Genomic DNA, 144179 nt, shown 5'->3' with positions numbered 1-144179 from the left:
GTTGTGACTTAGTCAATTATGTGTAGTTTAAGAAATATCTTTCTTTATCCACTAAAAAGGCTAGAGTTCCAGTTGCTATGATTTAAAGGCAATGGGAATATTTCCTAGAGTTTCATGAGATTATAAAAACCTTTTCTGACATTTGAAGTGATTATAGTTTATACCACATTGATTTACAATTGGGGTCATTCAAATGATGTTTAGAATTCAGTAACTTCTAGATCACAGAGAAGCACAGATGGGCACCATGTCATCTTTGTATCCGATAACTGGCGTGTGTATGTGTGTGTGCATGCACACACACACACACACGCTAATTATTTAGGTATACTCTCCGGGAAAAAGTGTAAATGCTAAAGGTCTTCATTTATTTTGGGCAAGTGTCAGTGCCTGGTGGAAGAAGCTTAGTATCTGAAATATGGAAACTGCAGAGATAAATGATTCATATATATGCTGCAAGCTGTATCTCCTTGCGTTGTTTTCCCCCAGTGTTTCCTGGCAACCTAACACAGTAGTTCTCACCTTTGACTGCCTATCATAATTTCCTGTGGCACTTTTTAGATCTAAGGCTCTCTGGGCAGCCATTCCAACTTTGTAGGTGAAGCCCAGATAGCTATTTCTTGTTGTGGTGGGTGTGGGTGCTCTTTCCAGCCTCTACCCATGATTTTATTTGACAAGTAGCGTTGAGAAGCATTAGTCTGTTAAAATATCTATAAGGAAGGTACAAAATCACCCCTGGTTGAAAAACCACTGCTCTGAGTAAGGCCTTCTTCCCTACATCCAAAGCAAGAATGCTGCCTTGTACAACTCCAGGGAATACCATTCATTTGTATTCCGTGCAGAATTCTTCCTTCGAGTTGTACAACAGCTGTACATCACTCAAAAGGAGAAGCTCTGGGTGAAATGACATGCTCTGGTGATATACATATATTTGGAGATTTAATAAAGGACCAGGATATAGAATACTTAATCAAAGTTCTACTATATTTTTAAACTGCATTCATGAATATGGCTTCTCTTTTGTAGTTTCTTCTCTCTGTCATGCATACACATACAGCGAGGCATGGAACTCTCTTACTTTGTTTAACATGTTTTTAGTTCTAAGCAGAAGCCCAAAGAAAGTGAAGAAGCAAAAGCACTACTGATGAATGCTGCTGTATATTTCTAATGAATTCACTGTCCTTTCGGAAATGAGACCATAGATCCCAGGAATTAAGGTGAGAGTGTGAGAGTAGACAAAGGAAGAAACGTCCTCAGTTCCCAGGCAGATTTGGAGGTTAGGGCAGGAACCTCATCTGTCTTTTAAGTGCTGTATTCCCAGTACCTAGAAGAACAGCTGGCCTATGGTGGTTGCCCAGTATATTTTTGGGATGATTGAATGAGTGAACGACTTGGACTGGACAACCTTAGATTGTCGGCCCTGGTATCTAGGCGAAAGGGACCTACGTTAGAAACAAGAACTGAGTCCTGCCTGTGTCTGTGTGTGTCCTTACATGGAAATTCCAGTTCAAGGGGGGACTGAATATGTAGGTGATTAAAGATCTCTCCATGGATTTTCCATGGTGTCTGGCATTCTCACCTTAAAGTTCTGTCCACCTGGGTAATTTTAGGGGTTAAGGCTTCATGTCTCCTCTAACATGGGGATATTAGCTTTCATTAGTTATGGGATGAGTACCACTGATGGAGTATAAAATAATCGTAGATAATCTAAGATTATAATTAAATAGCAGACATATAAGTCAAATATTTTTCCTTTTTCATTCTCTTTTGGTACTTTGGATTAAGTCAAAAACGAGTTTTGTGCATGCATGATTTTATACATTTTTAACACTTTCTACCATCTCTTTCTCATAAAAATAGACCAGACTTCAAAATCCAAGATTCAGCTGGTCACAATGTCTACTTAGAATTTATTTGTTTAGGTTTCAATGTATTTATTTTTATGGGATGTGGTGCTGATTTCCCATTCTGTAGTAGTGAGAGAACATATTATCTTAAGATATTTTAGTGAGGTGGATGCACCTAGAGTCGGTCATACAGAGTGAAGTAAGTCAGAAAGAGAAAAACAAATACTGTATTCTAACACATATATATGGAATCTAAAAAAAAAAGGTTCTGAAGAACCTAGGGGTAAGACGGGAATAAAGACACAGACCTACTAGAGCATGGACTTGAGGATATGGGGAGGGGGAAGGGTAAGCTGTGATAAAATGAGAGAATGGCATGGACATATATACTACCAAACGTAAAATAGATAGCTAGTGGGAAGCAGCCGCATAGCACAGGGAGATCAGCTCGGTGGTTTGTGACCACCTAGAGGGGTGGGATAGGAAGGGTGGGAGGGGGGGAGACGCAAGAGGGAAGAGATATGGGAACATATGAATATGTATAACTGATTCACTTTGTTATAAAGCAGAAACTCACATGGCATTGTAAAGCAATTATACTCCAACAAATATGTTAAAAAAAGAAAAAAGATATTTTAATCTAAATAGAAAAGTAAGTCAATTAAAAATAAATGCAAGTAATGCATGCATATGAAAAAAAATCATGAATGTATCACTTGAATGGCTTGAGAAACCTTGAATTTGTTTATTTTGTTAGTTTGATGTCTCCCCTTGAGGAAGATAGACTCTTGGGGAACCCCAGGCTGAGTGGTTCCGAAAGAGGCAGCATGTTCTGGGGATGTGTTTGTATGTCTTTGGGGCCACCTGGGAGACGATGATCGATGCTGGGAGAGGGCGGTCCCCAAAAGGGGGTGGACAAGCCCTGGAAGGACACGTAGGGCCCTTTGAAAGGCCAACAGCATCAACTTCAGATGTTCAGTTCTTCTAACATGGGTATCTGTCCAGGCAGCACCAACATGCCTTCTGGTTTGAGAGGCCTGTGAGAGTGAGGGGCTGTTGTTTCACTGGGCAGTCAGTCCTACTATTATGAGTCACGGAATTCTGAGTCATGCATCATAGGAGTCAGCAGGACCTCAGCTGTCCTTTAATTCAACCATTCTTTTGGGGTGTGAAGGCGTTTGCATTACCATTCCCATACATGTTCATCAACATCTACTTAACCTCCTCTGATAAGAGGGCTCCTTCTTGAGGCTTCCAAGTCCATGTTTGTGTAGCTCCAAGCCTCGAATCTCTCTCCCAGGAATTTTCATTTGTTTCTCCCAGTTCTGCCCATTGGGCCCCTAGAAAACAAAATCGAATTCCTTTTCTGTGACACTCAGATGTTTGAAGAGAGGTTTTATGTCTCACTTGAGTTATCTTTTTTCCCCGGAAAACATCCCCAGCTCCTTCAGCCTTCCTTTCCACGAGGTGGTGTCCATCCCACCTCCCACCTTGGGAGCTCACCTCTGAATAAGCTGTTTGTCTGAGTCAATTTTAAATTTAAACACCTAAGGCTGGATAAAAATGTCTAGGTGTTCCTTTAGGGGAAAAAAAATAAAGTGTGACAATCACATTCTTTATTCTAGATACCATATTTCTTTCACTATATCCTAGGTTTACCAACTTTCGGCAATTTTATCACATCATTCATTAACTGTCTTTTTAAAAAAATTCTACAATTGTGCCACACCTTCTTTGCTTTAAACTTATGCCAATGTCTTTCTAATAAAAATATGTGTGATTTGTGTTGTGTGTGTGTAGCAGGAAATAGGAATTGCAGGGAAATAAGAGTAAATCGTTAAGTACCAAGAGAAATTAGACATTTGAAGACGTATGAAATACCTGACACCATGTGTAAGCTGAAAAGCAAGACATCAGTTTTATTTTTCCTTAGCCTGTTCAAGGAAACCTGTTTCCTCCGGTTTTGGTCCTTGAGCCATTTATATGTGCAACATCTTATTATAGAGGTCTTGCCTGAATATCCCATCTTGCTCTCTCATCCATCTTTGCCTGCTATTGCTCTACCCCATTTGATTTCTATTCATAGCTCTTGTGGCTACCAAGCATTTTATATCTTTTTATTTATGTATTAAAACAATTTACGAAAGCAGGGGCTTTGTCTATCCGTACTACCAAGCACAGAGCATAATATTTGTCACAAGGTTTTGTTAAATGAATAATTGCATAAATGAGTAAAAGAATGACTTGGGATGTTAATTACATATGCAGATTCCTGGGCCCCACTCTGGCTGCGGGGCCCGGGATTCTAGGAATTCCTCTGTATTCTAAAATTTTAGCAGGGCTGTTTTTGCATACGTGCACACAATGTTTAATACACCAAAAACTGTAAATAAAATATAAAAAGTATATTTTTGAAATATCCAAAAATAGTTCTTCTCCTTTACATTCTTAAAAGAAGACATAAATCTGTATAACGCCATTAGAAATAACCACTTCCATCTTACATTTTAAATCATTTGCATATTACTGTCCAATTTGGGATCACTACCTCCCAAACCATAATGTTTGCTAAATCACATTCTCATGCCAATATGACAGCAGAGATCCATACATATATGGGTACTTGCAGACTACTGTAGCTTACCAAACAAACAAGACAGGGAGGTCATTTATAAAAGTTACCTCATCGACACTGGGGTGTAGTTTGTGACACTTGTTCAAAACGTTGATCTCAAAAACTCAATGCATTGAATGGTGGAAGGAAAAGATCTACATAAAAGCTTTCCATGGAAGGAGACACTCTTATTTTCCTGTAAACTGCATTACTAATAAAATAAGGGAGAAGAGCAATAAGAAACAAACAAGATTAGGAAAGCCAAAGTGGTTTTTAAATGAAATTATTTTTCCCAAACTTTTCCATGAGGTCTCAGCAGCTCTGCAACCACCAGCTTGTTGGAAATCTGGTTTGTGACAGTTTGAGAAACCATTCTGTCTGCCCCCTTTTTTACTTATTAAATTAATTGTACTGAATTTGTTTTCCAGAAATAAATGTGAATCATCTGAACGATGAGCTAAGCTGCTAAATCCCACAGTGGTTTGGTCACTTAGTTCTGCCTCTCAGCTAGCTGGTCTGGACACAACCCATGTTTTTACCTTTGATCATTGTACAAAAAGAAGGTCCAGTACTGCATAATACAAGCCTAATGAAACAAAATTGCATACAAATATCACCCAATACTGCTCTCCGCTAAAATGTTACCTGTTTCGCATGATGTTTAGTTTACTTGGAGGTAAGAATTAAATATTGGGTCTTTAAAAGGGGGAGAAAGGAGGAAGAAAGGGAGGGGAGAGAAGAAAGGGGGGGAAGGAAGAAGAAAAGATAGAAAAAAGGGAGGGAGATGGGGGAGAGAATGGGAGAAACTTCTTATGTTCAGAAAATGGTATTTTTTTCTCCCTCGTGAAGCATCATGGAATAGGTAAGGCCAGTTGCTACTAAAGTTGAGCATTTACTGAGGTTGGGCAATCATATTCCATGCTTGAATATCATATTCACTACCTGTGTGCCCTCAAAAGGTCACACATTTATTAAGATTTCTTACTTGTAAAATATATGCATTGGAGCTGAATGATACTGAAGCAACATTCCAGCCTTAAAAACTATATGTCTCTTTGATTTTTAATGTATCTGTCAAATTTGAAATACAAAGAATAGAATAATTATTTAAAAATATGAGACACAAAGAATCAGCTCTAAAAGACCTAAATCAAATTTAGAAGGAAAAGTGAATTTTGAATAAAATGATAACAATGGGAAGTACCGCTATTGCTGGAGTATAACTCAGTGTTTAATATTTTAATACAAAGAAATTGAACAATATATATTCTTCATAACTTCTTCAAGTCAATAATTTAGCTTGAGAATTTTAATAGCTTAAGTACATTCACAACCAAGATTTGCAGTAGTTACAGGCATGAATCACACATTTAAATGCTAAGGGGTGAGCATCAGGAGAGGTAGAAGACGGTAGGGAGGAGTGGGGACTGATGCCCTGGAGAACACAGGTTGTTCTAAACTGGAAACCTCTGCTCTACTTGTTACCGAACGAGGTTTGTTTGCCCGACGTGCAGCAAGCCAAACACTGAGTCGCCAAGGTTTGTCACAGACAGAGGGTTTATTCATGAGGCAGACAAGTGAGGAGAGGGGAGAACAAGGGTCCTCAAAGATGAAGGGCTTGGGATATTTATGGGATAAAGAAGCAGGGTGGTCTTAGGCATGGGGAGGGATGGTCAGAGGCAAGAAAATGGTGAAGTAATCAGTGTTCTGTGCAGGTGTATCTGATTTACACACATCTTCATGCATGTTCAGAAAGTGGTAGAGTTAATGTGAGCTGAGGGTGGGGTTCTGAGCTGTCTGTTGTCGAAAGACGGACAATTGGATACTCACACAGGTCGGTGGTCTCTACCGGTTTGAACTGGGCAAGACTGGCTCCAGTTTAAGCAGTTGTTACTATAGTAACCCACCAGTCAGAGGTGTTATCTATAGGGGCAGTTAAAGGAGTCCTGTGATGTTTTGTCTAAGTAAGCTGTGTGAAGTTTGGAGGGTATGCAATTTGCAAGAATAATTAAAAGGAGTTTAGTCAGTGCAGGCCGAATACAGGATAGTATTTATTAAGCAAGTTATAGTTTAAGGGATCTAACTGATGACTGCCCTTGATTTCATGCCCTGGAAGATCATTGCCAGATGCCAAAGCAGGACTAGTCTTGTCAGACTTTCTACATTTTCAGAGAAAGGAAAGAAATCTGAATTTTACTGTTAAAACGCTTAATGTTTAAGCAATGGAAGCTAATTCAGGCCTTCAAGAAAAGTCCGTGTGGAAGGTAAACCAAAGACACCTGTGAGCAGAGTTTGCCCCACCCCCACCCCGCTTTGATTCAAGGGTTTCTGAGTTGCCTTCTACACATTCAATTACCAGTAAACTGCTATCAGCTGTCAATCCTTAATGACAGCCTTTTTTATGATCTCGTTCAGATATTTAAAGAGTATCGTTCCCCGTAGAATTCAGAATGGCCCTGAAACACGAGGACCGTATAATATTCAGTCCAAAACATAGCGCAAAGTGAGGGAAATTCGGAGAGTAGATTCTTGTGTCGATTTCCCTGCTAAATGATTTGCACCCAAGTAGAATCCAGATGCCCAAGCAGCTAAGCTCCTCAGAAATGGGAATGAGCCGCCCTATCGACCAGCTTCTGTCCACTCTAGTGCCCTGAGACTTGTGGTGATTCATCAAATGAACTCCTCACCATTTGAAGGAGCTAATTCGGTCTCATCCCCAGGGTGGTATTGATGCATTAAGAGGTTATGGCTCTTGGAGTAGTTAATGAAAAAAGAATGCAAGGGATTTGTTGAACATTTAACTGAAAATTTGTCATTTTATACTGTGATGGTTCTGAATTTCGACATCTTCTTCATTGTTTTGTTGTGGCATGTTTGTTGTTTGTTATTTTGTTTTCTTTTAAGAAAGAGTAATGTTAGAGAAAGGAAATACTCATTTGTTACTGGAAACTTACAGTGATGGGATGTTCTAGACAAAACATAAGAAGTCCCTTGTTGCCACTTGCATTTGTCACTGCTCCAAATCTCTCCATCTAGCTAAGATTTATTCACATAATTGATTTATGGAGTCAGTTTCTCAATGACAAGAGTTATGCTATTTTTTATTTATGCATGTATTTGCTTTTGTATATCTTACTTTTAGATTTTTACAGACTCTAGAACTAGAGAACATTCACCATATCTGTGTTGGGTCAGTGGGTGTTTAAAGAGTGATTTTAAGGATGCCACAGTTTTTTTGCTTTGTTCTTAGCTGCAATACAGTTGTGTAAGCTATTTTGAATATATCCATGTGCGGGGCCACATGATAGTAGTGCAAATTGCCAATATTGATTTGAAAAGAATGACCTTTTCCTGTGTATTCCTGTCCAGTGTCAGCTTATCTAAGATGGATGGTGTTGATAGGCTGCACTATCACTGTCTTAGGATAGATTTGCAGAAATGCCTGCAGTTTTTTGTTTTAGTTTCTTTCTCCCTTGGGTGCTTTGCTCTGGCGCTGTCATTCAGACCTTACTATAAGGATAACCAATTAGTAGTTAAATGAGTTGAATGATTCTTTTTATGTACTCTGTTCAAATGGCACTAAACTCATTGCCACATGACTAGGACAGGTGAATTGTTTCTTTCTGCACTTTTTAAACAAGCCCACATAGTAAATAATACTGTTCATAACCCCTGCCTTTATTGCTGTCTTTCCTACACCTAGGGAATCATTTTGAAAATGAACGTGTAGAGGCCCTATTTGTATTCCAGTGGAAATAAGAACTCGGTAGTAATAAAACTGTGTAGGTTTTCAAATAAACAGGTAACTTAGAAAGGGAGAATTAGTTTTGAAAACAATACTACGAAAGATCAACGATGAGAATACTTGCTGGCAATTTGCATCTTTAATAACTCAGGACTGTCAGACTAGCACAGTGTCCCTGACCTGTATGCATGATATGGAAGTATATCGTGGACCTACTGTGTGCCATAATGAAGATTGCAGAGGCAGATTCACTTCCTGTCTTTGAGATACTCAGAATTGGGGTGGGGAGGGGTTTGAGACTTGTCATTATCTAACTCTGTGAATGAATGATCCTTGCTCTTTTAACAAAGGACATTCTGATTAATAAAATAGTCTTGGGGTTGTAGGGAAAATGTATCATTCTGGAATACAAAGACCTTCTGTCTTTTTTCATAATGGGCTATTTGCCTAAAAGACCAGAGCGCTAGGTGAATTAGACATCTACAACTCTGTGTAAACAGTACTCTCCAGTCTTTGCTTCCTGGTTAATAATCCCAAGCTTTTTTTTTTTTTTTTTTTTTGCGGTACACGGGCCTCTCCCTGTTGTGGCCTCTCGCGCCGCGGAGCACAGGCTCCGGACGCGCAGGCTCAGCAGCCGTGGCTCATGGGCCCAGCCGCTCCACGGCATGTGGGATCTTCCCAGACCGGGGCACGAACCCGTGTTCCCTGCATCAGCAGGCGGACTCTCAACCACTGCGCCACCAGGGAAGCCCCCGAGCATTTTTGAAAGCACTTTACTTTAGGTATTAAGAAAGAACTACAAGTGAGATACAGACTTCTGTATATTTTGTAAATGAGATATAGATACTTTGTAAATCTACTACCATGATACTTTGATATCACTTACTGATCTCTGTAACTCAAGGAATTGTGCTTTCTCAGTATCCTCATTTTATAGATAAGGAATTGAGGTTCACACTAACTTTTTTAGTCAAAAACTACTGAGTTTGGGCTTCCCTGGTGGTGCAGTGGTTGAGAGTCTGCCTGCCGATGTAGGGGACACGGGTTCATGCCCCGGTCCGGGAGAATCCCACGTGCCGCAGAGCAGCTGGGCCTGTGAGCCATGGCCGCTGAGCCTGCGCGTCCGGAGCCTGTGCTCCGCAACGGGAGAGGCCACAACAGTGAGAGGCCTGCGTACCGCAAAAAAAAACAAAAAACAAAAAAAACTACTGAGTTTCTCAGTTGAAATGCACACTCTGATTGATCTGATCCCCAAGCCCAGGAGAAGGATGATATATGGAGGGGAGGAAGAGGGTAGCCCCTACCCAGAATGTTTCTCAAATTCTATACAATAATATATTATCCCCACCTTCTTTCAAAACCTGTGTGAGAGAGAGGTGTGGGGAATACAATGAAAGAGGCTTTTAAGTATTCACAGTGAAGCAGAGGGTTTAATGAGGTGGAATGTTAAGGTTTTTAAACTTGATGGTTGCTCTAAGGTGGGGAGTGCAATGGAAAATGAGGTGGTAAATTTGGATAAACACCCCAGGAATCTTCTGGAATGGAAGAGATTACTCCTCAGTATTCGAAGTTCTTGAAATCTCTGGAGGCTTGGTCAAAATAACAAGCCTTGTAAGGAAAATAAACAAACAAACAAACCCCCTCCCCCAAACAATTCCATGCAGAGAAATAAATGGGACCAGTGGGTGTTTAAAGGGGGTGGCAGCTCAGGGTCTGCGTACCTCGTCTGCTAGGAGCAGATCATTTTCTCAAGGGCACTTGTGAAAAGCTCCACAAAGTGTGGTAAGTCTAGTAACCATGGCCAACTTTGTTGTGCAGCAGCCTCGGTTAAGAATAAATGCCTGGGGAAAGAGCCTTCTTTCTTGCACTTTGAAGAATTACGTGGCTTAGTCGGGACATGTTACCAGCAGCTGTGGCAACAACAGGAGCAGGTGGCTTAGCTCAAGCCTCTGTTCCTTTGGAGCTACAGGTGGCACCAATAGGCACCTACAATGGTGACACCAGCAGATGGCAAAAGAAGGCACGTCTTTACCCAGGGCCGCTCTAGAATTTCTATATGGAGGAGGTTCACTGAGAAGTGGGGTAGGGACTGACCCTGAAGCTGTATCTACATGACAGGCACGCTAGGTTTACTTAGATTGTAAAGTTTCTTTGGGATGTCTTGGAGTTGATGGAACTTACGGAAGAATTAGCCCCTTTCCTTGAGATGTAAGTTGGCACCACACCTGCTCTTTATTTGTAAAAATGTTAAGCTTTGGCTTTGGTGCCAGTAACATCAGGGTAGAGGCTTGCTTTGTGATGGGGTGGAAAACTTTTCCCTCCTTCCCTTCTATGTTCTTTGGCTGGCCTAATAATTAAATTGACATGAGATAGATTAACGGGAGAAAACAAGTTTGTACACAGGGAGCTCTATAAAAAAACACGAGACTCACGGACAGTCAGGCAGCTGAGGCTTATATACCATCCTGAGCTAAGGAGAAGGGGCTGGGGGACTGGGGCTTTGAAAGGGTGGGAGACAATTCACAGGAATGTGAGAAGAGCCCGTTTAGTAATCAGATGTTTGCCATGCCTTGCAGATAAATCTTTCTGATATAAAAAGTTATTTCTGACAATAGCTTTCTCTTCCTGGTACAGGCTCCGTATCTATTAATATATTGTTCTGGGCAGTTAAGGGAGAGGCAAAAAGCTTTTCCTGAGTCTGCTGGGTCTTAATTGGATTCACTTCAAAACAATCCACAAAATGGCACATTGGGGGTGGCATACATCACTCCCCCTCAGTGGCAACCTGTCTGAGAGAGATTATGTGGTTTTCCTGCATCAAGAAGTTAGGTTGATTTCTCTTAGAAGAAATAAGGTAAGAGCAAATTGGATAGTCCTGGAACACCTGTGAGCACAGCGTGCCCCCGCCCCCCCCCGAAGCTCTCACCTGGGGATGGAGATTCTCTAAATGAGCGAGGCAACGCTTGGAAGTAGCAGTTTAGGAAACTCTAAGACACAGTTATTTACACTTCATATTGTAACGACAGTAGTTATTAAAACAATAGTTATTAATCAAAGCTTTTCCCTGATTATCTTAGGGTTCAGTGCTATAGAATGAATATTTATGACCCCCTGAAAATGCCTAAGTTGAAGCTGAATCCCCAGTGTGATGGTGCTAGCAGGTGGGGCCTTTGGGAGGCAATTAGGTTCTGGGGGTGGAGCCTTCACAACTAGCATTAGTGCCGCTATAAAAGAGCCCCAGAGAGCTGTTTTTCCTTTTCCACCACCGTGTGAGAACACGGCAAGCAGACTGCCGCCTATGACTGGGAGGAGTGTTCTTACCAGACTCTGAATCTGCCAACGCCTTCGTCCTGGACTGCTGCCCAGCCTCCAGAACTGTGAGAAATAAATTTCTGTTGTTTATAAGTCACACAGTCCATGGTACAGTTATAGTAGACTGAACAGACTAAGACATCCAGGAAATCATCTCACTCTCCCCCTACTTCAAATGCTAGGGATTGAGTCTGCGGGAAGCTGGCTGATAACAAATCATGTGTCTGCACCTCCATAGCATTTAGCAGCATAATTGGTCCTCATTTTTCATATTGGTGAGTCTGGTTCCTTGCCTTTGCCTGCTCTTTCCAGTATGTTGTTCATATTTCACAGTGGTAAGGATCCTATGCTCCTGTTACTTTGTACCCTTTCACTGTATACACCAGGATTTAAATAAATGCCTATTGAACAATTGAAAAAATAAGTGCTACCATTTTTGTTAAGGCACATTTACTTGGCAGCAAGATCTCTTTCCAAAATTATGCTAAGAAGAAGCTTTGTGCTGTCATTTCCCTTGTGGCTCCAAATATGATGAGAATTTGTCTCCTTGCCCTGTAGCAGCTTCCTTAGCAGACGGTCCAAATTCACCACACTGAGGTGTTTTAGGCTTAGGGCAGGTTGGGATTATTCATTTTTCTCTATTTTATGTTCGTATTTTTGTTCTTATTTACTTCTCCTTAAAATTATATTCACTTTCTAAAAAATTTTAGTATTGACAAGTTTCTAGTGGCTGATATTACCTTAAAATTATGAGAACTGAAAATTTTTTTGTTTTTATTTTGCCAGAAGAAAATTAAAATTAAATGCATTCCATACATAAAATTTCCTGTCTTGAGAATCTAAAATCACTTTATACATTATATTTTATGATCTTCACTGATTTAACATTAACACCTAATTAAACCCTTCTGTGTATCTCAAAGGCAAGGCCAGATTCATGTTGATTTTCTCCATTAAGTTGTTGTATAAAACTCAAGAAAAGTACGTATAACTTTCTGGCAAACTCTGATTTAAGAGGTGTGTTGTTGAGAAAATAGATTTAACATGTGAACTAATTCCAAGAAACAATTAAATGCAAATTGAGGGCTTTTTCTTAAGGAGTTCTAATGATTATCCTAGAAATGCATCTGCGTCAGTAGTCTCATCTTTAGCCATGAGTTTAATCATCTGTGCCGGTGATGGTCAATTTTAAAATGGTGTGTTTCCTATGAAAAAAACTTGCTTTGGTTTTTTTTTTTAATCACTGCTGGTAGTTTATTCCATTCATATTTGTTGTCATTATCACGTTTTCTGTTTATTCTTGCTCTAAATGTGTTTTGCCCCAGCACATGTTCAGTAGGTTTAATTCTTTGCGTGCAGATTTTCAGTATATTTCCCAAGCTTCTATGTTACATTTTATTTCAAACAGTGACTAAAATACTAATTTGGAATAATAAAGTATAAGATTTTCTAGAAGTTACAGCAGTGACATGGAAAGTATATTTAATGATGACTAGATTGTGCTTTTATTGGATTCAATTTCATAATTAATGGAATTGTTGATACAAGTTCCTTTTCCTTTACTCAATATGATTATACATGCCATAAATATATGTTACAAAATTTAATAATTATGTATTCAGAGGCACCTGTAAATCTTAGTTTTATTTAGCATACAGAAAACAATTAACAATCTTAATGGCAGATTTGGATTTAGATCCTGTGTACATTATTAGGACTCAGTTTTAGGAAACAATTCGCTCTGCTTCTCTAGAACAGAGGGTATAAAGACAAAGAGCAATTCAGGTGGTGGCTAAAATATTAGCCTAATTTAGACTTCTCTGGTAATGAGTGTTGAAAGGATGTTGAGTGAGACTTTGTGTTTTTGTTGTTGTTGTTGCTGCTCCCAAGTTGGTAGTTAGAACCCATAGCGGAGAGCAGAGCGGAGCCTTGTGTTGCTGAAACTTGGCCTCTCTTCACCGCCGCCTGATAGAAACTTGGAGAAAGAGTGTTGAGTGGAGTAGAAAAGAATAGCTTTATTGCTTTGCCAGGGAAAGGGAGTCACAGTGGGTTAATGCCCTCAAAACTGTGTCTCCAGCCCTGGAGAGGGTAGTGAGGAGTCTTACATTGTTCACAGAGCTGGGGGTGGTCAGCTCCGTGGACATTCTTCTGATTGGCTGGTGGTGAGGTAATCGGGAGTCAGCATCTTCAACCTTCTGCTTCCAGCTGGTCTGGGGTCTACGTGCTTGTGGGCGGCAGACAGTTAACTTCTTCCACCTGGTGGGGGTTTCAGTATCTGCAAAACAGCTCAAAGGACACGGCTCAGAATATCATCCACAGTCCTTGAGGAGGAACTAAAGGTCCTTGACTTTGTTTAATGGCTAAAGTATTATTATTTTGTTTTTCCTGACTGCTTTCTTTCTGCATTTTCTCATTTCTCTGATTAAATTTATTCTTTGACTAATCGTTTTTTTTTTTAACAGACAAAAGGCAGGTGGAGGACATGAGTAGGGGTCTCCTGTGGGAAGGCTTCACAGAGTCCTGCTCTGTTACACTAGTGTACCGCGCAGGGGGTTCCCAAGAGTTGAAAGAAGAAGCCAGATTTCCCCAACCATTACCTCAGCTGCCCAGCTTGTACATAGCACGATTTAGGGCCAGGAGGGTGAGAGTGGCTCTCTGAAATGTTTTAGCCTTGCGCAATGTACACTGTCAGTGGTAAGAGGGGATTCTCTCTGTAGCGCTTTTCCCTTTGTAAAGCCAAGTGAAGGGGTCAATGAAACATTCACATAGATTGATATGCCTGAAAGATGGGAGACTGGCAGTTTGTTCCCTGTTAACCTGAATCAGTGATGACTTCCTGATCTACTACTGTGCTGATGTGAGCAGGGCAGGAGCAAACTGAGGGGAGAGGGTAGGGTGGACCCAGTAAAGCAGCCCAGACTTCCACCATTGGGCCTAGCAGGGTGCCTGAAATGTCCCATCTATCAAACAGACATTGTATTAAGTAGCTGGTACCTCACCCGGGGCGGGGGGTTGCTAGGAGTACAGTGACAACAGCAACAAGAGGGTCTGGGCTCTGTACTTAGGGGTGAAAACTGGGTAGAGGTAGGAGTGCCAGGGGCCTGTTCAGGAGCCAACACAACTGAAGATCCAGGCTAGAGGAATCAGTTCGAATTCCAGGATGCTAGAGAGAGAGGAGGAATAAAAGAAGCTATGACATTGCTCTCCTCATTCCAGCTCCTTCCAGCATAGTTCTGGCCAGAAGTGGGGAAGGAGGGAGCATTCTGAACCAGCCTGATATTTAGTGACAAAGAGTGACTTGAGGCTTATGGAATAAGATAGCATAGAGTGGTGGGAAGCAGAATTTGGCAAAGTAGTGTTGAAAACAATGTTTGAAGAAAAAAGTGAAATCATTTCATGCTAATGTTCCACCCTAGGTGAGAATCCTTGATAAATCAATCACAGCTGGATTAGAGAACTCTGTGAGGCCTCCTGTTCTCTTTTCTCTGCATGTAGACCCCTTGTGCCCACTGATTTTTTTCTAGCTAGTCATAGGCAGAGTGGTTGACAGGGACATTACAGAAGTCTGCTTGATATATTTACCAAGTAGAAATTCCCATGAGATGAAATACAGGGAATGTGTGAGGGTGAAGAAACTGTCACAATTTTTAACTTTGAATGGACGTTGGCATAAATAGAAATCCAGAGTGCAGAGCTGCTAAGGCTGATACTTTCATGCTAAGCTGTAGAAATCGGGAAATGTGTGATAACATTATCTGACAAAGAGATGAAGAGGAACAGTGGGACAGGAAAGGGAAATCAAAGTGAACATTGAATGTGGTGAGAGTATCGTGTGTTACGGATGCATCGTGGTTCCTCCTTTCGTACGCGTGCTGTGTTCGAAGCACTCTTATGGAAATTGTCTTTCTTTTTGCGACATTTCTATTTGGTAGTCATATCTCTAGCTATTAAAAATCACATTGTGATAAAACACTGTTTTGATATGTGCTAGCTGTGAAATCATACGGTAGACATTTTCTGCAAATGTAGCAGGATTTCAGCAGAATTGGGTAAATGCAATTTTATATTCATAAATAATATGCATATAAATAATTTTATCAGTTGCCTTAAATACACGGAATTCTTACACCTATTAATTACTTTTAAATTGCCATTTTTTTTAACTTTAACATAATATTTCTAGTGTTATTTAAAACATTTTATTTGTACAGGCACATGTAGCAATACCAAAAATATTGGGGAAATTTATTCTTTTCAAGGCCTCAGGATGTATCTATAGTTGTTGCTGTAGTTGTTTTATTTCTCTCATTACCTAGTTTTTTGTGAAATTTGCAGGTACTCTTGTACTCTTCCAAACCTGGGGGGTAGTGATATATGTATTTCCAATTCATAATTTTGTTTTTTATTCCTATCAATACAGTGTTCTTTGGCATTTCTTTTTTTTTTTTTTGCAGTACGCGGGCCTCTCACTGTTGTGGCCTCTCCCGTTGCGGAGCACAGGCTCCGGACGCGCAGGCTCAGCGGCCATGGCTCACAGGCCCAGCTGCTCCGCGGCATGTGGGATCTTCCCGGACCGGGGCACGAACCCGTGTCCCCTGCATCGGCAGGCGGACTCTCAACCACTGCGCCACCAAGGAAGCCCCTTCTTTGGCATTTCTGAATGGATTTTATGGTCTTCTTCCAAGTCTTAGGTTTAGTAATAGATACATTTCTCCTCTTTTTTTTTTGGGGGGGGGGGCTGTGTCAGGTCTTAGTTGCCGCACATAGGATCTCTGTTGAGGCATGTGGGATCTTCTCGTTATGGCATGCGGTCTGATTGGGCTTCTCTCTAGTTGTGGCGTGCGGGTTTTCCCTCTCTAGTGGTGGCGTGCGGGCTCCAGGGTGTGTAAGCTCAGTAGTTGTGGCATGTGGGTTTAGTTGCCCCATGGCACGTGGGATCCTAGTTCCCTGACCAGGGATCGAACCCAGGTACCCTGCATTGGAAGGCAGATTCTTTAGTAATAGTAATAGATATATTTCTAATTCATAAATTTCAAGCCTAGTAATAGATATATTTCTAATTCATAAATTTCAAGCCTTCTTTTATTTCCCCTTTGCAGTTTCCCTCTCAGAAACATTTCAAGAAGACAAATTCCTTTCATTACAAAATACTGTGTTTTGGTTCTGCGGACATAGGAAGATGAGGTAGACATAGATTCTTCCCTCAGGTAGCTTATGTAGGAAGTTAACGTGTTAGCCATGACACTCAACTGCAAGAAGCCAACAAAGGCAAGAGAGACTTTTCAGTTTCATAACTAGAAAGGCTAGGGAGTTGTTTGCATTGTGGAGAAGATGTTACAAGATCAGGCAAGAGTTTATGTTGAACTAGTTAAAGTAGCAATCAGCACATTTTGTGATAAACGTTCCAAAGATGACTGACCGCTGGATTTGTTCTCTCGACTCAACAAATCCTCTCATTCATTCAAGCATTCATTCACCCAGTACTTACTGCGCTTGTGTGATTGCCAGGCATTTGGTGCTGGGGATACAGAGATGAACAAGACAGATTTCTGCCTTTATGGGAGTTATAGTCTAACCTAGGGAGGTAACAAATAGCCAAACCAATGAAGAGGTAATAAAATGTCAGGTAGTGATATTTCCTATTAAGAAAAGTAAAAGCGGGGACATGGGCCACTGTTAAATATGATAGCCAAGGAAGGCCTCTCTGAAGGAGTAACATTGGATCAGAGTAGTAGCTGTGTGAGTATCTGGGAAGGAGCCATTCAAGTGAGGTGAACAGCAGTGGCAAAGATTTTAGTAAAGAAAGTTTGGCACATACTCTAGGAACAGTGAGGAGATCATAGTAAATCAAGCACTTCATGGAAGTTCTGTTCATTTTTCAGTCTTTTTGGTGTTGCTGAGTGTACAATAGCTAGAATTTGCTCAGTGGCTTTTTCACGAATAAAAAGAGTTTGCCCATCCTGTGACCACATTCAGAGTTCCTCATCCAAGAACCTGAATCAATATGTTTTAGTTTGGCTGCCTTTTCCCCACAAGTATTTAAGCTCTTTAATTTCTTTGAGATAATTATGACTCCCAAACTTCATCACTTTCTCCTTAGGCTCCCTCATCTCCTTTAATCTTATTCAGGAGCTGGGTCCTCTCTGCACCTTTATTGTTCTGCCATTAAGCCTCATCGATACTGGTGGGAGCTAAATTCAGCATATTCACATTATTCCCTGTCGCTTCCCTCTCCCGTTGTCTTCTGTGGATGGGTGAAATTGCGTATGTTAGGAAATGATCAGATCCATGAGTTTTTGTTTGTTTGTTTGTTTTTGTTTTTTAAATATTTATTTATCAAACAACCCATACATTGTTAGTATAGACATCGTGCAAAGTTAAAACATATTCAAACATCAAGATCCACATTCAGGGCTTCCCTGGTGGCACAGTGGTTGATAGTCTGTCTGCCGATGCAGGGGATGCGGGTTTGTCTCCCGGTCCGGGAAGATCCCACATGCCGCGGAGTGGCTAGGCCCGTGAGCCATGGCCGCTGGGCCCGCGTGTCTGGAGACTGCGCTCCGCAGCGGGAGAGGCCATGGCAGTGAGAGGCCCGCATAAGTTCTAGAGGCTGGAAGTCTGGGGTCAAGGTGCCAGCGTGGTTGGGCTCTGGTGAGAGCTCTCTTCTTAGCTTGCAGATGGTTGCTTTCTTGTTGTGTCCTCACATAGCAGAGGAAGAGGAGTGAGTGAGAGAGAGGGAGAGGGAGGGAGGGAGAGAGAGAGGGAGGGAGGGGGAGGGAGAGGGAGGGAGAGGGAGAGGGAGGGAGAGGGAGAGGGAGGGAGGGAGGGAGAGGGAGGGGGAGGGAGGGAGGGAGAGGGAGAGAGCGCAGATCCATGAGTTTGATGTTAGGTTTATGTTTTCTATTATAATAACATCTTTCAAAAATTTAGCTAAGTATGGATGCTTCTTGCTTTTAAATTATAGTCTGTCTATATTTAAACTCGAGGTGGCAGGTGGCAGGATGATAATATGCATGGAAGTGTCTCCTAACTGTTCTTATATATTCTTGCCCATATGATAGTTCCTCATACTCTACATAGAGCTTCTTTCTGAAATACAAATTTGATCATACCGTCGTTCTGCTTGACATTACTTGGCATGCCTTAAAATTAATTTCTATTATCTTGGGTAAAGACAAGCTCTTTACATGGTTTACAAAGCTTCAGTAATACAAACCTAAGTAACTTGCAGGCTCAACTGTGAACACATCCCCCCTCTCTTCACCAACTCCCAACCACTGACCTTTACCTTCCTCATTTTCTCCAGGACCGCCTGACCATAGAGCCTTTGCACATGCTCATGTATCTGTGCCCACTACACTCTCTTGCCTCTTTGCCCAACTAGCTCCTGGACATCGTACCTTAGCTCAAGTCAGTTGTCACTTCAGAGTCATCTTTGCTGGGTAGATGGATCTCCTCCCTCTAAAATAGCACCTCTTCCATCTCCTTCTTTGCACTTACCATATTTTCAGTTTTATCTTTATTTGTGTGATTATTTAATGTCTATTTACCCCATAGGAATGTAAGCTCCGTGGTAATTGGAACAATATATTTGCTTACCATTGTGTCTCATGGCTTAGCCCTTGGCTAGACACATGGTAGGTACTTAATATTTGTGGTGCAAAGAACCCAAAATGAGTAAGAATGAATGTATTAATGAAAATAAACGAATGTCCACACCAGATCTGCCCAATAGAACTTTCTTCAGTGATAGAAGTGTTCTGTATCTGCCTGGTCCAATATGGTAGCCTGAAGTCACATGTGGTTGTTGAGCACTTGAAGTGTGACTAGTGTGACTGAGAAATTAAATTGTTAATTCTGTTTCATTTTAATTAAAATTAAATTTAAAATTTAAATTAATTAATGTAAATGTAAACAGTATATGTGGCTAATGGCTACCATTTTGGAAAGAGCAAATCTGGACAAAGTACTGTCTCACATGGAATTTCTGATCCCTGTAAAGCATTGTGCACACATGCATACATTTTGGGTACTATTCATATACATCACTATTCCAATATAAATGAGTTTGCCTAGGTTAAACCATGCTCAAATTAACATTCAAAACTATTAAGCCAACTAAAGCTGTCTTTAGATAAGCAGAATAAATATACCCACTATTCAAATGAGTTAAATGAGGAAAGAACTGATTTTCAAGTTCACCAACCCACAAGCTTCTAAACCCAGATACTGGAATAGAACTTTCTGTTGAAATCATTGTTTGGTTTATTTATTTTTTTAATCTGAGCGTGAGGTAGGCTGACACACATGCTACCAATAGCTCCCTTTCACTGGAAACAGCACATTATTTGGTTTTAGATTCCCCTACTGTGGTTTTCAAATTTTAAATAGAATATTTTTGGTCATTTTCAGGAGCATCAAAGTCACCTGTAATTGAAAAAAAATTTTCCTCCAGTTGGGGAAGTACAGGTATATTTTGCTTCAGTCAATGCCCAATTTTTCTGTGTTTCTTTCATTTATATGAGGATTTACCCAATTGCTAATGTGCAAGAAATACTGATATTTAATTTCTTAAGTTTTCTGTATAAACCGCTGTGATCCTTGTAGCATCTTCATGTATCTTTCTAGTGGACCATATAACTTAGCCTCAACATTTTATGAGAAAGAAGTACCTCCCTTTTCTGACTAAGCAACTTAGATAGTATATCCTGTTAACACAGGCTCCAGGCTGGTTTTGCTCACCACTGTATCTTCAGTGCCTAACATGGCACTGTGCACACAGTAGGTGCTGGTTGGGATTATTCTACCCATTTGCTAATAATGAAACTACCCCTTAGATTGGGGGAGGGCAGGCAGGATCAGTGATGGCCCAAGTTTACTTAGCTGTTGGCTCGTAGGGCTGGGCCAGGCTCTCGCTCACTGCATGATTCATTATGTAATATCATACTAATATCCTAAGAATGTTTTTTGCTATCTTAAAATAATTTGGTTTTTTATTTATTTATTTATTTATTTATTTTTGGCTACGTTGGGTCTTGGTTGCTGTGTGCGGGCTTTTTCTAGTTGCAGCGAGTGGGGGCTATTCTTCGCTGCAGAGCATGGGCTTCTCATTGTGGTGGCTTCTCTTGTTGTGGAGCATGGGCTCTAGGCACATGGGCTTCCGTAGTTGTGGCACACGGGCTCAGTAGTTGTGGCCTACGGGCTCTAGAGCGCAGGCTCAGTAGTTGTGGCACACGGGCTTAGTTGCTCCACGGCATGTGGGATCTTCACGGACCAGGGCTTGAACCTGTGTACCCCGCATTGGCAGGCGGATTCTTAAACACTGCACCACCAGGGAAGCCCTAATTTGTTTTTTAAACTTACTATTCATTGGTCAGATTTCCATTGTGCGATTGAAAAAATAAATCTGTCATTGCAGAACAGAAGCAAATATGCTACTTGCTTTCCAGTTATTTGTGAGTGCTTTTAACTTCCACAATATTACATTGTTATTTCTGTTTATGTGTATTGATGCAAGAGTGGGTCCAGGTTTGCTTCATGTCTATGATAAAAAACATATGTTATGAATTGTTTTAGTTGCCATGTAGAATGACACAATTTTGTCAATTAGTGTAGTGAAATATTCAGTATTTTCCTGCAGAAAGAGCCAACAGATGGTTTGCATGGTGTCATGGACAGGGAACAGTGGACACCTAGAGACCAGGTGTGTTGCCTTTTTTCCAGTAGTCTAATTGTTTATGTATTCATAAGACTGTTGAATGGGGAATTAAATAAACTTACTGTTTTATCATGAGAAATCTTTATTTCCTGAAATTGAAAAAAGGCCATTACTACTATTCAAAAGGACAGTTCTTAGTCTGAAAAGAACACTTGGGTAAAGATAAACTTACATAAAAGGATGCATGTGTAAAATTTAAACATTATTAGCAATGATATAAAGATATTATTAATTGAATATATATATATGTGCCAAGCAATTTTCTAAGCATTTTATACTTAATCTCATTTCATCTTTAAAGCACTATTACTCCCTTTTTATAGTTGAAAAAACTGTGAATTTGAAAGGTTAAGAAAGTAATTCAAGTTCTAAAACCTAGTAATCAGAGGAGTTAAAGTTGATGACCTACTGGACTTCAAAGTTCAAATAAATCACCTATTTATACCATTCTTTTAAAAATAAATTTTATGTTATAAAAGTAATCATGACAATTAATATAAATTTTCCTCACTAAAATAAAATGTGAAGGTAAAGATCATGTCTGTTTAATTCACTACTCTATTTAATGCATATAATATATATATATAATGTATATACATTGTAGTTACTCAATAAAATATGTTGAATGAATCATCTTGTTCTGAAGGCTGGAGTCGTTAAAACATTAAGGGTGTTAGAGTCTTGCTTCGGAGACTTTATGGGGGCGATGGCAGGCTGGGGATGCAGAAGAATTTAACCTGCTTGGAAGAAGGTTGGTGTTTTATCACGCTGGTGGTGTAGTTACAACTAACGGAATTCAGTGGCTCCATTCTCTTAGTCCATGAAATTTAAATGGCAATAGCAAAAAGAACTTAAGTCCCAGGGAAAACCTCATGACTGGAAAGGTTGTTGAGCCCTGATCTGGAAAGGACTTTCATGGCATCATGACATGGAGGTTAAGAGCCTGGATTGTGGTTCAGTTGTAGAGTAGTCCACATATTAGCTGTAGATGATTTAAAATGGCTTATCTTTTCTGCTTCCATGTTATCTCATCTGAAAGTTAGAGATAATTATAGTACGTACCTCAGAGGCTTGTTTTATTACGATTCAGTGAATTACTTATAAAGTTCTTAGAATAGTGCCAGGCACATAGTATGTGTTATATAGTGTTGGTTACATATATAGTCATTCCAGGAAATCATTTATAATATGTGCTGAATGCTTACTGGTTTTAAAATGTATTAAACATCTGCTTGGAGATTGAAGGATATTATTTGATAATTAAGGTATTCCCAGTCCTAGAATTAAATGGTAATGTCCACATACTAGGATCATAAAGTAATTCTGAGGAAAGTTTGTATTTAAAAAAGTAAAATAAAGAACTAGGAATTAGTAACTAGTGCCCAGATTGTGAAACTAGAGTTTAATAGTCTCTCTTTGTATACACACATAACATTAATACACTTAATTTGCCTGTTGACAGAAGAACATAGCATTCAATCCCATGTAATTTCTCCCTCCCTACCACATTCATATTCCTATGTAACTTTTATGCTTTCAGGACCAAAAATTGCTTGCATTTCAAACTACAATCACTGTGCTTATGATTTGTTTCTCTTAAAATGTACTATGAAAATTGTGCAAAAGTGTTGTTTTTATACTAGGAATTCAAAGAAAATAAATACCTGGTTTAGGTGGCTGTATTTCTAGATGCTAAATTTGCTTATTCTTCCTACTCTGTATTTGCCCATTTCCACCTCTTACCTTTGACATGACATTTGGAAATGGTGTAGGAAAGGGAATTAACTCAGAAGTCAGTAAAGTAAGCCTGCGACACATGCATTTATTATACGATGCAAGTGTTTTGCTTTGCTCTTTTAACATCTTTTTTTTCTATAATGAGATTTTACTGCTACTGTTTAGAGATTTTACATTTGCGCATGTAACACAATTGTGAAAGTTCCAGTTTGGGAATTTGTGCTTTACTTCATGTGGCAGAGAGGTGTGTGTATGCGTGTGTGCGTGTGCGCGCATGCACACACATTCATGTGCACGCTTGTGTGTGTGTTGGGAGGAAGCGTGGTTGCTTCAGTACTTCCTCAACTCATGACTGAAACTCTTGTTCTAATTCAGGGAAGAAATAAAGAGCTCTTCAGAATCATCATACTGAATACTTTGTTCATCTTCTCTGTGGAAACTGGTCCAGGAAGCAAAGTAAAATTAGGAGACTGTCCAAAACAGAGTTACTTTGCTTAACTTAACGTATTGATATTTGCCCACTGCCTTCTATGATTTTAACCTTTCTAGACATCTCTCTGGGGATGTTTTTTTCTTAGGGCTCACCAGAGACTCCACTGAAATCGTTTACTAGATGCCAAAGTCCCCCCCCACCCCAACAATCCCCACTGTGCTTAACTGGCTACTGACCTGGGAGCTGTCATGTTTGGAAAATACCATGATGCCACGAGTTAATTTCATACCCGTCTCTTTGCATGAGATCCCAGGGGGCCTTTCTGTGTGTCACAGTACTGCAAGCCATTCTCTAGTTGCTTTCAAAGCGATGACCCACGGTCAAGAGATCTTGTCGCAACATATGGCAACACCTGTCACCAGGTTTCGTGATTGGCATAAAATTAACCTGTTTTCTTTCCCCTTTGATTTGCTGCTTTGTTTACAGTATCTAAAAAGGCAGGGTAGAAATTGTATTTGAAAGCAGTTTTCTGTCACTTCAAGAAGCATAATGGTAGATTTGGGATATTGAACCTAAGGAAGAGACCGTTTCCTTGCAGAGGTACACACAGAGTTACTCAGTAAAAGTGGTATTTTATGATGTTACGAATGGCAGTCTGCAAATCTCAGACAGGAAGTAATGTTTTAGTATCTGAACTCTATCAAGGATAGGAACAAAGCAAGAAATGGCATTATTTTGAGTCTTGTTGTGGAAGAAAAAAACAGGACGCTTGGATTTGGCTTTTAAATGGTTTCAATCAAGTTGGGTTTGCTCTTATTTCTCTGTATTTCTCATGCCCAGTTCTTAGTATTTTTATGGGGACATGAATAAAATGCACCTATAGAATAACAACATTCAGAATTATGACAGGTATCTGAGAAAAATAGATTAATGATGTTTAGCCTTTAGGTACTTGGGAATTTTTCAGTTACTTGTAAGGATAAGGACAGAGAAGAAAATAGCCAACCACTTACTTGGCTCTCCACTTCAGTGAAATAGTGAAAAAATTTTGGTCTAACAATTTCCTAGTGAAGGAGATACCTGGTTCCTTTTATCACTGTACTATTTTTTTAATCTTATACATCTTTTTACATACTTTTAGCTTCTTAAAAGGTTTACTGTAATTAAGGGGGAGCTATTTTCTATAGCTGGTCTCTTCTCAATTAAGTTAAACACTTCTTAGATTCTGTGAGTTTTAATATTCAAATACAATAAATAACAAAGATGAATTTGTCATCTTTTTCCTTTTTTTCTCTCTCCAGTCTGGACTGGTTGCTTTAAATTCTGGAGTGATCAATTTTTCCTGGCATTTCTTAAATGATCTTTATTATTCAGTGGATTCCCTTCTAAAGTATAAACGTTAGTCCTTGTATGGTTTTGGAAATTGATGGCTGCTGTTCTCAAAGGATGGTAGATGGGGTGATTGAAGAAGTAGAGCAAAGAGCTGAGTTAGAGCAATAGAGAAAGAGGAAGATAGCACTGGAGACAAAGGGAGAAGAGGGCAGCAGTTGTGAAACCGTCTGAAGTAGGGATTGGGGATTTAAAGGCTGCTTAGACTTGATTAATAGATCCTGTAAAAGTGAAATGCTGAGCCAAGGGAAAAAATTGCACTTGCGAAGTTCCTTGAAAATGTGTTAATGCCTTTACTTGGCAAGCAGGGTTTTTTTTTTTTCCTACTGAGTATAAAATCACTGCATAAAATATAGTCCTTTATTTCACATTGTCCAGTGTTTTTTCTAAACTGCTGACTATGCTTATGTTGGGATAAAATCACATTTCCACTAGACAAAAGAGAAATAAATGAAAAGAGGTCTCTACTGGTGCTATATGGGTCTATGGAATATCTTTGCTAAGTCAGAATTAAGATAAAAATTTAAAACAGATTTTAAAATGTTATTGATAGACTAAGATTTAATTTCAGCAACAGTGATGACAATTTGTACTTAAAAGAATGGGAGATTTTGCAGGGTTTTTTCAAGAGACTGTTGTGTTGACATGGATGGTATATAAACCTTTTTCTAAGAAAATTTGTCAAGAAAATTGGAACTCAGTCTTCTTAAAAAAAGAAAATAATTTTCTTCTTATAAGAAGAAAATAATTTTCTTCTTAAAAGAAGAAAATAATCTGTGGCAAATCATTTTATCATTAATGGCAAACTGAAGGACCTACAAAATAATTTAGATAAGAATTAATATGCTGAAATATTTTCATTACTGGTAAAGCTGGTTCAGAACTCCTTCCGGTATATTTACTACATGCGAGCAGGATCTGAGAAAGAGAACCTGAATCTGTCTAAAGGCAAGCATTCAAGAATGGCACAAGAGGCGAGAGTCTGGGGGTGATGAAAACGGTCACCTCGACTATAATCAACTAAATGACTTTTCCTTTGAGGGATCAGTGAAGGGTAAAGAGTTCAACTACAAGAACTTGGGTGTGTTGGTTAGATGGGTACTTTAATACATACTCTTCTCTCATGGGTTATAGATGGCAATCTTTTTCCTCCCTGGTTTTAGGAGTTAACTAATAGTAAGTGCCCGTCCTCCCTGTCACTCATACACACCCACATACAAACGTGTGCACACACATACGGACGTATATACACACATACACACACAATATATAAAACTCTTGGCTAGAGAATTTTCCAATTAAGAATATCACATTCTCTAACCTAGTGGTTCTCATCTGGAGTGATTTTGCCCCTCAGGGAGTATCTGACAATGTCTGGAGAGATTGTTGATTGTCACACCTTGGGAAAGGAAAGGGTGCTACTGGTCTCTCATGGGTAGAGGTCAGTGATTCTCCTACACATTCTACAATGCTCAGGATATCTCTCCAAAGCAAAGAATTATCTAGTCCAAAATTTCAGTAGTGTTTAGGTTGTAAAACCTTAACTGTTTTGAGTAACTTAGTCTCCTTAGCAATTGTTCAGTGTTTCAGAGTTATTCCTTTTTAGACTTCTACTCCCCAAGAAATTGCCAAAGAGCCTGGGAATTTACATGACTCCATGGGTGCATAGAAAGGGGCTCATAGCCAAGTGATCAGGCCCGTGCTATCTTCTGATTCCTTTCTTGCTCTCACCATCATGCCCTGCGGTTAGCATTTAATGTCTAAGTTACCCAGTCATGACCAGCACCCCAGGCTGTTGTAAATTATGAGGCTGGCCAAATTGTGATTCTGCTGGTTCTTTTGCACTACCAGGGCCCAGAAATCCTCTGGTTTTGATTATCCACCTCAAGTTTTGTTAAGTGGTGTGTTGGAGGACAGGGGGAACAAAAAGTGCCCACCAAACTGAGCATGCATCATGAGACTGAAAAGTGAGGCAGGGTAATTTACTCACAGGGTGGGATTGGGCAGATAAAGATCTGGAAGCATTTGCAGCTGCCTTCCACACTGCCGATGGGCCATTGGGTTAATTTTATAGTTAACCTAGGGTATAGGGATAAGTGCTTGGAAACAGGATATGAATTCGTAAGTCAAGATTTACGAATGGGTAACTATCAGTAGTTTTGTGGCTGGGTGGAATAGTCAGTGCAATTGTCATCATTGTTTGGGGACTAACGGGACTAACAGAGCATAGAGGCCATCTGGTCCTAATGATTATTAAATGATACCTATTAACTACGAAGCCCTTCATAACAGAAGTGATTTACTGCCCAGTACAGTCCTGGGTAGGGTCAGTGGAAGCACAGGAGAAAATGTAAGAGCCCGAGATGACATCAGTTGTGCTAACAGCCATACGTGGTGCTTGGCCCCTCTGAGTCTTAACCATATCATCTGTCCAACTCATCACTGGAGCCTGTAATGGTTAATTTTATGTGTCAAATTGGCTAAGCCACAGTGCCCAGATATTTGGTCACACATTATTCTAGGTGTTTCTGTGAAGGTATTTTTTTGGATGAGATAAACATTTAAATTGGTGAACATTAAGTAAAGCAGATTGACCTCTGTGATGTGGGTGGGCCTCATGCAATCAGTCGAAGGCTTTTATAGAACAGAGTCTGACCTTGCCTGATGGCAAGAAGGAAGTCTGCCAGCAGACGGCCTGTGGACTCAAACTGCAACTAATTCCTAAGTCTCCAGCCTCTTAGCTTACTCTGCACAAATGGGATTTAAGAAGCCCCACTATTGTGTGAGCCAGTTTCTCAAAATAAATCTCTGTATATCTGTATCTACATCTATATACATATATTCTATATACATATATACATATCCTGTTGGTTCTGTTTCTCTGGAGAACTCATACTAATACAGGTTTACTCCATCCTGGTATAGTGCCTCTGTGGTTTTCTATTCAGCTCTTCCTGTGTCCTTCCACAAAAGCCCATGGGAACTTCTGGATCTTCAATTTCCTTGTTGATCTTCTGCCTAGTTATTTTATCCATTATTGAAAGTGAAGTATTGAAATTTCCAACTATTATCATTGAATTGTCTGTTTCTCCTTTCATTTCTGTCCATTTTTAATCTTGTGTATTTGGACTCTGTTTTAAGGTACACTTAGTTTATAATTGTTATATCTTCTGATGAGTTGACTTACTAGCATTATAAACAATGTCCCTGTTTGTCTTTAGTAGCAATGTTTTTCTTAAAGTCTATTTTGTCTAGTGGTAGTATAGCCACCCAAGATCTGTTTCAGTTACTTTTTCTTCCTTTTGCTTTCAGCCTATAAACATTTTTGAATCAGAAGTTTTTCACTTCTGAACAGCATCTGGCTGGAAAATTTTCTTTAAGCTCTGCTTTCAAATTAGAGTGTTGAATCCATTTACATTTAATGTAATTATTGATACAGTAGAATTGACATCTAGCATTTTGCTATCTTTTCTGTCAATTTTTTTGTTTTTCTACTCCTCCCTTAATACCTTCTTTTGTGTTAAATAATTGCTAGTGTATCATTTTACTTCCCTTGTTGCTTCTTTTTCTGTATTTTAAATTTTATTTCCTTAATGGTTGCCCTGAGGATTACAATTAGTCTGACCTAAAACAACCTATCATATTAATACTAAATAATAGTATACAGAACCTTTGCCCCAGTATATTCCTGTTATCTCCTCTCTGCTTTGTGCTGTTATTGTCATACAAATCACATCTTTATACAATGTAAGCTCATCAATACAGCTTTATAATTATTGCTTCATGTCATTATCTTTTAATCAGGAGGGAAAAAAAGCTATAAAAAATACATATACAATGTCATATATTTTCCTTTACTGGTGCTTTTTATTCCCCTGTGTAAATTCAACTTAACATCTAGTGCCCTTTCATTTCAGCTTGAAGGAGTCACATTAATATTTCTTGTGGGACAGATATGGTAGCATCAAATTAAGTTTTTGTTGACCTGGGAATGTCTTAATTTCTCCTTAATTTTGAAGAATTGTCTTGAGGGACTTAGAATTTTTGGTTGATCATTAACACTTTGAATATGTCATCCCACTGATAAATGTGGAAGACCTTGTAAATTTACATGTCATCCTTAAAAAGGGCCCATGGTAATCTTCTCTGTATCATTTCAGTTTTAATATATGAACTTCCAAAGGATACACTATGGGTCCCTCCATACTACAGTGGAAATGAGGAAGGCTTGGAGGAAGCTACCTCTACTCCCTATCTTTTTATAAATCCTGCCTTTGCTACTCATAACCTAATTTATGGGCCATACTATGTAAAATGTAGGACCTTCAAGGAAATAAAATTTTTCTTTTCTATCCAGTGATCTAAGTATAATCCCCACTATTGGAGCATCTGTTTTTGAAAAGCCTCTGCTCAAAGTCTTTGCCTAGATTCCACTTTGCTACCGAATCATATGCAGAAGCATTCTATCTACATAGTTAATACATTTCTCACTTGTCACAGTGATGCTCATTTTTGGGAAAGAGACACATGCCTTTCATTTGAAGAAGACATTATATTTACTTCATGGGGCACCTAACTAAAAACTGCTGATCGGTTCTCACTTACAGCCAGTCTGTTCACAAATATCATTAGCAATAATGCCAAAATGACCATACAGTCTCTCCCCAAACTCATATGCAGCTTTTTATGCAGTCCAACATTTTATTGTTAAAAAGAACAAGTTCTGTGGAGACACAATAAGATGATAGCAAGACTATAAATGTCCTGCAATTAGCAATCACTAATATGGTTTATTTTAGTCCAACACGGAGTGTTGTGACTGCTGTAGTTTGGTTTATATATGCATATATCTATCTATGAAGTACCCATTCATCCAGCCATATATCCCTCTATCTTTCCATCTAGCAAGTCAACTATCTATTAGTCAATCTGTCTGTAATTCATCTACAACATGTCTTTTTTTCTTCACATAAATTCAATTTGATACTAGCTTATGATAGCTGTCTAATAAATATGTGTTAATTAAATTCTTATGAGGGATAGAGAATAGTATAAAGCATTAGTATTCTTAAAATTTGGGGCTGCGTACTTCTTTTTTGTAGGGTGCTATCTTACACAATGTTGGATGTTTAGCATCAGCATCCCTGGCCTCCCAGTAGATGCCAGTATTACCCTGCCAGTTGTGATAAGTAAAAACATCTTTAGATATTGTGAAATGTCCTTCCCCTCTGCACTCAGTTGAGAACCACTGGTATAAAAGACATTTTTTCTTCTTTCATCATAATATACAAGTTCTTAAAAATCAGTATTAAATGATGCCTAAAGATGGGGTATTTATTGGATGAATGAATGTATTTCCATACGTGTTTCTCAGGTTTCCATTCTCACACATTGATTCATCCACTCACATATCATTCAACAAGCATTTATTGTATACTTCTTATGTGCCAAGTACTTTGCTAGGTAGTGGGAATGATTCGTGAAATATAAGCCTCTGTTCTTATGCTGTTTACTGGCCTTGGTTAGATCCAGGGGGGAAAAAAAAGAACAAATGCCTAAACAAAAGTTATCGCTGGTAAGTGTTCTGTTAATAATAAAGCAGGAGGTTGTGAGGGGATGACCGGTACCATTAGATTAGTGAACTAAGAAGGACTATCTGAGGTGACATTTAATGTGAGACCTGAGTAGTACGAGGACAGCAAAGCAAGGATGTGAATGAATTATTCATTCATGTTGACTTATGTCTTATTCACACAAGGTTTATGTTAAGAGTGTAAAGAGATGATCGTTTGCTGGCATACTGACTTACCTGTACATGTGAACAACACTGGAATATTTGTATGGAAATTTTTAGAAACTGTTCCAAATGAATTGAAGTCTGGCTCATTTTTAAATGACGGTGTATAGTCCTCCCAATGTAAAGATATTCACTCTCATAACAATGCCGTGAATACTGGACCATTAAAAACACACGTGAGATATGCAAACTTTAAAACATCCTGTGACCAGAGCTGGAAATTATTCACAGAACATGACAAATATGATTTCTACCTTCCTGACATTGTATATCACTGGAGAGATGGGAGTGACCAGAGAAAATTGCTAAAAGAAAATCCTGGCATAGATTTAAAAGAAAGGGAAATGATGTTTATCTTGAGAATGACTTTTCTCTCTAACTTCGTTAGACCCCAAATCATTAATCAGACATTCCTAATTTTTCTTTAAATTCGAATTGGACCGAAACACCCATTTTAAGGTAGGCATAACCGAATAAGGTGGCTGTATTTTAGATAATTATATATAGTTGTGGTAATGGAAAACTATGAACTTATGAGTATGTGGGTTCATTTATAATTCCATTGGTGTAGATAATGAAATTAAGTATAAAATATCACAGAATCTATTATGTCATTCTTTGACCAATCACAATAAGATAGTCTGAGCACTGGTTGTATTTCCTATTTGAAGAGAAATCCTAGATAAATCTTTTGGGGTGTGCTTGCCTTTTACAAGCTGGTTTATCTATTGGAAGTAAAAGCCTGTTTGCAAGCATGATTGAAACATTAATTAGAATAATAACTTCACTATCACATCTTCATCTTTTATGCTAGACACTGGATCAAGTCAAAACTGGATCAAGCTGCCATTCAGGCATCTTGATGAAATGTGGAATTCTACAAAACAAAAATACAAACTACAAGATAAGATAGTTCTTATCTGAGGAAGGTATCGTTACAGCTGTTTGATTCGGGCATTTCAGTGAAATCTGAAGTCCCTCCCACTCTTTTCTCTACAAGTATCACTGGCATGTAAAAGTTGTGTCGCCAGAGAAGCCAAAGTCTATTTTTATACTGAAATTAAGTAATTGAGTACAAAATTCAGTACAGTCAGTGGGAACATGATTGGATGAATAAAGAAAGCCAGAGAAGATAATCATTTCAATTCTTAATTTTGCTTTCTAGCATAGTGGTTAAAAATCACAGTCTGACAGGTCCAACTGTGCTTCAGAGTACAAACCCGACTCCTCCACAGCTGTGTAATTGCAGACAAATTATTTAGACTCTATCTTAGTTTACTCAACTGCAAAACAGAGTTTATAACACTTGCCTTCTTGACTTGTGAGGATTAAATGAAGTACTATACATAGCATGCATATAACATAGCCAACGCTTGATAAATAATAGCTTTATTATGAGCAATTTATATCCTCTGGAAGTGACTTACCAACAGAAACTGGGATTTTTCTTGGTTTTGTGGTCTTTATTGATTATGAACCTATGTGACTCTGCATTGGTGCTTGAGGTAGGAAATAAAAATGGTTGCAGTGAGAGGGAGCAGTGTTTCCAGACTTGTGATGAAACTTTATATAGTTTTGCTCATTATGTTTCTCTCTGGCAGTTTTTTTTTCTCCTCCCCACTTTCATAATTGAATATAATTATAATAATGAGCAACATATGAACAAAATTCACAATGAACATAGTTCATAAATTTCATTACCCCCATTTTCACAATTCTGGTTCCAACATAAATATCCCAAGGGAGACCTCCTTTAAGCCCCCTAAGATGTCCTTGCCTACCCTATTCTCAGTTACGTCACCCAGTTTGTCTCTTGCATGGTGCTTACCATGAGCATTATATTCATTTGTATTTCTCTTTGCGATCATTAAAATATAAATTCTAATAAGTCAGTGATGAAGTCTGTCTTGTCTTTCACTGTGTCTCTGGATGCTAGCTCTGTGCCTGGCACTCATAGACACTCAATATGTATTAGATGCTGGAGATCTTTCCTTTTCCGTGCAAACCGTAATTGCCACTTGGTAGACTTATATCTTGGATTGTTTTCTCACCATCTCTTGTATAAACTTGAACTGAGACATTAAAGGCATGTGGCTTTGTAGTTATTTGTTGCTATAAAACTGTGCTTTGGGGAAGATGAGGGAGACATCTCTTTGTAATCTTAGAATCTATCCTAAAGTTTCTTCTGTAGAGGTTACAAATGCCACTCTCTGGTCTGATATAATTAATCCTTGAGGTTATATATTCAATACGTGGAACTAACTGGATTTCTAAGAAACAGTTTAATTTACTTACAGCATCCTTTTTATCGTGATGTGCCTACTAAAAGAATTATTTTTGTTCTTGAAGAACATACGTATTATTTTACTGGTAACCTTTAGCTAGCTAGCTTCATTTTACTTTGATTCTGATTGAATTATCTCCTCTTCAGAATACAGGACAGAACAAAGCTAAATTAATGTGCCTAAGTGAATATACTTGGTACAATTAGTATGTTTTCCACCAGAAAGTTCATCAGTACTTCAAGATTTAACCTTCATTTTCCATTAGAGGGTGTTGGTTAATCTAGTACCATCTCTCCCTAATATAATTATATTAAATTCTTGCAAATTTTAGGTGCCAAGCATACCCAATTTACATACACACATACACAATTTATATACAAACATACACAATTTACATACACACGTTATCAGTTTACAATATAGCCATAAGGTAATTAGCAGTTGGTTACTGTTTGCTGCTAATGAGGTCAGGGTTACATATCTACTGTTCCTCTGAGTCTATTTTTTGGTCCAGTTCCATTGCCACAGATTTTACCCTGACCCCTGGGCTGCTATTTCACAAATGCTGTTTGTCACCAGAGGGGGCCATGTAGGAGATGTGAGCAGTTCCCTGCCAACCCCCCACCTCTACTGGTCAAGGCTCTCAGCATTTTCCTGACAAATGACGTGTGTGTGTGTGTGTGCGCGTGTGTGTGTGGGGGTTCCATCTTTGCATTCTCTTTGTGTCAGGCTGTGTTCACAGGGGTGGAGCTTAAAGTTTTTAAAAAATCAACAGGACCATGAACACCATCTTTATATGGAGAAGACAGGTTATTGAAAAGAGCTGGGGATAAGCTTTACTGTGAAACTGAGAAGCATTTTAGAATACCTATCAGAATACCTATTCCATTCTTCTGAATACCTTTAATCAATATCTCTTCCATTGGAATACAGATCAAATGACACTGAAGTGCAATCTAGGGGAAATGTGTGAACTGAAAGCCTAGAATTCAAAAAAAAATATGTATATATATTTACATATGTGTTATACATATAAGCATCATTTATTTTGCTTTAATTTCATGATCTTAAAAAATATTTTTTCATTTAAAAGGGAGTTGTGGAACAAATGTTTATGTAATACTTTGGTGATTAAAAATTCACTGCTGCAAAGTTCATTTCTTTTTACCTTAAACACATGAAAACTTGATACAATTAATATTGTGAAGGAAATTATGGACAATAGGTTACTTAATCCTTGGATTTTTGGTTTAATTTTTTATTATGGATTAAGATTATTCTCAAACTAATTCAAAAATATGAGAGATGCTATAAAATATAACTAAAAACAATAACATTTACAGCTGATTCTTATTATTTAGGGTAGTTATATTCTATAAAGTTGCCACAAATACTGATGGAATACTGAACCATTGTTCCTAAGGGGAAACACAGGGTTAGGTTTCTTAGAGCTTTTGATCACATTTTCGATAACCGATCAATACATAACCTTGTTGTATATATGTTTTTGTTTTAAGACACTTCATTATATATATATTGTTTATTCATTAACATTGATCTCGGTTAATTTGCAAATATAGAATCTGCGAATAATGAGGGCCACCTGCATATGATTTTAGGTTAGGAAAAAGAAAACTAGCTCCCCTTAGTCACTTAATGAGCCCATGGAAGACTTTGGTTTAGCATTGCCTTCCATCTCTTGGTTCCTTATTTGCTTAATTGAGGGGCAGATTCTAATTAGCCATCCCTGACTAATACAATTTAGGAAGGAGCCATGTCTTCACCCCTTTCTCCTTCCCAGCCCCTGGCCTTATTCTTGGAGCATAGCAGGCATTGAATTAATGCTTAAAGGACTGCATGAACCCCTTCTCTCATTGTAAGAGGAACTTTGTGGAACTGATGTTAACAGCAAATGCCAATAAGATGAGTGTAGCTGTAACCACATGCAAAAATGTTAGTGACATAACAAAAATGTTATGGTGACAATTGTAACAATTTTTAATAACATGGTAATTAGCATCTTGATAAACTTATAAGTGATATACAGTTTAACACATTAATATAGGACATTTTTGCTATAAAATAGGGATTGCCTGTTTAATATGTATGTTTAAATATAATAATTAACTAGTGGCTCCCTTAATGCAAGGGCAGGAGGAACGATTGGTTAACAAAAGGTTAATTTTGCAGTTCATAAAGAGGAGGGACTTTCACATCTATTGTCCTCTGAAAACATAGATGTAAATTTATAATAGTATCATACATATCAGCCTAACTCTGCTTCACGATTTTTATAAATATATTCTACCTGCATCTTTTTATTATTGAGGTTCCTTGCAAAACAAGTTGAATAAATAAACTATATAATTTTCTTCATGTTGAATTTGGTTTTATTTTTTATTTTTCTTCCTCAGAGGGAATTAAATATTCCAGGAGTGGAAAGATGGCCTAATCACTCTGGCCATCCCCTTGGCTTTCTTATAACAGTGTTTAAGGCCACTGATAAAAAACTTACAAAATAAGTAATTGGTTTACTTAAACAGTCAAGTATGAAATTTTTTGGAATATTGATATTTTCAATTAACCATTATTCTTCAAATTAGACACTTTTAAAGGACACCTTTTGATTCTTTTTTGAAATGATGACTGGCTGCCTTAGAAGTGTTAGACCTATGCTTTTTCAAAATGATTGTCAGCAAACATGATGAGCCTTGGATCAGTCCAGTAGCTTAGGTAACATATGTTTGCGGAAGGATTCTTAGCATCCTGCTGACTGTGCTGGTCCTGTAGAGCCTCACAGCAGGGAAATTCTCTTGCAGTTCAGCTTATGAAACCTTTGCGTGTTTGGAAATACTCCTGAGGCAGGATTTATACTTACCTTTGAATCCACGTTCTTATTTTGATAGCAGTGTTAAACAGGAGAAAGAAAGGCTCACAATGATTCATCTTGCATTTTTCATAAATGTTAAAACTATCTATTATTTGTGTGTCACTCTTTATTGCATTTTCTGCTATGTACAAGCTCTGGAAGTGATCAAGGTGTTTCTTAGGAATTCACAATCCAGAACTGCTGACTCCATATGTTAAGTCCTATAAACTTATCTAAATGACAGACGCACCATTTTCATCAAAGATGCTTTAAGTCAGGACTGTAAAAGCTTGTGTTGTTACTGCAAACAGGGAAGATGTTGCTTGAATTAGTCCTAATCTTTTAGGCACTGACAGGCTATTTGTGATATGTGCACATATCTAATCACAAAGTTTTGCTTTTCTACCATATACTTATTTATTGCTATTTTACTTACGGAAATAAAGAGTCATCTTTTTAAGTCATTCATTCAGTAAAATAATTCTTTTCTAAGTATAAAATTTTTATATTAGAAATGTTGTCTACAGCACTAGAGTAGAAATTAATACAGCCAATATAATTAGTAAGTTTGATTCACCACACCCCAGGAGGTAAATCTTGTTGGGGGGAAAATTGATATTCTTGCATAAATAAAGTACCAATGCTTTTTAATGATCTTTATCAACCTGACTTATGGGTTTATGGTAAGACCGAATAAATGTTTATTGATTGTTTGGATGTAAGTATATAGATACAGCATAATGCTTTAGGTTAGTTATTAAGACATTATTTTTCCTTTAAATAATGAACTGTTGATGCATTATTAAAATTTAGAAATGCTGAGGTAGAAAATGTAAATGGAAACTTTTTAGCTGGAAAAGAAATAGATTGGATATCTAAACTAGCTGGATCTTTCCCCATTTTCCTGGAAAAAAAAATGTAAAATAAACAGAAGCCAATAATATAGAATATTTGTTGAGAAATCAAAGGTCAGGCAGGATATGTTCTAATGTTTGAGATACTGGCTATTCCTCTTCATCTTTCACCTCTGTGCTCCTGTTCCAAATGATGATTCTCAGCCCCTCTGACTTGAAGATACCATTGAATTCATGTTTGTGTGTTACATTGTGCTTTGTAACATGGATACGAGGAAAGGCTGTACAAGATTTTTTAACAATAAATGTTAGAATCAAGGAGGTTATTTTTGAGTCCACTGACTTAAGTAGAAAAAGAGGGAATTCCTTGGCGGTCCAGTGGACTCTGTGCTTCCAGTGCAGGGGGCACGGGTTTGATCCCTGGCCTGGGAACTAAAATCCTGCAAGCCATGTGGTGCGGCCAAAAAAATAAAATTAATAATAAAAAAGAAATTATCAGAACTCACATTACCCACGTAATATTATTTAGCTACATATGCTTAGAAAAGCAAAGTAGGATTATAGTTTGTGACTGATACTCTAGAAACAATGACCAAAACCAAATTATACCAATATTCTTCATGATATATTAGGCATCTAAGAGAAACCCTTCCATTTTCTTTCTTGTTTTTTTCATGTCACCATTGTTACTGTATTTTGAAAGGTAGCCATTCATTAAATCCTTAAAAATCATTCTTATTTAAAAAAATTTTCAATTTATTGAAACTTAAAAGAAAACCCAGTTTACCCATTTCTCTATATTCTCCATATCTATATATATGAGCTTGTTGTGTCTAAGATTCCACATATAAGAGAGATCATTCAGTATTTATCTTTCTGTCTGAATTATTTTATTTAGGATTATGCTGTTGAGGTCCATCTATGTCGTCACAGAAGGCAAGATTTCATTCTTTTTGTGGCTGAATAATACTCCATTGTGTGTATATACACACTTCTTTATCCATTCATCCATTGATAGACGTTTAGGTTGTTTCCATATCTTGGCTACTGTAAATAATGCTGCAATGAGCATGGGGAGGGTGCAGATTTTTTTTTCTGAATATGAAATTAATATATTAATAACAGTATACCAAGTAGGAACTAATAATTAAATCAACATAGTTAATAAGTTCAATTCACCACATCGCAGGACGGAACACATCTTGACCTTTAGAAGTGAAGTTGACCAGAATTCACCTTTCAAACTACTCACCGTGACAATGCATGACAATATATGTCTAAATGGTAGGGAGTCAATGTCATTGCTTTATTCTTTTTTATTTATTTAATAGACATTTATGGGATGCTTACTGTGTGCCAGACACTGTAATGCTGTTCTAAGATACTTTAGATTGCTTATTATAATCCTACTTACTAAAATGATAATTTATAGATAGATGAAATTTTTTTCCTTCCTTCCTTTTTAACTTCACAATTCAACTGAGTAAATTTTAAAGATCTAATTGGCTTTCATGAATCAGGCAGCATCCCATCTAGTGAGTAGAAAGGAGCTCCATGCTACAGAAAGGGAAAGGTTTTTAAAGGCAAGACAAGGAAGTCATAAACAAAAAAGATGATTTCAGGCTTAGGTAACCTACCTATAGGGGAAGCAGTCTGTGTGGCAGATTTTGTCACCTTCCTTTGGGGGTTGGAGATGGTCATATGACAGATTACCTCATTGATGCTAACCAGAAAGTTCTTGATTGACCAGTTAGGACTACATTTTTGGGGGAGGTCTGAGCTTCAGTTAGGTTAGGTATTAAGCTCTAGTTAGGTAGCATGGCCTAGCATAAGTGACTCCATGTTGGGCCTGTGTTTGTTTGTTTCACTTTCTTTTTTGGGTGTTATAGCTATAAATATGATTCCACCAAGTCATTTCTGTTTGTAAGCACAGTTTTCCTTCCAATCCACATCCCAACAGTTTGGAGATCCCAAGGGTTTAGAGAGAGAGCTGGATTTCACATTTCTTGAGAGGGCCCATAAGAGTGATAAGGAGCTAAAGGTCCGTACAGAATTACCGTCCTTCCATGAATGGTTACCATTTCAAAGAAGCTAGGGAAGAAGTCAAAGAGCACACAGTGTTTGATTGCAAGAGTTATTAGTGCCCCAGAGCCACAAAAGGAACAGCTGCTTAGACATTACTTGCCTTTTGACTAATGGGCAAAAGCACTGAATGGGACTTACATGTGTAAGTCTTAAAACAAAAATAATACCACCAACAACAAAAAGTATAATAAAAAGTAGCATTAAGTCATGAGAAGAAAGGGGTCATGGATGCAGAATTATCAAATGTTTTGTTCTTTGAAAGTGTGTGAGGGGGAAAGCGATTTTTCCCTCTAGTTTCTTGGCTGAGACCCCCCTGTAATAAAAAAAAAAAAAAAAAGAAAAATCAACATGTGGGAAAAGAAACAAAAGTTTAATAATGTGCATATCTCCTGTATATATGGAAGATATCCAGGAAAACTGACTAACTCTCCAAAATGGCTCAAGCGATAACCTTAAACCATCTTCAGCAAAGTTAAAAGGAAGATATTTAGAGGTAAGAGAGGAGGCCAGTTAAGTGAGTTTATGAGGAAAAAGCACAGTGAACAAGGGTAAGTTTATCTTGTCCATTTAAGTCATTGCTTTCTCCATGAATAGGAGTTTCTAGAGTTTTACAGTCATTCTTCTCTTCCTGGTACAGAGAGGGAGACATCCTTAGAAATGGTGAGATTACCCTCATAAATGGAAATAGTGTAACTACCTCTCACAGAAGAGTAACTTCTACTCAGTTTTTAGAACTTATGCTGTGTTTGCTATTTCTTAAAATAATCAGCCTAAAATGATCCATATGCCAAAGAGGCATATTTGGGCCTGGCAAATTCTGCTCCCCTTAAAAAGGAAGGCTTTTTTCTGTTCTGAATCATCCATCTCTACCAGAGTCCTTAAAAGCATAAAGGAAAATGTTAGCCCTATTCTAAGAGAATGAAAAAAATCAGTTCTCTACCTCTAGGTAATGTAGTTGAATTTGGAAGTATTATCAAGTCAAACGCAATTTGCTAAGCACATGAAAAGGGCCCATGAAGCAAAGCAATGACGGTGGCTTTTCTTTTGTACTTCCTTTACTATTTGCTCTTTACCGAATGGCAGACTGCTTGTCTAGTGAAGAGGTATGCTCTGTTCCATTGTTCCAGGCTTAGGTTTTAAGTGGTGACCATAAGTAGATTTGTACAATCATCTGCCAACTCTTAACTCTCCCTCATTTGGTTTGAGTTTAGAAGATGGAGCTATAACACGCCTCCTACCTGGGGGAGGATGGGAGTCGGAATCACTGCACAAGTCTCTCTAAAGAAATACTCCTCTAATTTTCATCCAACTCACCATCTTTTTATGTCTTTGATGTGGTGAGGAGGTTAGGACCCTTCTTAGTGAATTCTATGATTTATCCATCATATTCTTTTTTTTTTTTTTTTTTTTTTTTTTTTTTTTGTGGTACGCGGGCCTCTCACTGTTGTGGCCTCTCCCGTTGCGGAGCACAGGCTCCGGATGCGCAGGCTCAGCAGCCATGGCTCACGGGCCCAGCCGCTCCGCGGCATATGGGATCCTCCCAGACCGGGGCACGAACCCGTATCCCCTGCATCGGCAGGCGGACTCTCAACCACTGCGCCACCAGGGAGGCCCCATCATATTCTTTGGAATGTATTTCTTGAGTCTCTTGGTGTCTCAGCTGAAATTTCTATTGTAGCAACCCATTATACACTGAATTCCTTACTTGATAAATATTTTGGTTTTTCTCCAAACTGAAAACTACACCTGCCTATCATCGAGTTCAGATCTGTACTCCAATATATAGATTTTTATATTTTTACAGATAAATTGCAAGTGATGAAAACTGAGCTCACATTAGTTAATGTCAAATATGGAATTTATTATTTCATATAAGAGAACTGTGTGAAAATATGGATGGATATGGCCTTACAGATACTGATACGAGGACTCAAATGCTTTCACCTCTCATATCTGTCTCTCCTTCTATTTGTGTGTATGTTTCACTTTTTCTTTAAATTGACTTACCCATGAATTTAGAACCATGGTCACTGGCAGTTTTTGATCCATCCTTTCATAAATTCATGACCACAGGGGAAAAGAGGCTTTGGGAATTCTCAGGGTATCATTTTCATTACTCACACTTGGGCCACACATTCATATATCACAGTGACCTGGAGAAGTCAGCGGTTATGGATGCCCCACCTTAGACCATGAGGCCACACTTGGGACAAAATGCGTGGGAAGTTATTTAAAAAAAAAAAAAAGAGGTAGGATTATAGACACATAATAGCTGTTCATCATATCATGACAAAAGCACTGTAAGGGGGGAAATATAGACTTAAATCAGAGCAGAGTAGTTAAAGCAATGTACATATGATTTTTTTTTAGGTTTGTTGAAATATATACGCATATAATGACGCCACTTAAAGTGCATAGTGAAGTCAGGGGGACAGGGTGAATGATAGCAAGTGTGGAGGGGAGAATATGTGCATTGGGGAAGAACAGAAAGAGGTGCTGGGAATTCTGAAGTTAGTGAGGAGGGCATAGATGGGAGAGGTACCAAGCAAAAGGACTAGAACAGAGACATGGTTAGAGGATGGGGAGATAAAAATGAGGGCGAGAGCCAAAGATAATGAGAGAAAAGGACCAGAGGTTGACACAGGGGAAGACAAGAGATCAAAAAAGTGTCATTTGTTGTAAGAAATTTAAAGTGATATTATTATTATCTTCATCATCATCCTTGCATTTGCTCTTCTTTGGCAAGTAGAACATTTTGGCATCATTAGGAGGCATATTATACTTCGGAGATTGTGGGTAACATTGATTTCATATTTACAAAATGCCTTTCAATATGGTATGAACCAGTGTGATAATAACAATTCTTAAGTAGTGCTATTTTTAATCAATGGGAGATAGAACATCATATATTTTAAAATCCTACAATACTTCAGACACTGAAGAGAGAACAAAACTGTATCCAGTTGTGCATGAATACTGTGTATTATAGCAGTACTCCTTCTGATAGAACACTTGAAATATCATTCGGCTGTTACTTCTCCCTGGGTTTGCTTTGTATCCCGTGGAGATGATCTGACCTTAAGCTTTTGTTAGCTTCAAAGAGAGCTCCATTCTTGCCTCATCTCTGTGGGACTGAAGAAACAGACCCTTGGTTAACAACAGGAGACCAAACTGATTTTAATATTGTGATTTCTTTACCCTGATGCAGGAAATGTTGTCTCGGCCATCTCAGTGGGCTAGTGATTATAGAGCTGAATTAGACTTCAAAATACAAACTAACTCTGTAGGTCTGTTATAGCTTTAAGGTCCAGAGGTAGCGTGTATAATGTGGCCCACTTGATGATCATCTGTGATTATGTTAATGGGCTCCTAAGTGGACTTGTTACTTCCATCGGAGGGTATACAACTGAACTTTTTCACTGTTTTCAGTGGCTATGAGTCCCAGAAAGAAACAGTATATCAGCCTATGAATGTTGGTTGGATATATCCGATGAGATCTCCCTCAGAATTTCCGCCCGTTATGCTAAATAGGCATAAAAATGTGTTCTTTTAGGAAATATCTATTGGAGGTTGAGATAATATAGTGGGTTGAATTGTTAAAAACAGAATCCCGTGAATCACGGATCTGACCCAAATGTATCTTGACTAATAATTTTTTTTTAACATTTGTATATATTTATTACTTCTTGAAAGAAAAAACAGCTTTATTGAGATATAATTCACATACCATGCAATTTACTCTTTGAAGTGTACAATTACGTGGTTTTTAATATGTTTACAGAGTTGTGCAACTATCAACACTAATTGCAGAACATTTTCAGCTCCACAAAAAGAAACTTTGTACTCGTTAGCATCACTCCCTATCCCCCTCCCCATTCCCGGCCCCTGGCAACCATTAATCTACTTCCTGTCTCTGTGGATTTAAATATTCTGGACAGGGCTTCCCTGGTGGCGCAGTGGTTGAGAGTCCGCCTGCCGATGCAGGGGACACGGGTTCGTGCCCCGGTCCGGAAAGATCCCGCATGCCGCGGAGCGGCTGGGCCCGTGAGCCGTGGTCGCTGAGCCTGCGCGTCCGGAGCCTGTGCTCCACAACGGGAGAGGCCACAGCAGTGAGAGGCCTGCGTACCACAGAATAAAATAAAATAAATAAATAAATAAATATTCTGGACATATCATATAAGTGGAATTGTACAATAACCATACAATATATGGCCTTTTGTGTTCCACTGTTTTCAATTAGCATGACGATTTCAAGGTTTATCCACACTGTAGCATGTTTCAGGACTTCTTTCTTTTGACTAATAATTTTAAGGGTACATGTAAGGTGAAGCCCTGTGTAAAACTGGGCCCCTTGCATGCTCTCATGCAGCAAGAAAGAACGTGGGAACTTCACTGGGGGTTGAGGACTTCTTCCTGCTTCCTGTGCCTTGTGATTACCTGAGGGAGAAGTACTTGACTTCCGGTGAAGTTCCCACGTCCTTTCTTGCTGCCTCAGAGCATGCATGCTGCCCAGTTTCACACAGGAGGTCTCTAAGTGATGTGTGCCATTCTCATTACTTGTACAAAGGAGTATTTTGATCATAAAAATCTCCATTTTATGTTCAGATAATAACACCACTTTTTTCAATAGACAATGCCCCACTAACCTTAACATTCCGGGTTGTTTACCATAGGCAGTGTTAGACAGTCAACATTTCATAGATAAGGACTCTCTCACTAGTCAGTGCCATTAACTTACTTGCAAGGAAGTCTGTCATTATCTCCATTAGCTGGAGATTGGACTGGGTCACCTCATTTATTTCTGAGAGGTGTTCTCTTGGTAAAGGGAGATATTGAATGGCAGACCTGCTGTTTAACCATATTCTTCCTAAATTTCTTCCTCAATGATGTGGATACAGAGATGAATGAAACAGCCCCTGCTCTCAAATATTTTTACAATCTAATGAGGGGAACACAAAACTAACATCACAGATAAGGAATCTAAAACCCCAAACATGGTATGTGGCACAGAACAAGTCTTTCAACAGATAGCGATTTTTTTAAAGTAGTATGAACAGTGCAATGGTGAGGTGCTATAACCTGGTTAAATACTGTGAGAAGGGTAAGGTTCTTAGTGGATAATGCAATTGGTACATGTTTCAAGTTTACTCATTCTGCTGACATTTATTGAAGAATTTCCCATGTGCCAGACACTATAGGAGGATAGATGAGACAGAATTCCTGCTTCCCATGAGCTTTCAGTCTTGGAGGGAACATAGCCAGGTAAATAAATAACACATTGTGGCATTACACTAAGTGAAGTAAGTCAAAGACAAATACTGTTCTTACTTGATTGTGTATATTCTCACTTATCTTTGGAACCTAAAGAAGTTGAACTCACAGAAATGGAGAGTAGAAAGGGGGCTGAGGTGTGGGTGCTATGGGGAGATGCTGGTCAAAGGGTACAAACTTACAGTTAAAAGGTGAATAAGCTCTGGGGATCTAATGTAAAACATGGTGATTATAATTAGCAATACTGTATTATATACGTGCAAGTTAAGAGACTAGATCTTAAATGTTAACACCCCACAAAAAATGGGTAATTATGTGAGGTGATGGAAGTGTTTAAAAAAAAAAAACACATTATGATAAGGATGCTTTGAAAAATTTATTGGTTATCTTTCAGAAGAGCAGCACAGTTGATCTCCAGAAATGCAGAATCAACGTACAAGTTAAATCTTGAGGGATGAGTCAGCACTTGCTGGGGTAAAGCGGGAAAATAAAATGCTTTCAGGGGGTGGGGGGGAGGAAAAGGGGAGTGAGATGGGCAAAGTATAAGAGAACGCAGCGGGCCCAAGGAATTGTAAATATTTACCATTGGTTCCATTTTGGGTGATAAGGGGAGAAAATGGTGGGTAAGTAGATTAGGCCAGATGATAAATAATGTCGATAGGAATAAATAATAAAAATGTGCAATATTGATATGAATTTTTGAGAACTTGCTATGTTCCAGGTACAATATTAGGTAGAAATGTTGCAACACTGAATGCTCATAGCAGATTCGGAGTACATAGTATCTTGATTTTATAAATGACAATCTAGTCCAACAGCTAATTAGAACTGTGTTGCTGAAAACCCATTCTCCTTCAGTGAGTTTGCACATGGTGAGAGAATGGGTTTATATGTTACACTCCCATAGGCTTGGAGGTTGCACATGGTACTAACCTGACTGGGAAGCAGTGAAACTACATCAGCAATGCTGGGTGGCTTCAGGACGACAATTAGTCCCCATCTATAGTTTGCATCTGTGTGCCTCTGCAAATAGCCATGGTAACACAGAAACCTACAAATAGTGAGCTTGCTTGGACATACGATATTAAAAAAAAGTCCACTTCCCTTTGCCTTCCATCCGGGTCGCAGCACCTGGTCCCACTTTAACACAAAATGTTTAACCTCATCTACCTAGAAGATTTCAGTAGGGGAATGACAAGATCACTACTGGGTTTCAGAAAGACAAACTGGTCAAGAATTTGAAGGGGAAAAGTGGAAACTTAGAGAACATGGAGTTAGAGAAAATTGTTAGAAGCCTGCCATAATGGACAGCAATAAGGTAATAAGAGAGAATCTAGAGAGGCAACCATAGATCAACTGGCAGAAATGAAAACTAATACGATTTGTTTAGGACACTGAGGGGACTCAAGCTTTTAGCTCTGATCATGGCAGGCTTGGAGGGGGGTGACAGTGCTGAGATATAAACTGCCATGAGAGGAAAATAAATGCACGTCTGGATTTGCTGAGTTTGAGGAATCTAAAAGGTTGAGGTAAAGGTTGAGGTTTGGGTCTTTCAGGTGGAGATAGCTTATAGGCAGGCAGGAATTTGACCTGAAGCAGAGTCACTGGGGGAGAAGACGTGGATTTCAGTGACGTGGTTCAGTTGTCTTCGCGGGAGTGAAGGGGAAAGCACATTCAGCGAGAAGGACTGAATGGTTCTTGCTCTCATGAGTTTATAGTCTAGTGAGAGATAAATATCATCAGATATCATGCCAGTGAATGTGTATTTACAAATTTGTATACATGTTCTGATGGGAAAAGCCTTGCTTCTAGGGGGGAAAAAACGCCAGTGTAACTGAAGTCTGTGATAGCGAAAGGCTTTCTAAGTAAGTAAAGGCGGGTTGGGAAATGAAAGATAAGGAGTTGTCTCTGCAAAAAGGTGATGGAAGTGAAGAGTGCTCCAGACTGAGGCAGAGGCTTGTGGCAAGAGATAGTTGGGAGTGTTTGGGAAGTTAGGAGCAAAAGAGAGAGCAGTGAGAGATGTGTGCAGGATCTAGACCATTCTGAGCTTGTGGGACTGTTGCAGGAAGGGGACCCCTTCCAGGGCGCAAGAGTGGCCTCTTGTCTAACACTCAGAAATGAAGTGTCCAAAGAGACACACGTGCTGACAAAGCAAAAAACTTTATTGGGAAGGGGCTCCCGGGTGGAGAGCAGCAGGATAAGGGAAGCCAGGAGAACTGCTCTGTCATGTGGCTCGCGGTCTCAGGTTTTATGGTAATAGGATTAGTTTCCTGGTTGTCTCTCGCCAGTCATCTTGCTTGGCCCGTACTTGTTCTGTCTCAGCGTCCTTCTTGGTGGTGTGTGCATCTCTCAGCCAAGACGGATTCCAGCGAGAGGGTTTCTGGGAGGTGGCAGGGTGTATTGTCTCCTGTCTCCTCCTTTTGGCCCCTCCTGAACTCTCCTGGTTAGTTTTTGGTCGCAGCACCTTGTTTCTTATTGGGACCTCTTGTTGCAAGACAACTCATGCAATTTGTTACCGTTGTGCCCGGCCAAGGCGGGCGGTTTCCGTCAACAGTTTCCTAAGAGAACAAGGTAAGACTTTTGTATGTTTCCTAAGAGTGAGATACCATTTAAGGTTTTCCTATCTAAACAATTGTTAACCTTCATCTTCTTTACCTGGATAATACAGCCCAGGTAGGGAGTGCTGTGGAACCAGAGCAAAAATAGAACGACATCATCATCTCCCCAGAGGGTCTGCATTAGGAGACAGGGAGTCTCATAAAGCTTTCTCCACGGCTTTTTCTGCATGCGCGAATAGGCATGGCCGGCTTAGTCCACAGACCACGTTTTTGTGTCACCTAGTGCTTCAGATGGCAAATGACACATCTCTGGAGAAACTAGATTGTTCCAGCTATACATCGCCCCCCCCCCAAAAAAAAATAAGGAGAATGCAAAAGAACACTTTTTGCTGCTTCAGAGAATTGATTGCCAGCCTCTAGTGGCAACTCTAACCCAAGAAATAAGCAAAAGTGACTTGTCAGAGTCAGCAGTTATCTTCTGAGCACCATTATCCTCTGTTGAATGATTCAATACATAATGGAGGTGATTTCTGGTTGCTCAGAGAATGGATTCCTTTGCAATTACTGAGCTCTTTGCAGAGACTCAGCATTGTCTAGTTAAAAGTGTAAGGAGCAAAATGCAGAAATCATGCTGTGAAAATCACTTGTAAAAAGATACATCATTGCCATACAGTAGTTACCCTTGTTGTGTGATTACTATATGGAAATTGCCTCCTTGCCTGGGGATCTTCTTGCACAAAGAAGTCCCTCTTCGGGTGGTTGGATGGCAGCTTTATCAATTACTCTCTAATAAATTACATGGTAGTTATACCTGATCATGGATAAATGTTACTTCCTTTTTGACTCTTTTAGATCTGTTGAATTCAGGTTGTATGACAAACCACAACATTAATGAAAGAAGCATACTTCTAGCATATCATTTATTAAGGCTAATGGTATGTTAGTAGCAAAGGATGATAGTTTGAGATCTCTCATTCAAGGGAAGGATCTCTAACAAGGAAGATATTGTCATGGCTAAAAGTCACTTTTAGTTCACATGAAGTTTCATCAAAACATTTACGAGACACCTTCTTTGTCACTGTCATCTGAGAGTGACTCAGGATATTCCAATCGTTGACTGAGAAAAATGCACAATGTAAGAGTTGTGAGTTAAGTTTTATCTGGGGCAAAATGAGGACTATAGCCCAGGAGACAGCATTTCAGATACCTCTGAGAAACTGCTTCGAAGAGGAGGGGAGGTCAGTGCATACGTGATTTTGGTGAAGAGGGGATACATACAGCCAAGCACACATTTTTGCAGAAGGTTATTGCTAGTCACGAGGAGCAGATGTCGCCGTTTATGATTTTAGTACTTTTTTAGATAAGAGAGGATGAAGAATTAGGCTCATAAAATCATCTACCGAAAATATCTAACTATCCGAAGTCCTGTTCTGCCAGTTTTTCCCAGAGCACCGAGTGCCTCATTCCTGATCTCCACCCTGCAGTGGAGATCAGGGTGTGTTGAAGGTCAGCAGTTACAAGGAAGCTTGTGATTTAATCCTTGTAGAGGCAGATGGCAAGTGCCAATTTTTAGTTGGCACAATGCATATAGTATTGTCTTTGGAGTCACAAAATGTAATATTAAAGAAAATTTTCTATAGTAGAGAGAATGTTCTTTGTACTTAGAGAGAATGTTCTTTGTACTTAGAAATATCCAATGAATGAAATAATGTTGGGAATGTTGATGAACTTAAAAGCTTTCATAATACTGGCAGCAACCTATGTCCTAATTATAATTTATAGCCAGAGAAGTTTAAAATGTTTGCTTTTCCTTTAGTCGTTCTTTTTCTAAACTGAAATGAGAAGAAATGACTTTCCCAGGAAGAGCCCCATGGTCTGCAGTTGTTTAGTTCTATAAATATCACTCTATAATTTTGTTGACTTAAAGAAAGACACACAACATAAGAGTTGTGGATTTAAGTTTTATTCAGGGACCTTACTGGTGACTATAGCCTGGGAGGCAGCCACTCACTTAGCTGTGAGAAAGCTGCTCTGAAGCGGTAGAAGAGAAGCCTCTCTCTCTCTCCCTATATATATATATATATATATATATATATATATATATATATATATATATATATATATATATATATATATATATATATATATATATATATACACATACATACACACACACGTATGTATATATATATACGTGTGTATATATACACACACACATATGTATATGTATGTATGTATTTTTTTTTGGCTAGGAAATAAATGCAATCAAGAATACATCTTGGTAAATGATTACTGCTAATCACAAAGAACAGATATCTCAAGTTAATGATTTTAGTGCCTTTCTATTTATGGGGAGATGCAAGGATCTGGGGTCATTAAAATTCTTCCTGAGAGATGCATCTAACAATCTAAGGGCCCCATCCTGTTTTTCATCCTGAATTCCTTTCAGGTGACACAGTGGGTGGGCAAAGACAGTGGATTATGACTTAACCCTCGTGGAACTGAGTGGTAGACCAACATTCTTTTGTCCTTCTTTGTTCACAGCTTGCCTTTTTCACTTAACAGAATATCATAGATATATGATAGCATTTATGTAACAATAGATAAATTATATCCTTATAGTATATATGTCCTCATAGAAAAATGTCTGGAAGTGGTCATACCTTAATTGTTGCCTGGGTGGGGTGGAGGGAGAAGGGAGGTATGTAATCTTTTCATCTAATTATTATAATTAAATATTAATCTAATTGTAACTGTAATATTATATATTAATATATTATTTTCTGTTAGAATTTCACAGGGTTATGTTTTTGTTATAAAATAGGTAAACAACAAAAAATTTAAAATGGTATGTGATAATACCGAGTACAATTTTGAAAGTATTATTAGTGTTAGAATCAAAAGGTATAAGATTGTTTCATATTGTTAATATAATATTAAGAAAGCTGTATAACTCTACCACAGAAAGTTGTATCTAACTGGTTACTGTACAAATAAAACAAGGTAATCAGTTCAGAACAACATATAAGGTGATATTGCTTTCTTGTTCTTATTTCTTATTCATGGAAAGTGAGTACAAGATATAAAGGGTTTAGAGATCTAGGTCATGGGCCCAGGATTCTGCATTAATTCTTCTCATAAAAGTACAAAGAATGATGAATGAACTTTGTCAGCTCTAATGCCATCATTGCTTTGTGACCACCGAGAGGGGTGGGATAGGGAGGGTGGGAGGGAGATGCAAGAGGGAGGAGATATGGGGATATATGTGTATGTATAGCTGATTCACCTTGTTATAAAGCAGAAACTATCACACCATTGGAAAGCAATTATACTCCAATAAAGATGTTAAAAAAATTAAAAATAAAATAAAATAGCTAACTTTTGGGTGAAGGAAAAAAAAAGAGTAATAATGAGCCAAAGGAAATTATAACCTATTTATAAATTTCTCTTAAGTACCTAGAAATCATTCTTTGAATCTTACGACTTGAATAGGATTGCTTTTTAGGACTTGTTTGGTGACAAGCTTAAAATTTCTAGCATAACTAGGCATTCACACATCTATCAGACTATTTGCAAAAAAAATACACCTTTTTATAAATATAAATAAAGAAATCCCATTTTGACAACCTGTAGACTGTGATAATGCATAAATATTATTTCTTTAATATACCCCAGATCTCATTAATCATAGTTGATTTGCTTCATTATATTCCACCTAAAAGTTTTGAATTGACAAGAGGGATATTTTTATGAGCTACAAATTTAAAGAGAAAATAAGTCGAAAGTTTTAGTATTACTATATGGCCTTTAGCATTTTTAACCAATAAATTGCCTTGGATGCTTTTGCCTCAGAAAATGGGAAAAGAAATGGGACAAAACAGAAAAAATGAAAAAAATTAACAAGTGCTTGTGAAATAGTATAGACAGAAAATCAGAAGCAAGATACCCCAAATCATGGACCTGTTATCTTCATCATCCAGCCTTGTCCTCCCTGAAAGACCTAGTAGTGACCTGTTCCTGTGCTTAATAGTCACTAGAAGTTGATAACAATGATGACCCTCCCAGTCACTATAAGATTCTTAAGTGCCTTTCGAAGATTAGAGAAAAATAAGACCACACTCAAGTACCAATTGTTGGAATTTATTCCTTAACGTGTTTGAAATAGAATAAGGTTAAGGTTAATGGTATATAACTTCTTCAGATTTATAAGTATCTTTGTTGAAAGTGCCTCCATATAGAAAGTTTACAGCATATTAATAATTTCTTGATGTTAGCATCTTGACCTAATCCAATTCATTTTTTTCATCATTAGTTATTTTTCTAGATACTGGTAATTTCCAGGACTTAGAGGAAGAAGAGGGTTTTTGTCCTCTCTCGTAACCTGGCTATCAGGTGCTATGGGGCAAGGACTGTCTTAGGCTGAAGTTTCCCAGGACAATAAATACTGGGTTGGCCAAAAAAATTTGTTAAAGAAAAACCCAAATGAACTTTTTGGCCAACCCAATATTTATTAACCATCAAATAAATACATGTGCTCATACATATGTGTGCTCACACACATGCACACTACACTCACTTATACCCTCTACTCTCTCAGCTCAGTGCAGTCCTGGCCATTAAACCTTTGAGGCATTGTGATAGAACTCTGCAAGAAAGCTTCTGTAGAGGCAGCTGAGTTGCTGTTCTAACTGCTGGATTCAGCTACCCTTCAAGTTGGAGAGTGAGGAAAACACTCTCCATGCAGGAATGAGTAGGATCCTTAGCCTGGAGTGCAGTTAAATTGTCTGTAGGCTGTAGGGCTTGCTTGATTTTTATATCCCATTTATGCAACAGCACTTGTGTCGGGACAGGCATTTCTAGCGAGACCACCTGTATCTTGAACACCACTTGTTTTACTGTAGAACATTCTTCTAACATCTTTCCTGGTGATTAACAAGCCATCTGATATTTTAAAAAAATAAAGACAGCTGAAGTACTTGTAGTAGCCAATTCTGCTACAGTTGATTAGAAATTGAGAAGAGTTATGATTAAAACCTTTCAAATGTTATCTAAACTCACCATGGGATAGATTAAAATTACATCATATCTATGCAGCTCTAACATAGTTTATGTTGAAGTATTCTATAGTAAATTTTAGAAAGTAAAATATTTCACTTCTGTTGGCAATGGTCAGAACCACTAAAAGCTATGAATATAGTTGGCCTCAAGTTGACACTGATAAAATTGATATTCATTGGAAGTTCTATTTCTACTAGCTGTTATTATTGGAACAAGCCTAGCAATGTTTAGATCAATGTTTTACATACACAAATCCATATTTACTGTAATAAGTCATTCAGAAAATTTTATTTCTGAGTTGTCTTTGGGTGAACAAGAAAAAAGTGTATTTAGGGTTTTATCAACATTGTACATGTTTATGCAGAATATATTTTGTGAACATGTGTATGAAATTCATTCATTCATTTATTCAGAAAGGTTTATTGAGTGTCTCCTACATTTTATTTTTTGAAGTTATTTATTTATTTATATTTTATTTTTGGCTGCATTGGGTCTTCGTTGTTGCACGCGGGCTTTCTCTAGTTGCCACAATCGGGCTATTCTTCCTTGTGGTGCACGGGCTTCTCATTGCAGTGGCTTCTCTTGTTGCGGAGCACGGGCTCTAGGTGTGCAGCCTTCAGTAGTTGTGGCACGTGGGGTTAGTACTTGTGGCTCGCGGGCTCTAGAGCACAGGCTCAGTAGTCGTGGTGCATGGGCTTAGTTGCTCTGTGGCATGTGGGATCTTCCCGGACCAGGGCTCGAACCCGTGTCCCCTACATTGGCAGGCGGATTCTTAACCACTGCGCCATCTGGGGAGTCCCTCTCCTACATTTTAGACATGCAAAATAAGGGCAGATAGCATCTGGTGCCTGCCTTGAGGAATGTACAATCTCTTACAAATCCGTGCACGAGGCAGGTGCAAAAACAACCTGAGAACCGTTTTTTAGTTTTATAAGTAGACTGTGCACATGAAAAACATGTGACTAATACAGAAAAGTGAAAAACCATATTAAAACCATCCAAAACTTAAGGATATTTTTTAATCAGTTTTCTTTTTTAAAAAAATGTAATAATTAGTTGTAATCAAATATTATATGTATATAATTTATCCTTTTAAAAATTATAAAATTCTTGCTTATGGTTGGTTTTTAGCATTGATTTCCAGACTCAATGAAACCTATTTTCACATATGTTTGTGTCATTGGTCTTAAATGATAAGGAAAAGAGTTTTTAACTTACCTGGGGGTAGACCATTTCCTTTTTGAAAATGTCTTTATTGATACTGAGCAAAGTTGAAATATATAAGGAATAAATAAAGAGGGAATAAGTAGAGGGGATAGTAGTTAATGAAAGGAGAAAAGTAGGGGAGGATAAAAATTTTAAATTTGAGCTTTGATCTAATTGACAGCTGGATATCAATAGTTTATTTGTTAAAAGCTGTTAGCAATGTTCTGGAATTTTAGGTATTGTGAAGTGGGGCTAGAAGTGAGATAGAAAAAGGAAATGGAGTTGTAAGGATGCTTTCTTTAATTTATGAACTTATACCCTGAGTTGGTCTTTGATTATAGTTCAGAAATCTGTGTAATTTCTTTCTTTTATGTATTTCGATTCTCTTATTTTAGAAAAGTGATTTCTTTTTTTTTTTAGATGAGACTATAATCCACAAATGCTTTCACTCAAATTAGAAGTGATGGACTCTTCTTGGTTGAGATAATTTTAGAGTGATATAAAGTTCTAGATTGTCTAGTTGGAGATAATTTTTTCTCTGAAGGAAATGCTCTATTAGTGTATTTTAGCCAATTTTTCTAGGCGATATTATTCAAGACCTGATGGAATTATTCAGTAACAAACTTTCCATAGTAGCTTTCCAAATATTTCTTACTTAATTTGGTGTGTTTTCTTCTAGTTTTATTCTGATAGTCAGTAAATGTCTTGAAATCTTGAAGATTATTTCTAAATGGCTGTAGATGTAATAGTTAAGAATAATAGTTCTAGAAACATAATCCACTAGTTTTAACTTCAACTCAACATTTTAGTTGTAAGACTTTGGGCATTCTGTATTTCAGTTTCTTTATATATAAAATAAGATGTCATTGTCATTGTAATATCTACATCATGCGGATATGAGAATTAAACGTAAAAGGAATTATGACATAAAAACTGCTCAATAAAGTTTAAAGGCTGATAGCTATTATTGATCTCATCATTAACAGTTATTATTTCTGATGATGACTCATGAAGCAGTTTCTTCCATGTGTGGATTTTGATGAAAATTGCACAAACACACACACAAATACACAAACAGATTTTCATAGTCAAATAAGTTTGTGAAACCCTGAATTTAGCAAAATCAGGTTCTCAGCCTTTATATGCTAATATGCACTGAAAATTTTCACAGGTGCATATAATAGCACATATAGCATATCCCTAATTTACTGAGCACACAACCTTCTTTTCACCAAGCACAATAAACACGAGTATAGCTTGGGGTGGAGGGGGAGCTTTTCAGCTATGGCAGTTGTTCATTGGGCAGGACTTCATGGAACAATGCAGGTCATTTACGATCCATGGTTCCTGCACAGAGAATGCTAACAGCACTCCCCAGTCATTGTGACAACCAAAACTGCCCCCCTCCACGCACACACACATAATCCAGATGCCGCCCGCATTTGGATCCAGTAGGCTAGAGGAACACAAACTGGTTTTGCTTTCTTGTGAACTGGCCATCTGGAATCCTCTAGGAAGGAAGCTAATGTAATGCCTTGTGTCCCTAGAACTCCTTAAAAAGTTTGAGAAGTGGTTACATGAATTTATACATATGTAAAAATTCACTGAGCTGTACGCCTCAGTTCTGTGTATTTTAGTACATCTGTGTTATTCCTCAATTTTTAAAAAATTCACTAGGTGATCATCACTGATATATGAGTTTTGTGAGAAATGACTTACATGTGGAAGCGTAATTTCTCCATCCCTATAGTCAAGTGACCTTGAAATACGGTGGTATTGTTTTTCTCCATGTTGAAAGAATTTGAATTAGATATCATTTCAGAATACTGCCTGGTAAGAATTTTGGATCTGTAGGTAAATAAAGGGGAAAACAAACAAAAAAATATTAGAGTCAGTTATATTCCTGTCAGAGTTCAAGCACAGTATTTTGCTATTTAATTAAACAATTGGTATTATTAATGGTATTAGTTTATTCAACATAATTATTAGTGCTGACATTTTTCCAATAACATCAGTTTGCTTATAATAAAAATCTACATTTCTTTGATCTTCTGTAGGGAGGATGAATTACCACTCCAAGCAATTCTTTTGTCTTGTCACTTCAGTGACATGAAACAGATTTGAATGGATCTGGCCATAATGTACAATATTTCTTTTGTTTTCAGAGCAAAAAGCCATTAGCAGTTATTTCAGGATTAACATGTTTATGACACTTGTAAATTGATTTATGGTATTAGCCAAGCATGTCAGTGAAAAAAAGCCTTTTCATTTTCTTTGTGTTTATCCTTTCCCAGTTTCAAGGTGTTGAGTGATTCAGATCACACTTTAGTCTTACCAAAGTACGCTGGACTTCCTCCCCATAAGACCTAATTCTTGAATCAGGGGAATAGTTTGCCATAGCTTGACAAGCACGTAAAAAGGAGTTTCATAAAGGGACACTTGAGGTCACAAGGAAGTGAGGGTGACATCCACCCCATCATGAAAATGTCAGATAGCCTTATATAAGATGCTTGCTGTTGCAGCTCACTGATTCTTAAGCCCTTAGTGTGTGAAAAGAAAATAAAATTTAAACAATTCTATGTTATGGCACTGTTCCAGACTATTACACAAATCCAATGAGTTATTTTTAAAACCACAATTTGGACGCCAGTGTCATAATACATCCCTTCCTGCTGACTATAATAAAAGTTGCTGATCTGTTTCAAGCTTCCCAAGTAGAAAAATGTTTAATGATTTAGCGTGCCGAATTTAATTCTGATCTCTAGAAATCATGGTGGCTACAACAACTCAATGCTGTGTCTTAGTGAAGAGGAATGTCAGCACAGCACTTTTTGGGGCTGTTTACCTTCTATGCCTTCTTTAGAAATGGCAGGTGGACTGCCGCTGACACGGCTGCTTTGTGTAACTGCTGCAGTAGAAATGAGGCTTTTAGAAACAGTGATCATAAGAGGTTTTTTTTTTCCCTTTGGAATTGCTTTATAATATTCTCTCTTTAGAAATTTGACCTGAGCATGTTTGTGAATAATTATTGACAGAAAATGCCAAGAATGTGAAAAATACCACCAAGATAAATTTTACTATCCTGAACTAGCTGCCTTCCTAAGCTGCTTTTGATTCATTCACCTCACTGGTCAGATTGTACTCCTTTTAAAATGAAGTACAAATGTCTTTATTTTGAAATTCAAGTATATGAATTTGTGTTACATTATTTCCTTCAAGGAAAAAAAAGTGTTTATAATTCAACAGGACCTTGGAGAACAATAGTATCAAATGTTTTGAGTAAACATGACACCATTACTGTTAAGTGTAAAAACCAAGTGGTTATTAGGGAACGATTAATATTCAGAATATATTAACAATAGCCTGAGACCTTTCATTTTAACATACTTGTGTTTCTCCTTGATTTAGAAAGGTAGCATATAATAGTCCAATGTGACAATGTAATCTTCACTTCTTTTATTCCTTTTTGCCTTTCTTATACTTCATTAATGGAATTTAAAGCAGACTCCAACAGAAACAATGCAAAATCAGTGAGGTAAGACCGAAAGCATGAAAGAAATATCAAAAGACATCAAATATATACTAACAGCTACCCAGATTAAAATAATTACTATATATTGGGCTTATATTTTCTTTTGTTGGACTGTGACATTCCAAACCCATAAAACAATAAGGAACAGACATTGTGTTACATTATTTACTTGTTGTGCAAGATGTGTGGAACAGATACACTTATGTTAAAGGGACCCAAATTCTTCTGAATTTAGTTCAAACAAAAGAGGTCTGGTTAGCATGGTAGCCTTAAAGGAATCTTTCTGCTTATGATTTTGTTTTTGTCAAAGAAGTACGCCAGTGGAAGTTCTCATGACTTTGTTTTGCCTAAAGTAATCTCCTTATTGCTGTTGGAATATTTTAGGCTAATCTCTGATTTCCACAAACTGAATAAACATTAAAAATATCTCTATTATGGAAATATTAAAATATACCCCAAAATAGAATAGTGTAAGGAACTTCCATGTATATCTATTGCATAGCTTCAACAATTAGCAATATTGTGTCAATTTTTTTATTCTCTGTGCACTGTATCAGTTAGCTCTTTCTGCATTGCAAACCATGCTAAAACAGATTGATTTCATACAAGAAACGTTTATTATTGTTCCTAAGTCTGTCTGTTTGGGTGTGTGGAGGAGGAAATAATATATTTTTCCTTCTACTCTCTTGGCTGGGTCTCTGTAACAAAAGACAGATGAACGGAAAACATGCAACTTTATGTCCTGTAAGTTTTATGTGATATGGGAGCCCTCATAAGGAAGTGAAGGAAGACCTGAAAAGGTGGTTACACCTGAGTTTTTTTCATGCTGGGTTTGGGAAAGTATGGAAAGTCGTGGGGAAATACGGTAGAACAAAAAGGGTCTGAGCTAAGTATAGTAAACTGCAAGAAAGTTGGCAAGCTCTGTTTATTTAGATTCTTGACAGCAGCCCTCCGTCTTTGGAGATAAGGATGCTTCTTTTCCTCTCTGTATAGGGAGAGCAACTCTTACATGAGGGTTTTATGAATTTGCTTCAGGGGAGGGTCAAAGAGTCTTCCCATTCCTAAAATTCCTTCAGCTTAAAATATTCAGTATGCCAAAGTATCATGTTTTGGGGTAGTGTGTCCTGAAACCTGTCAAGCAGTTCTGCTGATCTTGGCCAGTCTGGACTGATAGTGATCAGCCTGGCTCTTGCATATGTGTCCAACTGATGTATCTGGGGCTGGTTCGTCTAGGATGGCTGTCCTTTTACATTGGTGGCTGGCTGGCTGTTGGCCAGGATTTCAGAGGGTGATGGGTGATGTCGTGCATCTTCCAGCCGGCTAGTGCAATCTACATTGAGCAGAGTTCCAAAAGAGAGAATAAAAACATGCAGTGCCCTAGCTCAGAGCTCACTCTATTGGTCAAAGGCTGGCCAGATTTAAGAAGTCAGGAAGTACCTGTAAAGTCATCTTGCAATGCATGTGGATGCAGGAGAATTGAAGACTTTTTGTTATCAATCTATCATAGTCAAAAAAAAAAAATCTATCACAGTCCCCCCACACTTTTAAAAAATCTTTTTTAGAGTGTTTAAAATCAATATCATTTCACCATTAAATACTTCAGTGAAAAGTGTTTTATTTTTTGGTCATTACAATTTTATTACTTAAATAGAAGCCATACAAGTTATCTATACTCTTTGAATCAGAATATTATTACTAGAGGCTATATCCCGATTACCACTAACAACAAAGTGACCATCGCTATCACTAGTAGTAAGTTTCATTTTTTCTCCTATCATGTATGCTAAACATTTATTGCCTCACTTAACACTCATAAGTATGCTTACAGGGCAGCAACTCATATTCATTTATAGAGGTGAATGAGAAAGGTTAAGTGAACTGCCCAAGGCCACATAATTAGTGAGCAATGGCTTTGAGGTCATGATAAACTGACTCCATTTTCCATGTTCTTATTTACTACATACCACGCTCTCCTGTGGCTGGTCAGCAGGCCACAGTCTCTTGACATTTACTTATGGAGGCCAGGTGGAATGAAAAGGCTAAGCCAACTCTCTTCCATTTCTTTTTTTTTTTTTTTTTTTGTGGTACGCGGGCCTCCCACTGTTGCGGCCTCTCCCGCTGCCGAGCACAGGCTCCAGACGCGCAGGCTCAGCGGCCATGGCTCACGAGCCCAGCCGCTCCGCGGCATGTGGGATCCCCCCAGACCGGGGCACGAACCCGTGTCCCCTGCATCGGCAGGCGGACTCCCAACCACTGCGCCACCAGGGAAGCCCTCTCTTCCATTTCTTAAAGCAGAAAATAAATTTAAGGGAGTAAGTTGTTTCTAGATTTACCACAGTGGAGCTATTTTAAGAACATGAGAAGGATCTATGAGGTCACTTTCTAATGTAGATGATGTGTGTATGTTAGAGGCTGTTGTTTTGGAGAAACGAAGAGCTTCATTTCCTTATTGTTGTATTGGAAGTGTCTCATGTGGTATGCATGCCTGTCCATGTTTCAGCTGCTGTCTCGAAACCAATGTGTTCTTAATCATTGTCACTCTAGTCACAAAGTTAATTCTTGTGAAGAGAAGCTGAAGCAGTCAGGAAGGGTCAGTTGTTAATGACAAGAAGACATCTATTTCCGTTTGAGTGAGATGTCAGGGATGATTTTCTTCTTCCTGAGGATGAGCTGGCATAGTAGGAAGATGTAACCCAATTGGTGCAGATTCATGAAAATGCATTGATTCTTTTTTGGATCTGAGTTAATGTCATTTGGACATCAGTTTTATGTGACTGTGCCTCAAAAATAGTTTAGTACATTTTTTTCTTGTCTAAGTGTCAGCTCCATCCTGAGTTCCAATAGTGGCTTTTATCTTGAGGTCTGGTGTGAGGCATTAAATTCATATTCTTGGAAGAAAGATAATTGAGAACATAATTTTATTGCTATCTTACTGTTGTAAAACAGTTACTAAATAGTATGTCATTTATGCATTCTTACAATGAGATTATGACTGACTTTTCCTTTTCAATAGGAAAGCTATTTTGGGCTGTCATCATCATCACATAATGGAGTCTTGCTTGTAGGGGGTCACATTTTAACTTCCAATGACTTTTCTATAACAGCCTCTTAACATATAAGTCTCAGGTAAATTGAAGCTACTCCCTGCAGGAGATAAAGTCAGATATCAAACTAACCATTATCCATATTCTGGAAACTGATGGTGTCCTCAGTGTTTGTTATGGCGCTTAATTTATAGGCTTATTTTTTTTTTTTTTTTTTTTTTTTTTTGCAGTATGTGGGCCTCTCATTGTTGTGGCCTCTCCCGTTGCGGAGCACAGGCTCAGGATACGCAGGCTCAGCGGCCATGGCTCACGGGCCCAGCCGCTCCACGGCATATGGGATCCTCCCGGACCGGGGCACGAACCCGTATCCCCTGCATCGGCAGGCGGACTCTCAACCACTGCGCCACCAGGGAGGCCCTATAGGCTTATTTTAAGCCAAGGCTTCAACATACTTTTATGGGAGAGAATTTCTTGCATCAAGACCATGTAGTTAAAATCGTTAAAATTACAAAAGTCATATCATCACTATTGAACAATTCATATCTATAAGCTATTTACTATGGCAATTAGGGACTGTTGAGCTCACTAGCCTAAATCAGTAGGTTAATTGAAATTAAGCCTGTTCTCACATATTTGACTGTCTGGTATTTTTATTCTCTATTTCTGGGTAGGATGATATGTTAATCTGGACATATGGTCTCCTAATAGCATTTGAAAGCCTTATTCCTTACAGATAGAGGACAGCTCATTAAACAAATACATGAAATGCCCTTAAATCAGCATTGAATATTAAGGGAACAGAGTATTAAATAATAGATAGCAGGTAAAGAGTGATATATAACTATAAACAATGAATTTAGATTACTATTACCAGAGTGTTTCAGAAGAGAGAAGGAAAAGGAAAATTCAAAGCCCACAGCATTAATATTTCCTTCTGACTTTTCATCTTAGAAATAGCTAAATGGTTTAGTATCCCCCAAGTTTATACAAATACTCAGAACTGAGTTTTTGTCCTTAGGCAATGTTCTGCTTTTTATAATGAAAGCAATTTTTTTTTCACATTTTGTTTTGTTGACTGGAATAATTCTTTCACCAGGAAAATGGGTGTCATTTAACATAATGACACATTTGAAAATATTTCTAATTACCAATGTAAGTTATTTGTTATTTTAGGAATTATTCTGAACCACACAAGCGTAGGTGTTTTTTTTTTTTTTGCGGTATGCGGGCCTCTCACTGGTGTGGTCTCTCCCATTGCGGAGCACAGGCTCCAGATGCGCAGGCTCAGCGGCCATGGCTCATGGGCCCAGCTGCTCCACGGCATGTGGGATCTTCCCGGACCGGGGCACGAACCCGTGTCCCCTGCATCGGCAGGCAGACTCTCAACCACTGTGCCACCAGGGAAGCCCAAGGGTAGGTTTTTTTTTTTTTCCAATTCCCATTTTAAAAATGGATCAATTGATGTCAAACAAAGTAGAGTAATGGCATTAGTCTAATTTAAGAACAAACATTCACAACGTTTTGTGGGGTGGATGACAGTATTTTCCTTAGTGCTCAATGTAACTTTTCTTAAATTAAAATATAAATGAGATTGTTGTCTCTTCAGACTCTCAAAATTTTAAAACAGCTAAACAGCAGCATTAGTTACTATTTTAAATTTTACCTACTTGCATAAGTATATGAAAAGTTCCAGTCCATAATATCTTTAGGTACAACTTGAGGTGAAATAAAAAACTCAAAATATTTGGAGTTAAATATAAATTTAATGTCTTATCTGACTGTATGGAATTAATTTTTCTACTAGTTATAAGTGAATAAGTAAATTATTTTTATAGAAAAATTTATGTACCTGAAAAAACTAATTATCACATTTTGAAGCAAATTCATTTTTATGAATACATTATATTATTTGCAGATTTCCTCTCCCATTTAGTACGTTGTCGTTTCATTTTGTCAGTGGTTTCCTTTGCTGTGCAAAAGCTTGCAAGTTTACTTAGGTCCCATTTGTTTAATTTTGCTTTTATCTCCTTTGCTAAAGGAGATAGGTGCAAAAGAATATTGCTACAATTTTTGTCAAAGATTGTTCTACCTATGTTTTCCTTTAGGAATTGTATAGTGTCTAGTCTTACATTTAAGTCTTTAATCCATTTTAAGGGTTTGTTTGTTTTTTGTATGGTGTTAGAGAATGTTCTAATTTCATTCTTTTACATGTAGCTGTCCAGTTTTCCCAGTACCACTTATTGAAGAGACTGTCTTTTCTCCATTGTATATTCTTGCCTCCTTTGTTGTAGATTACTTGACCATAAGGATGTGGGTTTATTTCTGGGCTTTCTATTCCTATTTCAATGATCTATGTATCTGTTTTTGTTCAAGTACCATACTGTTTTGATTACTGTGGCTTTGTAGTATACTCTGAAGTCAGGGAGCATGATTCCTCCAGCTCTGTTCTTCTTTCTCAAGATCATTTCAGCTATTTGAGGTGTTTTGTGTTTCCATACAAATTTTAAAATCATTTGTTCTAGTTCTGTGAAAAGTGCCCTTGGCATTTTGATAGGGATTGCACTGAATCTGTAGATTGCCTTGTGTACTATGGTCATTTTAACAATATTAATTCTCCCAACTCAAGAACACAGTATATCTTTCCATTTGCTTGTATCGTCTTCAATTTCTTTCATCAGTGTCTTAGGTTTCTGAGTAAGGTCTTTTACCTCCTCAGGTGGGTTTATTCCTAGGTATTTTATTCTTTTCGATGCTATGGTAAATGGGACTGTTTCCTTAATTTCTCATTTTGTTACTTCATTGTTAATGTATAGAAATGTGACAGATATCTTATATTAATTTTGTATCCTGCAACTCTACTGAATTCATTGCTGAGCTCTTCGTTTTTGGTGGTGTCTTTAGGATTTCCTATGTATATTATCATGTCATCTGCAAACAGTGACAGTTTTACCTCTTCGTTTCCAATTTGGATTTCTTTTATTTCTTTTTCTCTTATGGCTGTGGCTACAACTTCTAAAAATATGTTGAATAAAAGTGGTGAGAGTGGATATCCTTGTCTTGTACGTGATCTTAGAGGAAATGCTTTCAGCTTTTTACCACTCAGTATGAATTTAGCTGTGGGATGGTCATATATGACCTTTATTATGTTGAGGTATGTTCCCTCTATATCCACTTTCTGGAGAGCTTTATATCCAACACATATAAACAGCTCATACAACTCAACATTAAAAAAACCCAAACAACCCAATTAAAAAATGAGCAGAACAACTGAATAGATACTTTTCCAAAGAGGAACTGCAGATGTTCAGCAGGCACATGAAAAGATGCTCAACCTCGTTAATCATCAGGGAAATGCAAATCAAAACCACAATGAGATATCACCTCATAGCTTTCAGAACGGCTTTCACCAAAAAGAACACAAATAAGAGAGGATGTGGAGAAAAGGGAACCCTCATATACTGTTAGTGGGAATGTAAGTTGCTGCAGCCACTGTGGAAAACAGTATGAAGGTTTCTCAAAAAACTAAAAATAGAACTACTATAGAACCCAGCTTTCCACTCCTGGGTATACATCCAAAAAAAACCCCAAAAGACACAATGCACCCCGACTTTCATTGCAGCATCATTTACAATTGACAGGGTATGGAAGCAACCTAAGTATCCATCAACAGATGAATGGATAAAGAAGATGTGGTATTGTATATACAATGGAATATTTCTCAGCCATAAAAAAAATGACATTATGCCATTTGCAGTAGTGTGGATGGACTTGTATGGCATTATGCTAAGTGAGATAAGTCAGAATGATAAATACTGTATGATATCACTGATATGTGAAATCTAAAAAATACAACAAACTAGTGAATAAAGCAAAAAAGAAGCAAATGCACAGATATAGAGAACAAACTAATGGTTATCACTGGGGGAAGGGTAATCTAGGGATAGGGGAATAAAAGGGTTATTAAGGGATTACATGAAATCATGTGTGTGAAACTTTTTGTTTTTTTTTGCGGTACGCGGGCCTCTCATTGTTGTGGCCTCTCCCGTTGCGGAGCAAGGCTCCGGACGCGCAGGCTCAGCGGCCATGGCTCACGGGCCCAGCCTCTCCGCGGCATGTGGGATCTTCCCAGACCAGGGCACGAACCCGTGTCCCCTGCATCGGCAGGTGGACTCCCAACCACTGCGCCACCAGGGAAGCCCGTGTGAAACTTTTAAAAATTGTAAATTACTCTAGAGTTTAAAGAATCTTTCATTCAATTAAAAAACAATATATTATAAACAACGTTTGGATGTCTATTATCATAATGTTTCAGAAGAAAAGGAAAATCATAAGAGAAAGTAAGGGAAAATTGATATTTTAATCCTTACTCTATTTATGTCAACATTGGAGTGAATAAACATTCTGCCGAAGTGGAAAGTAAGTGATGCTCTTATCTTCTGCTTGAGTAAAGCCTAGATTTGTAAATTTTAGTTGACATGGCCGGTCCTTATCCATTTGTTTTTCCTTTATCCCTTCCCTATATATTGCTATTCACCGTCTATTAGTGTGATAATTTTGAATATGAAAAGGTATTTTGCCAGGAAAATTAAAAGTTAAATTTGTGATACTTAATGAATGACTTAGATGGGGTTGAATGCTTGATATAAAGAATTGATTGAAAGAGTCACCTTTTGAATGAAATGACCTAAATGAGGTTATTCTCATAGCCACTGACATTCATCAGAGTATATTAGAGTACCTTCCAAGTAAAAATTCCTCTGACCAAAAAAATATGATTCATTGGTTTACCATATAGCATTTATCAACTGTCTTTTATTTTAAATACAAAGAGGAACAACTAAGATTTGTATGGAATTATTTGAGAACAGTTTCATAAGGAGGAAATTATTACCAACAGAAAAATGTATTCAATTGCTGTTATGTTGACCTTTTACAGTACATGAACTTAGAATCCCTACAGTACATGAATTTGTTAGTCTTTTGTTTGTTTGTTTGTTTCCAGGTTAACCACGTTCTTATCAGCTTTCAACCAAAAGTAAGAAGAGACATTAGGGTTTTCATTCTTTCTGGGTTGCTTCCTTACTGAAGAACAATGGGGATGCTGTTAAGTGGAAGAGGATTAATCACATCTCTAATTTTCTTCTTGTTAAAATTCTCAACAGCTGTTGATATACCACTTTCAGGTAAAGTGACAACATTCAATACCTACTTATAAAAGTCCATATTTGCATTTTGATTTTTAAGTAGAATAATTATATGTTAAGGATGTGATTTTTCTACCATATTTATACAGATTTTACAGCAATCTATCATCAGAATTCATGTTCTCCTTTTAAATTTTTCAGTAGACTTATATTTGGCCGCTTGCTATAATTAATTATTTTGCAGCTTTTAGCCTCTTAGGCAAACTTGGCACATAACAAGAAATATAAACTACAGATCAGGTGCTATTTCACCATGTAAGATAATCTGCAATATTAGCAACAGCTATTACTTTTATGTATCAGATTAGTTTATTTTAGGGAGAAGTATGACTCCAGAAGTTACTGGCATTCAACCAATCAGGACAAAAAAGGAACTGATTAAACTTTGTATTGTTTTTCAGAATGATTATATATTTAAGAATGGTACACTATTGATACTATGTATAAAATAGATAACTAGTGAGAACCTACTGTACAGCACAGGGAACTCTACTCCATGCTCTGAGGTGACCTAAATGGGAAGGAAATCCAAAAAAGAGGGGATATTTGTATACATATAGCTGATTCACTTTGCTGTACAGTAGAAACTAACACAACATTGTAAAGCAACTATACTCCAATAAAAAAATTTTTAATTATATATTTAAGAATGAAAACAATCAGGACAATATTCAAAAGCCGTTTTCATATACACAGCTAAAAGTGTAAAATGATACCACCTGTGCAAATTTAGAGCATTCAATAGGGTGAATTCATATCAAAATGTTAGTCGTGATATATCTTAACATATATTGGTAAAATGGATATAACTCTTTATCATAAATCAGTTTCAACAAGTTATAGTAATTAGAAGTTCAAAAAACAGTACACGTGCAAACACAATTTATGTAATAGTGTATTAACTATTTAATGTACAGGTTTGGGGAATTTCTCTTATTTATAAGCACATAGGATTTAAGAAAAGACTGTTGAGAGATTACTTAGGTATTTTTATCCATACAGTTCAAGTGTTAATCCCTACTATTTCTTCCATACCTAATTAGAATTATAATGTAAGAGCTAAGAATGTTTATTAGAACCTTATCATTGGAAATGATCTGTGCAGATCATCTAAATTTCAAAGGACTAGTCTTGACCTCAGAAAGTTGAATAAATGTTAGAGAGGTGCTAACGCAACTGAAACTTTTCTTCAGAAGTACTTGGACAGTCTGAGTGTGACTAGAAAAATAAATAATTTTCTGAGTATATAATATGTTCTAAAACCATTTTCTAAGGGCTGCCTTAAATACTTGATGTAGCAGTTTCACATGACACACTTTGGGTGGCCCTGCATTTGTATTTCATCCCCAAGGTAAGAATCTTTTCTCTACTGTCCTCAAGTCTCTGTGTCAATATTCACCCTTTTAAGCAATTTCACTTACATGTTCTCAGATGTACAGATTTAAACTTCTGCTTTAGTCAAGGTGAAATCTATTAGCCTACACACCACATATATTGGCCTATTTGTACAAACACTGGTCAAGAGCCTGAAATAATTCATCTTAAGTACATTCTTTGGGTTTTGAGTATGCAGTGCCAAATTAAGAGCATAGTTCTTGGCAATCCTTGTGGAAAAGGGGGTTAATAATTTTACATTTTCTTCCCAGTAGCACCAAAGATGCACTGGGATTCCTGATTCAGATTCTTGACCATAGAATATACATACTGACCATAGCATGTACATTTTCCCTCCATCTTTTCTCATTTAGTTCACCAGTGGTGATTGGAAATTTTGTATTAGTACATAAGACACATTTTTATTCTGGTTGTCTCAGTTACTTATGCATTTTCACACTCTAATGTCGTTAGACAACAATTGTTATAAAATATTAATGACAGGTTTTCAGAACATCTGAATACTACCCATTTATTTCAGTACTCTAGAGCTCTCACTAGCAAATGCAAGTAAGGCAGGTATTCAATTTGAATGTCAATGAGTCTGGTGTCTCTGTAATTGGCCTAATTATGGAGGAAAGGATTTATAATGTAGAATACATATTCTTATAAACACCCAAAGGTTATTAGCTCCACTCCCTGAATAATTAGTTATGGCTGAGACTTTACAACCTTAGCAAATTTAAGAAAGAATAATGTTCTAATAAACAAGTTGTTCACAAGTTATTAGCTGATATCTTAGGGACTGTTGCTATTGTGCATCATCCCTCACCATTTATAACTGTAATGACATTTAAATAGTGTGAATTTGCAGTAAGTTCAAGATCTGCTCTACTGAGAAAGAGTGGTAATCAGAAACAAGGTAAATGTCAATGAAGATATGAATGTTTTTTGCATGTTATTAAAATGTTTCTGAATATGAAGCCTGCACTTGCATTGTCACTAAACTAGTAAAATGCAAGTATCAGATTCATTAGGCAAAAGTAAAGAAAAGTGAAGTTTAAAATGGGAAATGGCTGTTGAGTTATGATTCTAGGCTGGCCATCAGTACTCAAAATGTGACTCATGGACACCTCAGGGTCACAGAGATTTGTTCAGGCAGTCCATGCAATCAAATGTTTCATAATAATACTAAAGTGTCATTTTTCCTTTTCCATCATGTTGACATTTGCACTGATGTCACAAAAGCAGTGGTGCTAAAACTGCAGTTGCCCAGCACACATCAAGGCATTGACACCAAACTCATGGGTTTCCTCAGGACCGTATACTCACACTAAAACAACAAAACATCTAAAAAACATAAACCAAAGTTTTCCTTAAGATTGTCCTTGTTGAAACAGTTAAACATTATTGATTTTTTAAAATCTTCATCCTTGAGTACATTCGTCTTAATATTCTGTGGGATGAACTGGGAAATATACATAAAATAATTCTGCTGTGGAACAAAGTACTATGACAGTCTCTGTTCCTTGATTGTGTCATTATTTGAGTGCCAAGCCAAATACCATTTTTACTTAAAAGTACAACTGACAGACAAACTTTGATTACTTTGATGGATATTTTCCCCAAAACGAACCAAGTGAGCCTGTCACTTCAAGAGAAACAACTGATAATATGTGTTGTCAATGATAAAATTTGGGTGTTGAAGCAAAAATTAGAATTGTGGAAAACTTGTATCCTACACTGTGAGATTGACAGCTTCCCCACATTTAAGGCTTTTCTTAGATCAGTGATGATATTAACAGATGTGAATTTTTAACATTGTATAGTGATGTGTATCAGTATTTGGAAGATCTGCATAACTCAGTGAACCAATATTTTTTTCCAGATGAATATTGTATGATGTTACAAAATCATGCATGAATTAAAAAGCACCCATGGATAAAACACTTTAATGACAGAATATGAAAATGTATCCATATGGTTTCAGATTCCATATTGCAATAAACCTTTAAGAAACTGCCACTTGGTGAGTTTGGGTGTACTATCCAAAAACAATGCCCACAATAATCAGAAAGGACTATAAAATATGTCACCCTTTTTCAAGTACATATCTGTATAAGGTTGGATTTTCTTCATTTATTTCAACAAAACAACTTACAGCAACATGTGGAATACAGAAGTAGATATGAGAATCCAGCTGCCATCTACTAAAGTATTAAAGATTTGCAATAATGTAAAACAATGCCACTTTTCTCATTATATTTAGTATTTTTGATAAAATATTTATTTTAACAAATGATAGTATTAAATGAATTAATAAATATTTAGAAGATTTCTCAGTTTTAATTTCTAACATGGTAAATATTATTAAATATAACCTATGTTTACAAAAGTACTTTGGGATTTCCTATAATTTTTAAGAATGTAGAGGGATTCAGTGACCAAAAAATCTATTTACCTGGCTTGAATCTCTAATTTTACAAATGAGAAAACAGAGTGGTTCAGGGCCTGGCTCAGTGTCACAGGGTTTAGGGCCTATTTGTAACTCCACTGTGGAATATTACCCATGTGAATCACACTCAGGGCCTTTCTGCAAATTGCTTTTCTCTAAGTATGTTTGCCAGAATCAGGTTCCTGCTACTGAACCATTTATATTTCCTTGTGAATTCAATCCTGTCCCCTGACAGAGGTTGTTAGAACTGTACTAAAATTGTAATGTCTTAATTTGAAAACTATTGAGTGTTCCGTGACAGTAGATCTTAACATATATCATGATCTGTGTCCTATTTTAAAACTTAATCCAAGTTTGTATCTTCAGCGTTAGTACATTTATTTTATAATCATAATTCTTGGCAATGCCATCCAGCTGCTTGAATTGGTGAGAGACAAAGTCACCCCCTACTGTGTAAATTTGTCTGGAAGGCACTTAACTCGTCAAACACTAAAAATGTTTATCACAATGAGGGGATATTTGAATATGTGGAATCCTTTTAAAAGAAACCATCATTTATTAGCTATTATTTTTATCCTAATGATTATTAGTGTTAAATTCTATAAGGGGGGAAAGTACCCTCAAGCTTCCAAGTAGGAAAAAGATATCAAAAAATGTGTGTAAATGGGAAGTTACAAATAATAAACAAGCTCAGGGAAAAATATAACAAAAGCAATAAATGGAAATAAAAATAAAGAGAAGGGTTTTGGGGTTTTTTTGTTTTTTTTTTCACTAATAATTAATGAAGTCTCTTATTGTTTTAAAATGCTATTCTTGAGACTTCCCTGGTGGCACAGTGGTTAAGGATCCGCCTGCCTATGCAGGGGACACAGGTTTGAGCCCTGGTCTGGGGAGATCCTACATGCCGCAGAGCAACTAAGCCTGTGAGCCACAACTACTGAGCCTGCGCTCTAGAGCTCGCAAGCCACAAATGCTGAGCCCACATGCCACAACTACTGAAGCCTGCGCACCTAGAGCCTGTGCTCCGCAACAAGAGAAGCCACCACAATGAGAAGCCTGCGCACAACAACAAATAGCCCCCGCTCACCGCAACTAGAGAAAGCCCGCACGCAGCAGCGAAGACCCAACGCAGCCAAAAATAAATAAATAAGTAGATTTATAAAATGCTATATTGTTTGTTGGCAGCAAGAATGTGGGAAACCAATGTACTTGTGTTTGTGGTAATTAGCCCCTTGTGAAATATTAACATTTATCCATAGTCATTACCATTTGTGTCCATGCCAGGATATTTATCATGTCACTAATTCAATAAAGGAAAAATCCGTATGCTTGAGGCTGTCTATTGAATGAAAAAAATCTAATGTCCAAAAATAAAATTATTAAATAAATTATCAAATATCAATGGAAGAAATCATACAGAAGTAGTAAATTAAATATAATGTCTTACAAAACTATAAAGAAAAAACAGAATTGTCAATGACTGAACCAAGTAAAACTGTATAAACACATCAACATAGATGAAATGCCAATAATTTAAACATAGATGTTTTAAAGTTGTTACACTGTTATGTTATTCTGGCATTAAATAAATTATATGGCAACATGAATTGATGGCAGTGAAGTATATTCCCTACAGCTAAATACATTTTGCAAAGAGGAAGTGAGATTTGTTCTATACTTTTCATTCTTTTATAATCCTTGTACTTACCAATATAGAAAGCATGTTTATTTCAAAGTATTTCTGTTGTAGCTAAACTAACTTCACCCAATTTTGGAGAGCATGTTATTTAAATACATATTTTAATATTTAGTTCAACAGGTTCCAACAATCATAAAACAGTCAAAAGTACAAGTTGCCTTTCCTTTTGATGAGTATTTTCAAATTGAATGTGAAGCTAAGGGAAATCCAGAACCAACGTGAGTATTTCCTTCAAACTAAATAACTGTTTAAATGTATACGATCCTTTATATTAATTTTTACTCTAATCAGTATAAGCTTATTGGACTATAAATCTACATATGATTGAAAGTAAAGATTTCCAAATGAATGATAGCCATGTCTATAAAAATAAAGTTTGGATATTTTACATATGTTCTTTTGCCAGTTAAAATTACTTTTATCATAAAATGTCTTAACATTAAATACTTAGCATAGGCTTTGGCATTGTGGAAATATTAAACAATTCTTTACCTTATGAGTGAACAAGATAGCTAGAAAACAGAAGATACTTTATTCTGACGAGTGAAAGGTAGCATTTATTAAGCCAAAGTTAGTATATTTATAAATGATATTCTACACATATTTATTATTGCATGTCTTTTAATGTAATCATATTGTGTTCAGTGAATAGGTTGTTACCTGATATATTTTAAGTTGTCATAGAAATGTCGACTCATCCTAGATGGCAGAATACAAATGACATGGGATATTACTATCTAGTATTTTATTATTAGTGAAACAATTATTACTGTAGGTAATTGTAATCACTGATGAAGTTTTTTCTAAGTACCTCCCAGTTTGGAGAGAAAGAAATGTGTGTGTATTGAGATTGAGGAGGGAAAAGATGTGGGGAGAATTCAAGATTTTAAAGTTCTACAAACGTATGGATACCAAGGGGGCAAGGTGGGGGAGGTGGGATGAATTGGGAGATTGGGATTGACATATCTACACTATTGATACTATGTATAAAATAGAGAACTTATGAGAACCTACTGTGTAGCATAGGGAGCTCTACTCAATGCTCTATGGTGACCTAAATGAGAAGGAAATCCAAAAAAGGGGATATATGTATACGTATAGCTGATTCACTTAGCTGTACAGTAGAAACTAATACAACATTGTAAAGCAACTATACTCCAATAAAAGGTAAAAAAAAAAAAGATTTTAAAGTTCTAAATGATTCTGGGAAGCAAACCTACATACCTTTATTGATTTACCTGATCATGATTATTTAAAATTGTAATGTGAATAACATTTTTATTGCCTGATAATTGGATATTTTAAAAATTATTAGTGAATCATTAACATGTTAAATTGTCATTATTCACTGGCAAAAAACAAGATTTTACAAATACAAATTAAGCAGTTAATCATTATTCTTTTTCAAGGTGTAATTAAATGCCTATACAAAACAGAAAATATTAGAAAACAAGAAAGAAAGAAATATTCCCATCACAATAGTAAAAGGAGCAAATCCAGCAATTTCAATAGTTAGTAAGAGCAATATCAACAAAACTGATATCAAAAACTACGTAACATGAACTGTTTAGCATCTACATTGCAGAGTAGGATAAAAGAAAACTTGAATGAATGGGAAGATATAACATGTCACCAATTGGAAATGCTTAATTTTGAATATGTGGAGTTATCCTAGTCAATGTATTGGAATTTTAAAGAACAGATTCTATGTGTTCTTTTGTAAGTAAAAACAGTAAAATATAAAACATATAGAGAGAAAAGAAGTAAAAGTTGTTGTCAGGAGAGAGGCATGCTCCGAAGAAAAATATGTGTCTCATGAAATTTTGTTATTCTTTTTGAAAGAATATCAGATTATGTAAGACTGTGTTGTCCTGAAGCAAATCTAAATTTGCATGGGTAATTCATATATAAAATACTAAATAAAATCGAATTGGGAAGTCATTATATATCTGTTGGATTGATAAAGATTAAAAAAAAGGCTTTATACAGCATTGTCCATAGAACTGACTCTGTTACGTATGGGGGTAGGAATTTAATTGTGTATGTTTTTTCTGGAATACAATTCTGCAATGTTTACCAAAAGTGATAAAATATTTCTTATGTTATTGGTTTATCAGTTTCATTTTTAAGGAATTAACCTAATGAAATATTTGGATAAGTACCCCCAAAAATAAATATGTAGGTTTTTTGTAACAGTATTGTTCATAAAAGGGAAAAATGGAAATGGTTAAGTAAGTTAAATAGTAACTGTAAGAGAGAAGATAATGTAATAAAATCTGTCTTTAGTAGCATTGTAATAATTGGAAAAACTCACATGGAAAAATTATACATCCATTGTGGTCTCAAATATGTTACAGCTATGTCCAAAAATATTGATCATATATGACCAAATTTAATAGCACTTACTTGTGTGTTTTTGAATTTTGAGTGAGCTCTTCACACGTGTGTGCGCACACACACACACACGGAGACATATTGTATATTTGTATTTTTTAGTCTCCAAATATTGCAGCCTCTAAAATACTAGTAAAGATCCTGCATTATCTTTCTAATTGGAAAAGTTTTAAAATATAACTTTAAAAAGAACAGAACAAAACCTATTTTTACCTTTTTTTCCTGTCAATTATCACAGCTTTTTCATGGCTTGTTACTCAGTCAATTCTGGCTGCTGTAATAAAAATATCACAGATTGAGTGGCTTAAACTATAAACAAACATATTTCTCACAGGTCTGGAGGTGAGAATACCAAGATCAAGTCACTGGCAGATATAGTGTGTGGTGATGACCTGCTTCCTGGTCACAGACAGTGGTCTTCCCCCTGTAACCTCACATGATGGAAGGGAGCAAGAAAGCTCTCTGGGATCTCTTTTATAAGGACACCAGTCCCATTTGTGAGGAATCCACCCTCATGACCTAATCACCTCTCCAAGGCCCTGCCTTCAAATACTATTACAATGGGAATTAGGCTTCAACATACAAATTTTAGGGGGACATAAACATTCAGTCTATAGGAGTTTGTAAGATTTCTCAGATTCTTCAGAGACCCTTTTTTGTATTCTATTATATTCAGTTAAATATGTAAATATATGCTTTTTTTTTTTACTATAACATATCTCAGTTTCCTCATTTCTGTACATTTGTTTATGAGTACGAAATATGATTTTGCAGGATTACTAATTTTAGTTTTATCTTACAGATTTTCATGGAGTAAGGATGACAAGCCTTTTGATCTCTCTGACCCTCGGATAATTGTATCCAACAACTCGGGAACATTCAGGATCCCGAATGAGGGGCACATATCTCACTTTCAAGGGAAATACCGCTGCTTTGCTTCTAATAAACTGGGAATTGCTATGTCAGAAGAAATGGAATTTATAGTTCCAAGTAAGTATTACAGTGGAGATTTCATTGAATGTTTTAATGAATTTAGCACACGTTATACTGGGCTGCAGTGAAATAACAGATTATTCCTTTAATCAGCTTATATAGGCCCTATATTTTATTTATAAGGGGAATTGTCTTCCAGATCTTGATACTTAGAAGTGGATGACCTTGAGAGCAACATAATTTTGCTGTGTTTCAGTAATAATATATGTAACATGGGAAAAAATAGTATTTGTTTTGCCTCATAGGATAAAGTTAAATATATTAGTTAGATTTGGCTAAATTATACTGCAGTCACAAGTAATCCCCAAGCCCTCATGTTAACACAAGGTTATTCCTTGATGATGCAGTTTGCTGTGGGTCAGGCAGCTCTTCAGGGCAGCTGTTCTCCTTGCAGCCACTGGGCGATCCAAGCTAATGGAGATACCCATCATCCTGTGTCAGCACCATGTGAAACTTGTGCCATCTAGGTCAAAGAGTGGAGGACAGAGAACATTGCTTCCAACAAGGAGTTACACAGGCAGCTTCTACTCACAGTTTGTTAGGTGGGGGCAGAGCAAATGGCATGGGTCCACTTAAGTTCAATATTGTGGGTGCCCCCTAGGAGAGGAGAACCAGTGATCAGTGTATAGTAGTAATATTTTCCATAAATCATGATCATGGAAAACTGCAAGCTCCTTTACTCTTAAGAGTGTTATTTATCAATAACTATCCCAAAGAGTAAGCAACTTCTTCATTATCAGATCTGGCCTCTGCAGCATGGGATCTCTGATGACTGACTTCCAAGTTTGGTCATTTATTTTCCCAGATTTTAAGGTATCCAACACTACTTGATTCTAACCAAAGGGTTTACAGAAAAAAATCTTAGGTATAAAACTATCAAGAGTTGCTATTTGGAAATTTCTTCTTGCAGAGTTCTAGACACTGAAGAGACTCAAAGTCCTAGACCTTCCAGGATATGGACAGTTTATGCTGGGGGAGCAGAATGTACACAAACGTTGGAAAAACAAATAATGAAAAATGTGTGTGCATTATCCTCAAAGTTGGGACAGGGAACTGGGTTTAAATTTCTTTAAGTTTTTTATATTTTTCTAGAGGAGAGAATATAGCTCAAATTTAGACTCTGACAAGTAAAATATGCATCTTAAAATTTATAGAATAATTACATTAAATGTACAGAACAAATGTGAATGATTATCAAACTATGTGGTGTGAGGAAAAATAAGGCAAGAAAGGAGAGAAAAAGAAAGAAAAATACTATAGAAATAAATCTAAATATATCACTAATTAAAGGTGAAAGTAAATAGACTAAATGCTCCAAAATTTTTTAAAAGCTAAAAGCTATTTACCATATAACACATCTAAATCACAAGAAAATAGAATTGTTGAAACTAAAAGGATGGAAAAGATGTCCCATCTTTTGAAAACATAAATAGATATCTTGAATAAATATCTTGACTAGGTAAATGCTATTCAAAAGAAAAGTAGGTATGGCTATATTAATATCAGTCAAAATAGACTTTATTTTATAAAGGCTTCCTGGAGATTAATGTACTAGGCGTATATAATACGAAAATGTTTGAAGCAGGAAAAGGAACTACAAGGGGAAAGAGAAATATCTACCATAGTAATGAGAGATGCTAACATATCTGTTTCATTATTTGGTAGCTCAAGCAGAGGAAACATTAGAAAACCCATAGAAGATTTAAAGAACCCATTTACAAGCTCTAGCTAATGAACATGTATAGAACATTATACCTAAAACTGCAGAATGTTTTTCAATATTTGATGGTATATTAGCTCTGAAGTCAATATGACCAAAATACAATGGAGAAATCAGTATTAAAAAGAAAATTAGAAAAAGTCTTATATCTTTCAAAATTAAAACATGTCTAACTCAAAGGCCAAATAAGAAATGGCAAAGGAAAATAGAATGTATTTTGAAGTGATGATAGTAGAAATTATGCTTAACAAAACAGACTTGAGGCAGCTAAAGTATTACGAGGAGAGAGATTTTTTCATCTTCAAAATACTTTAGAAAAGAAGAAAGGATGGAAATTAATGATCTTAGCTCAGTCATTTTCATCTTAAAATTGTTACCTAATAAGTTATCTTTAGATAACAGGTTAAACTTCAAAAGAGGGCGAAGGGGAACAGTAGTATAGAAGCAGAAAATAAATCCAAGAAGGAGGTGTTAAAAGTACACATATTTATTGAAAAACATTTTTAAAAGATCTAGATGTGGGAAAAAAATACCATTTTCACTGATCTGAAGACTCAGTAAAGCTAAAAGTTTAATTCTTCATGACTTGATGTATAGAATAATCAAAGTCAAAACTCTCTAGTTTGGTTTTTGTTTGTCTGTTTGTGAAACGTGACCAGTTTGATTTCCAAATGTATTTGAGGAACACGGTGCAAGGTTTGGTAGAAACTTGGAGAATGTCAGGAGGAGTTGGTCTTATCAGACAACAAGACTCAATGTAAAGCTCCAGTAATGAAGCCTATGGTTTTGCACAGCGTTAGAAAAATGGGCCAGTGGAACAGCATGGAGGACCCATTAAACCAGCCCTCATATATGTGAAAGTAGTGTGAAAGAGCTGGCATGGGCTTTCTTTCTTCCTTTCTTTCCTCCCTTCCCTTCCCTCCTCTTCCCTTCCCTCCCCTTCCCTTTCTTTCTTTTCTTTTTCTTTTTCTTTTCTTTCCCTCCCTCCCTCCCTCCTTTCCTTCCTTCCTTCCTTCCTTCCTTCCTTCCTTCCTCCCCTCCCTCCCTCCCTCCCTCCCTCCCTCCCTCCCTCCCTCCCTCCACCTAAATGGTATGGAACAACTGATTATCCACATAGAGACACACTTATTTCAAGTCCTAGGTCACATCATATAAAAACTACATCCCGGGCTTCCCTGGTGGCGGAGTGGTTGAGAGTCCGCCTGCCGATGCAGGGGACACGGGTTCGTGCCCCGGTCCGGGAAGATCCCACATGCCGTGGAGCGGCTGGGCCCGTGAGCCATGGCCGCTGAGCCTGCACCTCCGGAGCCTGTGCTCCGCAACGGGAGAGGCCACAACAGTGAGAGGCCTGCGTACCGCAAAAAAAAAAAAAAAAAAAAAAAAAAGTAATAAAAAAAAACTACATCCCAAGTGGATTAAAGGCTTAACTTTGCAAGGAAAAAAATTTTTTTAACTTAGAAAGTGACTCGGACAATGTATTTATGACATCAGGGTAGAAAAAGATTTCTTAAACAAGACAAATTAAATCTCCATTAAGGATAATTTGACTACATTTGATTTTTAGATTCCCTTTTCATCAAAAGACCCTAGGAAGAAAGGGAAAAGGTAAGCCACAACCCAGAAAAAAAATCATGGCCAATGAATATAACTAAAGATAATACTAATGTATTTATAAATAATTTTACCATCCTCTAAGAAAAAAACAAAAAATGAAGTGGTAAAAGACATGAACTTGCACCTCAGACTGGTATGACCAATAAAAATATGAAAATGCTTTTAATATCATTAGTAATCAGAAATAGATCTACTGTAACTCAAATAATAAAAGCATTTGATCCCACAAAATTGGGAAATATAACAAAGTCTGAGAGTAACAATTTTAGGTGGGAATGTGCAGCTACCAAAACACGTATCCACCACTGATGAGAATAGTTTACTGCTTGGACTGTGGAGAATATTTGTCACTGCCTCCTTAATTAAAGATGTTCTCACCTATGACCCAGAAATTCCATTTCTTTGTTCACATGCACATGCCCCTTACCCACGTGCAGCAGCAATAGTTGCGGTAGCATTGTTTGTATTTTTAAAATATACTGGAAAAAACTTAAGTTCATTCGTGATAGAATGAAATAATTGTGGTATATTCATTCAAGAATTCTACTCAGCAGTGAAAATTGATGAATCTTAAGAATATGTTGAACAGTAAAAGTAAATCTTAGAAAAAAGGGTGATTTTATTTATTTAAGGTCAGTATATGTAAAAATTAATAGCATATTGTTTAGGAGTGTCATTTCATGTGGTAAAATTACAATGCAAAGCAAGAAAATGATGAAAACAAAATTTAGGATGGTAGGTACCTCTGATGGAATGGGGAAGGGGTAGGATCTGCACCAAACAGAAAGATGATGGTGATTTTATGTTTTCTTATGATGGGTGGTAGGTAGAGTGTTGTATTTCTTTTCTTTTCTTCTTTACATTTATTTTATAAATGGTCTTTTAATGTATATAAAATTAATAAGTATGTAGCATACTGATTTGTCTTAATTAGATATCCTGGGTTATTAAGTGTGATATTATAGAATAATAATGGACAGAGCAGTGGCATACAGGGTTGAAAATTGGCCTCTGGAGTTTGGGTTTGAAATGATAGTAGGAAATGTTCATGAATTCTGGGTCAGAAAACTGGTTGAGAATCATAAAATCATATAACTGTAACTATACAGCTATACTTACAGTCTATATTATATAACTATACTATAGTCTATAACATAGAACGGTAACTATACAATATATATCTAATTGACTGAAATAAGATGGGAAAGAGGGAGAGAAAAGGAGATGTTAAAAATCTGTTGTAGAAGACAAGGCATGAGGGTGATCCCTAACCTGAATTCTAGTGGTTGCTATGGAGACACAAAGGAAAAAGGCAGTTGCTAGACGTATTGCAGAGAAAGAAATGGCACACTTTAGTGTAAGATTCTACAATGAGGATTTTAAAAAATGTTTTCTCTCATTATCTAAGCAGACCAAGTGAAGACATGAACAATGTAAGGATAATTCTGGCCAGAATCTGCTAGTATTGTAGTTAAGAGATGAATCTGAGCTATGTAGTGGGTAATTGCTCCATCTTTTCTGCTATAGAAAAGAGCAAAATAAATTAGGTTTCTTATGCATCATTTCCAGCCCCTCCTGAAATTACTTCATCATCTAACAGCTTTCTGTAATCATTTACATGTTGAATAGGACTGCCACCCCAATTCTTAGGAGTTTATAAATCAGAGACGATTTAAAGCTTCCTACGACCTTTATCAATTGATTCTTCTCTTAAGCTGTAAAGAATTGATTCTTCTTTTATATTAAACTTTGTAATTTGAGTTTTAGAGTTTGTATCTCTCATTTCTTAAACTTTTCTTTAGACCAACCTTAAAGGCTTGATCCACCTAAGTTTGAACACAAGTACAGTAGCTAAAAATCTGGTTATTTCTCCCTACAAACAGACCTTTATACACCATGTTTACTTTTCTGCTTTTAACAAAATTGCAGTTGAGTTTGCTGGAAAAAGAAAGAGTAAAAGAAAAACCAACCAACCAAACACAACGTGCTATTTTCAAACATGGGGAAAATCATTTAACTAAATGGATTTTCCAAGATATGGCATGGAGAGTTAGTGAATTATTCAACAGATCTCTATTAAGCTCCCTTCATGTGGCAGACACTCTTCTAGTAATTTGAGATACAGCAGTGAACAAAACAAAGACTGTACCAAGAAACTTAAATCCTGTGGGTGTGGTGAGTGGGTCTGGGGAGAAGGTGAGCTGTTTTCTTGCCTTCATTATGACAGACGTCAGTGGAGTTAAAAGGATGGAATCATTATTGTTTTGGCTGTTCAGTACTATCCATCCTTCAGGGCACAGATCAGCCTTCTCCACTTAGCATTCTTAGTCCATCTTAGCCTATACTAATTTTCCTTACCTTGGATTCTTTAAATAATTTTTGAAGTATTATTTACACATCATAAATTTTATGTGTTTAGGTACACAATCAGTGATTTTTTTTCATAAAAATTTTTAGTATAACTATAATTAAAAGTCTGTATTAGAACATTTTCATCATCACCAAAATATTCCTTGTGCCCATTTGTAGGTGCTCTCTCTCCCCACCCCCAGCCCCAGGCAATCACCAGTCTGCCTCTTGCCTCTATAAATGTTTTTTTCTGAACATTTCATGTAAATGGAATCATACAATATATGATCTTTTGCATCTAGCTTCTTCCACTTAGTCTGTTCTTTGTGATTTGTTCATGTTGTAGGATAAATCAGTAGTGTGTTCGTTTTTATGGCTGAATAATATTCCATGATACAGATATACCACATTTTGTTTATCCATTCACCAGTTGATATCCATTTGGATTGTTTCTAACTTTTGACTATTACAAGAAGAAACGTTAGCAATAATTAGTAATGTTAGGAATATCCATGTGTAAATTCTATGGAATTTTAAAAGCATTATTTACTGTTTGGGAGAGTGTTTTGACTGTCATGTGATTAATCAGGATGCTTAAAAGTGAGAAAGATAGCATCCTGTCTTATTCTTCCTCCTCTACATTGTCTTGATGCTGCATGAATGCATATTATCGGTGATTGACTTATTAGCTCATAGACTAAAGAATAAAAGAATGAATAAAAGTAATAATGCAATATCTACACACTATTAAAGTAATGTAAGAAATGGCAGGCTTAGGGATGAAATCATCTGTATACTGTTTTAATGGAAACCAACTTGAATTTTTAATGTGCTGGGTTTCTACATTTGTACAGCTTCTTCAGATTCCTCAGGTCAATTTCCTTAAGACATATCTTGGCTATTTACTGCTCTGATTTGGGAGGGCTAGCAAAAGCAGGGGTCCAGTAGCATATGTTAACTTCTTCTACTAATATATGCAAACCAACCAAAGAAGATCAATTTGTTCAGTTGAGAGTGCAACTTAGAGTTATAAAGGTTTAATTAAGGCCCCGGATTTTGCTCTCATCCGTCAGAGTATGTGAATGACTAGAATGAAATGGGCTGAATTGGTTGTCCTTCCTTAGTGTGAGTTCATAGACTGAAAGGCAATGTTATTTCTCTGTACTTCTAAGTGGGTTGATGGGGTACACCACAGGAAATGGGAATCAATTAAATCTCTTTGCACACAGAAACTGGAGTTAAGGGTGATACAGCATGTGAGCTCAGTAGCATGCATTCACGATAATGGTACCAGACTGTAAGCAATTTGCCGAGAGCACATTCAAGGGAAATGAAAGGCACTCAAAAGCTCCCCAGGCCAGTCCTGTAAACAGTGAGAAGTCAAAATAGATAAAGTTCTTTGGCATAGGAAGGGCTCTACAGAATAATTCATTAAACAAATCATAGGTTCTCCACGAAATACATAGTGTTTCTTCCCTCTGGCCCCCTCCCTATTTTCTCTAATAAAGTTAATTCCAAATAGTTGCATAACATTGCGAAGTTGTTATGATATAAACTACACGAAAAATCAGAAACAGCAGCAAAGGAAAGCTCTTTGTCCCTTTGCCCATCTCATCTCTATACAATGTGGCTGGGTGTACCATGCAAAGTGAAAACATTTGAATAAGAGCCAACATATATTGAGTGATTTTTAAGTGCCCGGCACTATGTTAATTGATTTCTATGAAATTGTTTATTTAAACTTTGACACAAATCAATGTATTAGGTGTCATGACAGTTTCCATTTTATGAGTGAGGAAACTGAAGCACATTAAGTAACAGGTTCAGGTCACATAGTAAGTGATGAAGCCAGGATTCAGCCCTAGGCAGCTGGCTCCAGAGCACGTGTATAACGCGATGCTACACAGTGTTGCCTATGCTTTGATCATTCTGTTGACACATCTTCTAGATGAGTTAGAAAGCGTTAAACTTATTTGATGAACATACCTTGGCAGTAATTATCAGACTCACAGAGAGGTAGAGAATATAGGGAGATTTGATTTTATTCTTTGGGTGCCAGAGAAAGATAATCTGTAGTTTACATAACTTGATGGTGGTTAAGTCACCAGTATCTTTTCATTGAAGTGATTAGCTAGATTTGTATTTAATTAAATTACTCTGATGCCATTTCATTACAGTTCTTTACTGTTAAGTGTGTTGGAATGGTGGGACTCTACAGCTTGCTCTTAAGAAATTTCTAACCTAGTGAGACTTTTGAGGACCCCAAAGAGATGAGTTGAAAGGATTCTAGGATGCCAGAGAAAAGTAAAAGGGGGCACAGAAGGGTAAAGATATTAGTCTGAAGCTACATAGCCATTAGTTTTAGTGTCTGGGCTAGAGCCTAGTTTGTCCTGTAGGCTATCCTATAGATAAAAAAATACCTTTTTCAGAAGTCTTCTGTATTTCAAGTACAGAAATGTTATTTTTTTCAGTATATTAAGTTGAAAGAATTAAGATGATGAGTTTCAAAACCAATTGTCAGCACCTCAAGTTGTAGAGCCCCTAGAGATTTTGTATTTGCAGGTTTGCTGTGTGTTGATAGCTCCAATAAGAAGACTAGCATGCAGCTGCTTTGTCTCTAGGAAAGGTTTTTCATGCTAGATGGGTTTTCAGGAAATTGTACCCTTGGAGTTGTTACTAGAAATCTGTCTGCTACACTGAATAATAAATGTGGAAACTTACGGGAGAACAGTAAAGATGAGTGCTATGATTTCCTTGATTTTCTGATGCAGGTAGACTGATAGGGACAAAATGTTTTAGCTTCATGTAGACTTGATTATTATGGAATTTCCAAACATTTTTAAAGTCCTACTTAGGTAGGTGCTGATGTCGAAGTTGGTTCTGATCCCTTTACAAAGAGACCATTCCATGGTCAAGTCCAGTCTTACCGAAACACAATTAAATGATTTTGTTTTTGGTGATGATGGAGCACTCATTTGAAATGTTTTGGTAAGCTAAAGCAGGGTAGTTGGCTCACGCAAAAGAAAAACAATTGTTTACAATTCATTTTTTAAAGTATTGCATCTGTCCAGACTCAACAATGCTAATGTTTATACCAGAGAAACACAATTAGCAACAGTCATTGGTTGGAGTTATTTTTAAATAGACTCATTTCTTTATTTGAATTAAGGTCAACTTCATGCCTGCTGTTAAGTTGGAGTAATTAAATTTCACATTTATCTGTGGATGTTAACATGTTCACTTTTTAGCTTTGCATCAGACTCGCTAAATAGTTTCAGAGTCAAAGAGTAAGACTTAAGAAAACCTGACAAATTTATGTCCTTTACAGTGTTTATTCTTAGACCTTAAATTATTAAATATATAAATATTCTTCCCTGTTTCCAGGTATTAATTTCATCTTTGGTTAAAGCTATTCCAAAGATTTATGGTATGTGATAAAGGTTTTGTAGACTCCTAATTTTTATTTTATTTTATTTTTATTATTGATGCCTTGGAAGCCAGTTGAATAACATAGTTACATTTTTGTAATTAGAATTTTATAATGTAGATTTAATTAATGCAAGGATGATAATGCTTCACTGGCGATACTATCTGTTTGAATTATTAAATTTTTACTGAAGAGGAGGCTCTCCAATTAGGGCTTTGTGCAACTTCATTAGCTACTTTACAATAGATACCACCCAGAAAACTGTATATTCATATTTGGCACTGTAAAGTTTGCTGGTTATAGAACAGGATTACATGCTCCTTCCATTTCCTAATCTGTTTCCCTTCTTCTTTTGCTGCTTGTATCTGTATATAAACAGATTCAACTAACTTCAATACCAACAAACACCGGGCTTCAGTTATAGCAAGTTTCAGTAAAAGGTGATTTGAATTTGGAGCTTAGGGTACATACTTGTTTTGTAAGTTACTCTACTTTACTTGCATAGGGTATACTTTCTGCAAAATGACTTGCATAACATTTGTCAGTCAAAGCTAAATCTTTACCAAATAGGTGGTATTGATATTTTATCTACAAGGTAAAGGTAGGGAATGTACTCAGCATTCTTTCCCATTTTTTGATGGAAATTTCATGCTACCTAGAGCAAAAGGATGATTCCAATATAGTTACCATCTCAAATGTATTTCCAGACTCACCAGGAGAAATCTGTTACAATGAGTTGACCATGAGGGAATCCACTGAGGACTGTCACATGACTGATGCCTGCCTTTTGAACTGGCAAAGGCAGTGTAATAACCACACTGCCCCTGCAGTGTTAAGCCTTGAAAGGTCCTTGAATTTAGACAAAAAGCAATTCACTGTAACCAGCTAGTGCATCGATAAGAAATGTCAGCAAATTCCCTCAATCACTAAGGAGTTAGGTTAGGGGGTGGGGGGCAAGGGAACAAATATACAGGAACTGCACAAAGCTTCTCAAGAAGAAATTTTACAATAAATGAGTATATCTTTAGACGCCCAAGAATAATGATAATCTTTTGTGAACCATAATTTAAGAATGAAATACAGAGATGAAAAACCTGCTAGTAAATTCCATCAGGTCAGGAAGGTTATAAATACCTTCTTAAGGTCCTTCTCGTCCATCAGAGTCTGAGTAATTCTATAATGCAAATTCCCATAACAAAGTTGAAAGGTACAAATAATGTTGAGGCAGAATATATTTTGAATATTCCTAAAACTATTTTATAAATAACTTCATAAGAATATCAAACATTGGTGTCGGATTTCAACTTCTGCCCAGTTGTGACTTACAGTCCCAATGCATTGATTTTTAGGAAATTGATTCCAGCATGGGAAGGAAACAATATGCTGAAATACTACAAACTCTCCTTTCCTACATCAATTCCATTTCACTTAATATTTCTCTTACTGGGAGTGATTTCAATGTGATTGACTTTCTTTGCAACATATAGTGATCATGTTTGGCTGTTCATTGCATTCGTACAGTTTTCCCCACGTGGGCTTTGAATTGTTTATTTAGTTTGATTATGCTCTGAATGGAATATTTGCCAATCACATTCAAGGGCTTCACAATAAAGCAAAAGACAGAAAATAAGTATCTCCCTAAAAATAAGTCACAGTGTTTGGAGAAAAAAGATTCCTTATCTATCAAAACTTAAAACGAGCGACTCCTGTGACTCACAGCTTACATCTCTGCACAGAGAAATATGCACAAGCATACTGTTGCCTTATTGATGTCAGATCAAAAAATATTTGTTGTCTACAGTTACAGAACGCAGAAATATTTTTAAGGTTGTATAAGGATGCACCACATATTTTTAACAGTATTTTCCTCTGCAGGAGAGATATGAGAACCAAGATTTGGGGTGTTGAATTTATTAAAAATGCTCTAATTTTTAAAAAGAAGAATGCTTTAAGATATTACTTGTAACGTTAAAACATTACTTGTAACATAAATTTTAAACAATGTCTTTAAATGATTTTTTATACCAGATGTTCCAAAATTCCCAAAAGAAAAAATTGACCCTCTTGAAGTGGAGGAGGGCGATCCAATTGTCCTCCCGTGCAACCCTCCCAAAGGCCTCCCACCTTTACACATTTATTGGATGAATATTGGTAAGTAATGTTCTGTTGAATCCATAAGGGGACATTTTAATTTCATGCATCATGTAAAATAACATACTGGAATTAAAGATAAAAAATTAATATATGGTTGTCAATGTGAAATCAAGTAGATTTTAAAAACTATATCTGTTGTCTTCTCTAAGTTCTAAATATATGTGAAAGCACTAGAAAACCACTAAGTATGTTTCTTGATTTTTGTCATATCTGGAAAGAGTAGAGGATTTATTTTATTGATATGATAAAGTATGTCTATGAAGGAAATGCTTTTTGTATTCCAAACAACTTACTTACCTTTGGGATATTATCCATGTCAAAACTGAGGATGGCTTGTATCTGTGTTGCTAGCTTTAAATTTCTCTTTTAATAATGTTGTACCCACTTCATACAGTGACGCACATAGAAATTAGTATTAACTTTTGTGTTTAATTTGTCAAAAACTTTTACCAATTTTTGATTTGGAATTCCAGCTTCTTGTAAAGCCTACTTCTGGCATCTGCCTTAGCAGGGCTCTCTAAATGTTTTCCCATTGTGTCCCACAGAGAAAACTAATAATCATACAGCATTTGAAAGAAAGCAAAAGAAGCTACTCTTGGCTGCAGCCAAAGTTCCAGATTCCGTTCATCTTAGAACTTTCCAGGCTGTGTCCATGGAAGAGAGATTAATATCTCAGACACACTTTTGTGGAAATTTGTTTTGAAGAAATATGATCCTAATAAAATGAGAGTAATAATAAGGCCATTATCTGAATTGGACCAGTTTTCAGATAAGCCAGTGCAGACCCATAAAGCACAGGTAGAGTCATGTATTATCAGGAGAGGTAGAATGCCCAGACTGATAAGTGCACTCCCAAGGGTTTTGTTATTTTTTGTATTTTACTTCTTACTCACTAATTCCTTTTATAGTAAGACCAGACTTGCGAGGAATAGGAAGAGCCGACATGAAAAATAAAATAAAATTAATATAAAGGAAAGGATAATGAAAAAAGGAGATGAGACATGATAAAGGACAGTTGCCCCTTTTAATGACAAGATATTTCTTTTCCAGAATTAGAACACATCGAGCAAGATGAAAGAGTATACATGAGCCAAAAGGGAGATCTGTACTTCGCAAATGTGGAAGAAAAAGACAGTCGGAATGATTACTGTTGCTTTGCTGCATTCCCAAGATTAAGGACTATTGTGCAGAAAATGCCTATGAAACTAACAGTTAACAGTTGTAAGTCCAAATAATTATCGTGCCAGCATGAATGGGGGATACAAATGTGTCTATAATTTTATTCTGGTTGAAGCCAGTTAGAGCTGGGTTGATATTTTCCACCAGTGTTTAGTTCAACTCCAGACATGTCATCCCAATGAAAGAGACATCTGCAGCTGTACATCGACAGTAGCTCTGCCTCCTGCATCCAGAAAATCAAATCTCAATTCACAGTACAAATGTATTTCACTTGACGTCTGGAAGGTCTAGTCATTTCCCCTGGGCGAAATACACAAGGAAATTCCAGGGTTTTCTAAGCAAGTCTCAGGCTCTGGATCTCTGTGATTTTGGATAAACCGGCAGGCTGACAATGTGGGAGAAAAGAACAGAGTCAAAAATAAAAAGAAGCAGTATTACAATTTTTATCACATCAAGCTTTTTTGTCCTTCCCAAATTGGCAAACTTACTTGAATTGCTCCTCTTTCCTAGTTAATTCTGCAGATGCCAGTCTGGGTTCCTACATTTAAAAACAGTCCTTATTAGTGGGAGAAAGAACCATAGATTCAAAGGGCGGAGATAATCTCCAGCAGTTCACTGACTGAGTAATTGGCTCTGGTGGAGTCAAAAGTTGGCATGACCATTCCATTGTCTAATTTGGTTCATAATTTTTTCATCATTGTGTGTAGATTCACTATGCCAGGGCTTCACTATAGCATCCCTTTGGCAACCTCAGTTCTCTTTAATGGAGCTATAATTTGTATCTTTTCCACCTGGATTTCATCTGTAGTAGTTCAAGATTAAGCTCATTATAAATATTTTTCAACTATATCCCCAAAGGTGCTTTTCTAGTGAAGCATGGTTATATCTCATTTTGTAATTTTTCTAAGAGAAAACTATGGCTTTTCATTCTGTTTTGATATCTGCATCTACCATTATGTTTGTGAGTTTTTTTCTTCCATTTTTTTATTTCAGTAAAGCATGCTAATGACTCGAGTTCATCCACAGAAATTGGTTCCAAGGGTAAGTTGATGATGTGCAGAATGTTGACATTTATTTTCACCTACAGTAGCTCATTGTCATCTTAGAATTTGAATTTTTCCTTTAATACCGTTGTGAGTTTATTAAAATACTAATACTTTTAGTAAGGAAACTCCTTAGCGTAGAGGGTTCTATTTTCTCCCGTCCCCATTAAATATATGTAAAAAGGAGTGATATTTATAAATGCATAACTATATAAATACACCTATATACTTATAGATGATATAATTAACATACGTAAACACATATATAACACATTTTTAATGGAGTAATTAGTATAGGTCTCCCAAAATGTCTCTCATGGTTGATCAGCAGTTTGGTTCAGAGCTGTTACACGAAGAAAAGGAAAAAGGACTGGTTGAGTGTAACAGACATAGGGAAAGCGTTGGGTGTAAGAAAGTTAAATGGTTATTTTCCTTGCAAGACCTCTTGGAGTACTTAATACACAACTGTCCATTGTGACTCACTGAGAAAGAATATAGTTTGCAGCATTTTCCAAACTCATTTTTCTATGAAAAGGTTTTTATTTTTTTTCGTTTCCCATAGAACACTTACCACAGTAGTGTTCTATGGAAGATGCCTGAGTAAACCTGAATTATATAGTAGGCTGTTTTTCTGTAAAGAAAAGAATCATTTGTTTGAATGCGACAAATATTCCTTTTAAAATTGGCACCAGCATTGAACCCTCCATGCTAACTTAGATATCTAATACACTGGTAACATCGGCAGGGCTGGATGAGGGCTCCTCTTGGTACACCCTCAGTTTGAAAATGGACTGACTAGGTATATATGGCCAACATCATTTCCTTTGAGGTCAATAACACAAACATATATTGTCATATCTTTCCAGCACTAAATAAAAATCATTGCACATACTACATGTGCAAAATTATTTTTCAAGAAATAAACACTTGGAAGGAAGCTATAGCAAGGTACACACAGCTGCCAGTAACTTTCATTCTTCTACTCTGATAACAGCATGTCACCTGTTTACTCTTTGCATATCACGTCAAATTACATTGATATTGGATGTGAAACATAATTTGTGTGAACACTTGGAAATGAAATCAAAGTTTGCATTGAAAATGGAAGTTTCCTCATTTTCCATTGTATTTGAAAGTATTCTTAGGAAAATAAGAAATGGAACATTCCTTACCCAGTTACTGAGAATGCTTCTGAATCTTTCCTACAAAAGTGTTTGTCTTTGAGGGCCTGAGACTGCAAGTAGAGTCACCTAAAGAGCTTGATAAATTTATAGATGCCTGGTGTGCACCACAGGCTTCCTGAATCAGAATTTCTGGGTGCAGGGCCCAGGAAGCTTGTCAAATATTTAGGCACATTTAAATTCAAGAAAAATACACACGGCCATCAAACATGAATAGGTATGATTAAAATGTAGAATATAAAACCATTGACTGTCAATTAAGGGCTTTCATCAAGAAACTAATTATCTTGAACAGTGTTTGAACTTCTGAATTTGAAGATGTGGGTTAAATAATAACCTTCATAAAACTTGATGCAACACTTACTTAATGCATCTGAAGGGCAACCCATGCTTCGTGGTATGAGTGGAATCTATTTAAATGGGAATATATTAAAATGTGTGAAATACATGTGAAGTAAATGTGTAAAAATAAATTAAAATGTGTGTGTAAATATACATACACACACATAGGCCCATATGGTTAAATATTTTTTAACAAAGATTGAGTGCCAAAGGAGTTTACTTTTCTTAGTTTGAAAAAAAAAAATCAGCCTTTTCTGTTCTGCTTTGTAGCGAATTCAATCAAGCAAAGGAAACCCAGACTACTGTTGCCTTCTCCGGAGAGTGGCAGTGAGTCTTCGGTTACCATCCTCAAAGGGGACACCCTGCTGCTCGAGTGTTTTGCTGAAGGCCTGTGAGTAACTTGACCCCGTTCCTGATTTTTTCCATTCTGTTCTGTAAAGAATAACGTAGCAGTGAAGGGTGTGCCTGCATGCATCTTTAAAAATGATTTCTTTTAAAAAAAAATCCTGTTACTACATCCCTGGAGAAAGTAATCTGCACTTCACTCTACAGATTTCAGGCTGTGACTGAGATTGATTTATAATTAGATCTCTCTGTCAGTTGGTGAAAGTGTGAATGGAGGTGTCAGTGACAGCATTCTCCTTGGTTCAGTCAGCAGTGGGATGCCATCCTTAGAGCATGAGGTTGATAGGAGTCAGCCCATCACTATTAGTACAAGGTTTGTGTCTCTCTGCTGTATTATTTGTCCTGCCCCTGCTTGTTAATGTCTTTTCAGGTTCCACGGAGCCCTATTTATCTATTATTTCACCCACCTGTCCTTTGCACACAAGCAGGTCCAGATCATGCAATTTAAGAGAGTTTCACATCAGAACTAATGAACCAAACTTTTTTCACGACTGAAGAAGTACACTTTTCCAAATCCTCCAAGTAAAAGCTAATGAGTCTTCGCTTGGTCACCTCTTGAAATTGTGACTTTATTGAGTAACTACCGTAAGTCAATGTAAACAAGGGCCATCTTAGTTAATACTTGGTCATACAAGGTCACCCTATCATCATCCTTCTATGCTTACCACAACATACCTATCCCTGTGATTGGGAATACCATGAGAAAATACATTCCACCTTACTAGCACCCAAGTTTACATAATCAGTTTGTAAACTAAGGGCTTTGCACAGCTGGGCATCTGGTTCATGGACTAGAGTTTGAAATTCATTCTCATTCATAATCCAGTGTATATTCTGAATGGGTGGTTTTAAATTGGATTATGAAGAAAAGGAGCAGATTTTAATGGTTTTACAACCCCTAAGCTTTGTAAATTTCTCTTTCCATCCAGCAGAGATATTCAGGTTGCTTACCTGTCTTAAATTGCCAAAGTGTATGATCGTAAATTAATTAGACGTGCAGGGACATGGCCTCTGTTCGGGAATTTGGTCTCTGTATTATGTGAGGAGATGAAAGACTCAGGTTCAGTTTGAATCGTGTTGGTAACTGCCTACTCTTTTGTTCTTATTCATATGGGTTTATAGTGGTAGAAATTAAATTCTTTCAGGGTTCATCACTATTCTTGGTTGACTCTTCGGGCAGGGAGAATATGCCAGTAACCTTTTTTCCTATTTCTCACAAATGCTATAACTTACCTCTTGAGTGTGCCGGCAACTGCATGGATTGTCTTCAATATAATAGAAAAGCTCTCACGTGCTTTTTGGAAAATGCAATGTCATGAGGCAATATAGAAGAAGAAAGTGAACGTCAATATGTGTTGTCTTTTGGGACTTGAGGATGCCTGATGCCTTGTCAGAAGAGTTTCACCTCAAGTGGTTTCTTCTTACTCACTGTGGGTTTGGGGTGGGAATCCTGGCTGATCTGGTTGCCTTTCAGGTGAAGGTGATACATTGTAAAACTTGTAGAGTACCTGAAAAATTTTCTCCTTAGAAGTTTTAAACTGCCGTAACAAATATAATTATAATGAGGACATTGTCCTTTTTATTATGTGTCAGGCACTATGTTTTGCCCTTTACATACAGTAGCTCATTTTTTTTTTAACATCTTTATTGGAGTATATTTGCTTTACGTTGTTGTGTTAGTTTCTGCTGTATAACAAAGTGAATCAGCTATACGTATACTTACATCCCAATGTCCCCTCCCTCTTGCGTCTGCCTCCCACCCTCCCTATCCCACCCCTCTAGGCATTGACATATGTACATTAGCTCATTTTATCCTCACTGTTTCTCATGACAGTTATTCCCATTTGCAGGTTAGGCAAATGTAGGCCAGAGAGTTGAATTCACCTCTCTACACTTAGTATGAAGTGGAGGCTGGAATTCGATCCTATTTGTCTCCAGAACCCTAAACTCTCTCTAAATTTAACTTCTTTGGCATATTTCAACCAAATGAACTGTTTTGTTCAGTTAAAGGCAGGTGAACAAAGGATGGCATTACCCCTGAATCTAAAGAAGTGAGTTATAGTAGATGTTTCAGAAAATGGCTATTAATAATGAAAATATTGATACCATTAAGTAAAATGGGAAGGCTTTCACAGGGAAAGGTTGAAGGGTTCAGATTCTACAGATTCTGTAAGGTGGAAACTGAGAATAGTTAAAATGACATTGTGAATTTCATTCAGAAAAGAAAAGAAAGGTGTTCCCTCCCCAGAAGAAGTGCAGACAGTGAGTCCCTCAGTGGAAAGACCATATCCATGGGCCAGTGCACACTCAGTCACACCCTGTGAAAGCTTCAGTAGGATTAAAGGCAAATTCCCTCTGCTGACTGTTGGGCTCAAATTTTCTCTCTTTTCTCTCTGTTTTGTAAATTCACGAGTTTAAGCTAGGTACGATTCTTTTGCAAACGAAGTATAAGAATTAAAGTTGGCTGGGCAAAGACCTGAACAAAAGCTTGAGATGATGACATGGTGTATATTTATGTATAAAAATGGATTAAGCAATATATTTTCCTTCAAAAATTTATTGTTCTAGTGCTGTTAGTAAATGCTTATTAAATTAAAAAAAAGAAAGAAAAAAATTAGCAAGAATATCGCTGGACGTTCTTGCAATGGTATAGATGTGTCCTTAGATGAATTATGTCTCATAGTCATATGATACTTACAGATAATCATTTTATCCCGTTCTTTCAAAGAATAGGTATTAGAGGATCAGACTGGTTTCCAAGGCCTAACCAAAAAAAAAAACAAAGATTTTACAGCAAGTGAGATGCTTGTACTATTAAAGCATGGACTCACGAAAAACTCCTGATTTGGAGCAACTGAGGTCCAGAGCAGCCTGTAATTTGGCAAATTGCCATTTTGACAGATGGCGTGCAAAGCAAGCAGTTAGGAGGCGTGGGTTATGCATCCTGTTGGGTGGTGTGCTCAGGAAGCCAACAGCTAACATACTCTCACAACTGCCTGTCTGAGCATCATTACTGTTTCCTACGGAAGTGTGTCATGTACTGTAAGCCTGGTAAAATAAAAGGTAGTGTTCCAGATCTGTAACGCTGGTAAGTACTTGAGCCTCGAGGGAAGGGGAAGAGACTAGATGTGTGTAAAAGACCTTCATCTTTACCTCTAATATTTTTTGCATAATAACTGGATGAGTTTAACCACCGCCTAACAATACAATTTAAGATAATTGACACAAACAATATGAATTGTTCAATTATTAACTAGTAACTAAGTTGCCTACAAGCCTATATTCCAAGAATACACGGTTAGAAAGGAAAAAAATAAAAGAGTTGGAAAAGCACAAATAAAATAGAACACATTGATCAAAAGAACAAGTTTAGTCAGGCAAATTCAAGTTCTAATGTGTCATTTATTACCCCAGTGACTTGAAACAAATTAACTTCTTGAACTTTAGAATCCTCACTGGTAAAATGATGATAATAATGATCATATTTAGAACATACTCAGTAACTTTCAGGTATTAATGATAAAAAGAAATATAGTGGGAAGGAAAAAAAATCATCAATAAAAGCAACAGAAGTGTCTTCCACTCAGTCATATAGCCCGAGTGAAGAGGAGAAAAGAAAAAAAAAAAAAAAAAAAACTCCATCAGTTAAAATCAGGCATCAGTGTTTTCCACATCATTTTTAAATCCAAAAGTCTAGAGGGTCCCACTTCTCCCAATTGTCTGGTTTTCATGAGATGGAATTTTTCTGTTTTAAATGCAGCTGGCTTGATTTCTCCTTCTTGTTTTCTACCCAAATAAGGTGGAAAAATGTTACTGTGTTGGTGTGTGACAAGTTATCAGTTTGGTTTTTGTTTTGTTCTTTTATCACTTGTTTGTTTTGATTGGGTGATCTAATCTTTCTAAGCAAGGGAGATTTGGTTCATTCCTCTATTGGTGTATTCCCCCATCAGGGTGGAAAGCTACCTGGGTGGCCAGGTCTGTGTTGCAGAGCCCACCTTGCCCTATAATGAGCTATTCCTTGTTCCAGACAGCACGTTGGGCCCATACATCTGAGTCTTATTGTCCAATGTCAGCTTCATAAGGACTAAAGGGGGTACCACAGTTTCCCGCTACTCGCTGTTGGGCCTTACTTTATCATGTTTTTCAAACTCTTCTAGGGAAGAAGGCCGTTATTTCTGGCCCTTTCAAACCACCCACAGGGAGATAGCACACTTGAAAAATACCTTGTAATATTTCTACAGGTCCAGTAATCTGTCATTCATCTAACCATATCTATTCAGCACTTACATGGAGTTAGCCCTCTCCGTGGAGGAAATAGAGGATTTCTGAGGAAGCAACTTAGTGAAGGAGCTTGCAATGAAAGAGACTTGATCCAACCCTGATGTTCACCATGGATGGTGGTGGGCAGGTCTGTGCACTGGGAAGCCTGATGTTTTTCAGTGGAACTCTGAGTGCAGACCTAAAAGCACCACAGTGAGGGATGTGTCCTGTGGATTTCTTTACTTTTTATTTTTCACTTAAAATAAATGTTTATCATTTATGTATTGTTTCACAGACCAACTCCACAGATTGATTGGAACAAAATGGGAGGTGATTTACCAAAGGGAAGAGAAACAAAAGAAAATTATGGCAAAACTTTGAAGATAGAGAATGTCTCCTACCGGGACAAAGGAAACTATCGCTGCACAGCCAACAATTTCTTGGGATCAGCCATTCATGATTTTCATGTTATAGTAGAAGGTACGTTTCCCACATTGATTTATTTTTCTTCTATTAAAAAAAAAAAGGAATCCATATGTAGTCGACCTCTAATGCATATATGTTAAAACAGGTTAGCTGTTTCAACTTTTAATTCTAGAGAGAGCAATGGAATATATTACACTTCAATTAATCAGGTTTGTCATTTACCCCACAAAACCACATAGAAGGGACAAATAACAAGAAAAGATCTCTGGTTAGGGACTGAACACAGATGACTTCCATTATTTATTTGAATAGTCACTAAACCTAATCTCGTATATCATCATATTATGAGAAGAAAAATTTATTTTAATATACATGTGACACTGCATAATATGAAATCTTAAGTAAGCCTTACCATGGGAGAAAGTATGATGATGGGCCTTGGACTTTCCCAGTCCTGTCATTAATGTCCTGTGTCCTTGACCAATTTACTTCACCTTTCTGAACCTCCATTTCTTCACCAATGAATTGAGGGAGTCAGACAAATGATTGTCTTAGTTCTTTCTTATTTTGGGGTCCATATCTTGGGTTCAGATGATGTTTAATATGTTGCTAATGGGGAAAGAAACATAGACAGTATGGTGTGTTATTTCTCTGTCAAAAGGTCCAGAAAAACACGTTATATTCAAGTCATCTTTCTGTAAACAAGCCTTTTGAGCAATAGAAGTTGGGCTCTTGTTCGTTGTACTCATAGAAATAAGTAGGTGATGATGTCACCATTTAAAAAGAAGGTAAGCCACAATATGTAGATAGCAGGGTTCTGCCTGCTGGGCAGATATAAAGGTTACCTAGTCATCCTATGAATTTGATTGAAGCAGATTATTTTCTGTGGTTCTGATCACATTGAGGTTTCTGTGTATGGTGTGGTTGACTGTATTGATCAAATTAATGGGGTGATTACTGCATTTGTACTTATTTAGTGCTGTGTGGGCTTAACTATTGAAAGGAATGGTCTCCTTCAGGTTTCCATTTAGTGAACTGGTGCTCTAAGGCTTCCATTTTTATTCCAATAAAGTTCACCTCTTAAAGCTTCATTTTGCACAAGGAATGCCTAAGTAAAGGCCCACTGTTTTAATTAGTGGAAAAAAAAATACTCAGACACAAATTATATTCACAAGTAAATGTTAAGATAACTGTTGTAATCATGCTGCTGTTTGGAAGAGCAGCGTATTTCCAAGACCTCCCTCACAATGTGTGTGATTGGTTAAGTTAGAAGGAATGAAGAACCAAAGATGAGAAGATCGTTTCCCTTCAACACAAGCAAAACCTGTATAGGAGAAAGCCTAGTATTGTGGATAAATAGCAACATTTGCCAACAGTGACATATTTGTCTGACATTAAATTGTTCACTAAGAGATTCAGAGAGGAAGAGTTTGAGATTTATTTTTTTCTCTTAATTTTAGTCATCGTTTGATGCCTCTACATAATATGGCTATACCATGCAACAGGGGTGTGTTTCTGTAACCCCCTGACCAGCACCCCGCCTCCGCCAGCACATACCCAGGAACCAGACAGGTCTCATTGTTAGCTGCTCATACTCCGAATTGCTGACTATTACAAATCCTTCCAGATGGCTGGAACATTGCTGCGGTAGCTGAATATTTTAACAATCTGGCCATGGTTTTCTTGACTGTAAGACTGAAGCTTTCAAAAGAACTGCAAAGGTTGCAAAAGGAAAAAATAAATCAAGGATGTAAAATTAATTACACAATTTAAAATGTTGACTATAGGACTCCAAAGGAATATAGGTTTCCCGAACAAATTGTCCTCACTATTCATAAAACAGCTATTAGCACTATTGAGATGTGAATAATGTTTTTGTGAGAAACATTTAATCCTTTATCCTTAATGAGAGACTACGAAATGTGCCCTCAGTTGTATGTTTTAGGAGTTTTTCTTCACCCATGCGAGTGAAAAGCAAACTGAGCTCAAGAAGTCTTTTTTCTGTTAAGTGTGAAAGCAGTAAATATATCCTTCATTAATCATATGGACGGCTGAGTTCACTTTCATTCAATTTTCTTCTGCCTTCCTGCACCCTCTTCGTTCCCTTTCTTTGTCTCTTGCTTGGAAACTCAAATTAAATAACAAGGATTAGCCATATAGGAAAAGAGCAGTGTTACCGTGAACTTTGAAAATCTAGCCCATTCCGAAAACACTCATTGTGCTTAAGTAAAAGCATGTATTTTACTGTATTCTCTATATCTGTGATACTTTTTCTTTATTACTAAACACAATCAAACTCTGTAATTTAGGCTACAACATTCTAAATAGGAAAACAAACCGCACTTTCAAATCCTATGATATGTATAAGCAACAACAGCCGGGATGTCTTGATGAGGCACATCTGTCCTTTCTAGGAATCCATGGTCTAAATATAATGTTACACATTCAATGAAAAGAGATCTATTAAAATGGCATCTAAAACTTTCTAAATCCAGAAATCAAAGTATGACCACAGTCACATTTCCACTGATTATATAAAGTCACGGTACAAAAGTTTACAGCACAAACATTATTATCATGTAAGGCTTTTGAAACTTAGTAAGTATAATAGAAAAGTATTTATACATAATTATATACCCATAATTTTGCTGCATTTTAAAAAGATGTCATGAACTCAAATGCAATTCAGTCACTGATCTATTTAAGAATGGCTCATTTTCAAATTTATTTCCAAAATGTTGCAACGAAATTCAAGTTTGCTGAACCTAATAATTTTTGATTTGTTCGGATATAGATATTTTATAGAAATCTGTTATAAGAAAATAACCTGTGTTGTATGTTTCATAGGTACCAAATTTCCTGTTTTATTTTGCTTTCTGTCTAGTGAAAAACATCTCTAATTAGCTTGCTTATCACATTCTAAATGTTCAGACATTTGCATCTCAGTTTTGAGCAGTGTGAGAGAAATTTATCATCTTATTTTTAAATTTACAATTATGACTAAATGAGTTAAGTTTCAACATAAGTTGTTTTCATCAGTTACCATAGATTTTAGGATAATAGATAAAATACTGGGATTCAATGATGTTGTTTTCTCTCAGAGTTTTCCATTTTAATCATTCTTCTCTCTTGAGCCCTTTTTTCATCCTTTCGAATAGATCTTACCTGTCAGGAATAGAGTTGCATGTTCCAACCTCTGGAAAAATCTGTTCTCTGTCCCTGCATGCCCTTAGCCTCACTTCAGCCACCAGACATTTCCTGTCCTGTACCAGTGTCCTCAGGCTCACCATGCGTCCTATTGTCAACAGAGTAGCAACGAGGTAAATATGTTCAATCAAGGTATGAAATTATGAGATTGTGAATGACCAGCAGTCAGTGATTCCCTCCTGTCCAAGGCCCCTTCCTTTTTCTCTATGCCTTTTTCACTGGAGTCTTTGCGGATCAGTCATTTCAGTTCAACTGAAAACTACCCCACGTGCATCTGTTCTCATTGTGCCAGTGTCGGGGAGAAAGAAATTTTCCTCTTTCCTTCTATTTTGTTGTGGCTCATCTAAGAATTAAATTGACATGAGACAGATTAACAGGAGAAAATAAAACAAAAGTGTAATAATATGTATACATGGGAGAGAGCCAGAAAAACTGAGTAACTCACCCAAATGGCCAAAGCCTCATCTTCAATACCATCTTCAGCTAAAGACAAAAGAGGATGTTTGGGACTTCAGAGGGGGGACAGGACCGCATCTCCAAGCAAGACTGGAGATGGAAGAGCAAATGTTTGGTACGCAGATGTTTGCTGGGCCAGACAGAGACAGTGGGACACAGAGTGGACTCTAATCTCTAGGCCCTGCAGAGCTTCCCCTACCACAACTAGCCCATGTTCTTGGCAGATATTTCTGTAGTAGCTCTCTTCCAGAAACAAGTCTTCTATCTAAACTATTTTAGGCGGTTAGTGGGGAGGTCAGAGTTTCTTCCTGAGTCTTTTGGGCCTTGATTGTTTTCAGCTCAAAATAATCTGCATGCCAAAGAAATATTTTGGGGTGGCAGATTTTGTTCCCCTATACAAAGCAGAGGAGTCATCAGAAAGAGAACAATTCTGCCGTGGCTCTTCAGAGATCACTAATCTGGTGATCTAGTCTAGGTGCTCTCATTATGGATCCCAATTGTGAGATTCTCAGTCTGGGCTGGAATTGAGAGCAGTGTCATGACAGGCCCAAGAAGAAAATGCTCTGAACAAGACAGGCTTGAAGTCCCTTTCACATTGCATGGCCAATTCTACCTTTGCTCAGGAACAGCTTCATTCTTCAGGAGAAACAGGGATGAGAAGCATAAAAACAAATTTCCAAACATTTATAAACAAAGCTTATGAGAAGGGGTTCAGGTACAGTTTAACGATGATTTCTAGTGGATATGCAAAACCTCGAGTCAGTTGATAGCTGTTGTGGAAGCGTGGATTTCGAAGCACAGAGTGAAAGTTGGTAAAGCTATTTAGCCTTGGTTCCTATCTGTGATCCAAATTAGTGAAATAGTAATGAGTTAGAAATAACACCACGTTTATGTCGGCGTCTCGGTGCTGATCACCCAGTAGGTCTGCAGGTCCATGGAATGGCAAGAACAGAAAGCGGGGCTTCTTTTCCTGGTGACCCTGGGCAAGTTAGATGATTCTCCAAAGCTCAGTACTCCATGTGTAAGGTGAAATGGTTGGATAAGATGGTCATTTAAGGGTTTCCCTGGCGGCGCAGTGGTTGAGAGTCCGCCTGCTGATGCAGGGGACACGGGTTCGTGCCCCGGTCCAGGAGGATCCCACATGCCGCGGAGCGGCTGGGCCCGTGAGCCGTGGCCGCTGAGCCTGTGCGTCCAGAGCCTGTGCTCCGCAACGGGAGAGGCCACAACAGTGAGAGGCCCGTGTACCGCAAAAAAAAAAAAAAAAAAAAAAGATGGTCATTTAAGCACCCTTTACCTAAGATCTAACAGTAGTAGATCTAAATACAGATACCGAAGGATTAATGAAATTTGTAGGATGAGAATAGAAATGGAAATCTTGATTTTATTATTCATAAAGATTTAGGGAAAGGTCATAATTACATGGTATCCTTTATTATTTTTATTGAAATATAATTGACATATTACATCATTTGTTTCAGGTATACAACATAATGATTTGATATTTGTGTGTATTGCAAAATGATCAGCACAATAAGTGTCGTTTTCATCCATTACCACATAGTTTTAATTTTTTTCTTGTGATGAGAATTTTTAAGATCTAATCTCTTAGCAACTTTCAAATAAACAGTACAGTATTATTTATCCATTATAGTCACCATGCTATATATTATATCCCCATGATCTCCTGTATTTTTACATGTTCTGAAAGCAATAGTCTTAGTTTTCTACTGTGAATAAGAAAAATTTCATGTTTTTTCTCTAACTCAAATGTTTAATTTCACTGTGGTTGTATGAAAAGACCAAAAGAAAGTAACACACATAAAAAATGCAGACAAACACACAAAAGCTAAAGCCCTTCACCTCGGAGGGTCATGTGCAGTTTATAATTTGGACTACTGCATTTTAAACTAAATGACTAAATATTTACAAATTGTAGATTATGAAGACACATATATAACTTGGAATTTAACAAGTCCACACCCTGTTGAATAATTACAAAGCCATGTTTCTTGCTCGGACTTAAACTTGCCAGGGATATTTGTATATTTTTGTTTTCCCTGGTGAATTTATAGACTTTTTTTTCCCCACATAATCCCTCTTTTCCTTAAAAAATTGTTTAAATGACATTTTTCATTTTATACATATATGTATCTTAAAGACTTTCCTTTTTGACTAAAAATGGAAATCCAGAAATGTCTTGGGGAAAATAAGCAACACTTGATGGGAATTACTACCTACCGGTATTGTGCAGTTTTCTCTGAAATCAAATTATCCAAACCATCCACGCTCTAATATGAATCTTTTCTTCACTCCTGACATATTAATATACTTAAGGTGACAAAACATGACAGTAATGTTTGCACTAAAGAATGTCTCCTTCTATACTGAAACACACCACTTAGAATTATAAGATTGGAGCATTAGGGCATAGAAAGATGCAAGTATATGATTTAAATCTATCTTTTCCTCCATTGTTTTGAAGGCAAAAAGGTAAATATTGGTTTTAGGATTCCTTCTCCCACCCCCTTGCAAAAGAAAATTTCTAGGAAGTAATGTCTCCCAAATTCTTAAGATAGATAATTACATATGGACAGATAAATGCTATAGAGTCATTAATTAAGAAATACTTAAAATAACGGCTGAACATTTTAATTTCATTAAAAAATTTTCAAAATATATTTCTTGAATATCAGCCATTTTAGATGCCTTTCACTCAATAAACTTCACGTTTACCCCTCCATTTTCTGTAATGAGATAGATACTTGTGTAGCTAAATACAGTGACCGTAGGTAACTACTTTTAGTGTGTTGACTTTATTACACATGCTAAGATTCCAGATTGCAACACACACACACACACACACACACACATATAAAAGCACGTAACCACACACAAACCCTATTCCAGGCAAAAACAATGCCCGTCTTGCGTTAGAGAACATTTATGAAAAACAGCTACTGTGAAACACTTTGTTGTGTCTGCCATCTGCTGGTGCATACTAGAAATACAGCCCTTAACATTTTCGGACCTTCTGTGATCGAGAAAATGTTGATGAGCTCTTCAGTTTATTTCCAGAGCCCCCTCGCTGGACAAAGAAACCTCAGAGTGGCGTGTATAGCACTGGGAGCAGTGGTATCCTGTTGTGTGAGTCTGAAGGAGAACCTGAGCCCGCAATCAAGTGGAGAGTCAATGGTTTCCCAATTGAGAGTAAGTGAAAACCCCAACTGTGAGGCCATGCTGAAGGCAGTGGTTTGCTGGGCCACAGTGTTTAGACACCATCATTATGTCTAAAGTGGAGTTGGTAAGTGGCTGGACTGACAAGACAGATCTAACCAAGAAATCCAAAATTGCAACTTTGAAAGCAATTTGATTTATGCTTAGATTTATGGAAAAGCCATAAATAATATTTGTTGGGCTATTACGTTAATTATATAAAAATAAGGTTTAAAAAATAAGACAACTGAATGACATAAAGGATGTATCCAAGGAGGAAGGTTCCTCTGCCTGAGAAGAAACAGGTACAGGGACCTAGTGGTTGAGAGCACAGGCTGGAATTTAGGACTTCCCTTGGATCCAGGCAACAGGGACTTCTCACTGGGTTCTGCTCTTTATAAGGACCTGCTATGGCATGCCTATCTCCATGATTTGAGAAGTCCGCAGGGCCAAAGTGACATGCAAAGCCTGAACCTGGCTCACTGCAGGTTCTCGACCAAGCTTCAGTAACCCAAGACCAGAAAAATCCCCTGCGCAGTCAGCTCTGAGCCCTTCCCAGATGGGCTGGGCGTGGAAAAGAAGGGATGGACCAGGGCTGAATGCCTAATCTCCCCCCTCCACTGTGTTCCAGCATAGAGCTCCAAGAAGTCCCAAATCCTCAATTTGAACCTAGAGCCCTGGTCTCTTTTTTTTTTTTTTTAAGATTTTTTTTTGTTGTGGACCATTTTTAAAGTCTTTATTGAATTTGTTCCAGTATTGCTTTTGTTTTCTGTTTTGGTTTTTCGGCCGCGAGGCATATGGTATCTTAGCTTCCCGACCAGGGGTGTGCCTGCATCCCCTGAACTGGATGGCGAAGTCTTAACCACTTGACCACCAGGGAAGCCCCGTCCCTGGTCATTTTGAATGTCTTTGTTAAAGTAGGATAATAGAACAGATTTTATTGGTCAATTGATCAGCTTGATTTAGAGCATTTACAATATGGAGACATATGTGTGTGGATTCTATTAGTTCCTTTGCCCTAGACCCACTCGTATCAGGGTAGGCATCCTGGTGACATATAGACCTGGAGTCCCAACAAGGCTGTGCACCTAAGCTTGGGGAGATTCACTAAACAGCTCAAGATCATACAGCTGGGAATCTCCTGAAGCTTAAGTTTTCAACTGCAAAATGGAACTAATGGTAGTTGGTTGTAATTGAAAGAGACCAATGGAGTCTACCAAGTAGGATATTACTTGTCTGTAGAGCATTGTGAAAGTTTATAAACTCTGGATCCAGAGGGTCTTTGTTTGCATTCAGGCTCTACCATTTACTAGCTGTGTGATTTGGTGTATTACTGACCCCCTTAAAACCTGTTTTCTCATCAGTAAAATGGGGATGAAAATAGCACCGACCATTGGGGATTTTTATGTAGATTAAATGACACACATAGAGAATGTTTAGCGCAGTGACTGCCATGCAAACAACACTTCCAAAGTATTGTTTACTATTGTTTTCACATAGCAAATACTCAGGAAGCCTTAGTGCTCATTGTTATTTTTGAGAAACACATCTGTTTTATTTTTCTTCGTATGACAATAGGTACAGTGTCAATGACAAGCAGATACTAACTGAACATATTCAATGATGAGATTGAAAATTAAAATGATAGTTATTTTAAAATATCTATTACTCACACAAGCTTATGACTATTAATCTAGAAATTGTCAAATAACAGTATGACCATATCTACTTTCTCAGCAGATAACAACACAAAATCACTTTCAGTTCTGTCTCGTTATAGCTTTCAGAAGAAAGAATGTGCCTACTTATTTAAAATACAGATACTTTGGCAAAACAATGAACAGTTCTGAAAAAATTTTTTCTTTTCTTTTTTTGATCGATACATAACGAACATGCATTATATTAGATTCAGGTGTACAACATAATTGTTTGTCATTTGTGTATATTGCAAAATGATCACCTCGGTGAGTCTAGTTAACGTCTGTCACCTTACAGAGTTACTGAATTTTTTTGCTTGTGATGAGAACTTTTAAGATCTACTCTCTTAGCAACTTTCAAATATGCAATACAGCATTAATAACTATTACTGCCAGGCTGTACGTTATATCTCCATGACATTCGTTTTATAACTGGAAGTTTATACCTTTTTACCCGCTTCATCCATTTGGCCCATCCTCTGGCAACCACTAACTGTTCTCTGTATCTATGAGCTTGTTTTGTTTTGTTTTCTATGTTTCACATATAAGTGAGATCATACATTATTTGTCTTTTTCTGTCTGACTTATGTCACTTACAATAATGCCCTCAAGGTTGATCCAGGCTGTTCCAAATGACAGGATTTTCTCATTTTTATGGCTGAATAATACTCCATTGTGTGCATATGTGTGTGTATGATATATATATATGTATCTCACATTTTCTATTTTTTTTTGCTTTTGTGAATCTGTCTTGTTTTTATTTATTTTTTAACTTTTTATTGTATATTGGAGTATAACCGATTAACAATGTTGTGATAGTTTCAGGTGCACAGCAAAGTGACTCAGACATACATATACATGTATCCATTCTCCCCCAGACTCCCCTCCCATCCAGTCTGCCACATAACATTGAGCAGAGTTCCCTGTGCTATACAGTAGGTCCTTGTTGGTTATCCTAGATCCCATGCTCCACAACAAAGAGAAGCCACCACACTGAGAAGCCCTCACACCACAACAAATAAATAAATAAATAAATAAATTTATTTATTTTTAAATGCTGTGGGATGTGGTATTGACTGAAATACAGTCCCCCCGACCTGCTCACTGGCCATGTTGGTGCTGATCTTGCAGGTTCTGAGCAGAGTTAATGAGATAACACATGTGCTGTATCCAAGAGTTCACTGGCCCTTAATTAAAGCACCATAGGGACTTCCCTAGTGGTGCAGTGGTTAAGAATCCGCCTGCCAATGCAGGGGTCAGGGGTTCGAGCCCTTGTCCGGGAAGATCCCACATGCAACGGAGCAACTAAGTCTGTGCGCCACAACTACTGAGCCTGTGCTCTAGAGTCTGCGAACCACAACTACTGAGCCCTCGTGCTACAACTACTGAAGCCCCTGCGCCTAGAGCCTGTGCTCTGCAACAGGAGAAACCACCAAAATGAGAAGCCTGTGCAGCGCAACGAAGAGTAGCCCCCGCTCGCCACAAGTAGAGAAAGGCCGAGTGCAGCAACGACGACCCAACTCAGCCAAGATAAATCAATGAATAAATAAGTCTTAATATAAAGTACCATAAATATTAGACTTTCTCACTTCCAAAAGATATTTCCAGAATTATACATGGATAAGCAGTGGGGTAAGATTTATTGCCGAAAAGGTAGAAAACCTGGTCTGTGCTCTCAAGAAGAGTTTAGTCCTCCTGGGAAAATGAAATATATGAGCTATTTATCTGAAGTGGTTAAATAGCAAAGCAGGGCAATGGAAATGAATGGTGTAGATGGGAAAATTGCAGAAGGGCAGAGAAGTGAAACAGAGGAACAACATGTCAAGGGGGAAGATAGCAGTCAATATTGGTGGATTGGGGGGATCCAGCTGGGTTGATCATGTGGTTTATGCTGGGCAGTGTCAGGACTTCAATTACAAGAGTAAGTGAGATTCAGTTCATAGTGGGACTTGAGTGCTAAACAGAAAATGTGGAATCTTACTTGTGGGTGTGGGTATGGAGAGGCAGACAGCTAGAGATCAACACATATTTTGACAATAAATACTCATTTGAAGGACGATTGAAATTGCAGAAGGGTCTGGAAAGAAAAAATCATGGTTGATGTTAAGAAATTCTAAAGAATTGGCTTCAATGAACTCTTATTCACCCTAAACTGGTCTTAAAATATAAATACTGTGTGACACGTTTAATGAATAGTGTACAAATATTTTAGGTTCTATTTTTTATCACACTGACAGTCTTTAATGTCTTGTAGGAAATCCATTTTCTGGTGATGTCATCTCCCCCAGGGAAATCAGTTTTACCAATGTGCAACCGAATCACACCGCTGTGTACCAGTGTGAAGCCTCGAATGTCCATGGCACTATCCTTGCCAATGCCAACATCGATGTTGTAGGTAAGCATACCTGGGAGCAGGCTATTTGTCTGCTCTTTTCTACAGGAAAATGTTCACGGTCATACTCAAAAGTAGATTGAATTCTTGGCACATAAAACATGGGAAAAATCAAAGTACCTTTCACCTTACATTTGAGCATGAGGCCTCATACTAAAAGTTATACTTCCAAAAATGTATTGCATTGGGATACTTTCTAATTCAAGAATACAAACTGTGATAGTCAACTGTTTTCTATTATTAATATGGCTGGGATATAGAAAAAAATCAATTTGCTTGTATTATATGAACATTTAAAACTGCATTTATATTATTTTCCAATAGATGTCCGTCCATTGATACAAACTGCAGATGAAGAAAATTATGCCACGGTGGTTGGGTACAGTGCTTTCTTACATTGTGAGTTCTTTGCTTCACCCGAGGCAATTGTGTCCTGGTAAGCTGTTACATGGTTTTCTTAAGAGAATGTCAGTTGTAGGTTGTGCCTTGTTTCTTCATCCATCATTTGACAGGCTGCACTGTGTCAAGTTATTACACGTAGCGAGTGCCTCTGAGAAGCAAGGTAGCAAACTTACTTACCTACCTTTCCTGGCACTGTTGACTAGATTTGTAGTATTCTCTCACATGGGGAAATATGGAGAGCCATTTTTGCTCACAAAGGAAAGCAAAAAATTGAAGTGATTGCTAAGACAATTTTATAGGTCTCCATTACGGATATATCTAAGGTCATACATTACTGTTGTTGTTTTGGGTATTACCTAAATAATTGTTAAGTCTGCATTTCATTCCAAGTGCCTATGTTTAAAACTTTGTCAACATGTATTTTGAATTTAATTTCGATATATTGGTTGGTATAGTAACTCCACACATCATTGTATGAATCTACCATATTTGTTCCTTCACTAGAAAAACTTGGTTAAACTAGTCTTAAATAATTTTTCCCAGGGCTCTGCAGGGCTGAGATTAGAATGAGGAGAGCAAGGCAAGGTCATCCAAGTATAGGGTCAGATTCTGTCTTTATTTAAAATTTGGATATTTTGTTCATTGTGGATTCTTTTATATTATTTTCGATTTTTAGAAATACCTCATTAAAATATTTATCTTGATTATACTGAGATTTTTTTTTTGCCAACCCTTAAATTTTGTCTCTGAGGCAAGTGCCTCACTCGCCTTACCCTAGTGCCTGCCCTGTAAAATCTTGTGTGAACAGCAGCCAGAGTTTGTCCTTTGGATATTTTCTCTCCAGTAGCCTCTTACTGTGAAATGTATAGGGAGAATCAAGCTGTGGCAGCAAATGCTTGGAAAATGGATGAATGTAGGAGAAAATGACTCTGGGTGATGAGGGTCAATGTAATCCATGTCCACAGGACAGGAAGGACTTCCTGGCCTATAATATTTCTGAGTGACCAGTGTTCCTCTAGGACAGTAGGAGGTTCAGAATATTTATTATCTCTTTCAATTACTAGCTTTCCCATTTAGTACCCTGAAGCAATGACTAACTAAAGCGTTCACCATCAATAGGCAGAAACTATTTATTAAACTCTGAGGACAGACGCAAAGTGGTACTGAGCGCTATTATTAATACAGCAGAAACATAGAGCTCAGACACAGATTTCCTCCAGTCACAGTCTATTTGGGCAGGTAAGATGTATACCTATCGCCTATTTTGGAAAAATTGTGAACTCTAATGGAACATTTCATAAGGTCTGCTAAGCTCCTGAAGAAGGGATAACACTGAATGACATCAGCGGCCAGTTTGCAGGAGTATAGGATTCTATCAAACCCACATTGATTTATACTTTCTATAGGCAGAAGGTGGAAGAAGCAAAACCCCTTGAAGGCAGACGGTATTATTTCCATGAGAATGGCACATTACAGATCAACGAGACCACAGAAGAAGATGCTGGTTCCTACTCTTGTTGGGTAGAAAATGCTAAAGGAAAAACAGCAGTCACAGCCAACTTGGATATTAGAAGTAATTTTATTTTGTTTTTACTTTGCATGAATTGTCACATGGCTTCAGTTTTTCATTTTCCCAAGTGAAACAATATGATTTAAGTTCAGGCATCTGTTAAATTTCTTTAGACTGTTTCAAAACTCCTAGATTGGGTTTCATCTAAACGACCCTCACAAGAATTATCGGATATGTCGATGATGTGTCCATGGCTTTATACAATTGTAAGAGGGAACTAGGTGTTCTTGGTGATGGATGACCAACAGTACTTAAAAGTCCTCTCTTTTGGTGTATTCCTGTAACTCTATTTTATTTCAATAACCAACTCAGTGTAATGTCACCAGTATTCAACTCTTTGAACTAAAAATTTCACAAATAAACTCATAAAGGATCAGTTTCGTAAAGACTCCGGAATGAGAAAATGAGGAGGCTTTTGTCCTCTTTTTGAGTCATAAACAGCTCTGTATTTTTTCTCTTGTTCAAGCAGCCTGTTTCATTTGTAATTGCTCCCAGTAGTTAAGTATGTGCCAAGATATGTCAGTGTCCCAAAGAGGGGCATGTCAACACCTAGAGTCAGGCTGACTGGAACCCAGATCCACAGGCATCAGCAATATTTTGATTTTAAAATTGCTCAGAGAACCCTTTTCAGGGAAACACAAAGAATAGAAAGATTCTATAGTAAATGGAGGGAGGGTTTGTATTTCCTGTGACAGGTCACTCTCATGGCCTGCTTAGATAACAGGTACATATTTGTTTAATCATCTGTTTTCACTGCTACCTTAACATTTGTCTCTCTCTCTGCACACACACGCACACCCTTCTTTCCTTCTTTTATTCTTTCATCGTATTTTTTTCTATACCCTAAGTTATCCAACATGCCAGCCCAATGGACTATATTTTTAAGGCACATTAATATTCATTGATGTCTACTTATAGTGGATGTCTCTCTGCATTTTCAAGTGGTATGTGCAATTTTTAAAATGCTCTTATAACATCAATGAAGATGATTCTTTTTATACTTTATAAAACCAACCTAGATCAAAGATAAGCAACTCTGCCAGGTGAAAGATAATGAGAGTGAAGTCTGGAATCTAAATGAACCATCACATTCCTATTGCCCAACACAGTGCTTGGCCCAAAGTGGACCTCAGAACTGCTAGTGGCCAGAGAGAAGGCCACGTTCATAAACTTTTGGTCTGCTCTAATGTCCATTTTATATGTCAGGGTTATATAGGAATCGTATCCATGAGAATTAAGGGCATACTTTTTACATATGAAAAAGGAATGTCAAGAATGGAATTGAATAAGAGGCTATGCAGCATGAGCTTTGGTCTCTTTCAGTCTTGAGTTCAAATCACAGCTTAGTCCCTTACTAGTTAGAAAATATTAGTATCCTTACTTAATTTCATTTTAACCTTAAGTTATCTTCTTAGTAGGGTAGAGATATTAATATTCATAGAATTGTTGTAAAATGTCACAATGAATATAAACTTCTTCACAGAGTCTAGTTAAATGAAATAAGTGCTTATTAAATGGTATCAATTATTATTCAATGGATTCCTTTAAAGTTAGAATTAGGAGTAGGATGTTTAGAACTTCACTTGAAATTAAGTCAATTTGATAACCTCTTCAGATTTCATGCTTGGAATATCAAAAACTCAATTTTACTAACACTTCAATTTTTAATTAGTTTCTTGAGTAACATATAGATAGCAAATATTAGAACATGATTGTGGAGTTGGAGGTCAGCTCATGAGATTTGGCTTCTGAGAGGATTACCAAGTGCCACATTGGAGTAAAGTATATCTGCCTTTAATATGGTCCTTAAGAGTAAGGATTATATGTTTTGAAACAATTATAAAGAAACAGACATTTTCCAAGACAGCCACGGTACCAATGTTTGAGCTTTATATTGTTTTGTTTTGTTTTCTAACATCTTTATTGGAGGATAATTGCTTTACAATGTTGTGTTAGTTTCTGCTGTATAACAAAGTGAATCAGCTATATGTATACATATATCCCCATATCCCCTCCCTCTTGTGTCTCCCTCCCACCCCTCTAGGTGGTCACAAAGCACCGAGCTGATCTCCCTGTGCTTTGCACCTGCTTCCCACTAGCTATCTATTTTACATTTGGTACTGTATATATGTCAGTGCTACTCTCTCACTTTGTTCCAGATTACCCTTCCCCCTCCCCATGTCCTCAAGTCCATTCTCTACGTCTGCGTCTTTATTCCTGTCCTGCCCCTATGTTCATGAGATCCATTTTTTTCCTTTCAATTCCGTATATATGTGTTAGCATACAGTATTTGTCTTTCTCTTTCTGACTTACTTCACTCTGTATGACCGTCTCTAGGTCCATCCACCTCACTACAAATAACTCAATTTCATTTCTTTTTATGGCTGAGTAATATTCCATTGTATATATGTGCCACATCTTCTTTATCCATTCATCTGTAGATGGACACATAGGGTGCTTCCATGTCTTGGCTATTGAAAATAGAGCTGCAATGAACATTGTGGTACATGACTCTTTTTAAATTATGGTTTCCTCAGCGTATATGCCTAGTAGTGAGATTGCTGGGTTGTATGGTAGTTCTATTTTTAGCTTTTTGAGTAACCTCCATACTGTTCTCCATAGTGGCTGTATCAATTTAGATTCCCACCAACAGTGCAAGAGGGTTCCCTTTTCTCCACACCTTCTCCAGCATTTATTGTTTGTAGATATTTTGATGATGGCCATTCTGAGTGGTGTGCGGTGATAACTCATTGTAGTTTTGACTTGCATTTCCCTAATGATTAGTGATGTTGAGCATCCTTTCGTGTGTTTGTTGACAATCTGTATATCTTCTTTGGAGAATTGTCTATTTAGGTCTTCTGCCCATTTTTGGATTGGGTTGTTTGTGTTTTTGATATTGAGCTGCATGAGCTGCTTGTATATTTTGGAGATTAATCCTTTGTCAGTTGCTTCATTGGCAAATATTTTCTCCCATTCTGAGGGCTCTCTTTTCATCTTGTTTATGGTTTCCTTTGCTGTGCAAAAGCTTTTAAATTTCATTAGGTCCCATTTGTTTATTGTTGTTTTTATTTCCATTTCTCTCGGAGGTGGGTCATAATGGATTTTGCTGTGATTTATGTCATAGAGTGTTCTGCCTATGTTTTCCTCTAAGAGTTTCATAGTGTCTGGTCTTACATTTAGGTCTTTAATCCATTTTGAGTTTATTTTGTGTATGGTGTTAGGAAGTGTTCTAGTTTCATTCTTTTACATGTAGCTGTCCAGTTTTCCCAGCACCACTTATTGAAGAGGCTGTCTTTTCTCCATTGTATATTCTTGCCTCCTTTGTCAAAGATAAGGTGACCTTGTGTGCCTAGGTTTATCTCTGGGCTTTCTATCCTGTTCCATTGATCTATATTTCTGTTTTTGTGCCAGTACCATATTGTCTTGATTACTGTAGCTTTGTAGTATAGTTTGAAGTTGGAGAGCTTGATTCCTCCAGCTCCATTTTTCTTTCTCAAGATTGCTTTGGCTATTCGGGGTCTTTTGTGTTTCCATACAAATTGTAAAATGTTTTGTTCTAGTTCTGTGAAAAATGTCATTGGTAGTTTGATAGGGATTGCATTGAATCTGTAGATTGCTTTGGGTAGTATAGTCATTTTCACAATGTTGATTCTTCCAATCCAGGAACATGGTATATCTCTCCATCTGTTTGTATTGTCTTTAATTTCTTTCATCAGTGTCTTATAGTTTTCTGCATACAGGTCTTTTGTCTCCTTAGGTATGTTTATTCCTAGGTATTTTATTTTTATTCCTAGGTATTTTATTCATATTTTTGATATTACTAATTTACTTTCCAAATATGACTCACTGTAACTCATTCAACAAATACATATTGAGTACCTACTGTATGCAGGCTCCCTTCTGGGCTCTGGAGTTACTTGAATGAAACAAAACAAGCAAGGCCTCCACGTTCATGGTGCTTATGTTCGCATTCCACACCTTCATGTTGTTAGTTCATCTATGCATGGGCTTCACCATTTAATCTCAGATTTGAGTTAATAATAAACAAGTTAATAGAAAATTAATTGATTTCCTCTTTATGGTATTTTGATCACATGTCCAGAAGCACCAGAAGGACGATTTATATTATTTTCAATATCCAGAGGCATTTGCTTGCTTACACTCTTGGGAAATTGCTATTAATATAATACTTCTACCCAGGTGCCCTGGCTTGGAAGGAATGAAAATAGTAATGATATGTGATGTTAGGAAATAACAGTGTGACAAACATTGCATGAGGATTTGACTATCAGTGTTGACCATTTTTGTTGATTAAATTGCAGACACTTGATAGCAAAGTAAGCTGTGTTCTATAGCTCTAACTAATATCTTTATTTTGTAAAAACAGATGCTACAAAACTTAGAGTTTCTCCTAAGAATCCTCATGTCCCCAGATCACATACACTTGAATTACATTGTGAGAGCAAATGTGACTCACATTTGAAATACAGTTTAAAATTATCCTGGAGTAAAGATGGAGAAGCCTTTGAAATTAATGGCACAGAGGATGGCAGGTAGGTAAACTTTTTTTTTATCTTTATTGGAGTATAATTGCTTTACAATGTTGTGTTAGTTTCTGCTCTACAACAAAGTGAATCAGCTAAATGTATACATTTATCCCCAAATCCCCTCGCTCTTGAGCCTACCTCCCACCCCCCAATCCCACCCCTCTAGGTCATTACAAAACATTGAGTTGATCTCCCTGTGCTATGCAGCAGCTTCCCACTATATATCTGTTTTACATTTGGTACTATATATATGTCATTGCTACTCTCTCACTTCATCCCAGTTTCCCCTTCTCCCCCTGTGTCCTCAAGTCCGTTCTTTATGACTGTGTCTTTATTCCTGCCCTACCACTAAGTTCATCAGTACACCATTTTTTTAGACTGCATATATATGCCTTAGCATACGGTATTTGTTTTTCTCTTTCAGACTTACTTCACTCTGTATGACAGACTCTAGGTCCATCCACCTCACTTCAAATAACTCAATTTCGTTTCTTTTTATGGCTGAGTAATATTCCATTATATATATGTGCCACACCTTCTTTATCCATTCATCTGTTGATGGACACGTAGGTTGCTTCCATGTCCTGACTACTGTATATAGTGCTGCAGTGAACATTGTGGTACATGACTCTTTTTGAATTATGGTTTTCTCAGGGTATATGCCCAGTAGGGGGATTGCTGGGTCATATGGTAGTTCTATTTTTAGTTTTTTAAGGACTCTCCATACTGTTCTCCATAGTGGCTGTATCCATTTATATTCCCACCAACAGTGCAAGAGGGTTCCCTTTTCTTCACACCTTCTCCAGCATTTATTGTTTGTAGATTTTTTTTTTTTTTGCGGTATGAGGGCCTCTCACTGTTGTGGCCCCTCCCGTTGCGGAGCACAGGCTCCGGACGTGCAGGCTCAGCGGCCACGGCTCACGGGCCCAGCTGCTCCGCGGCATGTGGGATCCTCCCGGACCAGGGCACGAACCTGTGTCCCCTGCATCGGCAGGCAGACTCCCAACCACTGCGCCACCAGGGAAGTCCTGTTTGTAGATTTTTTGATGATGGCCATTCTGACGGATGTGAGGTGATTTTTGATTTGCATTTCTCTAATGATTAGTGATGTTGAGCATCCTTTCTTGTGTTTGTTGGCAATTGGTATGTCTTTAAAGAAAATTACAGGCCAATATCACTGATGAACATAGATGCAAAACTCCTCAACAAAATAGTAGCAAACAGAATCCAACAACACGTTAAAAGGATCATACACCATAATCAGGTGGGGTTTATCCCAGGAATGCAAGGATTCTTCAATATACACAAAGCAATCAATGTGATACACCATATTAACAAACTGAAGGATAAATACCATATGATAATCTCAATAGATGCAGAAAAAGAACTTAACAAAATACAACACCTATTTATGGTAAACTATTATAGTATCTCATAATATTTGCTTGGGATTAAACCTTGCATTTGAAAGAAAAATAGTTGTAAAAGTATACACACTGAATTAAAATATAAAAACTGCTTATTACATTTCAGTCTTTAAGGCAGTATTTAAAAGGTCAAACAGTGTACTTGTTTCACTTTACTTCCACACGTTTCTCTCCTCATTTTTGCTACCAATTTTTCACGTAACGTGTACCATCCTGTGAGTGCAGGCAACAGAAACAGCTCCTGTTATTTGAGGAATATTTATTGCATGGGCTTGGGTGCTCACAAAACCATTGGAAAGAGTGGAGGAGATAGGTCTATGGGTGCTGCTTACTGAGCTTTTGGGGTTTTGGTGATATGGCATTGCAGCTGCAATTCACATGTCTGGAAATTGCTGCTGTCTTCACTGCCCCCCTGACCCCACTGGTTCTCCTGGCGAGTCCAGCACTGCCAGCTCTTATATCTGCCAGAGTCGCTGTCTGCTCACAAGGCCCTAGAGGAGATGGTGCCCATTGCTCTTCTACCTCCCAATCTCATAGGAATTTATCTCATGGGTGGAAGCTAAATCATATCTCAGATCCTTCCTATTGGTAAGTATTGACAAGTATATTTTTGAGCCTTCCAGCTTCTTTGTAAAGAATATGTAAAAGTGTAGAAGAGAGAATGTAGAGTAAGTGTGACTAGATGATGACTCGTACTATATTTAAACACTGTTAAGTGTATCAAAGGAAGAGAAAACAGTCAATATTTAATGAATGTGTGTGCTGTCTTTTGGAAGGAGAGGACATTCCCCTTCCTTTTGCATTGTTGCTGAGTTAGGGGTTAAAACTTGACCATCCTTGTTCCAGATCTCACCCGCCATCTTGTTCCTCATCGTTCTGAAAAACTAAATCTGAAGATCTTTAGACAGGACTTGCATTCCTTAGGCGAGATGGTGTCAGTGTCATCATTAAGAGAATGGCCTCTGGAACCCAGGGGCTTGGGATTGAATCCCAGCTTTGTCACTTATTGGGTCTGTGACCTTAGACCAGCTGCCTAACTCTTCTGTGCCTTAGTTGTATATTCTATAACATAGTTTAGTTCAAAAAAATTGTTTAAGGTAACTTCATCATAGGGTTATTATGAGTTAACACCAAGCACTTAGAATATACTCAGTACTCAGTCCAATTTAGCTGTGATGACTCATTCTCCTCATTTCTCTGGTAGTCTTGTCTCATTTCTTTTACCTGCTTGGTCTTTTTTGGTATTTGTGGGTATGTGTGCCACTTCTATATAAAGGCATTGATTGGTCTCCGCCTGGGTACTTAATTTATTCTATCTCATCCCTCCTCTGTATTTTATGTTTGTGGAAAGGCAGCATATGTACTGCAACCAGTTGTCAGTGACACAAAAGGAGAATAACTGTTGATACCTAACAGGCTACATGTTGCAACAGAGATCTTCAGCCTTTGGTTAGGTGTGAGTTGATTTGTCAACTGCTCAGATCCCCCCCAAATTCTCCCTGTTTTGTCAACTGTGTAGTTATTTGGGGTCTTCCGTATAACCTCTGGGTTATAGCCAAGAAGGGAATCAGACTCATGCCTTGTTGGTAATGTGACCTGCATATTTAGGCCCTGAATCCAGACTCTCCAACCAGCCTCTTTGTGTGACTCAGTTTTATAGCTTCTGCAGGCTGCTGGGGCTGACACTCAATTGAGCCTCTGGCTCTCTGAGTCACCTAAGTAATGCAGACATTCTTCTAGTTTTCCTTAACACAGAAGTGATATTTGGGGTGGGATGGGGTGGGAATGACTGTTGCAGACTGGTCTTGACTGGAACCAGGAGCAGGCATGGAATTGTAGCAGGGAGTTGAGATCACAGGTATCAGCTAAATTTCTGTAGAACCATTAGTAAGCTCCCATTTCTCACCTTCTGCTGGGACACCTTCTCCTATCACTAGGCTGGGAACCAGAAGCTTTTACCTAGAAAGTGGTTAAATTTCTGATCCAAAGGCACATAGAGGAAAATGAGAAGTAAAACACCTTCTGCTCTCCCCTTTTGTCCCCTGTTATGTACAGGGGTATGGTAAGTGTTGGAAACTGCTACCCTGGACCATTATACCTGCTGGGTGCCTCATGCTATGTTAGTGCCTCCCATACATGCTTTCCCTCTTATTATCCTCACAGTAAACCTATTAGGAAGGCTGAAATGACCTCAAGGAATTTTCTGTGGATTTCTAACCTGCAGGTGGCTCTAGACAATACAATATCATTATGAAAAATGAAATAGAGTGTGGATATGCTATCAAAACACTTTTAAAATTTAGACTGTCCTTAACAAATGTAATGGGGACTGTTCATGACCATAGACAGAGTGAACGACCCAGTCCTGAAGGAGAGGAGGGATGGCAGAGGGATGTGGGATGTGTCCATGTGTCCGTGAATAGGAGGATGAGAGGGAAAAGGTGTCAAAAGCACAAGTGCGAGGGCTTTATCTCGGCATCAAGGAAGGGCTTCTTTTTCCCCTCAGAAATGGCAGCAGATGAATGCGGTAGAACTCAGGGGTGGGGGATAAGGATGCAGAGGTTATAAGGCATTAGATTAGGCAGAGATTATAAGGATAGAGAAGGGTCTCTTCCTAAGAAAAGAGGAACTAAGGTAATTTGTTCAAGCAGAAAGGCAGGAAGAATGGGAGTTGGGGCATTAAGAAATGTGATTAGTTACAAGCCAACAATGAATTAAATCAATTTGATTAATATTATTAGTAACACTCTTTGAGCACATAGTAAGCCAGGCTCTATACACAAATCACTTTATGTGTTTTCCCTCATTTACTTCTCCTGAAAAGAAATAAAATATTGTTATCCCCATTTCTTAAGTAAGGTGAATTAGGCTCCAAGTTTTGTGCAAGATTATACAAGTCATAGTTTGTGGAACCAAGCCTCAAACACAGGTCTCCAAAGAAAGCAACATTTTTAATATTGCCTGGAGCGAAATTTGTTACAAGACGGAATGGAGCAAGAAAACACTGGAGGTTAACATGGTTCGGGGACTAGTGATCTGGATATTTCAGATGAAGGAGGTGAGAGGTTGTAGAATGATAGCAAAGGGAGGTAGGTAGTTAAGCAGGTAAAAGCAGGGGAAAAGACTGAGAGGAACAGAGATGAAGATGAAGCCAGAGAACAGGTTTATGTAGAGTAGAAACCATTTTTAAAATGTATAATGTGCTTAACAAGGATTTCTTCAAGCAGAATACAGTTGACCTATGATGGAAAAATAGTGTAAGACAGAAATAAAGAGTTGTGGTCTTAGGCACTGAGAATTCGGAGCTGTTTGTTACTTCAGAACAAACAGAAAAGTTGCCCTTAAGTTGCTGTTTCTTTCTGGCGTGAAGCAGCCCCACACCAGGGTACAAATCTTGGCAAGAAGATTGTAGGCTAGATTTCAGCTCCACTGGGCCCTCGTGGATGTGCAGGGCACAAACAGCCCTCTTGAAGAGGTTATTAAATTGTATTTCTTCATCTAAGAAGGTAAACTTTGCAAAACTGTCAGTGTATGTAATATTCTGATATTTGTACCAAATGGACACATAACTAACATGAACTGAGAAACTATGTCAAAGCTTTATCATTACAATTATAGTGAGATTCTTGACTAGCAATACCAGGTAGTATTGATTAGCAAATCATTCAGTGATTGGTAGAGGGGTAAGGGGCCAACTTTGCCTGTAATCAAAGGGCAGAACCATGTTTGACTTTACTACAGTTTTAATTGGTTTTCTATAACTCGAACTTTTCAGCAGCCTATATGAGTTTTATATTAAGAAACTAAATTATTTAAGATTTTCTCTCCCTCCCCACAAGGAAGACATTGTTTATTTCAATTAAATAGCACAATGCTGTGAATATATCTCAGATTTAATGGAACTTTATTTTTTAAAAAAATACTTGAATAGTTATGCTAACAATACATAGGCATAGGGTAAAGGTATAATTCATATTTTAAAAATTCATATAGTAAACTCAATTACAAATTGGCAAAAAGAGAACAAATAATAAAAAGCCAGCACCAAATGATTTGCAAAAAGAAGTACTAGTCTGCCATCTACTGTTCAGATAAGTCACAGTTCACTTTTTTTTTTTTTTTTTTAAAGGAAAGCCAACGTTGGGGGAAGATGTGGAATCTTTTTTTTTTTAATTTATTTATTTTTATTTTTGGCTGTGTTGGGTCTTCGTTTCTGTGCGAGGGCTTTCTCTAGTTGCGGCAAGCTGGGTCCACTCTTCATCGCGATGCGCGGGCCTCTCACTATCGCGGCCTCTCACTGCGGAGCACGGTCTCCAGACGCGCAGGCTCAGTAGTTGTGGCTCACGGGCTTGGTTGCTCCGCGGCATGTGGGATCTTCCCAGACCAGGGCTCGAACCCGTGTCCCCTGCATTGGCAGGCAGATTCTCTACCACTGCGCCACCAGGGAAGCCCACAGTTCACTTTTTATCACATCTTAAAGTGCATTCTATGTGGGAGGTGGAAGGATGGAGAAAAGAGAAAGTTGTCAAAAATAGAGATTGCCAGACTTCATCTCACATATTCTGGTTCTGTAGAACTGGGGTGTGATTCAGGAATCTGTCTTTGTAAGAAGCACCCAAGTTGATCCTATGTAGGTGGTTCCCTAAACATACCTTAAGAATTATTCAAATTTATCTTAGTTATTGTGAGGTATGGTACACTCTTCAGACACACCAGGCAAGATGGCTCCATCACTGACCCATGAATCACAGATGGCTGGATTTGGTAATTTAAAAACCAACCAACCAACCAACCAACCTGATCCCTTTCATGGCTTGTAGACATTTGTGTGTGCTTGAATAATACTTTCCAGTTTTCAAGTATGGCATTCTCTAATAAAATTTGCATTATGGGACAAGTTTTTTTTTTAAATTCTTCCTTAAATTGCTTTCTATGGGGAATATTTAGTTTTGAAAGGATTACATTTCTATTGTTTCTGTTTGTTTCATCCTCATCATAGACTCACTTTTTTCCTGGTAGGATAATTATTGATGGAGCTAATTTGACTATATCTAATGTCACCGTAGAAGACCAAGGTGTATACTCGTGTTCAGCTCACACTGCTCTAGATAGCACTGCTGCTATGACTCAAGTTACTGTCCTTGGTAAGTGCACTAACGAATAAGGAAATCTTTGTTCATTTCTTTTCCATTACTGATTAAATTCCACTGTTCTTAGGCAATTAAACCAATGATTATTTAAGCCCATGCACATTTATTGTTAGTTTGAAATTTTCAATTAAAGAGTGACCCTACTTTTGAGTGCTTTTGCCTCTTCTGGTTCTAAAGAAGTTAATTGATGCTTAATTTCTTTTTTCTACTTGGGTAATGTTGCCAGAAGCAGTGGGAGGTAGGTGATGCTCTCAGCAGAAAGAAAACTGAAGCATGCTTGAGTTCCCAGGACCCTTGAGTTACACTTTCCTAGTGCACGGAGAAATGTGGCTAAGGAATGGAGATGGGCCAGCATGGAGGGGTCAGGGTAGGGGCCCAGTGGTGATTAAATAGTGGCCCTGCCCTAAACCAGTGGCCTAGACCGAGCTCAGCTCCCAGGGTCCCAGGAAGTGGGGGAGGGAGGGACTTCAAGGGTTCTTCTGCAAAGAAAGGCCTCTGATTTTTTAAAATAATAATGCTAATTAGAAAACAATGTGCACAACTCACTGGTGTAATCAATGCAATTACCCCTGCAGTTACCCATGTTGATAGCTCTTAGACCCTTAGACCCTCCGTTGGATAGCTCTCCTAGTTTCCCTTCCAGATTTCACCATCCACCAGCTCTCTGAATCTGGAAACCTGACCTGTGTGGACACCAACAAACCACTTACCCTCAAGCTTTCATTCGGTTCAGCCAACGGGGAGCCCTGGCAGCAGAGGCAGTGGGGGGAGAATGTGCTTTTTCTGGATAATTCCTCCCTGCAGGCTGGCTGTGTGTGTCCCTCTGCCAAAGTCACTGATTCTCTCAGAGGCTTTGTCCACACAGCTCTCTCTGATGGGATTCCAGTAACTGCCCTGCCCACCCCTCACCCCCCACCCTGGATATCCCGCTCACATCTTTTGAAAGAGTCTTGATTAGAATCTCTTTGAAGTACCCTAACTTGTGTGAACTGTTTACTCTCTGCTGTGCTGGGACCCTGACAAAGACATTTTTACAGTTTTCTCTCATAATTCTGTTTCAGTGGGTACCGTATGTCTAGATTAATCCTGATATTAACAGGTATTTGTATCTTTAGTGCTTTGGTTGCTGGGATTCACAGGTAGGTTGCCTACCATGGGTACAGACTGAGAGGAAAGAATCCAGTCTCTTTTGAGGTAGGCTGGTGAAAAATGAGTAAATAGGCAGGTTCTGTCCTAGTGAAGCAAATGGCCACTATATTTTAAGTGAGATAAATGACCACCATCTTTCAAGCGAAGTGAATGGCCACCATGTTGGGTTTTCCAAAAAAAAAAAAAAAAAAAAAAAATGTAGTTCCCAGGTGGTAGGTGGTATGGACTTGGTTCAAAAGAACGAAACCTTTAGGTGATATGTTTCAGCTATCTCAGGGGCAGAAAGGTTCAATCCTTAGTAATCATTCCAGTAGTAATTCTCCAGACCAAATAGTTGAGCCTAAGGTAAACTGGAGTTTATCCCAGGCACGACAATTTTAAGTGTACATGTCAGGATCCATGGCCTTTGCCCCCGAGTATTTTGAGCAATGGCAAGGAGACTGGGGTCCCTGCCACTTGGTACATGCCATCTAAATTTTCTTGTGAAATTTAATACATCTGTCTTGTAATGAGGCTGCCATCTTCCAGAACTGTTCAATTTTGATCATTTTAAATAAATAGTGGCCAGGATTACATGTACTATTTACTTATGAGGTAATTACCAAATGTTTTCAGAATGAAAAGAAAATAATAAAAAATAATCTATGAGATAGGCTGCATTTTCTTAACCACTTCTTGGCATTTACATTCTAATTTTCAGGCCAGCCTCTGATTTTAAGCATAGACCCATAACTGACAGTAACAAATGACAAGTCCATGTATAATTTCTAAAAGACTCTTTTTCGTGGAAAACAGTGTTTTAAAGTATATGCTTGACCCATTTTAAACAAGTTACTTTCAGAAGCCTTGCCAGAAACATCCTTTAAGAGCATCATTCGTTTAGGTCTGAATTGCAGCCCATCAATTGTAACTCCATGTGATTCTCGGAAAGAGCAGATTTTAATGTCAGACACAACAGGCTGCATCGGTTGATTCAGAAAATGTCAGAAATGAGTGGCCTTAGTAAGTGCTGAAGAGGAGCCTAAGTTCTCCGAGCTCAGAGATCCTCAAGCCTGTTGAGGAAATAAATTCTTATTTAAGGCTCTACAGTGTAGACGCAGCCACTGACCACATTTTTTAAAATAAACACATTCTCTTCTGAATTGAAAACCATTTTTTTGTCAGTATAAATTTCCAACAATTGTCAAATACTCAGCAGGAGCAATGGATGTTGCTTCCCACTTGGAGAAGAAAGAGCCCATAAGAAGGCCCCATTAGATATTACTTTCATTGTCTCCTCTGAGAAAAGATAAATGTCCTTGAATACATGGGAGAATTGAAACCAAAGTTTGGAAGTCAGGATCATTAGGGATCAGATTTTTTTTAACTGTTCCTTTTATTTTTAAAGTACCAGACATTTCCATGTACTTTAACACTTAAAATTTGTCATCGCCTACTTAATTTTCTAGTCTCTGTCACAACATTCAGTGCCATATCTTCCTCTTCCAGTATAAACACCCTTCCTATTCTTCTTTAGAACTCCAGGCCAACAGAATATAAAAGTTGCTATAACATACTGATAACTCACTGTTACAAATTAAAATAAAAATCCAAACCATGTAGAAAAGAAAGCCTGAGTTTATGTTCTCTTATTTTCCTGTAGTCATAGGGCCTAAATTTATTGCTCTAATATGATAATTAGATGCATGGTTGAAGTGATAATATATTTTTCACTTAATTAGTCACAAAACATTCATGTGCAAGGCACTGTGGGTGGTGCAAAAATTAATATGGTTCCTACTCTGGAAGATCCGTTTAGTCACATACAGGAGATGAACCAGGCATATAAATAAGCGTATGAGCTGGAAGATGCTGGTCTCCTTGATCAAGTTGATGTTTCTCAAAATTCATTGTTCATGATATCTACCAGGACATTTGTTTAGAAATGCAGACTCCTGGGCCCAGCTCTTTCAGTACGCCAGAGAAATAGGGCCCAGAAATCTTCATCGTTAATAACTACTCCTAAAAAATAATTCTGATGCCGATGGTCAAAGATGGCCCCTTGAGAACTGGGTATCACCAAAGAGTGAGGTAATACAGTAGGGAAGGAATGTACAGATGTGAAGGAAGCTGCATTTGTTTTTTGGGTTTTTTCTTTAACATCTTTATTGGAGTATAATTGCTTTACAAGGGTGTGTTGGTTTCTGCTTTATAACAAAGCGAATCAGCTATACATATACATATATCCCCATATCTCCTCCCTCTTGCATCTCCCTCCCACCCACCCTATCCATTTGAAATAGAACCAGAAGGATTGGTGAGATTTGGCAGTTCAGAGTGGAGACAGGGGCCCTGAGGGGAAGGGGGCTTGCAATGTGCCTGAGTGAGGAAGTGGGATCGACAAAGGCAATGATCTGCCTTCTCCTCACTGTCATTTTTCATTATTAATCAGATGTTCCAGATCCACCAGAAAACCTTCACTTGTCTGAAAGACAGAACAGAAGTGTTCGGCTGACATGGGAGGCTGGAGATGATCACAACAGCAATATTAGCGGTAGGGAAGACTTGGGGTAACTGTAGTTTCCAGAGTTAAAATTAGTATTAAAGCCATTAATACCACCAAGGGTGGATTATCCTTAGAACATCCTTTAAAATGTTTAATATTGTATATAAATCTTAGTATAACTTAAACATTCTCAATCCATTCTAATGTGTTTTTCTATGTTCCTACTGCCAGAGTACATTATAGAATTTGAAGGAAACAGAGAGGAACCTGGAAGGTGGGAAGAATTGACTAGAGTCCAAGGAGAGGAAACAACAGTCATGTTATCTTTGGCTCCGTATGTGAGATACCAGTTCAGGGTCATAGCCGTGAATGAAGTAGGGAGAAGCCAGCCTAGCCAGCCATCAGACCATCATGAAACACCCCCAGCAGGTATGTAAGTTCACACCTCAACTTCCTAAGAAGTTTTAGTCTGTTGCATCTTTGAACAAATAGAGGGAGGAAAAAAGGATTGATAACCTGGTGTAGGATTTTAGATTTCTCCCAGTAGAGAGCTTGAATAGTTCTGTAAACTTAACAGCATGCAAGCTATTTAAAGTACATCAGTCTCAAAAGTCGTATGTAAATGTTTGATAGATAGCAGGATATTACAAGGAGGTACATGAACAAGCATTACTCTGAGTAATTTCTGACAGCTAAGTATTGTGTTAAAATCAGGTACCATAAAGTAAGTTCTAAATTGAAGTTCCGTATATAGGGGGAGTCAACTTTCTCTCTTTATTTTCCTCCTCATTTCAACTTCCTGAAATAAAACATTTGACATGTTATAGGCAGCTTGTTAAATTTTCATTGCATCTAATGTCATTAATTTTATCCATTTAGTATATTTTTGTATCTCAATAGCTAAACGAATATCTAATACCTATCTAAATTCCCAAGATGCTTTTTAAAAAAATTATCAAAAATGAGCATGCTGTAGTAGTGTATACAGAATTCAAACTATAATATTGTAAGAATGAGACTTATATAATGTTATAAACCAAAAAAATAATGACAGCGCTGACATCTGTATTACTGAATTGGGATTGGTTATCAATGTGGTCATAGCCTGGTTTTTTTTCCTCTGGCTGAAATAAATATGCTAGGATAGAATTCCCTTTTAGGATTGAGAGAAAGCAAGGGGAGATAATAACTGAATTAGATACTTGTGTGATTTTAGTATAAATTCATCTTGGCACTAAACTCCATACTTAGCCCTTTTTTATAAAATGGATCCATCTGAATATATTTCGTGGGCACGTTAACTGCTGTTTCCTATTTGATGCCCCTAAAACTTGGCTGTTGATATTAATACATGATCTTTAATTTTGTTCGCTTAGAGGCAAATATTCAGAACAAAATTTCTAACAATAATTCTAATAGAAAAAGTAAAGCAGATTTAAAACTAAAAATGTATATTTAAATAGTGGGTTTAGATTTTTAAAAGCAGGTTTAAAATTTAAAGAGCAGGGTTAAAATGAAGACAGGTAAAGAAAACCTTCCATTCTCCATTGAATAATAGTTATATCACTCCATGAACAGATTTTACTCCCTGAAATAAAATATATATTTAAAAGCTGCCTTATGTGAGGTGACAGATGTGTTAACTAACATTATTGTGGTGATCATTTCACAATATACACATATAAATGTTATATATATGTGATATATATACATTCTAAAATCATCATGTTGTACACCTTAACATAGTGAACTTACACAATGTTATATGTCAATTATATCTCAGTACAGCTGGGGAAAAAAAAAAACTGCCATAAATCTTTTTTCAAACTGGGCCAGATAGAAATAAACAAATATAATCAAAGTTTTAAAAAATCTGTTTTTTGTGGGAGGAGGGATGATATGATGATTTATCTATGGACCATACAGTGGGAAAAAGTAATTTTAATACTTGTAATTTTTCAGCTCCAGACAAGAATCCACAAAACATAAGGGTTCAAGCTTCTCAACCCAAGGAAATGATTATCAAATGGGAGGTGAGGATTCTTTTTGTGTTATTTATTACCTTTGTGTGTTTTTCCTTTTTTTAGGTCCACATGCTAAGTATGATGATAGAATAATATATTTTAAGAACAAAGGGCTAAGATTTGTATATTTTATAAATATATTTTATTTGCATATTTTAAAGATCATCATGATTAGAATGTTGTGAAATAGAGTTTAACAGTGGTAGATAATTTAAGAAAGGTTACACAGGTTGATTTCATTATAATCCATCCCCCAAAGTTTACAATTCCTAATATTTTTATTACCAATATTCTAAATCCTCTCCCATTCAAAAAAATACTGAAAGTCTTTCAGTAAATTTTGGTACATGGGCTAATAAAGATTATTCATATCAAAAGGATGACTCGCAAGGTATAGTTACCACTTACTAAGCACTATTAGGCATTTTGCATGCTCATTTCAAATTCTGAGAACAGTGTTGTCAAGAGAGCATCATTAATACTGTGTTCTAGATACAGAAACTGAGGTCCAGGCTGATAGATAGACTGGCCCATCACCACACAACTAGAAATCAACAGAGCTAGGATTTCAACATGAATATCTTTGGATTTCAAACCCTACTCATTTTCTCTTTATATACATCTCTGTTAAAAGTTACTAAAATAGACTTTCCTCCTTGAATTTGGCATAAAATCTTATATCTGCTCAGATGACTTTAACTTTTTTGAATGTCATTTCTAAATTTCTTCTGTAACAGTGGAAAGCTGTTTTCCCCCTCTATTATTTTGACATTTGATGAACAAGTATTTTAACTTACTTGAAAGTAGATTGCCATCCAAAGATTCTGATTAATAATAGTTTTCCAACTTTGAATTCATTGAATTTTACAAACATTTTTGAATGTATGCTGGAATATATTAATTTATTTCCACACCTCATTTCAGATGTGATTTTTTGAAGAATTTTAGAATGTACAAAGTTTGATTTCCTTTTTTCTTCATCATATATTGGTCTTATACAACAACATTGCCCATACCTGCAAAATATGTAGTCAATAATTTTATGTCAAAACTAACCCTTTATTCCCATTTCAGTGAAATTAAGTTTTACAAATTTGGAAAAAAAAGGTAATATACAGAAACTAAATATATTCAAGAATATCATTATTTTCTTGAATATGTGGCCATAAATAGCTGCTACCACATTGTCCTGGTGATTATTTAATTTAGAATTTGAAATTATGTTAGTATCTTATTCTTTTAGAGTATCTCTTCTTCTTTTAAATTCCATGGAAATTTCTGTAAGAGAAATGATATAGCTGATCGATTAGATGACAGTAATAGTGTATAATTACCAGGTCAGATCCTCAAAGAAGTATACCATTTTCCACTAACATCAGCTCCTTAATCCTCACCACTCCTCTGGGAGGGCTACAGTAGCTCCATGGTATCAGCATTACATTCTGTCCAGAGAAGCTGGGACTATCAGTTTAGTGACCTTATCCAGATGCCATGCCCCGAGTCAGTAATGAAAAGAGGGCAGGAATCTGCAGTCCTTCTTACTGATCATCTTATTCATAAATCACTCTTCTCCCCCACAAAGATATATAAGACTGATTACTAATGCTCTCTTCTTGGAAGAATGGGATTATACCATGAAAGTGTTTACAATTTGTCTTTGAAGAGTAAATGACATGTAATTTAGTAATTAATTGACCAGAGGAAGAAAGTACTCAGATTTGGAACTATGTTGACAATTATATTCATAATATATTCCATTGTGTTTCATATCATTTTGAAATGTCAGAGATTTAACTATAAGCACAACCGGTGAAGTTTAAGTACATTTACTCATCAGTTACTGTTTTGCATCGATTATTGTGTAAAAAGGAGTTAAATGCCAGATAATTCCCCAAGTTGACAAGCGCACACTGTGAACATATTACCAGATCCCATCCAAAGACTGACTCACAGAATAATTCCTGTCTACAAGATAATGACCAGAGAGAAGCAATTTGTTTAAAAAAAAAAAAAAAACTTTCACAAAAGGGTTAAATAGGAACAGACTAGTTGCCCCTAATTTTTGTTTGTTTTATGTTTTCTTTTTAGCATTAAATATGAATAAAGGTAATGTATTTTGAGGTCCTTGGTTTATTTATGGCAATTAAAAAGTCTTTGTTCTCCTGGAATGTATAATCTAGTTGGAGAGACGGACAATAAGCAAATACATGAGAAATAAAACAATACCATTTTGAAAAATTCAGTGGAGGAAAATAATATACAGACTTTTGTATGTAGCTTGTTAATGAATATGCATTTACTCATTGAATGGGTGAAACTTACATTACAGTCAAAAATGAATTTCAGTTTATTTTATTTAGCTCATGTTCTATTATATATGAATTATCTTTATAAATGTGTCACATTAAATATTAAGGATACAAAATTTTTTTTAAAGTATTAAATTTGAACTTACGGATAGAACTAGTCTTTTTAGTTAGCATTATCTTCTAAGATTCACTTCTCTTGTATTAGGTAGGTCATGACTCACTCACATGTTTTAAGTGTTAAAAAATGATAATATCCTATCCCTCAAAACAGAGAAAAAGAGCCCACTGCACCCTGATTGGTTAAATAATTATATCCTGATGAGTTTTGCTTGACTTTTCCCTTTGTTCTTAGGTGTAAATGTATTTATGTTAAATTTGAACTTCTATGAAAGAGCAAATTTCTGATCTCAAAGACTCCAGAAAACAGAGGAACAAAAACAAAACAAACAAACAAAAACCCAATTCACTAATGTTTGGGAAGTAGGAACTGCTTCAGTTACCTGATTATATGATCACAGCCAAGTTGTTTCACTCCTAAAGGACCTAGGATTTATTATTTCTACTGCAAGTATAATAAGAAAATCCACCACCTTTAAAATGAATTTAGGCAGTACAGAAAATCTGTCCAGTTTCTAGATGAGTCATTATAACCTTGCTTTGTTCATAGATCTCTTTGAAAATACGATAGAAGTATAGTTTTGCTCTAGAAAGTTATACATAGAAAGTTTTCCTAACAGTTTCACAGCTTTTCAGATCCTTTGAAGGGCACTCATGGACCCCATCTAGAGATGCCTAGCCATCAAGTTAAGAACCTCTTTTATAGAGATTCCTTCCTTCCGAGCAGCTTCATGAGCAGAGGGGAGGCTGGTGGTCTTTCCCCACCACTCACATCCCTGGCTCCGTATTGCTCCTCTGGTCTGTTATCTTTAGTGGGGGCCTATTTGAGAGTTTGCTGAGGTTTTGTTGTCCACTGTCTGAAAGCCCAAATACAAAGTATTCCTGCAGTTTCTTTGGGAGCCTAGGCACCAAGGAGGCTGGCGATTTAGGTAAGATTTTTCTTAAAAGTGTTGCCTATGGTGGTGGCACAGTTAGTTTTAAATTTTTCCAGAGAGCTTTATCAAATGTAACTATTTTTCTTGAAGCAAAACGTGTAAATTGAATAATAGTATTTGTACACATTTATTGTCAGTTGGGACTGAAGGAAATTGTAATTGCAGATTGTAGTATGGAACTAAAAGCTTGTGGCCTGATTTATCCGGGCAATGCTAAAGCCTCCGGTGAATTTATATTTATATGAGAGTAGAAAATATCTTGGGAGAAAACTTGGAAAGCAAAACATAAACAATGACTATGAAAATCTCAGAAAGTGTTTGTTTTGATATTTTTTCCTACTAGCTAATTTAAGTATTCACCCTGGAATAAGCATAGACTTGAAATTATTTTGCTGATTTAGTGTATACTTTCAACTTAATTCTATCCAGTCCCTCTAACAAGTATTTTCGTAAAGTAGACTGAGTCCAGAAGCATTGTAAATTCTGTAAGAACACTATATATGATATTATTGAATCACTTGCATATACAGACAAAACTACTATTTATATAAGTGACCCTTATAAATCTGTGACTAAAATCACATTTTTAATGTATTCTATATAACTGATTCACTTAAATGCACATTCCCATTTTTATGATATTAAACAGATGGTTTAAATCACATTGATGTTTTTGGAATTAAAGTACTGTTCGATTAAAAACTGGAGTGGAAATAACCAATTTCCTATATGAGAAATTCCTCCACTATATATTTCTGTACAGCAAAATAAAGTGGAGGGTGGGAAGCGCTTTCTCGCAAAAGAAATAGAAAGAGAATGGGCCAGGAGCTGGGGAAATATTTTATTGTAGAGAAGAGTACATCTTCTGGGTACTAATGTATAAAAATGCTTATTATCCAAAAATATTTACTTGCTCTCTTCTCTTGGAAGGAAGATGGAGGAGGATGGATGGAGTCGGGTAGGAAGAGTTCTGACTGAAAAGCCATGGAAAAAATCCCATTTATATCCATGGAGTTCATGGCCATGTCTTTTTTATTTCTGCAACTTCTCTGAGAGTGAAAAAAAAAAAAAAAACAGAATACAGAACAAAGTGTAAACATAAAGCTAAAACCCTCTGTGGAATCTCTTAGTAAATTCTTTCATATGTGAACTGTTAGGCATGATCCAGGCATCTAAATTGTGAGAGTCTCTACTTGGGGAGGTAAGGGAGCAACTTTCAAGGTTAAATTTACAGAATGACAACATTTTTCACAAGTATTTCTAAACCAAAGAGGGGGATTGAAGATCTCCCAAGAAATGATACCTTTATTGCAGCGTTTCTTGGGCCACTTAGGGTGGCTTCTGTGTCTCTGACTCAGCATGTCTGTGATCACGCGGGATGAGTGTGGCCTTCTGTTTTAGCCTCTGAAACCCATGGAGCAGAATGGACCTGGACTGGAGTACAGAGTGACCTGGAAACCACAGGGAGCCCCAGTGGAGTGGGAGGAAGAAACAGTCGCAAACCACACCCTGCGGGTGATGACGTCTGCTGTCTATGCTCCATATGATGTCCAGGTCCAAGCCATCAATCACCTGGGCTCTGGTCCTGAGCCTCAGTCAGTGATTCTCTATTCTGGAGAAGACTGTAAGTGGCGCACCTGAAACCCCAAGTACTTCAAGAATAGTTTCTGTCAAGTATATTACACTCTGTTGATGAATATTTTTGAGTGACTACTGCATGCAAAGTGGATGTACTAGCTGTAGGAGATAAAAAGACATATAATACACGGTTTCTACTCCAGGGTTGACTGCAGGAGAGTTGATCATTATAGGGTGGTAAGGAAGAATGTTGAAAGGTTTAATTTTATTCAGTTTCCCAAAAAAGCTATTTCTGTAATGAAAATCAAAGACTTGGAATCAGCAGTGCCCACAGTTAAGCAGCATAACTGTCATAAGGTTTCCAATCACATCTGCCCTTACTTGTCAAGGACTTCCTAACAGCTGCCTGCTGTTGCACCCTTGCCTCAGAGCTGGAGCCTTCCTAACGAAGATGAGGTGCACACCCAGATTTGCATATGAAATCTCACATGCGCGTGCACACACACACACACACACATACACGGTTTTGAGGTACTGGTGATATGATCTTATTATTAAATATTTATACCATAATAACAGCTGCAAACAAATTATTGGAAAAAGGAAAGACTGCATTCCAAATCTGTACATGGTAGGAGTTATTCTCATTGTTCTTGCAGTATCCAAAGTAATATTTCGATCCAAGAATAGAAAAAGGTCTAGTTCACCCGCTACCTAAATTCTCACTACACAGGACTTCTCACTGTGAACTAATATATTAGTCTTGGCTGCAGTGGGTTTGGTTGATTCGTCTGTAGTTAGCTCCCCTGTAGAACGGGGATAATAATACCACTCACACACAGAATATGCTCAATTAATATCAGCTCTTCTTATGAATATTAGATTCATCGAACTCCCAAGTAATTTTAGTTATATTATTAGTCTAGCTCACATGTTTCCAGAGGCAGATGCCCACAGAAGATTTTACTGGCCACTGTTTCCAGTTACATTGCCCACACTATCCATCTGAAGGGGGGCTTTTCTCAGTGTGGTCCAGGCTCTCCTCTTCTCTAGAAACCTATTTGGACCCTGAAACTCTTCTGTAATGAGCAACTCTTGGTTCCATTTGCAACTGATTTGAGACGAGTGTTTTCCTCAGATTAAAAAACATGAAAGATCACCTTTTGGAAATGATGCTAATGATTGTGCTTGGAGATTACTGAAAGCTAATCCTTCTTATGTGCTTAACAGATCCTGATACAGCTCCAGTGATCCATGGGGTGGATGTGATAAACAGCACATTAGTTAAAGTTACCTGGTCAACAATTCCAAGGGAAAGAGTACATGGACATTTGAAAGGATATCAGGTTTTTATCATAGATTTTCTTCTTCTCACTGTGGAATTAATATATTTCCTGTAAATAAGAACTGATTCCAGAAGAAGCCAAAAGAGAATGTGCCACCACTGCTGATATGTTAAAGGGTTCCTATTTTCATTGCAGGTAAATTGGTGGAAAACAAAAAGTCTGTTGGATGGAAGAACATATCCCAAAGAAGTAAACATTCTGAGATTTTCAGGACAAAGAAACTATGGAATGGTTCCTTCTCTAGATGCCTTTAGTGAATTTCACTTAACAGTCTTAGCCTATAATTCCAAAGGAGCTGGTCCAGAGAGTGAGCCTTATATATTTCAAACACCAGAAGGAGGTGAGAGAATAACGATGTAGAATAACGATGTATTTAATAAAGTAAATATCCAATTTTTAAATAAATAACAATTTAAAATAAATAACAAAGTAAATATCCCAATGGCCAAGACATTTCCTCCCTTATTAGTTAATCTGTACTTACGTCATATGAGTTAGCTTCTCAATTTAATAAACTGTAATTTTTTAAAAGAAATTTACCAATTTATGAGTGTCTGTTGTTGACCTTGTGTTTTCCAGTACCTGAAAAGCCAACTTTTCTCAAGGTCATCAAAGTTGATAAAGACACTGCCACTTTATCCTGGGGACTACCTAAGAAATTAAATGGAAACTTAACTGGCTACCTATTACAGTACCAGATAAGTAAGTACATATTTGAACTGGATTTGCCTAGTAATGTTTCATTTTTTCTGGTTGCGTATTTGGTTTACCATGCTGGGAATCCAATTCATGGTTTGTAAGCTGGCATACTTCCCTTACAGCACAGGGGTTTGTAAACTGGCTGGCAGACCAAATCCAGCCTGCTGCCTGTTTGTATAAAGAACGTTTTATTGCAACACGGCCATGTCCACTCACTTAAATTTGTCTATAGCTGCTTTCTCACTAAAGTGGCAAAGCTGAGTAGTTGCCACAAAGATTGCATAGCCCACAAAGGCTAAAATATTTACAGTCTAGTCCTTTTTGGAAAGGTTTGCCAATTCCTGTTTTAGAAGAAAAGCAGTATGTTAATAGGTACCAGAAAACATGCATTTAATATGTGTATATATAAGAGGCCTTGAGCATTAGGAAATACGCAAAGAAGAACTAAATGATGTAGTGGAGATTCAAAGCACACTAACTTCCACACTACACTGCCTGTTCTGTCTCTGGTGCATGTTTCCAATCTCAACCCTGCATGTATTTGTATTTGAGAATCCTCTATTGGTAGCCCAGTGGTACAGTCATGTAATATTGAGAGAACCAAGGAGTTGTCTTTGGACCATTACCGTAGGCTCTCCCCCTATGCTGCTGTGCCGTTAGGTTAAAAAAAATCAAACAAACATGTTTAGAGGAAATCAGCTCATTTTTAATCATAATGCCTCCCATCTTCAATAGTTTTCAAATCTAGGCATCATCTCAAAATGGAAATTAGGGGACTGAGCTCATAGAAAAAATTTCAACTTTGAAGACATGAATTCCTAAACAACAAAAACACCACGGGGCTTCCCTGGTGGCGCAGTGGCTGAGAGTCCGCCTGCCGATGCAGGGGACACGGGTTCGTGCCCCAGTCCGGGAAGATCCCACATACAGCAGAGCGGCTGGGCCTGTGAGCCATGGCCGCTGAGCCTGCGCCTCTGGAGCCTGTGCTCCGCAACGGGAGAGGCCACAACAGTGAGAGGCCCGTGTACCGCCAAAAAAAACAAAACACCAGGACTATAGAAACCCAGTCTACACTGCTTGCAAAAGTCAACTTGATCATAGCCCTGAACTGCCATCAGTCAGTTCAAGGCTTGCAGCAATTCAGGTCAGGTACCAGCTTTAGCTTCTGATGGCCTATTCTGTTTTAGGTACCTATGATTAAATGGATACAGCCATAACCCTAATAGAGGCAGCATTTTAGCGTCTTTGAGTGTTTGGTATGTAGCAGGATCAGTAAGTACTAAGAATTCTCCCTGCATTTTAAAAAATTAAAACAGGAAATCTATGAGGTGTGTACCATCACTACTTTATGGATGAGAAGCATATAGAGCTCACTTACAGAGAGCTGTGCAGTAAAATAAGTGTCACACAAGGATTCAGACCCAGCTCAGTCATTCTAGATGCTGAACTGTAAAGCCTGCACTATTCCATGAACTGGATTTCAAACATGTAGAAAGCACTAAAGAAATATTTGAAGACTTTCCAAATGTCACTTTGCTTGATAAAGATATGCCTTATCTTTATCCTCATAATGAAGAAACTCAACATTAAATTCCAACCTTCATGTTCATCTGTATTTAATATATAAATTTATTTTTAAAACAAGTTCTTAGAATAGATAAAGGCTGAAATAGTAACAATTGCAGTGGTTACTGTACTACTTGATATGTGGATTTTTAAATAAATGATATAATTATATACTTATTCTGCTATTAAGTGATTGAAATATTTTTAGGTGGCTTATATATTTTTGTGGCTCTTATATGTTCTAAATAGTTGTCGAGTGTGTGTATATGAGAGCTCTCTCTGTACTTTCCTGAATTCTTACATTGATTGTGGTAGTTTTTCAATTGATTGGTGGTATTTTACAGGAATGCTCTCCAATAATCTACAAATGGTGATTATTTTACTTTCTTCTTTCCTGTGTTTGGATTATTAGTTTTTTTTTCATTTCCATTCATATCATTGCATTATATAGACCAATGGAGGCATTTTTATGTTAAAGAGTAAATGTATTTTTTTTATGGTCTCTTGGACTGAGAGTCAAGAGTGTTTATTCTAGCCATTTTCTTACCACTAATGGCTGCACAGTTTTGGAAATACCATTTCATCTCTTGGATTATTCTTATGGCAATCTTACAGTACTTTGTGCTCTTGCACAAATATCATGATCTTGCTCTGTGGCAGATTCTTTGAAAGGCACTATCTAAATCATCTTTTTCCATATATCACTTGACATAGTGCTTAGTATACAGTAGATATTTATAAATATGTAATTTATCAGTTTCTTGAGTCTACATATGTGAGTACTTATTTGGTGCCACATATTAAACCAGGAATATAGAAGACTCATGGAAATTATTGTCCAAATTATCACACCAGAAGGAGATTAAAAAATACTTAAGGATACAATGAAAATATAATAATGGGGGAAAGTTCATCATTTTAAATAGGTGTGGTAAAGCTGGAGTGATTTTCCAGTATGGCATAGTGATTAAGAACATGGGCTCTGGAGTTAAAAGGCTATAGTTTGGATTCAAATCCCAGTTTGCCAGTTAGTGGCTCTAGGTCTAGGCAAGGTGTTTATTGTTGCTAGACCTTAATTTTCCCATGTATAATACATCATAATAGTTACATGTACCTCAGAGAATTAAGTAAGTTGATAGCTCTGAATAATTAAGATAGTATCTTGCAGACTACAAGCATACATAGATGCAAAGATAAGAGACAACATAACTTGAATGGTTAAGGCTGTGAAATTTGAGCCGTTGATATGCCTGTTTATTTCTTTAGTAAATGACACCTATGAGATTGGAGAACTAAATGATATCAACATTACAACTCCATCAAAGCCCAGCTGGCGTCTCTCAAACCTCAATGCAACTACCAAGTACAAATTCTACTTGAGGGCTTGCACTTCAAAGGGCTGTGGAAAACCCATCACTGAGGAAAGCTCCACGTTAGGAGAAGGGAGTAAGTACAGGAGGTTTACGCATGCTATGTTTTAAACTGCTCTGAAAGGGCTGCATCACGCTCGTCACTGTAAATTAGAAATGATTGTGATCTCAATCTCTCTGACCTTCTGTTTTCCGCTGACGTAGAGAATTTATTTATCTTGTTTCTAAAGTTCACATTGACTCAATGTATGAACTTCTACACATCAGTAATCAAACTATACCCTTAGTGTATATAAGGTCAGGAACTATAATTTTGCTTAATTAAAATGGGATATAAGGTCAAAACGTTACTCGTAAGATTAGTAGAGGGATATTTTTCTTTTGGAAATGTTTCCACACGGGAAAATATTTGCCTCTTGCACTGGTAGACATTTTGCAACACTGATCTAATACATTTCACCTCCATGTCATGACTCATATATACATTGATTCATATATCAATTTTAGTTTACTCTCTACTGGTTTATGCCAAGTAACTAGCTTGAAAATGGCTCATAAATCTCTGGTTTCATTTGTACAATTCTCCTAATGCGACTGCACTTTTTTTCCAGCTCAGGCCATTTCCCTTCCCAAATTATTTCTCCAATTATGATTTTAGCGGTATTTTTACTAAGCTTTCTATGTTATCAACAGGGCATCAGGAGAGAAAATAAGAAGGTAGAACAAGAAAAGGAAATGGATTGGAGGAATGGATATACATACTAATAAGTTTAAAAAGAGGGCCTTGTGTAGAATTCAAGTCCATCAGATTTAGAGGGATATTTGAGGCAGGCAGAAGGAAATGGGAGATGGTAGGAAGGAAAATATAAGTCATTTATGTGTCATATACTACGTGTCCGCTGTTCTGGATGCTTTCCCAATGTTTAGACTATGGAAAAAGAGAAAATAATAATGAAGAAAATTGAATTGTCTATCATTTATAAAAGATACAGATGGAAATGTATTTACGTTTGTGAATCAGTATAAAATCAATGGGTTTGTGTGAATGGTTATGCTGTGACCTTTATTGTCAGTTTGTTTCTTCCTCTCATTTTGTTCCTACTGTAGCTAAATAATGAAGAGCTTCTGTTTTTCTCAGACTCCCTAAATACTCCAAACTCCCTTTTATGGGGAAAAAATATATATGTATATATTCAAAATGGTTTCTCCCCAAAAACCCACAAGTTATTCCCAAGGATGAATTAGACACCAAGTGAAATGAAGAACTCATTTACTTACTCCTAAGAGGTAGATTTAAAGATGGTGATTGAAAACTTTCTAGTAACTAAAAGGTTCTTATTTCTCAAGAGTTCAAACGGGTATCAAGTGTTCAACACAAAGAAAATAAGTCAGAATAGTGGCAATGTAAATATGCAACTTTTGTATTTTCTAAAACAGAATTTAGGGCATGGAGAGGGTTTTTTTGTTTTTTGTTTTTTAGGACCAAGCCCATAGTATGTGTCAGAAATGCTAATCCCATTCCTGACAATTTGAAGCATGTAAGAAAAATTCACAAAATTGCCTTACAATAGTTAGGCATTCTAGTATCTATGGAAATATTTGGAGAATTGGGGCTTGGTTGTGTTTATGTTTGACAAACTCTTTTCAGAGGGTAGAAAATGCTGTTTATGTGGCTTTATAAATGATGCTACATCTTTTCTGCAAATTAAAGATATAACTAATGTGCTTGAGTGTTTTACAGCATATTTCTTCACTCTCATGTGTTGTAATTTGAAAATGTTTCTTACTAGTATGTTTGTGCTCTTTTTCAGGATTCTGCATTTTCAGCTACTGTCCCCTTCCCTAATTGACACTGATTTTTCTTCTATAGGCCTATCTTGCCACATTTACAGGAAAGAAACTGTAATCTTCTGCCACTCAATTTCGGCATGATCTTTGAGAAAAAGAGAAAAAAAAAAAATATATATATACTTCTACTGAGGACATCCATTTTGCTATCACTAAATACTCTAAAAATGATAACTTCTGTGCAAATTGGAATGAATTTCTGTGTATCTTCCTTCTCTTTGCATAGATGGCACATTTTAAGGTCATCTGGCATTAAATCAGAGAATGGGATATGATACACAAGCATTTTTTTCCCCATCATTTTCTGGTTGTCACTCTGAGTTTCAGGTGGCTCACATTCCATAATCTAACTGGGGGAAAAAATGGAGTTAATCAGAAATATTCTTTTTTGTGTCATTACTGGTTTGAATAAAACACTTGCTCTGCTCTGTTTTTCAAAAGCTTGCACTACTTAATGTAACGCTAAATTTCTGTTTTTCAAAGGCAAAATTAATGGTGTTTTGTTTCAATGGTGCTCAATCTTGAAGGCTTTCTTCAGCTAATATAACTGGTCTTATTTTTCCCACGGTGCCATTTTTTAACGCTCCTTGTGTTATCAGTAACTATATAATCAGTTTTTAACTCTGTGGTGAAAAGTTGTAACTAAATTTTAACGTGTGACACATTCTCATTTAAAACAGTGTAATAACTCCTAATATTCTCAACATGGAAATATATTTCATTTTCAATATAACTTGTTAACATTTCTTGGTTTACATTTATTTTATTAATTCTTAGCAAAAGTATGGATCAAAAGGGAAAATATTTTAGGTATTTTGTTATAATATTAGACAGTAAATGTATATTTTAATGAAACTTGAGTCATATATTTATCTGCTACTGGTATACTATAATTAATATATTGACATATTCACGTTTCTTTTGAAAAGTATAAATTTCTCACTTTGAAAATCTCAATGCATTTCATTTAAATGTACCTGTAAACCTGCACTTTTATGTAGCTTAAGTTTCTACAATTTTCAAATATTTAATATATGAGCATACTGTGATGCTATTCCACCAATATTTATGAAGGCAACCAAGGCAAAAAGAAGTAATAATACAGAGTTAAGATTTTAATGCCATATGCTTTCACTTATAAGCCAAAATTGCCATATTCCGTCCCTGCTAGGTTTGTGAAAGTCCAAATTGCAACAGATGACATTGTATAGTTTTTTAAGTCTGTGTTTGGTTTTAAACCATTCATATGACCAGGCGGATTTACAGTATCGCTTCATTAATAAGTAAGTGCATCATCTTAAAAGGACATGAATTCAGTTCATTTCATTTACTCCATATCAGCATATTAAAAAAGAAAATCTTGAAACATTGCTTTTCTTGATCTTCTGATAATTCAGAAACTGAGGGGGGAAATGCTACAAAGGGCTCTCTTATTCATCTCAAATAACAATACTTTTTTACTTTTCATGTCCTACTTTTCAGTGATGACCATTCGTATGATTTAACTGTGTACGTTTCTTAGGTAAACGTGTCGAGAAGATATCAGAAGGAGTAAATCTTACTCAAAAGATTCACCCAGTAGAGGCATTTGAGCCGGGAGCTGAACATATAGTTCGCCTACTGACTAAGAATTGGGTTGATAACAATAGCATTTTTGAAGATGTAATTGAGACAAGAGGGAGAGGTGAGAAATGAGACTCTGTTTGGAGCCATCTTAGACAATACATCTGTGTTCTGTAGATTATTTAATTTTACATACTTCCTATATTAAAGATAAAAATATGAAGTATGTTAGCTATAAAAACAGTAGTTTCCATTTGTTTTGGCATAGCATTTTAAAATTGTCAAAATGAAAAATGTTTCACCAAGGTCCGAGTTATCCCTTATTGTTTTTACCAGAGTGGTTGCCTAAAAATGTCTGCTGCTAATTAACGTGTGTTAATAACAGAAACCAAAACGAAAACCACAACCAAAACCCCAGCGTCTCCATAGCAATCTGCATGTAACCGAGGCAGCTTGTGCTTTTGCTTGCTTGCTTGCTGTTGCTGCTGTATTTAACTGCATCTGTCTCTACTGTCTTTCTTTGGTTTTCATCCTCAGAATCAAACACAATTTGAGAGGGCCCTTTCTAAAAAATGATTTATCAGTATTCTCCCAATGAAATGTCCTTCAAATCACGTTCCCTCTAGGGTCACTCCAAGGAAAAAATAAAATTGATGATATTTTGTGCGTTTAAAAATGATGTTTAATTTTCCCCAGAAGGGCATAATTCCAAAGACCGTTTCTAGTGCTCAACGTGTGACTTCTCTTTGTACAACAGAATATGCTGGTTTATATGATGACATCTCCACGCAAGGCTGGTTTATTGGATTGATGTGTGCGATTGCTCTTCTCACGCTAATATTGTTGACTGTTTGCTTTGTGAAGAGGAACAAAGGTGGAAAGTACTCAGGTAAAGTTTCTTAATATGACTTTGAATTTTATTAAATTCTCTTTAATTTCTTGGAGGCCATCTTCAGAGACATTTTAATATTTTTTAATTACACACTTAAGTCAAATTGATATTAGCACATTAGGTATACAGTATACTGAGAGGGGGGAAAAATTCCTATATTAACTAACCAAAGGGAATGCGTGTGGTCTAGAATATTATCTCTAGTTGGTTGCTTGTTTTCTTGTTTCTAGTATATAAAATAGGCTCTAGGGAGCCATATAATACTTCCAAGCTTCTATTTTCTATCTGTAAAGTATCACAGATGTTGGTAAGACCTTTTACTAAGTCACACATATATTTTAATGTCTAAAGAAGGACCCATTTATAGTATGCCTCTCTACACATTCATGACCCAGAGATGTTTTGTATTAGTCCATTCTAATAGTACTGGCTCTGCTAGTCAACTGTGTTAAACTTAACTTAACCAGTGCTGGGAATGCATTTCTTATTACCATGACATATATCGGATACACTGCCTCTTGAATTAATTAATTGTTAATTAATATCTGGCTTTAATTTCATTCAATTTCCAAATTTCTTTTGTCTTTTTCAGATATACATGTTTTGTTGTTACTATTATTATTATTTTTGCTTAGCATTCATGATGCTTTTATTACATAGGGGGAAAGACTTAGATCCTAGTGCTATTCGTTTGTTGATGTTCAGATCAGTGTGAAATTCTTTACTGGCTTATGATTCATCCAGCAAATATTTTGGGGAGCCCATTATGTATATTGCACAGTCAAACAAGAGAATAATTTCTAAATTAGATTGTAAAGTTACACAGAATTTATACCATTGTACATGTTTTTTTCTTGCTTAGACTGAATTTGTTAGGAATTAGACTTTTAATGACTAATGAATGCTCTAGGTAATTAACTGGAAACTTTAAAGACAGAGAGCATTTCCTTTTGAGTGTCCCAACGAAATGTCATTTGTGAAATGTTGCACTATCCAAATTCTGAAGAAGCTTCTTCAAATCGTGCCCAGAAAAGAAAAACAAGTCAGCATTTCATTTTTAGGACAACTAAGAGAAACTCTCAGGTCTTCGCAAGTAGTAGTAAAAGGTGCTATGAAGAAGGATTTTAGTTTGAGTTTTCCTGGTAAAGTGAAGCAACAGCCTCCTTGGCCTGTAGCACAGTAGGCAGAATAAATCTAATTTATTCTATGTCATTATAGACTTGAATATTCTGATTATTGAGGCAGTTTGGAGTAAGAGAGAGAACCACCAGATGATTGACTTTTTCTTAATTCCCCTTAGTTTATAATGACATAGATCTATCAGCCAATGACATCTTCAAAAAGTTTAGGATAGTAAAACGTATATACAGTAATTTGGTCTTCATTAAGAGACCATAACCAAGTTATGGACTCTTCCAGTACGACGTGTTGCCCACATAACACTACATTACTTGTGTGCATATCTACAGCAGCCTGTAACTCTGATGACAAATAGACAAGCCAGAGAATCCTTTTTCTTTTTTTATTTGAACGCAGAGATAACTCTGATGGGTGATTGATAGGTACAACCAACCTGACTTTCACTGTCAACAGTGCTGTTAAATATGTCTTCAAAAAATTACTTGTATTACTCCCCTCCCCCTTTTTTTCAGTAAAAGAGAAGGAAGATCTGCATCCAGACCCAGAAGTTCAGTCAGTGAAAGATGAAACCTTTGGTGAATACAGGTAAACATTACGTTCCATTGAAAAATGTACCAGAGCACATATTCATCAGGTTATAAGCTTAAAAATATAAAAAATGTTTCTTCTTAATGATGACAGGAGTATATTTTAATACTCCTATAAAGAATAGTTTGTTTAAAAAGAAAAACAGAGGGCCTTAAGTGGCCCAATCAAATTTCTCTGTGCTGAGGTGGGGATGTAACTGCTATCTAGGTAGCGTGTGTGCTAGGACACTTTTCTTGAAAGGTGTTATGCAGAGGACACTATTGTTATTTAGACTGAACATCCATAGCTGGAGTAGCTAGAACAGCTTGTAGTCTCTCCTTACCATGGCTATTGTGAACCCAGGTTGTATGCAGTTTACACCCATAAACATGTATCCTGTGCACCTACGGTGTGTACCTAAAAGGTGACTGAGTCACAGAGCATGTCTTCAAGATGAACCTAGCCTTCAGAGGGAAAAAAGTATCAATGCAAATAACTGTAATTAATCAAAGGGAATAAGAGAGCAGAAAAGGGAGCAACCATTTCTGTCTAAGAGGAGTTGTGGGAAGGGTCCTTCCAAAGGAGGAAAGGATGAAAAAGACGGCGTTACTCTTAACTACCAGACCAAACTTACGAAGGTATAAAAGTGTGTCACACGTAGGAGAAATTGCAAGAAATCTGGTATGAGGTAGGTAGGTACCTCTTCTTTTCTTACCTGTTCTTTTCTAGGATGCCATTGTTTTCAGTCAGGTCCTCTGTATACTGCAGCCAAAGGAGCTATTACAGTTTCCAGGCATATATGGCCGTTGGCACACAAGACCTGCATCCATATCAAATAATGGACTTGATGGGCTCTGATTGGCCTCACCCTGGATCATTACTATAATCAGGGATGTGGAGTATTCTGATTAGCCATCCTGCATTAACTGATGTACATCTGAGCCTCATTCTAGGCTCTACTTTGTGCTATACTTATTTTTCTTTCTTCCATCTGGGGTAGTTTCCATGGAGAAGGAGCATTAAAGGCTGAGGGGAGAAAGAGAGAAAAAGAAAACTTGGAATTATACAAATTTAGGAAATTGTGACTCAAATCCCACAAGGCAGGGGTCACTGAGAGCCTATGGCAACTGTTGAAAATACTTTTGAAAGACAGATATTACTAGTTCGATTTTATGAGGAAAAAGCTAAGCCATGCCTTATTTAAAACCCATTCCCTCATATTTTGCTGCTGCTGTAAAAAGACAGGTACAATCATCCCCTGCAGGCTTTCACCTGGCATCTTGTTAGTTAATACAGTTTCCATCATCTTTCCCCAAAACTACATGTTTACCTGGAAAATTATTCAAGGAGACAGTTACATAACATGAATTCTCATCTTTCCAGCTTCTGGTAAGAGTTGCTTCGCTATTTGTGGCCTGGTCCTTAAGGTAGTGCCACATTTTGTCTTTTTGTTTTCTTCGTCTTTGCTTTTATAACTGTAGCATCCCAGTTCAGGAGCCAATTACTATTATGAGTCAGGACAGTCTGGGTCATGCTGCTGTCAAAAACAACGCCATATATTTTTCTTTCTCAAGTTGCGTGTGCAACACAGATGGCTCGAGCCATCTTGGTCACTTGGGAGCACTGGCTGGTGAGCGAGCACTGAGGGTCAGCACAGCAGAGGAAATGGAACATGGCAAATGGAGCACTGGCTGGAAAGTGACATATGTCACCTCTGCTCACTTTGGCCAAAAGCAAGTCACATGGCAATGCATAGCTCAGGGCAGTGAAGTATCATCCTGCCACGCTTCCAGAAGGCTGAGATATGGACCTATTTGATGACGAGCACCAGTGACTACCACCTACTATCAAGTGCTAATATAGCACGCTAATTATATTTTTCTCCCAAATTTTCCTTTTTTAGAATTTTATAAAATCTTCTAATTTGGTGTACAGCTTTCTAGTGTGATGGAAGTTGATATTAAAAAAACCCATCATCTAGAAATGAAGAAAACTATATCATTTTACAGACCTTTTACTAACTCAGACTTGCTTTTGTTGAAGAGTAGAACGCAAAGCATAAATGAATGTAGGATACTTGTAGTATTTCTGTTCTAAAAATGCCAGCTTTTTTTTTTTTTTCCATTTAACAAACCTGAGTTTAGAAACTATATTAAAGAAAGTTCTTTGGTTACAAGAAACAGAATTTGATTGATTAACCTAAATAAGAGAGACATTTCTGGAGGGATTTGGAGGAACGTGCAGGATCAAAGGTAAAGAAAGACAGAAGACCGAGACTAGGGTTCCAGAAGTTCATGAAAGTGAAGGAAATAACATTTGTTCTCTATGTAATCAACAGATTGACTATCTGCATGTCTCAGTTTTAAAGGGAAGCAGGAGTGTCGTGAGTTTCTCAATTACTCAGAACGACACAAATTTGGTAATGACGATTTAAACATTTCTTTGTGAAAGGGGTCATTCAGGATTTACCTGTCCTGTCTTCAGTGCTAATATGAATATCCAGAAAATTTAAAAACCTATTAGCACTTATGCATGAGTCTTGCTTTACATGAATACCTCACATCAGATTTTGTCGAATTCTTCTTTTTTATTTTCTAGTGACAGCGATGAAAAACCTCTCAAAGGAAGCCTTCGCTCCCTTAACAGGGATATGCAGGCCACAGAAAGTGCCGACAGCTTAGTCGAGTATGGAGAAGGTGACCATGGTCTGTTCAGTGAGGATGGGTCATTTATTGGCGCCTATGCTGGATCTAAGGAGAAAGGATCAGTGGAAAGCAATGGAAGTTCTACAGCACCATTTCCACTCCGAGCGTAAACGCAGAGCATAGAAACACATCAGCGGTGTACACCAACCTTCCATATTTATCTGCTTCAAGGGAGCAAGAACTTTTCCTATAGGAATAGAAACATTGTGGCAAAAGACTTTTTATCCAGAATCTGAACTTCCTGCAGCTATGTTGAGAACAATAGCACTACCTTGAAAAAGTAAAATACCTACCACTACATGCCTGTTTTTTTTTTTTTTTTTCAGGTGCTCAAAATGCAGAACACAAAACAAATCCTGTATTTAGACTCACCTCACCTGAATCCAAAGTATCCATCCAGTGAACTCCATATTTGCCTGGTTTTACTCTTCACTGTGTTTGCAGAGATGTTGCTACCTTGTGGGTTTTCTGTGTATGCACATGTGTATTCCGTCTCGGAGAACTGTCTTAGTGACTTCGCTTCCTGACAGGTTAAAAGATGGTAAGCAAACTGGTTATTTAAAATGTAAAGAGAATGAATGTCTTACTTAAACAGTTTGTTGAATATATACAGTCTAAATTTATTATTTAAAAATTGAGTAGTAGAAGTCTTAGGTGAATGATCAGCTAGTATTTATTGAGCTCCTGACTCTTTGCCCAGAGACGGCCATGCTTAAACAGAATTCTACCTTTTTCAGTTTCAAAGTGAATTTGTAATTTCTATCACTTATGACATCTACAAACATCTTTGTTTTTTGTGTTTTTTTGGACTCAATTCAGCTGCAAAAGAAGCAGTGGTCAGAAGGTTATCTTACGAAAGAACAGGCAGGAGGTGTCCGTGATGCTGTGGTCTAATAACTGGTATCTATTTAATAGCTCCATTTCTAAATTGACTGCTTGTACCTTTTCTCTGTTTGTATAATGGTATGTTCCATATATTTCATGAATGCATTGTAAATATTATGTTAATATTTACACAATTTAAAATAGAGATTGTTTTATTTTGGAGTGAGAAAAAGAACATTAACAGGCATGTCTGTATAGCTGGAGTATATAGTAATACACCATGTTTCATCACTCCAAAGCTCCAACCAATCACATGAGGTTCCCAAACTGAAGACTTTGTACAAAGCATTTGGATGTTGTTCTTATGTGCTTTTCCCACCATCTCAAAATAAAATATCCTCATATAAATATTGAGGGGAATGATTCCATATTTTTCAAAGTAAATTTTTGTTGTTGAGTGTACTCCTACCCCAGCCCCCCAAAAGAAAAACTGTTTACAGTAGAAATTCCTATACATAGGTTTTGCCTGTATCACACTTTAAACATCTTCAGGGTGGGATAGTTTTCTATGTTCCCCTTCTGTCAAAGCCAGTACAAATTCAGGGAATTTATTTCCTGGCACGTGAGCTCCTAGTCCTTCTAAAATTATACATGGAAACGGTTTAGAAATACTATGAAGGACGGTGCATGCATGTCAGTAAAATTCAGTGTGGAGCTTCTCATTTTATGGAAAAAAAATTTAACCTTACCTCAACATTCTTCTTAAGTGTATTTCTTAATAATGTTTAAGTGAAATTGACTCACAGATTTTACTTTATTTTTTGAACTGTACCCATCGGTGTATATTGTTAAACCCTTGACTTTGATGTATGTAGCCCCCTCTTTCTTGTGGACCAAAATGAGGGAGTGTGTATAATGGTCAATGCAATAATCCCCATGGAATACCTAATTATCGTTTTAAACCTTGCCTGTCCTCCAAAAGGGACGGGCAGCAAAAGAAGGTCTTACTTAAAACAATACTTTGTGGGCTCAGGACTTGACCACACCCCTGAGGTAAGAATTCCCAAAGTGGGAAGGCACTGTGGGCCTCACCCTGACTCTGAGGGTGCACGCACCCACCCATCCAGCCCCTTGAGCTTTATCCCCATCTAATTTTAAGGCACAACTTTTCTCAAGGAAGAATCATCATGTTTTGACTTACCTGGGAGGAATTTCGGGTACTCAGCTATCGATGAGGCCAAGGGTAGGATTTCTGAGTTTAGTCCCACTAGTATTCCACTTGCTCTTCTTTGTCATCAGCTAAACAAGGTTTTAACAGAATCGTGCAGGATGGACATAATCTCAGAAGTGCATTAGGATTAGATTTATTAATTTAATTACCTGTAAGTTAGAAGGAAACACAAATAATGAAATGTTTGCTTTTCCTA

At 37.2% G+C, this 144179-nt stretch overlaps 1 protein-coding gene across 3 annotated transcripts; it reads left to right on the top strand.

Annotated features, from left to right (window-relative positions):
- Nucleotides 1–64446: 64446 nt before the first annotated feature.
- On the top strand, nt 64447–142037 carry CHL1 (cell adhesion molecule L1 like; the record flags this gene model as incomplete). Of its 3 annotated transcripts, XM_079713712.1 has the most annotated exons (26): nt 64447–64537; nt 70199–70304; nt 73283–73470; nt 84612–84734; nt 85788–85958; nt 86910–86957; nt 88753–88873; nt 93443–93627; nt 100312–100443; nt 104401–104541; nt 104863–104974; nt 106347–106513; nt 110898–111063; nt 117504–117628; nt 121215–121316; nt 121500–121697; nt 123231–123301; nt 128055–128277; nt 129462–129577; nt 129713–129917; nt 130157–130279; nt 133109–133288; nt 136583–136744; nt 137381–137512; nt 139168–139240; nt 141821–142037. In XM_079713712.1, the coding sequence occupies 26 exons, from the start codon at nt 64447–64449 to the stop codon at nt 142035–142037; spliced, it is 3678 nt and encodes a 1225-aa protein (XP_079569838.1). The 3 variants fall into 3 exon arrangements, with proteins under 3 accessions (XP_079569838.1, XP_079569839.1, XP_079569840.1); XM_079713713.1 differs by lacking the exon at nt 86910–86957; XM_079713714.1 differs by lacking the exon at nt 136583–136744.
- Between the last annotated feature and the right edge of the window lie 2142 nt (nt 142038–144179).

Source organism: Hyperoodon ampullatus (genome assembly GCF_949752795.1).
Source record: "Hyperoodon ampullatus genome assembly, chromosome: 10".
Taxonomy (NCBI): domain Eukaryota; kingdom Metazoa; phylum Chordata; class Mammalia; order Artiodactyla; family Ziphiidae; genus Hyperoodon; species Hyperoodon ampullatus.
This window is presented reverse-complemented; position numbering and strand designations above follow the sequence as displayed.